Source organism: Mytilus californianus, unplaced genomic scaffold (assembly GCF_021869535.1).
Source record: "Mytilus californianus isolate M0D057914Y unplaced genomic scaffold, xbMytCali1.0.p SCAF_15, whole genome shotgun sequence".
In the NCBI taxonomy this organism is placed as follows: domain Eukaryota; kingdom Metazoa; phylum Mollusca; class Bivalvia; order Mytilida; family Mytilidae; genus Mytilus; species Mytilus californianus.
In genome coordinates this window covers 24,111,419-24,233,314 of record NW_026262637.1, presented here as the reverse complement: position 1 = coordinate 24,233,314, position 121,896 = coordinate 24,111,419, and the positions used below count along the sequence as shown (strand labels likewise).

The 121,896-nt window shown below is 32.5% G+C and overlaps 3 protein-coding genes across 5 annotated transcripts; 1 reads left to right on the top strand and 2 right to left on the bottom strand.

Annotated features, from left to right (window-relative positions):
* Nucleotides 1-12,486: 12,486 nt before the first annotated feature.
* LOC127725716 (protein lin-28 homolog) lies at nucleotides 12,487-56,919 on the bottom strand. 2 transcript variants are annotated; one of them, XM_052232892.1, is made up of 4 exons: nucleotides 56,788-56,919; nucleotides 32,747-32,847; nucleotides 17,343-17,515; nucleotides 12,487-16,631 (listed from the first exon to the last, which is right to left on the bottom strand). In XM_052232892.1, exons 1-4 carry the CDS (start codon nucleotides 56,807-56,809, stop codon nucleotides 16,439-16,441), a joined length of 489 nt encoding a protein of 162 aa, XP_052088852.1. In that variant the 5' UTR covers nucleotides 56,810-56,919; the 3' UTR covers nucleotides 12,487-16,438. The 2 variants fall into 2 exon arrangements, with proteins under 2 accessions (XP_052088852.1, XP_052088853.1); XM_052232893.1 differs by lacking the exon at nucleotides 56,788-56,919 and adding an exon at nucleotides 33,307-33,875.
* Nucleotides 56,920-85,033: 28,114 nt separating this feature from the next.
* LOC127725712 (F-box/LRR-repeat protein 7-like) lies at nucleotides 85,034-101,815 on the top strand. 2 transcript variants are annotated; one of them, XM_052232887.1, is made up of 2 exons: nucleotides 85,034-85,091; nucleotides 100,098-101,815. In XM_052232887.1, exon 2 carries the CDS (start codon nucleotides 100,201-100,203, stop codon nucleotides 101,698-101,700), a length of 1,500 nt encoding a protein of 499 aa, XP_052088847.1. In that variant the 5' UTR covers nucleotides 85,034-85,091; nucleotides 100,098-100,200; the 3' UTR covers nucleotides 101,701-101,815. The 2 variants fall into 2 exon arrangements, with proteins under 2 accessions (XP_052088847.1, XP_052088846.1); XM_052232886.1 differs by lacking the exon at nucleotides 100,098-101,815 and adding an exon at nucleotides 88,905-90,915 and having other exon boundaries at nucleotides 85,043-85,091.
* Nucleotides 91,027-92,736, bottom strand: LOC127725715 (zinc finger protein 862-like). The gene is made up of 3 exons (XM_052232891.1): nucleotides 92,083-92,736; nucleotides 91,589-91,678; nucleotides 91,027-91,222 (listed from the first exon to the last, which is right to left on the bottom strand). Exons 1-3 carry the CDS (start codon nucleotides 92,190-92,192, stop codon nucleotides 91,036-91,038), a joined length of 387 nt encoding a protein of 128 aa, XP_052088851.1. The 5' UTR covers nucleotides 92,193-92,736; the 3' UTR covers nucleotides 91,027-91,035.
* Nucleotides 101,816-121,896: the final 20,081 nt, after the last annotated feature.

The following is a 121,896-nucleotide window of genomic DNA, read 5'->3' as shown; positions in this document are numbered from 1 at the left end:
TGTTCATTTAGTTTTCCAGGTCACTACCTACTTTCTTCTTAAATTGGAAGGTCATACAAAAGCGTTCAGTAATGAAATTGTTAATATAATTGATGTTCAAAGATCAGGCGTAATAAATTCGTCAGAATTTGCGTTTAATGAAACATATTGATTCTTTAAATACCTTCGCCAAACATGAAAATTTTTAGGTCTTTCGAGAAACCATAAAACAAGTAATAAGCATCTCTCGCATACGATAGTTTCAAAACCGATTCAGTTTTCATATGCAAAAGACTATAAAGAGAACCCATTAAATTGTATATGCATGAATTCAAAAAGAAGTTTTATGTGGCATGTATAATCAAAAACTGACCACTGGACAAAGGAGACAGATGCGTGTTCGGGTCAACAGCAGTGCAGCAATTATGGCTTCCTGTTTGTTTTGTCTGGGCAATGGTCTAATTAGATGCAAGGATCAAGCAGACGATGCACATCTGTCTCGTGACCAGTTGTCTTCTGCAATGTCCATCGGTAATTACAAGGAACTTCTCAATCATAAATAATGACTTAAAAGAATTTATATTGACACGCGTCCACTGTAAAACTTTTTTGACAGTAATTATTTTTAAATGAAAATGTTTTCTTAAATACGCCCCTTAAAAGAAAATGCATATTTCTTTCTGACATATCGTTTATGCTGAGAAATTGTCTTCTTTTTGTCTGTATGCAAATTTTTATCATTTAAAAAAATATATCATAGGGCTTGTGCTCGACATCTGTTAAGTTTTGTCAAAGTTATTTATACTTTTTATAATTATGATATAGTAGAAATGAAATTTAAGCCTCGAAGTGTCCATAAATTTTTAATCGGAAATATTTGTCTTCGTCGAAAATTTTAAATTTATTTGTAATCGACAAGATGCACAAGTTCTGATAATATATTTAGTTTTAAAACATTTCATTCTTAAAAATCGAAATCGTCGCTACCTTTAGCATACTTTGTGTTAATTAGAAATATCTTAAAATGAAGTCTCATTCTCGTTATCTCAATGTAGTCTCTATTTCAAAATCAAACATGCCGGACATGTGTCTTTTGAAATGCTTTCCAGCATTATGCAAGTTTACTTTTCAATTCCCCCAAGACGTTCATGTATACCATAGCTGCTGTTCTACTTGAAAACAAAATAGAGATACAACTGCGAATCGTCTAAATATATCGTCTCAATCATTTTATATATGTATGTTGCATTTTAGCCATTTTGAAATTACTGTAAAGTTTGAAACATTTTAAACCCTATTCTTTTATTCTAGAATGGAACGTATCCTAAAGAATATTCCCAAAACTCGTATTTTTTGTTGATAACTTTGAAAGCAAATATGATATAAATAGGTCGAGTTTATACGTTTTCATGCATATATAGATGAATTTCCAGAAGTCTACTTTTAGATATTCATATTTCCGCAAGAAAAATCCTGTTGTTACTGATGACCAAGTGGAGGTCAGGGTCCATATTGACGCTTTTCACTCATACCATTCAGGAGTTATGATAATTAATATATTATAAACCGTTCAACTAGTGCTTTTCAAATTGTGATATGATGTTACTGATGACAAAGTGAAAGTGAAGTTAGATATTAACGATGTTCACTTCTGCAGTTCAGGAGTTATGGCCCTTGATAGATTGTAAAGTTTCCGTGCAATAACTTACGAACTGTTCAACCAATGCTTCTTAAATTTTGATATGTTGTTACTGATGAAAAAATAGAGGTCAAGCTTAATACTGATTTTCAATTTTGCCGTTCAGGATTTATGGTAATTGATAGATAGGAAAATAGAGACACAACATGGCAGGCCAAACAAGCCAGAAAGTGCCTTCAATCTATAGAAATCCCGATTTTCTGTCAATTTGACAGCTCCTTTCTTGTTCTTAAAATATGACTACTTTTAAAAATACTTTATGAAAGTGATTTCCGATAGAAGTGAATTCTGATTGTCCAATATCGTTTGAACGTTTGCTTACTCCTTTTATTCCAAAAGATGGGTTAGTTCATCTTTAATTCTAATTTTATTTTAATTCATATTTAGATTAGAATGAAGGTATGAACCATTAAAGACAAGTGACAAGGTGTGTGTGGGGGTGGTGGTGGTGGTGGTGGGGGGGGGGGGGGGGGGGAGGGGGGAGGTTTGGCTCCTTCCTCCTCCCCTTATTAACATGTAACCACTTCCCCTTTTTAAAAGTTCCTTGGTCCACTACTGATAAAACTAAGCGAACCAAAAATAGGCTTCCATGATTTACCTCTTCCGTTTGAATAATTCATCAAGACAAATTAAACAGTTTAGATTTATAAGTAAATGTTTTTTAAATTTAGCACCCTTATGAAGTTCTACATTTTCTAGAAATTGCTTGAGCTCTTCGATGTATTTAGGACATTTAAGTAAAACATGTATTTCATCTTCGATTTCTTTTTTGCAATTGTACTTCTTCCAACTTTTATTTCTAATCAATGTTAACTTAGTCGAGATTTAGAAATCTATAAATAAAAAGGCAATCGAAAATATATCAAGACCAAGATATTTAGGGTGGGGAGGGGGAAGGGGGTATAGTTGAGTGCTGTAATTGAGAAAGTAGTTAAAAATAAAACTACACCCTGACACTAACCGGCTTCCGTACATATGCTACCACAGCTAGTGTCTACGAATTAGTTTTCTATTCTAAATATCAGGAAAACACTATCCACAAACACCTTTAAATCAAGCTGTTGTACATTAGTATATATCAAACAAAAAGGGTTTCATTTCTTTTATTATTTAAAAAAGTTCCGATAATGATTACATCAGCCAATGCAATTTATGCTTCCAGATGTTTAAATGTGTGTATAATTTCGACCAAACCCGGTGTGTTAGAATTAAGAGATCTTCACAACGGAAAGTAAAACAGAGCGCGTTGTCAGATCATTGAAAGCAATATATATGGACAAAGTAACTGTACTTTTATCAGACTGTATACCAAACAATGAATAATTTTTATTAGTTACATATTTTCTATTTGATGAAATGACCTTTCAATAAATCTGGAATAATTATTTTGCTATTTTATATATCTTGGGAATTGTCGGACTTCATTTTAAAACATGGAGCTTTCACACTTTGTACAATAAAAAGAACAAAAGATATGACCGTTTTCGATGAAATTTTAATGCATGGATATGATTAATGGGAGAAGACGATTTTCTGAACTGTTGTTTCCACAGGTGCTTGGGGAATGGACCTCCTTTTTGTAAATATTTTTTTATGTTTTTTTTTAATATTCTGTAATATTTTTGCTTATTTAATGGGTTTTTACTCTTTTCCATACGATATTACAGTAACAATAGTTTATAAATTTGTGTATTTGAAATTTAGTTTGAAATATTCAATTTTTTTCTTTTCAATACGCTTGAGTTCTGTCAAAAATGATTTATGAATATTCGGTAACATAAAGTACAGGTATAATGAAATAATGATTCTCCATATTGCCGTAATTATGGAAAATAAACGCGAAGAAAAAAGAGACATATCAGAATCAATGTTTGCAAATTTCGAAAATTTAAATAGGCTCTATTTGTTTAAAGCTAATCTGTACACACTCCAAATCAAATTAATCTTATTTTTTTTTCTTTTCATAAAACGCAAAATAGTTCCAGAGAGTCTTCGAAAAAGAAAAGCTAAGACCCTCATTGACAATCATCTTTTCCCCAAAAAATGTTAAAATATGTGCTTGCCAATTTTGAGTAAAAACTCTGCTGCTAACGATCATCACTTGAATAATTAGTGATATAATCTCATATTACTGACTTAAGATTCCTACTTATGCCATTACATCACAAAAGAACCTTTCAAAGAGGATATACATAGCCGGGTTGACAAAGAAATTCGATTAAATGACTCTTTAAAGTTATTACCACTTTTCCTTCTACAGTGAAAGATGTCATTCAGAAATAATGTGATGATATATATTCAACCAGCGGTATCAATCAGAAGTAGATTCTTAAAAATTCGAAAATCTATTACAAAATCTGTTATCGTAATCGTTTGCAGTAATATCAAAACGCTTTACACTATCATTCCCCATGCTCAATTGATTTAATACATCGTCTCAATAAACAGAGCCCTTTCTACAAAGGGAATTTTAAATACACATGAGCATTTTACTTCGTCCAGAAGTGCGCCGATTTCAAAAACAAATACACCAAGGATGATATCATCAAAATAACAACATATTTGTTTGAGGTTAATGAATTGTTATTTCAAGATAATGTACGTATTCCTATTGATAGTAATTGTACACCCGGAGTGGCCTATATGTTTTTGATCTCAAATAAAACGGAATTCATACAAAATTTAACCTTGTGAAAGACAAACAGAAAATATGTCTTGCAAAGTTCTTTTTAATTTTACTTTTAGATATATATTCATGATGTCCTGTCACTCTAACCCACATTTCAGTGAATGCTTGCATCTCATATATCCCAGTGAACTAAAGATTAAGGATTCTTCCAAAACTAGAAGCTCTGGTTCATATCTTGAGCTCTACCTCGATATGACACATATGGACCATTTTAAACTAGAATATATGGCAAACGTGATTATTTCAACTTTCCAATTGTCAACATCACATTTCTCAGCAGAAACATACCTCTGCCCCATCGTGTGACGTTTACATATCTCAATTAATACGTTACGCTCTTGCAAGTATTCACACTTTAAGGATTTCATAAGCAAGCAAGGGTCTCCTCCTGACACAACAAAACTGGTCCAATAAAAAAAAACCCGACTGAAATCGGCACTTAATACGTTTTACAGTCACCGTCACAAATTGGTTGAGCGATACCCTATGTCTATGCCTCCACTCAATAGTAACAAATATTCGCAATCTTAAATCTTTAGATATCATAATAGTCGTCTTATCTGTAATAGTATCAATTTTGTCCTATTTTCGATTTTGGCATTTTGAGTATGGACTTGCATTGCGGGTGATGCATGCACATCAGGATACGCTAACACTGTGCAAGCACCGGGTTACGCACCTTTTGGAGTACACTTGATTCCTTCTGTTTTTGTATGTTACCTTGCTTTGTTTTCTTATTCGATTTATGAGATTTGAAAATCGATAAGCTATACTGGTGCCTTAATTTAGCACAAGCACATTGCAAACGAAAGCGTTGAGTTAATCCAGATTTTTACGACGCCCCTTTACCTATAAATGCTTTACATTGTAATCATACTGTTTTTGATAAATCATTGCAACTAATATATTTTGGGAATTAATATTGATTTACTTGTCTACAGTTTGAAATATGAGTGAATGGTCCCATTTAATTTATTTTGTCTTCCCCTGGACGAAAGGGAACATAATGTTTCAGTTGTATTCCACTTCTTCTAGTTTTTGTTCTCATACAACCTTGTCCAAGCCAAGAACCCAACTTGTCTACTATTTATTCATTTATTTTCAGGGTGAATAATTTTTGTGGATATTTGATTTCGCGATATCACAAAATTGGGCATACAAGACTACAGAAAATTTGTTCTTCGTTGAGCAATTAAATTCGTGGTTCACCTTTGACCCACAAAATCTACGAAAATTGGTACCCTACAGATAATCAAAGCGCGAAAGCGCTGTAAAGGCAGTTAATTACAGGTTGTGTGTATTTTTAGTCCAGTTATATCATTATCTTGCATTGTACAGTGTACTTATCAGAGATGGCTTTCAGTATTTAAGATTTAGAGTTCTCTAATGATATTGAACAAGTTTTATGAATGTCATAATCTGAGCAATATATTAAGGCGATTGTTCTCACTTATGAACTAGTGCATTATGTCCAGTTTGTACCTTGTTTATCTATGTTTATAGTCAAATACTGTTTAATATAGTTGGGAATTTTCTTTTTAGTAATAAATAAATGTTATCAACTGTATTTTATTCAACTTTGCAAATGTGGTTTGTTACTAGTAAGTATGGATGATAGTTGTTTCATTGGCAATCATACCACATCTCCTTATTTATATAATGATCTATATTCAACGACCTCAGGTACAAAAAAAAATGTATGTAACTAAACTATGATGGGAAACCTTTGACTTCTTTCTTTTATATAAACTTTTGATTTGGTACCATAGAACTATGTAGAATAATACTGTTGAACTTATCGTGCACAGATGACTTTGTCTATCTATCATTTTATATATGTATGATGGTATTTACCTGCTATCCTTGTATTCCACAGCTTTAAAAATAAGGTGAACACATGTTTGTATGCCATGTATATGCAACACAGCTCATGGTAAAGTATGCCAACAAGAATGTTGGTATTAAATCTGTGCACTTTGATGTTTATGAGCAATTTGTATGACTGTTTGATATAATAAACTTGCACATAGTATATGTGTGTATCTGTGGAGTTACATATTGGATATACCAAGCATATATTTTGGCATGGATGGTGATAATAGATATTGTGGCATTATTATAAAATGCACTTTACATGTATATGGATATGTTATATTAATTTTATTTGTAAACTATGGTTACATAGTATGTTACATACAGTCAATCTCAAGATATCTATTTTAATCTTAAAAGCAATGTAAATCTAACAATAGTTACACATTGTCTTCCAATACTTCAGAATATAAATTTGAACCTTGGTGATAATCACCGTATACATGTATATATGATCTTCTGTACCTCACCATGGTACGCACTTTTAAGACATAAAAGAACTTTTACTTATTAATATAAATGGACTATTCTTTATTATTGTTTATATTAGCATATTTAATGACTTTCATCATATGAAAAGTAGTTCTGATGATTGCTTAGTCACTGTATTGTGTAACATAATGTTAAATGTAACTCTTTCGATGATAATACTTTTTCTAGAAACTATAACTCCAAGCAAAATTATTTCCAAGTATAAAGTAATTTATGAATGAAAAAAGGAGTTCTGAATTAAGAAAAAATGACATCTCGAAGACTCGTTGTTTGGTAACTGTCATAATAGTTGTCTCATTAGCATTTTAACCACCTCTCCATATTTGTAAGACAATAGAAGAAAATGATTCAACCCTACAACAAAACTTAGTTGTAAGATCTCTGAAATTTTCTACACGGTACGAGTTTTTCTCATTGTTGGATATTGTACGGTGACAGTAACACCTGTAACTGCTTAAACCCATTTCTTATGCACTTAAACTCTTTGGTTCGATAAACTCACTGAATATCATACCACATCTCCTTATTTTTATATGCATTACAATTTACATGAACATGTAATTGTAAATATATATATCAGAACAAAATTCATTGCGTCACTTTCATTTAAGCATCCTTTGGCACAATAAAAGTTCTAAAATTACACAACATAAAACAACTAAATGTTATTTCAGATGAAAGTTTTGTTTTAGTTCCATTCATAGGATTTGTTAGAATTTTATGTTTTACTAAGTCCAATAATTCGCTCTATGTGCACATGTTAATTGGAGACTTTTCTATCCCGTATATGAGTTTTCGAGCTAATTCTGTTTCTTTTCTTTTTTTTAAAGTTAGCAAACAAATCTTGCACATTAAAACCTTTGTCTGCCATCACACTGTCACCTGGATCACATAATTGAACTATTCTACATCTTTCAACTATTTGACGGTCACTGGTACAACCAACATATGCATTAGAGACATAGTTGACTAAACCACCAGGTGTCGAACATACAAGTATTTTCAGTGTTTCTGTTTTTATATGATGAAAAGGTTGCCTGTTGAGCTCTAAGAGCTTTAGGTTTTATCACGGGATATTCTGTGCTGTCAATAATAATCCAAGTTGTAGGAAACTTTAATTTGATGTCGGATGGCGAAAAATACCTGACTAAACCACTAGATGGCCAAGTGTAAGCCTCTCGCCACTGTTTAGACATAAAAACAATTCATGTATACACAATATTCTTAACACTAGATTCAATCTAGAATCTAGACAGTTCAAAGTTGGTTGTATAATGCCTCAATTTCATCAAAGTCATTAAAAAACTGATTTTCACCTGACACCCGATCAATTTGAAAATATATGTATCTCAAACAATGTACTGCTGGACCAAGTGTGGTCAAAACAAATTAAAATTTAGTATACGACTCTAAACCGGTATAAAAATGCATGGCTGTGTCATGTGTCATCATTTGCGAAATTCTCTGCTGAAAACATAGGCATTGATGGTGTTTGCGTAATTCCATCTGTGAGGGTCAACATTAGCTCGACAGTTGGTGGTGGACAGTCATAAATCCTTTCTGCAGTATGAATGACTTCTTTAGTCTTCAAGAAAACCAACTTCACAATCAAAACTTTCCTCTAGATTTCTCCTACAATATTCATCCAGTTTAGTTCTTTTGTTTTCACGGGAAACTGCCCTGATTTTTCTTTTTGCGAACGATTCAGTCTCTTGCTTGGTCCAGGAAAATAGGCTGGGAATGGCAGTAGGCTTAAGTCTCTGTATGGTGGGTTTGCGCCCTGAAAAGGTTATAAAACATTAGTTTTTTGATAAATGAACTTCCATTAGCAATGTATACTTTGTACTACCTGGCAAAATATTAACTAGATTTATTCATTACAATCTGGATAAAACTATGTTTGCCTGATTCAATGTATGTTATGTAAATCCAAAGGACAAACAATGAGAGACTTATGCAACAAACGTACATTGTCTGTACCTAAATAACTATAATATATATGAGAGCATGTCATTTTTTTGTTCCTGTTAACATTGTCATTGATATTTTTCAAGAAAGTCTATGAGGCATAGCTTATGCATTCCTGTCATTACTACATTAGCATAATTACTGCTAAAACAATTCTCAGTATGATATACCTCTTGTAAGAAATCATTATAATTGTAGCATTCACCAAAAAATCTCAAACAGATCACATTAAATCGTAATCAAAAAATTATGACGTCTTGAATTAACCCCCCCCCCCCCCCTTTTATTCTAAAACGATAATTGAGGTTGGAAACAGACTTTGGTTTATTCGCATGGCGATTATATATATAACTATATATTTCAAAAAGAAAATAGAGTTTTACCATGAATAGTTTCCTGCACGTAGTCTTTTTCAGTAAAATGTGCCTTGCAAACAACAGCTGAATTTGAGATGCGCTCCACGATTTCATCGTGTTCTCGTCCAATCTGCGTATGGGCCATGGCGTTGATCAAACTTTTCCTTCTTTTAAGTCATTTGGAAATGCATGTCCTCCTCTTAAATGACATCCAGGTACACAACAACAAGTACTTGGCATCGTTAATTAAAAATGTAACTGTAATAGTTGCACAGTGCAGAAACCGGAAGTTGAGGAACAGGAACGGCTAACACGGCGCCACCTATTCAGGAACGATAATTTGCTACTTTACAAAACTGATACCGAAATAACAATAACGTCAGACGGCTTCATGTGCATAAACAGAAATGCGCTTTAAATTGTATAATATAATTCATGTTCAGTCGACCTTTAATTATTATATCAACGACTGAAATGATTTAAAAACATCTAGATTGCAGATAACACTCGAAATTTACCCGACCTCTTTCCTCACGGAATTCAAATAATTCTAGTTTGTCAATCGGTTGACTGCTTATAATGCAAAATACAAATATATATAAAGTTTTTAAAACTAACAAAACACAATGATCGTTTCTTTATTTCCCAATGTAAATGAAATGAAACAAAAAACATTTTATATCACAAAAAGAAGTGGAGAGAATTCAACATTTCCGGATCTACTTGTAGCCTAATGACCCCCCACGTAGATAAGTTGGATATCGCGGAAGGAAATATTAACCCGGCAACCAGAAAGGCATTAAAGCACTGCCTTTAAAAAATAATCCACAATATCGTTTGACATTTGGCTTTTGTGACGCGAACCATGAAAGATGACCTCAGAAATTTGACCTTCAATGTCAAATAATTAATGTTTTGTATGTCCGCCTTAATAACATTTACATTTGTGCTTGTAATTGAGCCTAACGGTTTGCCCCCTGGTGATCATGTTTATTCCCCTCATATAAAATCGTTCGGAATCATAAAATGGTTCAGATCCACGCCCTTAACCAATAATATTCTTGATAATTGCCTCGAAAAAACCTTTCTAATTCACATAAGGCTTATTCTACGGTGAAATGTTCACCCCTATATATCAAAAATGGTTAGATACTTTGAAAAAATTTTCATATCCACACTCCTAAACTATATAATACATTCTTAGTAGTTATCACAGGACGTTTATAGTACACCATAGTTTTCTTACCCTTGGGATCAAGCCATTCATTTTTTTTAAAATCGTAAATGGTTAAATATATCAAAAACTGTTATTATTCCCAACCGAAACCACATATAATCTCAACTGTAAGATAAGACCTCTCCCGTGCACAATAGATTTTCTTCCTGGGGCTCATGGCACATCCAATTCAAATAATGAATTGTTAAAATATCTCTTCAACTAGTACTGTGCAAATGTTTATGTTTCTATGTATGTTGGCGTTTGTTTTTGTTGCAGTTCAGTGTTTCTGTTGTTCCGTTGTTTTCCTTTTATACTTGATGTGTTTCCCTCGGTTTTAGTTTGTAACCCGGATTTGTTTTCGCTTAATCGATTGATGACTATTGAACAGCGGTATACTACTGTTGCCTTTATTCATCCCTAAATCAACATTCGACAAACACATTTTTATTTGCAATGGCAATACCTTCCCAGTACTGCTATGTGTTTTTGTACGTTTCCATTAACGAGGTAGCTTCTCTTTTCTCTAGATGTTATGGATGAAGGGGAGACATGCTTATGTTGTACTCCACTAAAACAGATCTACCTAGTTTTCCCCCTGAAATTTTGTATGGATATTTAAGTTTGCCATTGGCCAAGATCTTGATACTCTGCACTGTTGACAGTGCTGTATGATTTAAGGTAGTCAGAATGATTGACTTCATTATTAGCAGCTTTTTTAAAGGCACGTTGAGCTAGCTTTAAGTGACAATAAAATACTCTTTGATACTGTTTTATGGAATTATTTGAAATTTTGTCATCTAATTGTCTTCTGTTATTCTAATGTTTTGCTGAGTGTTTTTTTGTTGTTGTGTCATTGACAAATATACTACTCATCCCCTTATATTAATTCGTGAAATGTGTTTCGTATTATATTCAAATGTGTAAATAAAAGCTAAGAAAGCCAAAAAAAATACTTAAATCCAATACCTGTTAATATATTATATGAAGTTTAGAGTATATTGAATTTTTCGAAATACTAAGGATTTTCTACCTCCAGGAATAGATGACCTTAGCTGTATATGGCAAAACTCTGAGGAATTTTGGGTCCTCAATGCTCTTCAACTTCGTACTTTGTTTGGCCTTATTTTTACTTTTTTGATTCGAGCGTCACCAATGATTATTTTTTAGACGAAACGTGCGTCTGGCGTACAAAATTTCAATCCTGGTATCTATGATGAGTTTATTGTCAAAATTACAAGAAATCAGAACAGGCAAAAATAAGGTGCTAACAAAAGTCACAACACAGATTCCTACGATTGATATAACGAATCCCCATTAAACACGAGGCATCATTCATGTTGCCTTGAAGCTTAAGTTTAAATTTGGTATGGAACCTGAAGCATTTAAGACAAAAACATCACTGCTCATTTGGGAGTCAATCACCTCTTTATGATCGACCAAATTCATAATGGTGATCATTTACTCGGGCAATGACAATGCTCATTTAGGTATGACTGTTTGAAGGAAAAGACTAGAAAATAATAACTCACATTTGATAGTTTGTCCCCAAATAATTTCTTAAAGAGAAGCGAAAGATACCAAAGGGATATTCAAACTCATAAGTCGAAAACAAACTGACAATGACGTGGCTAAACTATGAAAATAACAGACTGGACTGGCGTCGGATATCACAACTTAAATAAGGATATATAAAAAAAAATACCACAAAAATCGTTCAACGACACGTGATTGCATCTATTCAATACTTTAGATGAAGTTCACATTTGTTTTCCGTTCATTGTTTTGTACATATATCAGGCCGTTAGTTTTCTCGTTTGAATTGTTAAACATTTGTCATTTCGAGCCTTTTTATAGCTGACTATGCAGTATGGATTTTGCTCATTGTTGAAGGCCGTACGGTGACCTATAGTTGTTTACTTCTGTGTCATTTGGTCTCTAGTGGAGAGTTGTCTCATTGGCAATCATACCACATCTTCTTATGTTTTATAGTTACACATTATATTACATAAGATACAGATATATTCTAAAGTAAAAGTTCTGTGAAGTATCAAAAGGACAGGCTATTAAGAAGCCTATATAGACACAGGGAAACAGCAAGCTATCAAAGCGTGTGTATGACTGGCTTTATAAACTAATGGCTCTAAAATTAAATATTAGAATGAGAGCGACTTTGAAAGGTAATCAATTGTAATATGTATATAAAAAGAACATCTGTACATATGTAAGTTTATTAAAATATTTTTCTACAACAAACATCAAAGCTTTGGAATTGTTCTAAAATATTTTGGTAAAATGTTTTGATCTTAATATACACTCTTTGGAATTGTGCTCAATAAATAGTCCAACTTGTAATCATCCTTTAGATTGATATGGTTATCTTAATACTTTCAACGAAAATACGAACCTAAATTCCCGAAGAGATCAAATAAACAAAAACATAAAACAAATCCAATTTACTTCATCAAATGAAGAAGTTCATTGTTATTATAAAATGGATTGCTGCCCCTTAGATGAAGTTAAATTTTGTATCAAGGAAAATAACAATATGTTAAAAACAAATTGCTACAAATAAGACAAGAAACAATTCCTCCTCTTCTGATCAAAATACTACGTATTTATTTACAATTACCTGCAATAATGCCGCAAAATCCTTAAAATTTACAAAAAATGCAAAACAAACAAAATATGAACATTGTTTCAATATTGAAACGTATGTATAACGATGTAAACAAAACAAAACAAGTAAGTGGAAAACTGTAGACAATGTTTACACGTACAATGTAAATACACATACAATGTAAATGTACAATGTAAGTACACGTACAATGTAAATGCACAATGTAAATACACGTACAATGTTAATACACGTACAATGTTAATACAACACGTACAATGTAAATACACGTACATACAATTTCCCTGAGAAAAGAAAAAATGTAACTGATTAAAAATGATAAAAATACATTCAAATATTTTCTATTATGTAAATTGATATTGCAAAGGTTCATACCATTAATTATTCAGTCATGTACTTTCATGTTACCTAATTTAATATAGTATATTCATGCCAAACGTTTGCCATCTAAAGGCATTATGAAGTAATCATCCAGTGTAAATACCATACTATTGTAAAATAAATTTAAGACTCTTCATTTATTAAATCAATTATCAGCCATCGGATACAAAATGAACATTTTTTTTTATTGAGTACTTTTTTGCAGAAAAGCTTTATAATGGAGATTGTTCCGTGCAATTTTTATACCAAATTTATACAACAAAACCAGTAAAATGATGTTTTATTTCTTTATTCTTATGTGACATTAAAATTGGGTAGAGTTGTTTGATAACTTTTCCTGAGCTCTTATCAATAACGTTCTGAATAATTTAAATGTAAAATATTTGATTATATATGCATATTAAAGAGAAACTTTGGAATGGATGCATGTGAGACCAGTTTTTATTTGATTTAGTACTTAATGTGGTACACATTTCACAATGTAGTTGGTTTACTTTACATGCAATTTTCGAAATGGAATTTATTCTTACTGTTTAAATAACAGCATATACAGAATGTGATATGCACAAATATACACTCTCTTGCAGTTGAAAGTTTTTCTGTTAGAAGATGTGGATGCGGCTGTGTGGATTCCTAAACTAAAACATGAATCAATTAAATAAAATCCATATCTAAACCAATATAGTTTTTATTATCGTCATAATTATAACAAAGCACACATGGTTTGAAATAACAGGAAAGTGAATGCAGTCGTTAATACTCTAATCAAACATCTATCCATTACTTTTTTACCTCTATATTGCACGGTTTTGATTTAAATGTTATAAAAAAATTATAAAGTTTACTTTTATAAGTCCAATAAGACATACATATAGATTCAAGTTGCTCAGTGGAAACAATTATTCCTGTGCATTCGTTTATTTTTTTTCAGTGACGTTTGAAATATTAAAGCACATAAAAAACTATACAAAACACAATACCCTAAGTACATAAAATATTTGATTTTGAATTGTTTGATAAATCTCCATGATGACTAACTTAACTCGCCCATTCTTTACAGTGCATTTAGAATGACAATGAAAATGAATATATTTACCCGCCATATTTAGTAAAGTTGTACAAAAAAACATTAAATGTCTACGTGAAAAGGCAAAATTCAGATCCAGTGAAATTCGGTTTTGTCCATTTTTGGCTTGATACATGAAGTTTTTCATGTTGAAATAAGACCGGATTATGTTTATATGCTAGTATTTATGAAATTTGATTACTGAGTTACAAAACATCATAAATAAAAGGAAACAATATTTCGTTTTTCGTTGTATTCTCATATTGAACGACTCGACTCTTCTTATTTGACATTAGTGAAACATGACCACTATCTCGAAAAAACAGTCCCCTAGCTTTATACATTTAAAAATTGTTTACTTCTCAATGAAATTCTTTCCTTTTCACTGTATTATTGATTGTAGTTTGATTAACTAACGTCTTATGCCACATATTGCATGCTTATTTGTCATTCAAATTGGACTGACTTGGACTAAGAGCGGGAAATTTAGACTGGCACTAGAAAAAAAAAACCAGGAGTTCCTAAAATTATGGCTTTTGTTAAAAATACTTTTTCAGAAAGCATAACGCTTCCATTACAGACAAAGTTTGTTTGATTCTGTATTAAAGAAAATAAGAAATTGGAACTTGTTAACTCTACAAAATATTAATTAATGAAAATAAGAAAGAAAATCCACATGATTAAAATGTTGCCTTAACAACCCCATAATAATTTTCAATGATTTGACATTTTTGTCATGAAAATACACACTTATCACAAACGTAAAATATTTGATTTATTTTTTGTTTTTACACTTGTCATTTTCCCCATGACAAGTATCTCAGCACCAGAATTATTTTGTATATTTTTCAGCAACAACATGTTGATATATAAATAAAATTTAAAAGATGTATTCACCTTAAGTAGTAATAAATGATAATTCCATCTCCTTATCAGATTTCGTTTCCCCTTCAAGCTGCCATTTATAGTAAAATACTGTTTTCTTCTACTAAAATGTTATTCCCTTCATATTTTCTCACCATTAAAATATTGATATCGTTTCTTCATAACAATCTTAAAAAATTCGAACGTATTTCATAATATCAGAGAACAATATGCATTATGTGTCTTTTTATCATACCTAAATTACAATTGCATCAATCATAAGCAATTATATTTGATCAAACTTGTTTTATTTGTATATTTCAACTACCGGTAATTGAAGGATATATATCCCTTTATAAAATAGAAACTTAGATTAGTTTTTATTAAAGTAATTAAAAAAAACATATTGGAATAATACAGGAGATATATGAACCTTAAAAACAATACTGTAAATCCATAAAACTAATATTTCCTATTGCCATTTTGTCCATAAAACTTATGAAAAAGTATAGGATAATGAAAGTCCTATTTAAAACATTTCTTTATGAATGCTATGAAGGAAACAAATCAATTTCTGCAATATCGTGTAAAGTTTTTCTCCTTGTTTCAAGAAAAATACATTTTGTAATGTCTGCTTATATGCACTCCATATTTTGACACAAATCAATACAATACCAAACAAATCTAAACCAACAAATAGTACACTATATGTGTGTGGGAATAGGTACACAGGAAATACATTAAATATTACAAAAAATGACATCGTGTATTTGTACGAAGCAAACTGAACAATAGAACTAAACTGATAAAAACTTAAAACAGATCAAAAGAACAGATCTATGATAAACCTGTACACGGCAAGAACAAATTCTACATCTTAATATTTGAAAATTAAAACACCAACTCTTTGGTGGTAAAGCTATTTGTTCATTCCCCGTAAATCTACAGTCTATATATACGAAACAACCAAACTACTATACTATAATACAATTAACTATAACATCTAAATACATTTATGAGGTAGGTTGGTTGTCATTAGTTAATAATATCAACAAGTCACGACAATTATTAAGATAGGTCAATGCTTTAAAAATTATATTTCAATTTATTTTGATTTTTAGCACTCGCATAATTTGAGATAAAAAAAACCCGTTTCAATAAAATATACATTGCAACAATAAAACAGTAATTAACGAATGAAGAGATTCAAATATGAAATCACGGACTAAGTCCATTTCCGTTCCCACTTCCGTCGCTTGCGCCATTGTGTGGTATTGGTAACGATGGATCTCTCAAAGGACAATCCGCTATGAGATGTTCTGTTGATTTGCAGCTGTGACACCTTTTCGGTAAAGGTCCATGAGGACATTTAGAAGCTATGTGATTTCCAAAATCTCCACAATTGTAGCACCTAATATAAAAGAAATCAATATTCAGGAGACTGACAAAATAACTATGTTGATAGCAGTCAGACTTAAAGTTGTAAAATTCTGTTAAACATCATATAAAATCTCATAATAATTTTAGTTATTACTTTGAAAACTCGTTTTGGCAGTTGTTTTTATTTGTTCCGTTGATTGATCGCGTGTGATTTTGTCAGTACTTATGAACTCCCCTTTTTAAATTTGCCATGTAGTTCGGTATTTTTGTTGTACGTTTTTACCGTTGCTAAATAAGTTTTTCTAAAAACGTAAACATTTGTGTCGTATTTTCTGCTGCCTATGCATTGTTTTCTTCTCCGTAAAATAATTGAACTACTCACGTGTTTGCCATTGAACTATACATGGGTTTGCCATAGAACTACACATGTGTTTGCTAATGAACTACACATGTGTTTGCTATTGAACTACACATGTGTTGCCATTGAATTATTTATTTGTAGGACTTAATCGAAAATAAAGGTTTATAAATTTATTTTTGATTGTTTCCATGTCGTGTAGAAACTTGAAAGGAATTGCTTTACTTGACGTCGATCTTTCTGCTTTTTCCTGTCAGTCTATAAATCAACCTTACAGATTGTTTTTGTCTTACATAGTTAAATTGTCAACAAAATTTTTAAAAAAATCTCTGATATGTCCATATTTATTTGTATTTCTATGTATTTTCATATTTTTTTACAAACCTTATTTTCTTAAATTTCTTTCGTGAAAGGGGTCGTCGTGAACTTCCTTTACACTCTGAACCACCTGGTCCGGCGACAAAAGTAGCTTCCACACCAAGACCAGATGGTTTAGCTTCGAATTCTACTTCTTCGCCATCATCCAAACTTCTAAATCCGGCCTTATGGATGACACTCTGAAAATAAAAAAATGTGATTCTTTTATATATCAATAAGAATTGTTTATTGAAACAATTCTTCTTTCTCAAACGTTTGTGTGAAAGCATCAATTGAATATAACAGAAAGAATTTAATCATGCTACCTACATTCCTAAAATGGTCACTTGTATTAATGTCTAGACATGGTATTCCGATTATGGATTTTATAAACAATAAAGCAACCATTAACAGAATAACACAAAATGTTTAGTTTATACGTAAAACGAAACTGGTAAGAGCAAGATCATAATAGGAAAAAAAAACAGCCTATAAAATTATAAAGATCACTTTGCATAATATGTATATGGACAATCCTTTCAGTAAAAATAGTTGGGAAACAAAAGCCGCCATTATAGTCCATTAAAATCAAACAAAAGTGATGGTGAATAGGCAAAAAATTATGATTGCAAGTATCTATTTAACTGAAGTGTTTGCATATTTGATATAATGAAGTACAAATTATTCCACATATCATTGTACAGTCTCATTTACAAAGCGTCGGTGTTCTTATATTGGCATGCTTTTGGGCATTTGTCATGTACTGCTATAAATTACGTGTCACATAAACCGCCTGCAATAATTTCATTTATAACAACAAATTCATTTTGATTCATGGATTTTTGTGGATGTGTGTGTTTGGAATATGATTTTTGTTTGCTTGTTTTTTTTCACTATGTGTATTTTAGACATGTTTTACATGCATACGTGGATTATAAATAAAGCTGAAGTTAAATTTCACTACTTCTGTCAATTTTCCAAAACAATAAGAATACGGCTTAAGGTTCCATCAAATTGAAATTTATTAATAATGTTTCTTCAAATTATAAATGAAAACTTTCCAAATTTGACCTAAATAAATACATTCATTAAAATTAGAAAAATGACCTATACCAGTAGTATCAGATAAACTGTATTTCATTTAGGTTGTTGATTGTTATCTCTTTCTGGACGTTCTATGTCATAACTATTAAATGAATTTAAAATGTACAATAAGTTCGAATAACAGAATTGTTATTATAAGGTGTTTTTGAAAGTAAATAAGAAGAACGATGATGTTTTACTATCATACAATTGATGCAACAGTTCATTTGTAAAAGACAGCACTCTATCATATTGTTAAATCATGTTTTTCAACTATAACTATATTGTTCTTGAACAACAACAAACACAATTTTTTACTGTTATTTTGCTAGGTTTATGTCCTATACGGCATTTTACACTGGAGATTATAGATTTATTATAACCACCACCCAGCAACATCAATTATGCTTATATTCGTGTCATCAGTGATCGATTTTTAGTGGACGACAGACTCGGAGGTTTATTATTTCATCTTCTAAGAGAAAATTGTAATCGATACATCCATACTGACAGCAGTTTTTGCCGTCTAAGATCTCTGTGTCTACAGGCTAATGTATCATTGTTGGATACATTTCAGTCAAATCAACACCCTTTGTAATGGTTAAGCCGGGGCACGAAATTAATAAAAATATCCATAGCCCGTTCTTTAATTAAGTTCAGCACAAAGTGTAGTGGTTCGGTATATTTGTAATTTATTTCACAAAAACAAAACCGAATGATCGCCAAAAATTAAGAGAGAAAACAAAACTCAGAATATGAAAAAAATGTCCTCATTCCTTCTGAAATTTCATATATTTCTTCTTATCGTATAATAATCCATGTATATAATCATGATATTTATTTTATTAATAAAGACATATTTAAGTTTTGTTTGACTGAAATAATTCTTTTTTATTGATTATTATTACTGTATTTTGTAACATTATACCAGTAAAGGATATGTCAACAGATATAATACATATAAGTAGCGTAAAAATTAAAAAAAAAAAGGAAAACAAAACCCTCATTATTTTAGGAAGATTGTTGAAAATGTCGTGATCAAGTGACATTTGTTTGCACGAATCATGACGCCATCTGGTGCATTTTGATAGACTAAGATAGCCTATTCCATTTTAGTAAAGATAAGTCGAAAGGTCTGTTAAAAAAAGCATTCTATTCACATAAAATGTCTTTTAACATATATTCTGTCAATGGAGCATAATAGCCTGTCACTTTTCGATTCTATAGGTTAAATGCACACAGTATCAAATAATTTTAACAAAATAAAAAAAAAATTTTTGGTTGAAAAAACTGAATTTCTAGTTAACAGAGGTATTTATAGATTAAAAATTGTATTTTTACTGCTTCATTGTTTATGTCAATTAAATAATTGTTAATTTTACATATATACATATCTTTTTGTCCTCAATTCTCTTCAACTTCGTACTTCGTACTTTGTTTTGCCTTATAACTTTTTTAATTCGAGCATCACTGATGAGTCTTTTGTAAACGAAACACGCTTTTGATGGACAAAATTATAACCCTGGCATCTTTGATGAGCTTTTTTTTACAAAGAATTTGTAAAATTGGTATTTTGTAAAATCAGTCTGAATTAATTTAGGGAATTCATATATATATATAACTGGTGATCCAATGCATGGATCTGTGGTAGAGTTTTCACTTGTTTAGACGTTTAGATTTCTGTGAGTGCATCTTACGATCCCCTACGACAGATAATTTAGCTAATCTGCAATCAATTCCATCTTCATGCCTAACATATCATGTACTGTGTTACAACTCTAGATTCTACTGACGAGGGAAGAACAAAAATTTGCTTCCGCAAATTCGCAGATTTAAAATTGTTCGGGATTCGAACTCATGCTATTGAGATATCGAGACAACACCGCCTGCACTGTGTCCAAAGCTCTAGACCACTCGGCCACCTAGACTGAACTTAAAATTCAGCTTTCGGTGGCCTAGTGTTACCTTTCCTCGTCAGTAGAATCTAGAGTTATAACACAGTACATGATATATTAGGCATGAAGATGGATATTATAAGTATATTTTTTTTTTCTAAACACTCTCTTGTTGCTATCGCAAGACGTCATTTAAAACTAACTGTCTCTGAAAGAGGCAAACCGTATTAAAGTGTATTAAAAAATCTAAATATCAATAAGATAACGTTTTTTAAGTCTTGAGCTGTATTGAATAAAGAATTTTTACCCACACAAATAATATAACAAACAAAACCAAAGGAGGAAAATGTTGAAAAGATGCCTGGACCAGAAAACTTGTTTTAAGATTTGCATTTTAATAGACAGGTAATCATTGCGACAAACATAGATAATTTTGTCCTGTGGTCACTTACTTTGGTTTAAGTCATATCTTGATTACTGTAATATCTAAAGCTATGCAAATTGCAGGGCATCACACAAGATCATCAGATATACTATTGTAAAATTCTAATATTGCAACAAAGTGATCACTTCACAACAGAACTTATGTTACACATTAACAAAACATGACAAATAAAAAAAAGTAAAGAGACAAGTGCTACACAGACACTAGTTCTTTGCCTATTCAAATTTTTGCTCTAAGCGTTACATGCGAATGTCAATCAAGAAATGCAAGAAAAAAGATTCAAAACATTTGGTTGAGGCAAACTAAAGTTATAGAACGGAAACGTACGTACGGACGTACAGACGGACAAGGGTAAAACTTATTGCCCCCTCCGCTATGGCGGGGGCATAGAAAGAACAGTTCATGACAAAGATTTATATTCCATATCTATTAACAATGCAGTGCTCGCGATAGTTAAAGTAATGAAATTGAACTTCAACTTTACCATTAGAACCCTTGGTCTAGTTCCATCCCTGTAATAAGCACTTTAATATCGTGAAAATCATAAAAAGATGCAAATGCTCTAGAAAGTTATTCATGAACCAATTGAGAGATATCTTGTATCTTTTCCATAACAAGTACTTTGGGAAAGATCATATTGTCACAAAAAAACAAGCAGTCTACAATGTGACAGGAATGCCCACTTTTTATTTTTCACTCATTAAATTTCATATTTGACTAGTTCTGTTTATTCGACGAAGGTATTGCGGTCAGTTTTCTTTCTTACTAATTTTTCAATACTTGTCTGTAAATGCGATGTTAAAATAAATTACAACTATACAAGGGATATATCAAGTAAGCTTTCACTATTTTTCAGGTTTGACATATTTTACTAGCCGTCTTACCTTGTAAAATATAGGTTGAAATATGTACAATTTCTGATATGGGTCAAACAAGATTTACAAGATGCTCTAGAATGCGGTAATGTATACCGAATCAGCAATTACATAAAATTTACATATTGTACATGTTGTATGATTTGTGTCTTTTTGGAAGATCAAACATGGGCAAACAAGTAGATTGCGGAGATCTGCATTCTTTGCATAATGACAGTTGCAGTGTGTCTGCATACTTATTAATCGGGATACGAACTAAAATATTGTACAAATGGAGAAGAAGGTAATTTTGGTGGTTTGTATTATATACGAACAAATATTTTAAATTCAAACTAATAATGTAAATGGTAAAACTTTTAATGTATAATAACTATTTTAAGTATAACCATACTATAAGCATTATGAATTGGATAAACAACAGCGCCATCTGGTGAAGCCAGTTCGAATCTTCAAGCTAGTAAGAAGTATCTACTATCAATTCAATATGTGCATTTATTATTATCAATCTTATCAACAATCAAAATCTGGCTTCCTAATCCAATGTAAATTAGATAACGGTTCTTAATAATTCGAAAGACCTCTTTAAGTACATATAATCTAAGTCAAGCTCCTTGTTTTAAACTTTGGCACATTGAGAAATAATTAGTGCATACAAAAGAATGGTTAGTGTAGAAATACAAGATGAAAAAAGTGTGTTCAAAAAAATGTTTGATCTATAAAAATATTTATCATAATAATGAATTTTATATATACATATATATATATATATTAGAGAATATTCCTAAAATCTCTACCACTATATAATTATAATGACACGTAAATTAGTCAATATAAGCTTTGTTGTATATAACTACCAGCATTAAGGTTTTACATGATAATCTGAAAATATATTTCGGTCGAATTTACGAATTATAAAGTTTTCTCGACAGTTTAATTTGACAATTCTGACCTAAAGAAATTACTATATATATATATAGAATTGTCAAATCAAACTGTTTAGAAAAACTTGATATATTCGAACGAAATATATTTTCGGATAATCATGTAAAACTATAATGCTGGTAGTTATATAAAATAAAGCTTATATTGACTAATTTACTTGTCATTATCATTACATAATGGTAGAGATTTTAGGAATATTCTCAAGACGTGGTGGGTTTTGATATACAACTTAGTTTTAAAAGAATATATGTGTTATATTAAACAAATATCAACACCTATAAATAAACAAGGAAATAATACATGTAGATGTTGCTAACTAAAGTAGGCACTTAAAGTAAATGCAATAAATATGAACATAATTAGGTAACCTAAATACGATACATCGCACGTGGAAATCAGATGACTTATATTGTTAAAAAAAATTGGCAACTCAAATTTACGCGTAGTAATATGAACATAATTAGGTAACCTACATACGATTCATTGCACGTGGAAATCAATTGTCTTATGCAATAACCTGTAATTGTGTTGTTGTTGTTGATGTGTGGAGAATTTTTTGATTTCAGGTTGTAAATAATCTATTTTAAGAAATGTTCTTATTGTAACGACTGTTCTAGCGACGTATACCCCATATCTTCTTTTATTCCTGATCTTCTACCCTACCAACAAACTAGTTTCATGACGAAATAATCACGTATCTGTACAGCTCATGGTGGACAAAAGCATTTCAGTGATATAATTGTCCCACCAATAAAAGCTTACTATCGTACAGTAAGTACCTCTACAATTCTATAAAAGAAGCGTTGTCGATTTAGTAAACATGGTAAAAGTGCACTTTTAATCATTTCCCACTTACTTAGCAAACTAAATAGTACACCTTTCTCATCAAAAAATATGTATAGTAAATTCTGATCTACGATTGTATCGAATTATTATATTCAGACAAAAAACATTTGCGATATATTCATATTTAGTTTCAAATATATAATGAAATATTTGAAAACTATCTCAGTTTGAGGTTAAATTAGTTTCCCTTCAAATATTCAAAACAAAATGATCACCTACATGGAGCGGTTCTAGTTTTTGATTTGGTCTTATAGTTACCATGTTACATCTGCTTTCGTATCTTGTGTCCCTAGAGTTAAACAGTTCCGGATTTATCATTCATTTTCATCCGATGCAACGCATGCTTATTATTTCGGCATGCGAAAATTTATTTGCACGTTTCCTGTATTTTGTGTTTCCGATTATTCATTTTGTTGTCCTGTCTTGTGCAAAGTTTTTTTTTTCAGTTCTTACCAGACCAAGTTGTTCATTTTCAAAATCCACCTGCCCCTCCCCCAAGAAAATCAAATGCTCGTCCCATTAAGCTCATCGCGGCACACATTTCCTTTGTTTCCTGCTCTTTGTTTGGTAATAACATAAAATGATGAAAGAAGTCTCGATTCTTTTCACTGGATACTAAAATGTTACAAAGATCCCTATGAATATCATGTATATTGCAGGCTCATGGAAATCAAGAGACAAAAAACTGAAGGCAATCATATAAATCCAAGATATCTCAATTCATATGAGTATATTCACGCCAAAAATGCTCAAGCAGGGTAACGGTGAAGAACGATAGAAATCGACACTACACACATTTCGCGGTATCCAACACGAATTTGTTGACAAATACGATGTTTCTAGGTGCAAACTCGCTTGAGACATAATTTCGCTGTTTTAGAATACGAGAAAAATTGGCTGATCTGTTCATATACCGACTATGTGTTATATATCCCGGTTTGCATATTCAATTGATTTACGACATTAGAAAATCGGTAAACTACTGTTTCCTTATATTCAAGATGACAGTGATCAACTGCACAGATCACCATATTTTTTTAAGACAGTGTGTTTTTAATAGCAAATTTATTTTTGTCTTCGAGTGTGCACAGTGTTTTCCGGAAGGCAATGGACAATTTAGTGTATTGAAACTGCAATTCTTACAAGAAAAACTAGATTAATACATTTGAAGAGCAACTACTTTCTTACGCAAACGTTTAATAATAATTCAATTAGTTTGTGCCAATTGACATATTTTGAGTTATATTATTTTAAAGGGATATTTCAAAACTATGATAATTAAAATTCAAAGGTTAATTTATTCTTCCTGTCCCTACTACTTCATGTGAATCATTGTAAGTTGAACTTCAAAAAGATGGTCTGTAAAATTGAAATTGACATATCAATAAAACAAAAGGTACATGTATGGTATAATAAAACAACAGCCTACCGACACAAACAAAATATCTTGAAGTCAACATAAGGTCTTCAGAAACCGAATCGACTCTTACGAGTCTTTGAAGGCCAACATATTTACGATTCTTGTCCATAGTCATGTTTGATTGTTAGGTTCCTAGTATTCCACATAAATAGGAATGTTCAGTACTCAAAACCGCCGTCTTTGAGTTAATGTGTCTGTTCAGTAGTTGTCGGCAATTAAATCGACTTTCTAAGTTTTCACTTTAAAAAAGCGGTTTTTTTTGTTGAAGGCATATGATTGGAGTACTTGTACTTGTTTAATATATAAAAAATTTACCCAACTCGATCTTTCTTGAAATATGCTATAGAAAATTGTCTATTGGTAGAGACAGTATTTTTTAGTCTTTCCACAACAAAATGCACCAAAACCATGCGCTATAGTTCTGTCACATGACTTATTTCCAAAGCGTGGGTATGGAGCCCAAGGAACGTTTGTTTGTTTTATAACCCATCTGAAAACAACATTTCTTAAATATGTCAATTTCAATATATCGACTTTTATTCTGTTTGATATAAGGTTTTTTCTTAGGTACAAAAAAGAATTTCTTATATTACTTCTTTAACATAAAAAAAAAATAAAATAACATGCCTCTCCTTTACACAGATGTGATATTTTTTTTCGTTTGAAGAAACCAATGCTATTTAAATTGAACCATGAAAACATTTTTGTTGTGTATTTTGCTAACATATACTTAAATGACTTATAAATGCATGGGGCAAAACAAAAGTCAAAACAATTATTTAAACCATTCCAAAGGTTTTGTTATTAGAACGACTGAGGATTTATTATTATTTGTTGGATACCATTTGCATGGATTTCGTGGTGAAAGGGAAATTACGAATCAAAATGTTCAACAAAGTACAAATTTTCTTAGCTTGTATGCAGATAAACACATCATAGATATATGGCTCATTATTGTGTACGCCAGACGCGCGTTTCGTAACCATAAACTCACCATTGACGCTCGAAAGTAAAGGCCAAATTAAGTACGCAGTTGAAAAACATTGATGACCCACAAACCGAAAAGTTTTGCCAAATACAGCTAAGGTAATCTAATATCAACAAAAATACAACATTCCTTCATTCCACGAAAATTGATATCCACGAAATCAAATAGATCCACGGTATGCAAACATTAATAAGAAACTGAGGGAACCATCTATAGATATGAAAACTCTATATTACGACTTCTTAACTTTTGATAATATAAATGAATTAAAATCAACTTCAATTATGACAATTAATACCTAAAACCACATCCCAAAGTCAAATGAATCCGCTCTAACAGTTATTTGAGATCACCTCCGGGTTTTTTTGGTTTGGTTCGTGTCGCTAATCTTTAGTTTGTTATGTTGTGTTTTTCATTGTTTGCCATGGCGTTGTCGATTTGTCCGAACACTGATGAGTTTTATTATTTTTGAATTAACCTAACTTTATTTCTTGTCACAAACTAACATTAAAGATTTAACGGCAATCAAATTTGAAATTGAACTGAACTATGTATCAATGTTGGAGCGAATTGATGGTCATTGTATGCATGTAAATTAAAATATTAATATGACCATTTAGATATTAAGTAATATGTGAATGTACCAAATGTATAAAAAGAATTCAGGCACGCTAATTTTGCATTCATTCATGAAATAACCTGTTGCTATTTCTGTATGCATGTTAAAGCAATATTCATTCCTTAATATATCAACACTGCATGAAACATTCTTACAAATGAAAGGAAATGTCAATCAGATGTACATTCTTCAATGAACGTAACCTAGTGCATTAACCACTTAGTAGTTTGTACTCTGCAGCTACTTCCGTCTTTGAAGTACCCCTCTATAGATGTGGGAAACAATGAGTGTTATGATAATTTACAAAGGCAAATAAGAGTTAAAACCATATCCCGTTTCAAATCTCTCTTCTCTTTATCAAAAATAATTTCTGAGACTATTTTCCTTTTAATAACCGTATGGTGACGCCTATTTATCGACGCCTATGTACCCTGGGCATCAGTTATATGTATACATGTGTTGGATTGTAAACCTATACTGTTAAGAGAGTATACAAGCTTTCAAAAAAAAAGTAGTTTGTAAAGGAAACAGAAAAACTGAAAAATCGACTGAATCACAAGTAAAGCCAGGAAATCGGAACATCAATTTTTCACAACAAAAGATCATTTCAAATAATTCAGTCAATAGTTTTTATGAATGATAAAATTCGAGGTTTGCTATGGGAAATTAAAAAAACATAATCGGATAAGAATAAAATTTTAAATTTCGTATAGTACTGGATATCATCTGCCGTGCGTTAGGTATGATTAGTAAAAATGCATGTGAATATGTCTTAATGAAGGTGGAGGATTTTATAAGTACCTGTTAAAAATGACGTAAGCTTCATTATTATTATTGGACATTGTTATAGCCCTGGTGTTACTATCAAAGTTGGTCGAAACGTTTTTTTTACAGTGGCAACAGGAAAAGGAGGCTTCGAACAAATCTTTGACATACGTTGATGTTGCTTGAAACTTGGACGGATTTTGATGGAAATCAACCAATCGGAAATGGAGAGTAAACAAAAAAAATCACGGTAACATAGGTTACAAAAGGAGAACTGAATAAGTAGTTCCAGGAAACTAAAAGAATAATCTTACGGACATGCCAGAAAATTTGATTGAATTGGATGAAAACAAGGAATGAGACTCACCTGCTTTAAAAAGAACAACATGAATGATTTCTATGTTGCCTCGGCAAAATTGTATTACACCGAAGGCGTATATAAGAATATATATTCATATATAGAAAGTGAATGAGCAATGTGAACATTAGGTGAAAAGTTCATTGTAAACTTGGAGTTTTTGCCTGTTCTTTTGACCAATCACCAAATCACCAGATAAAAACTTGGATACTGAGGAAAGAAGAGTTTGATCAAGTTTTTGTATAGTGGGGAAAGAAGACTTTAACAAAGTGTTCTCAACCAAAGTTTGTTTGACCAAGTTTTGAATGGAAAACTTTGATATTGATAACAGGGCTTACGTCATGTATGCATAATTTCTTTTATTTACTTGAGTTCGTCATGTTTGGTTTAACATTTGTTACTCGATAGTGGATATAAACATTGAAATCTGAGGACGAGTGATGCATGCATGGAGTTTTCGACGCACCTGCTTTCGTCGAGTTTCGTGGTACTGCAATTTTTACAGTTTGTTTTACTCCCGTGATTGTCGATTTGTACCTGGACAACGTTTGATCGGACGTATGTGTATTACCTTTTTATAACATTTGAGTCGAAATTACATCGGGAGCCGCAGGTTCTCACAAAATATGAGAAATGTAGTCAGTTACTAAATAAAATCGAATCTTATAATACACGTGTATATAATTTTATAAATTTGTGAACCATATAAAACAGGTTTATGACTCAAACGTTTTTCATATTACTAGTATCCGACATTTTTACTAAAGATGTGTGGGTTGTTAAAGCGGTCAACAACCTTAACTGATATGATAAACCACTTTTATAAATAAACTCGAGGAATTTTAGTCACGTGTCAATACCCTCATACATGTCAATGAGGGATAAAATATGACAAAACACAATGCATGATTAATTATTCACTCTCTGCTTAACATTTTACATATATTATAAGACTAAAACAAATCATTTAAACTTTAAACATTATCGAATGTAAACAAATGTCAATATCGAGGAAACAAAATAATACACAATAAATCAACCGAACGAAATGTAATACCCTAAACAAAAAATATACGAAAAAATAAAAAAAACTAAAGAAATTCAGTATGAAAGATCCTTTATACCAGAGGAAAGAGGGGTAAAACTTAAAGATGTCAACAATTTTAATGCGTCAATAAGTATAGTCCGAATATTTCAGTTGGAAATTAGAATTACATGCAACAATTGCATATCAATCATTTTACGTAGAGAAGCTATTTAAATGTGTTCTTTTGTCTTTGTTGGATAGTGTTATCTTATTGGCAATCATAACACATCTCCTTATTGTTATATGTTCATGACACCTGAACCCCCAATGAAATCTAAAGAAGCTACAACCAACAAAAAAGCCACTCATCTTGCAATATCAATGCTTTATTCCGGAATTTTGGGTTCTTAATGCTCTACAACTTCGTACTTCATTTGCCCCTTGACTTTTCTTTATTCGAGCTCCACTGACAGGTCTTTTGTAGATGAAACGCGAATCTGGTGTGCAAAATTATTAGCCTTGTAGCTTTGGTGATTTTGTTTACAAACTGGAGCATTATGAAAAATATAAAACACATTGTTGTATACTTGTCAATTGTGATATCAACACATTTGAATGCAATGTTATCACACTATCACTTTTGAAATTTCAAAGGACCAAAAAAAACTAGGCATTTATTTGAACAAGTGCACATGATAACGAACAAGTGCACTCAGTTTCTAGTTGATGTGACTACAAATTCATGGTAAACTACATTCAACATAACTTAAACCTGGTCTGGGGAACGGAAGATCGATCACTGACCAGAAAACAATACCGATTCATTTATACTGCACACTCCCTACTGTAAATAAACGAAAACCATTCATATGTACCCAGAGAGAGTCAACTTACGAACAGTCCTTGACCAACAAGAGAATGGGCACTATAGAATAATCGCTGATCACTCAACAGCATGATCAAGGTCTTGAGAGAAAGAAAAATAACTTTATATGATTTTGGACTTCAACAAGAAATTAAACATTAACCTGATTAACTAACAGAGAAAGGAAACATTGACATATAAGAGAAAATAACTTGTTCATTGAAACAGTAAACGTTGCATTAACTATTATTCAAATAGTTGTGTAAATAATTTTTTTAGAAACTTATCCAGGAGTCAATATACTACAAAAAGAAAGTCATTTAAAACATATCACCCCGAAGTTGTTTATGATAAGGTTTTATAGCTTATTTGATTTTGACTCGAGTAGCAGTTCACATCATCTAGTACAGAAAACGCTATACTATTGATAAATCCACTGCATAAATTCGAGGAATGATTTCATCCATATTTGGTATAAAAGTTGTTTAAATTCAATATTCACATAAACGGCACCAATTTTTCTGCACCACATACGCATTTCGACAATCAATGTCTCTTCAGTGATGTTCGAGGCCAAAATATTTCAAAATCCAAAGCTTTATATCAAAGCTGATGATAACCTCATTTTTTTAATTAATAATTTTTGAAGAATACAGCACTTAAAAATAAATTTCTTAATCTTTCCAACACGTTCAGTAATATTTATCTACAAGGATATACCAAATTATTTGGCTTTATATTATAAATTAGTCAATGAATAAATCAAATCATTTATAATTTATCTTATCATTTACTTAAGTTTTTCATACGTTACAATCACTGTTAAAATATGGGAACAGGTATTAAATCAAGAAAAACGAATATCTATCCATTCAAGCGGATGATCATAATTAACAGGATTTAATTTCCTTTCTACATTTATCACCCATTTATGAAGACGCATTGGAAAAATCTAATAAACAGGGAACAAACATTGGTACTTTACTTTAAAAAATGTATTCTGTGTAGTGTTTTGAGAATTGTTGTTTGTAGTTTCTTCGATGTTTATCATTTTGGTCTTAGTTTTCTTGGAAATTTCCTTCAAGTTATAGGTTTATATTACACCATGTTTAGTCAAATATTCACGTAATTAACCAACAACAAAAAATAGCTATATGTTTGTGTATAGTGTTCGTTTCGGCAACTCGACCACTTTGAATTGGACATCGTGCTTCAAACTAGGTTTTGTCGTACTATATTTAACCCTGTCAAATTCTATATGGGGCTATCCCAAGTCAGAATAATTCAGTGGTTATCGCCAGTTACTGTCCGTCATATCTGTTTTTGTTTTTAATTAATCATATATCAGGCTGTTGGGGTTTTTTTTTTTTTGAATCGTTTAGCATTTTGTCATGTCGTAGCTTTTTATTGCTTACTATGTGATCTTGGTTTTGCTAATTGTTGAAGGCCGAAGTAGACCTTAGTTGCTTACATCCACGTTATTTGGTGGATAGTTCTCACTTTGATAATCATGTTATATCTCCGTATATTTACTTGTTGATCAAATTTAAATTGACTTCCAAATTGTGTATGAACCACGATAGCTCAAAACTTAAGTATTTCGTAAGGCCAAAATGTTATGGGGGTTAATGGCATTTATTACGTTCCTATATATGGAGTTGATACATATTCGAACTGTTTGTACTTTGTACGTATACTTCGATGGATTTTGTTTTGTCTTAAATGATGTCCAAAATTATACTTTGGCCCTTGTAATCCTATTTAATGGGGGAAAACTGTCCTTCTATATATAAATACAGATATGACCATAATTTACTTAGTCCCCGAGAGTATCACCAGCCCAGTAGCCAGTACTTCGGTACTGGCATGAAAATACGGATTTAGTGATATTGAAATTTCCTGGTACAAAATGTTAGAAATTATTTAAAATTAAGGAATGTATATATCTCCCTCATGCAATGTCTGATTCCTTGCCCGGCTTTGGCTATACTTTTTTGTCCTCTTTGGCTTATAGCTCTTCATCTTTTTAATAAGCTTTTGATTTTCAAATATTTTGACCTTGAGCATCACTGAAGAGACATTGATTGTCGAAATGCGCATCTGGTGCAGAAAAAATGGTACCGTTTATGTTATTACTTAGATTAATTGTACGAAATATATATTTATTTCCTAGGCAGTGGGTTGTTAACATTCTGTAAAATGCCTGGTATAGTCTTTCCGAGTAAATTATTTAACAAAATCATTCCAATGAGTAAATATATGATTATAATAATAACTAATGATCATTTTCTTCTGTTCTTGATGACACTCCAGATATTTTGATTTTATATCAATGAAATCTTTGATTTGACAATATTACTAATACAATTTTATACTCAATTAAACCAACAATTTATACAAATAGTGTGATCTTATGTTAAATAAATGTATAATTTTTGCGGTAAACATTATAAAGAAAGGTGTTGTGACATATACAAAGGAATAAGTGAGTGCAAAAAAGAGGTGTTGATAGTGCCAGGACTGTAACAGAACGAAATGAAATATAATATTACTTTAAAAACAGGGTAAAGATTAAGCCTTGGGATTTAAACAAATACTAAATATTTTACACAATACTTTTGCATGTTGGCATTGCAAAGATTAGAATGTATTAGCATGATTTGCTCCATTTAGTTTTAGACGGGGTATGAATCAACATAAGTTGTATTTTTTTTTATATTTTACATGATACGGTGAAATGTTACACTGATCATGACAAAATTAACAAAACAATATTTTTTTCAGTTTTCAAAGTAACATTATTGAAATTGAGATTAGTTTTTAATCATTATTTAATAAGATTTTAAGAATAGCATAAGTAAATATATATATATATAATTATTATTATTATTTTTTCTTTTATTTTCCATAGTATATATTAAGATTGGTGATTATACAGTGTATGGCAAATCTCAATATTGATATAATAAACACAACCGAATTAAATGTACCATTCGTAATCATGTATTTATACTCTTTCCCCCTATTTTATCAGAAGGTACATATTTTTCATTTGATTTTTTTTTCTACACAAAAAATATATTCTTTTTCTACAGATTTTATATGCTATTAAATATTGATATGTAAGAATGTTGCAAAATTCAAAAACGTTTATAGAAATATAAAGTAAAACTGAATTATATGATGAAGCATTAAGAGGATACCGAATTGTCGGCCATTACAGTGGACACTGGTCTTTGTTAGGACAGTAGGTCGATAATCATATTAAGATATATTAAGCTGTCAAGAAGTAAAAAATCTTACCTGGTGAACAAACACATCTTGGGAACCATCGTCAGGTGTTATAAAGCCCCACCCTTTTGCTACATTAAACCATTTACAGCGCCCCCTTTTACGTCCTCCTCCTGCAAAATATACACAACAATAATAAAAATAAACATGGCCGGTATCGGCTACAATCAGTATTATTGACCGGAGAGTGACCTCAACGCTCTCATTTAAACCTCTCCCTGAACACATGGTTTTTAATTTTGAAAACATTTAAAATCTATAATTATTAACTTATAAATATTATACACGGAATATCTATTTTCATGAGTTTGTTTTAATAAAAAAAAAATATTAATCATAAATTGGACATACACATGCAATTAACATAATTGGAGGTTTCACCAACTTGAAACTAAATAATTCTGTAATTAGATTATAATAAGAAGTTCTAAAATCATCATTTCAGTGATAAAAAAAATCCAAAACATGTACGCATTTTTCTGAATAGTATATCAAAATAAATAAATGAATTAAAATGAAAGCAGTCCGCATGGTCAGCAATCATCCGAGCGACACATCTATTAATCATTCACCTCCATTTTCTGCCATTTCCTTGATTCATTTGGTTGCTTCTATTGCATACTTGTCAAAACATTGTAATATCTCTAGAATGACCATAGCACTAAAATATATCTTTATGTAAAAGTTAGAATATACTGATTATGCTTCACATATCACTAATGTATTGATCACTGAAATATGTAGTAATAATGTCACTATGCTGTCACTGATTTCGGCACTCCTTCTAGTAACATGTCTCCTCACAGGAATGTTTTCTAAATTGACCACACGTCCAAAACATCATTTTTCCTTGACCACACATGAAGGATTTTTAAGCGGAAATAGCTAGTAAACTGCGAAAGAATCCATGCGACAATGCACAAATATGAACGACCGAATTATTCCTAGAGGTCACACTTGAAGACCACGTTGTTTAAAACAGCAAAGGGAGCATAAGCGTGAAGATCGTCAAGCTCGACCAGGCAGCATATGGGTCAGTGGTGTTTGTGTATTCATTCAAAAGGTGAAGCACTTGTGATCACTATTAGTACACGAGTATCTTTTTCTTATGTAGGTCAGGTCAAAGTTCTTCACTATGAACAATTGTAATTCAGGGATGGGAGACCACGCGATTTCCTTTGATTTTCTACGCTTTAACTGTACAAGTAACTCATACAATGATGAATATAAAACATGCATTGTTTTACAACGTGTCATATTTAATGTAATAAATAAATTGCGCAATATCTAATGCGTAATCGGTAAACATTAGAAATAATTCTAAACATGCTGTTTTAAATGATTTGCCAAATACAATGTATATGGTATTAAATGATGGACTACTTGCAGATGTTTAACCTATTTAGTTATAAAGTAATTTACATGAGGATTGTGAATTCTTATGTCATGTCCCGTTCATTGATGAACAGTTGTACATTCTTGCCCCAGTTAGAGAAGTGTACATGAATCACAATCCTCAACCAATCCTATATTCATATTATAATGTGCCAATTTGAATAACTTATTATTTACCCTATGCTTTTTCAAATGTTTACATTTTGACGTCAGTTTATCTAATTTAAACATGTTTGTAAACCACCCACTTCACCCATACACTTTGTGACGTCACCTAATTTCTGAGAGTATAATAATAAGGGGCGGCACATATTGAAAACATCCAACGACAGGAGAAGGTGGAGCAATTCCTAAAGGGTGATTGGTTAGAAATATAAATCTGAATGCGCAGCTGTTTACGCATAAATGATTGTATTATATAGTAATCTTTTATTTTGTAGTATACACTATTATTCTTAAAATGTTACGTTTGAAATAGTAAAAGTGTATTAGCAAATTACACTAGAAAGTAAAATTTAAAAAAAAAAACTTACAAAAACTAAAGTACTACAATGATATCAAACGTATTTTTTTGTCTTTGTACTTGCAGGTAAAAAAAATGAGCTTTGTAATTTAAAATAATGTGTTAAATTTTTTACATAAAAGAATTAAAAACAAAAACAAAAATAAAAAAGCACAACAATAAAACAAAACCACAATAAAACAATCTTGATAGTATATTCTTTGATTAAAAATAGCTCTTTTATTTCAATATAAAATATTTAATTTTTTACATTATTTATGAATATTTTAATATTTTAAGCTTCAAATATGTCAAAACTCAAACATATGATCAACACAGTACGAAATAAAAAGAGGAAAGCTTTATATGCTAATTTACATATATGTAAAGTATTGACATTTGACATTATTAGAGTGATTGCAGAAAAATGTTTGGTATAGGGATTTATCTTGATTTTTGAATAAAGCTTCCTATATATTTTTAATATCATTTGAATATTTTTTTTTAAATTCCTTTATGTTTTACAATAAAGAATTTGAAGTTAAACTTAATGTAATATTGTGTGATACATAAAAAAAAACATCTTGGCTTTTCTTTTTTTTTAAATGCTGAGAAGAAATTAAATTCGAAATTTGGAAAAAAGTTCAAATTAGAGTTTTTTTTTAAATTATTTGTGTTTAAGGGGGTATGTAGGTTGTCACATGAGAATTTTGAAATTGTATATCATTGCTAGAGGGGATGTATTCGACAGAGTAAACGCATATTGACTGGAACTATGGGTAGAGTTGATTAATCAAAGTAGAAATCATTTAATAAATTACTAAAGAAAATGTTGTTAAAAAAATCAATTTCGAAAATTCACAAATTGACAATAATATTACTATATATTAAATTCAGTTACACTGTCGTTTTCAAAATTAAGGCAAATCTAAAATCAGACTTGAAGTAGTTTGAATAGGCAAACAGATAGCAAGGATAAACTCTGTTATTATTTCTACTCTACTAAAACGCCCGTTTTACGTACTTAATTATAAGAAAAAAGTAAAATAACAAAGATACCAAACTCCAAGAAAAATTCAAAACATCAAAAGCTCAAACACATCAAACGAATTGAAAACAACTGTCAGATTCCTGAAAAAAAAAGGAAAACAAACAACACATTATAAATTTCATGCATCCAATGCGCTTTTCTGGATTTACTTTCATCAGGAACGCTCAATGCCAAATATTTGAAGGCCAAGGATGTATAAGAACCGAAACAGTTGAACAGCTATTCGACCAAAAAGAACCCCAAAAAAAAGCCAAATCCTTCTAAGGTCAACTTTGCCTGAGGGAGTTGAAACCGAATGTTCTCTTTGATGAGTTTTAACCATCACTTGGTCGATGCCATTGCTGGTGGACGTTTCGTCACCAATTGTTTACCGACATAAAATATCACTGATGAGGTCATTTCTTGCATTTAATGTTCATAAAATCCAAAAATCCTTCGAAACACTGTTGTTTTTTCTACTCAAGTCATCGATCGCCCTAACATGATCATCGTCCAGCTTGTTGGAATTTTTGGTTTTCAAAGTTCTCCAACTTCGTTATTGATTGGGCCTTCAACCTTTGATATGAATATCAACGATGACAGTACTATGTAGACGAAATTGTGTGTTCTTACTTAATTATAAGCCTGGTATCTGTGACAATTTCTTATTTCAACATTTCTGTCATTTTAAGAAACATTTTTATGGCTGTTAAATATTTGTGCATGGATATTTTTAACAGTTGCTGCAATTTTAGTGTGTATTACTTTTCGATACCACGCTTCCATCTCAAAAATGCAGAACTCCATCGGTTTAATAAGTAAAACGACCCGATTTTTTTTCCATCAAATTTTCCATAAAGATTATACAGTGAAATGGAATCATAGTACTAATCTGTATACACAAAATAGTCCCAATATTACTAATTTTAGACAACTATAGTTAACCAATGTTCAAATCTTATAAATCGATTAAGAAGTACAATGCAAGGTAACAAACGAAAACTAAGGGAATCGAATGATCCAAAAGGAGCGAGTCCGGTTGCATCGATAAGGTAAGCGTCTCTACCTATATGCGTGCAACACCAGCTTTGCAAATTCACACTCCACCGAAATGTCCAAATCAGAAATAGGACATGATCTGTAAATAAACTCATCATAGATACAAGGATTAAAATTGTGTACGCCAGGCACGCGTTTCGTCTACAGAAGACTCATATAATAAGAGATAGTGAGTTGAGACATAGACACATCATATCGGTCACCTAATTCGTGGTGGTGACCGTAAATCTTACGCATTGCCGATTTCAGTCGTTCTTCCCCACAACTCTGTTGGAGCAGATTTTGGGCAAGGAGCACACCCTGTAAAATATATCCGTATAGCGTGAACATGCACAAGCATAACATATTAATTGAGATATGTATACGACATTTCATGGACAAGATGGTATGTAACGATTGTGAAATGGGAAGTTGGAATTAAAATGGAATATAGTTTGAAGTCGTCTATTTGTGTCAATATCGTGGAAAAGATCAAGAAAGAAAGCAGACCTTTAGATAAAGTAAAATCCTTTCTTCCAAGTACCCCTTGAAATATGGAAGGCACTTAAATGTAGATTACTCATTGACAGGGTCTGAAGGTGAAATTAAAGAACTTTGCAAGATACGTTTTCTTTTTGTCCTTGAGGAAAGACATTTCTGTACAAATTCAGATTCGTATGAGTACAAAAACAAGTCGGCCAGTAGCGGACACAATTAGTGCCCATTCTAAATTAGAATTATATTACCGGCTGTCTGCTGAAACTAAACTTATCATAGATACCAAGATTAAAGTTTAATACACCGAACTAATTTGTTTTTCTTCATCGAAATTTGTTTCTTCGTACCAAACTTTACTTACATGCAGTAGTCATTAATCCTTATTGCATTTGCATTAACTAAAATGAACGGACATGTTTTTGACCAAGTCTTGTCTACGATAATAATAACCTTCAACTTCAAAGTTTTCTGAGTACCAGACCCCCTGTCTCATCGTGTGGCGTTAATAAAAAATCTTAATTGAAACATTACGCGTATGCCTGTTTTTATTTTTCTTTTACATTATACAATGTTATACGGACTTCATTAATAGAGATGTGCTTCTGTCGCAAAAACTGATCCAGAAGGGTTTTGAGGAAGGGGGGCTCATGGACTGAAATCTACACTATACAGGTTTTACGGTCACTATCATTGGTTGATAGAAACGATGTATATCCGCCTCAGCTCACAAGAGACCTGGTTTCTAAGTCTAAGATCTTTCTCAGATTTTTTAGCTGACAGAAAAAGTTGCTTGATCTAAATATTAACCTATATTGTTCTAATACCTATTGTGACATGTTGCTTGAGTGTGTATTCGGGTATGACGGGTAATGTATGCATAGCAGAAAACACTTATCATATTATGCACCGTTTGGAGTTTTGCGATTTCATCACGATTTCCCTACCGAATTGTATATTCCTAATGGACTTACAAAGTTTGAACATCGGTAACTACTGTTGTCTCTAATTCAATCCAAATTTTGTCTAAGACTTGGCGTAAGAATCGTGAAAAAGAGTAGGAAAAGAAATGTATAATGAGCTCATTTTTTTGCATGAAAGGAAAATGCAATTATTGCCTAACATGCCTATTTTTCAGGTATATAGATATATTTAGAGATCATTACAAATAACATTACTGCTTTAAACGATCCATACTGTATCATCTCATGAAAGTACAAATTCAAATTAAAATAATGGAGAAATGATTGCATTGAAGAATATTACTATTATTACAATTTTAACGCCGAAATATTCCTCTTTCTTTATACATAAGTTAGAATGTACACAATTTTCTAAAGTATCAAGGTAGATTAATATGATTAAAGGACGTCAACGAGCTGCAACTCAACGGACGAAAAGGCAAAGACACTAAGAATCAAACTATCTACATAGGTTGCCATCTTGGATTATTTCTTATATAATGAGTTGCTATCATCGCGAATAAAGAATAAAATAATCAACAGATCACCATGCAGTTGATTAGATTTATAAATATCAATTATGACAGAGATTGAATTGTCTTCCTTTGAGTATTTGGAGGAAAGATGTAGGGAATCAACTTTGGTACTAATTCACTACAAGTACTGCAATTTGATGAATTATTTACTTTACTGATTTCGTTTCAACTATTTAATCAAAGTACAGAATCGGTGTGAAGCCGGTAGATGTCTACTTGCTTTTTACAGTCCTTGTAATGGAACAACGCATTAGAGACAGGAGATTGTATTGATCAACATGATCATGTTCATACGATTTACTTCATCTTCATTTTAATAACTTTTCAAAACAAACATAAGACAATTTAAGTATGAAAACTAAAAATTTTAATTCCATGACTTAGGAAAATTTCTTTTTAATAATTCTTTCTCGACGCAATATTTATGAATGATAAGAACGTTAATTTCATTATACAAACGTTTACTCTATGGTTAACGAAGTAAAAATTAAACAATCTTATATTTGAGACACGAGCCACGAAAATCTCGAAAATAAAAATCATATACTGTAACCGCTAAAAAGTGAAAAAGACATTTGTAATGATGGCACGTAATGTTAATTTTCTGAAAGGTTTATGTCATACTTGGTCTGGTAAGCATTCATCTTTAACGGTAGTCATATATATATGATTCTTGTTGATTGTTTTATATAAATTACACAATTTTAAGATGGCGTATATTTATTTATAGAAACACTCTTTTTAGATATTGATTGATTGTTGGTTGCTAAACGTTCAGTGGCAAATATTTCATGCATGTTCAGGACGGGAACAAATTGGCAGTAAATACAATAGGTAGGTCCTGTAATAGAAGCGGGAGGTCGGGGAAATTTAGACTGCCACTTGAAAATGAGGGTATATTATATATATTACATGTTACATATGATTGATAATAATATTTAACTATTACCATGATTACATTTACTTTATAAATTACTTGTATATTTTTAATTCGAGGAAACAATAAGACATTTTGAACGATTTTATTATCACATGTATTGCATTTGAATGCAATGCTTCATGGTATAAACACATGAGAGCAGTTTTACCATATCGAAACAGAGCAGTTTAACAATCTCGAAACAGAATATATCATCTCTGTTTCGTCATAGCATTACTAATGAATAATTGATTGAATGATAGCATTGTTATGTAGTGAATTTTATATATATATATATATATGAATATATCTGACCATGTTTTATATATATATATATATGTGTGTGTCGGGTATTTTTTTGTAGATAAAACACATACATATCCCTGGGAATCCATTTGTACATTTACATTAAGTAGATCGATGATATTCGGTACTTTCACCATACTAACATTATTCTTATAAGACAAATGCATATACTAACTATCGGTTAGAATATTCAAATAAAGACATGCATGCACATAAAGACTACAAATAAGTACTACTTGCATGTCCATTATTCTGTTTAAAATTACTCATATTGGTACATAAATGTTACCTTTCAGAGCGTCTTAACATAATATTGCTTTATCTTCATTATTTGCCGTTGCAAAAGTAGACTTTTTAAGCATATATGATTAAATAATATATTACAATCAAAAATTCCAAACTATCAATATATTTGCAATGAAAGGCATATTTGTAAGGTGATGTAGATAGAGATAATGAAAGGTATCCGTAGAACCATTTTTTTATTGAAGATTGTTAATTACAGAAAGACACCTTTATTGATGTTTATATCTTTATGAGTTTTATTCTGGCACCAAATCTGTATACTCATATAATGATTCATACCATGCACATCATATCATCACTATACAACTAATTAACTACACACAACAAATCGTGACAGCATTCAGTGGATATAGGCAAAGTTAGATTAAACAGCATTTTTGACAGTTTCTAAAGCAGAGGGGAACCATATGAGAATATGAAAACTACCACTACAACCAAAAAATGATATACTTAAAAGATCAACGTACAAAGAAATTCCCATATGCTAATGAAACTTTTTAGTTCTACATTTGGAATGAGATTTTGATGGTTTCCTGTGAAAAGAGCTGTATCGAACTAAGAGAAAAAAAATGAAATTGTCGCACAACGCCTAAAAATATTCATAAACCGTAATTCCACAAATATTTCGGTACAAAATTAACATTTCTGCAAATGCAACACACGTCTGAGATGCCTTATACCATTGACAAATAGGCTCAGTTTTTTTTCACAATGGTTATTTTAGATATCTAGTTGTTTTACGTTATTTTTTAGCTAAGATTTAAATCAGTTGAATACACATAAACATATGGTATAAACTGGCATTTATACAAATTTTAAAATATATTACAACTTCTGAAACTCATGAAACCTTTCTAACTAATGATTGTATAGTTTTGTGCATGAAGATTTATGATAGCTGTCAAAGAAATAATTTGAGTAATTATGCGGTGGTTTATTAAGCTTAACAACAAACCAGCGTCAGTCAAATAAATGAAGAACTATTGCATCTATGATAGAACCGATAAATATTGCAATTTTGCCTTTGTTTTATGTATTCTCTTACAGTGACCAGTTAATTTTGGCCGTCAATTTATGTGGATCGAATTCGTTACCATAGGAACGTATTGAAGAATTATATTTTAGATTGCAGTCTTGCTGTGTTGAAACTTCAGCCATGAAAAGAGACTTGCTGACCATTATAGAAATAGAACGTGTTTTATCTTCGTTACCCCTTTTTAATCTCATTAACTGAGTGTGAAAATCCATCAACTTAGTGAATAACGAACAGTAACCTCCCTATCTTGTCTTATCTTAATTCTGTAGGATGAAAGCTTTAGTCAGGTGGTGATAAATAAGACGAATTTTATCAGCGAGTAAAAGCAAATTATCTTCATGGAGGTTCTATTCGGAATAAAACTGTTCATCATTAACTCAGCAATAATTTGGAAGTGCATGCCCTATGCAAAATTTGTTTATTCCACTAGTATCTTACAAGAGAGCGTATGTGACGAATTGTATATTCTGTTGAGTTTTGATACCAATTCAAATGAAAAAAACGCACTGACTGATTCATTTCAAAACAATAAACGATACACAAATATGAGAGAAAGCAACCAATGAAAATCGCTAAATTACAGGCTCCTGTCTTGTGACAGGCACATGTAGAATGTGGCAGGGTTTGTTTTACAAAATTAGCATTAGGTAAGAATGAACTGTAACGAAGATGCCACTAACTGATTAACAATGTTAACGACAATTCAAAATAGCACTTTTTAAATTTTGTTATATATATATAAACATTAAAACTCAAATATGTTATTAATGTGCATTACTTTCTTGTAAATTTGATAGAATGACATGAGGTGGTTATAATATTCACTTATTTTCTTTTGGAGTACTGCCTAACGTTTATAAATTCAGTTATTAAACATCTTGCAGGTAACATATTTTATAAAACTTTATAATCAAAACATAAAAATTAAATAAACAATCAATCATTTACTTTAGGATGCTATGAAAACAGTTCACGTTCTCTTTATATATATATATATATATGTATAATATATATATGTGTGTGTGTGTATTTCATAATTCAGACAGACTATTTCAACATGAACAGATTAAAACCAAAAAATGATTTCTCAATACAATGGAAAATCGTCTTTCAAAGTAGCAAAAAAAAACAAAAAAAACAGCACTTAATTTGTGTTCTTGCATTCCATATAAAAACAAGATGTGATGTGACTGCCAGTGAGAGAACTACATGTGTCTACCAATGGCCACAGGAAGAGCATGTAAACAACTAATAGTGCACTTTTTGGCATTCGACAACGAGGAAAACCCATACTGTATAGTAAGCTATAAAAGTCCCTCACAACAATTTGTGATGCAATTCAAAGAAGAAAAGCAACGGCCTGATCTATAATTTAAACAAAAACAAACAAGGCAGACAGCAACCTATAGCAACCCTTAAATTACAAGCATCGGACTTGGGACAAGCACATATATACAGAATGCGGCGGGTTTAACCATGCATGCAAGCACACAACCATCCCTTAACCTGAGACAGTGATGTAACAGCACAACATATGAACAAACTACAAAAATCAGGTGATAAAGGCTCGACTCAGGTCAGCACTAAGGACACACAAAACTTTGACAAAAAGACACGAAGCACAGGGTTAGTGAAAGCTAGTTCAAACCCAATTGGAAATTATCAATAATCCATGTTTTCCAAGACGAAATTTCAATCAAGCTCTTTCAACTATATAGAAAGCAGAATACTTTTTAGTAGGTATCTGATTAATAGCTACCCAAAATTTACAGTTTTAACAAATATTATTCTTCAGAAATTTCATTTAATAATTGGGAACATTCCTTGCTTTACGGGTTCCCGTGATTGTGCAGCTCCAACTAATTCAAACGTGATGCCTTTCGTTCATGTTCAGAGAAAAAAAAACACACTTACCGCTTGGAACGCTCATGAAAATATTCTGTCCGTTACTATTAAAATTATTATTTTGTAAGCTTAAATTCCATGAAAACTGTTTCGTTAAAAAAGTAAGATCCGGTTGAATTTCTTGGCTCTGAATATTTCTCAACATGTCTAGTCCACTTTATCGGTAAGATGGTTTCGACGGTCACCGTGCCATTTCCTCTACGCTATTTAATTCATGAATTGACAATTTCAAATAGGATACGTCGTAATAAAGTGATGTCCAATCGGTCAAGCAGCTAGAATTACAAGCCCTGGGGAGTGAACTGACCTTGGTTGTGGTCAGTGAATAGTTAAAAATAATACAGAAATGTTGCATTCGAATTCTTAAGAATTTTTTAAGTTCTTAGTACTTCATCACCCAGGTAATTTGACAGACCATTGAAAACTATAAATTATTTTCTTTTTCATTCACATTTTTCACACGGTCACACTATTGAAATCGTACTAGTGATTTTTGATATGATTTTGAAGACGCCGGTTTTACAGTGCAGTTCGTTTTGCTCTACGTTTATTGTTTGACATCGCACTAGTTGAAATGTAAATAATTAATAAATGAATCTACAACAATTGACCTGTCATGTGAACAAAATGATAATCTGGTGGAGGCTTAATAAAGAGATAACGTTGATCGTGACATCGGAATAATAAAGCATAAAATTCACAACACAATTCCTGGAAAAAAATTTAAAAAAATATTTTGAAAATCGTTAAAAAAACTGTGGACTCTAATTTATAGAAGCATATTTTGCAATGAGAAATGGAGATTTACTGTACTTTTATTTGAAATAAAAGAAAAGAAAAATCTGCGAGTGTCCTTGGTATCGACTTCTGCTATTAGTAAGTTTACTAGGTGGAATATACATTTAAAACATCTGTAATGTGTTTTATTTTGATTTTACTTGTTTTTTTATGGTCTTTAATACATATATTTTGGCATTGCACAAGATTCTGTAATCTCTGACTGTTTGTGACGTCCTTATACTAAATTCATTGGATGTGTACTGACTGATATTTCAATTTTGGATACATGATTTTTATTGGTTGTTTTTGGCTTTTAATTAGCTTTCAGTAACTGCAAGTATTCTCAGATCGGTACTTTGTGTCTTAAGTTTTTGTTAGCTGATTTGTGTACTTTTGTCGTGCTGATGAGTCAAGCCTTTTTAAACTGATTTTTATAGTTTGTTCTAATGTTGTGTTGTCACGCCACTGTCCCAGGTTAAGGGGAGGGTTTGGCGTCCGCAGACATGTTTAACCCCGCCACATGCTGTATGTTCCTGTCAGAAGTCTGTAATTCGGTGGTAGTTGCTGCATATCATATTTGTTTTCGTTTATTGTTTTGTACAGAAATCAGACCGTTAGTTTTCTAGTTTGAATTGTCATAACTTGCTATGAGGTATGGGTTTTGCTCATAGTTGAAGGTCTTACGGTGACCTCTATTTCCTTACTTCTATGTTTTTGCTGGAGATGTCTCATTGGCAATCACATTTAAGCCATTATCAGTAAACTGCAAACGTTATGAACTCAAATGCGTTATATTTTGGTTTTTTTTTTTTATCTAAATATTTATTTTTTCTTTGTATAAAATAGCTATTAACAAATAAAATCCTCCCCTTTTAAGTTGTGTATTTTGTAGTTGAATATAAAAAAGGAGACATATAAGGTATACCTCCATGACATAGAAACCTAACGACATAAAGTATATGTAGATGGCAATAATCTCATCATAGATACCAGGATTGAAAATTTGTACGCCAGACACGCGGTTTCGTCTACAAAAGAATCATCAGTGATGCTCGAATAAAAAAAGTTAAAAAGCCCAAATAAAGTATGAAGTTGAACACACAGTCTTCATAACAGACAGGTTTCTGTACAATATGTTATCTCTAAATCGTTCCGAGAATAAAAAGCATTTCACAAATAAACATCTTACATAAACTAAACTTTTGTCCACATGTATGTCGTTCCTTTAGCAACCACCAAAATATGTCCACTGCGAAGATAGATATATCTTTCAAATTTTAAAACATTGAATGTTCAGAATTTCAGTTCACCAGTTGGAATAGAGAGGGCTATAAGGTTCAAATTTAATCTTAACCTTTATTTTGCGCTAATGAAACTTGTTATTATGTTTCACGAACCGCCTATAAGTTATTAAAAAAAATATTTAAAAAAAACCAACACTGACAAAAATGTACACTTTACATCAGCAATGCCTGATATGAGTAATTTCTGTTATTGCTTTATTAAGATTACCTTACCTTTTTATTTTCCTTTTTTGGATTTTGGCTCTTCAACATTTTTGTTATAAATTCTTTTTCAAATATTGAAGCCTCATTTATCACTGAAGAGACGACATAAATTGTCGAAATGTGCATCTGGTGCAGTAAATTGGTACCTTTAATGTTATTTGCACTAAGATAGAAAGAAACCATAACAACCAAAGTTACGGAAATATTTGTTTCACGAACGGAAAAAAGTTGATCCAGTTAAAAATTTGGAAAAGAAAAATTGAAGGAAAAAAAAAATAAACAGAAAATACAACGCTAGTATCTATTTTTCTTTCCTTTGTTAATTAAGCATCGCATCAAAGATCTTTGCATAAATAAATAATAATAACCGGAAGAAACTTAGCACACATGCATGATAACAGTAAGATGTTTTATAATGAACATTATGCTTCTTAAAACTCTTATATTGATAAAATTGAACGTTTTGCAATCCATACATAATAATAAAAAAGTACCAAATTCTACCCTTATTTTATCAATTAACATTTTATTTCGTAAATAACTTTATCTTATGACGGCATACAAAATATGTACATGTTTACATATAATTCTGAAAAAAAACTTAAATATCTTGTCCTTTTTGTTTAACTTAACCTTATAACTGCGTATCAACTTACCAGGTTGATAAACATTGGCAACTGTTATTTGAAATCCATGCATGTTTAACATCATAATAATTATAACTCCACTTTTCAAAAACCCCTCTTTTCATAATGCAAAAATCGTGATTTTTCACGAAATAAACCTTAGTTATTTCTCCATCTTTTCTTAAGCATCTCGGCTACAGAGTAGACATATATTATGTTAAGGTCTGCATTAGAAACGTCATAGTGGTCAGAGTACTTCATTTCTTCTGGAAATAATTTTGAAGGAACTTGAAAGATCAATTAGTCTTTAAATGAAAAAAAGATAATTAAGATAATTGGTATTTCAAATTTAATGATTTCGTCCAGAAATATCTGAGAATACGCCCCTAATTTATTATGAAAGAAAGTCGTCAATTGTAGCCGGGGCAGGTCAACGTTCGGTCACTGTCTATAAACAGACATGAAGGTCAAAATGACATAAGCGAATCTGTAGGGTTTATAATGGACACATAATGTTCCTTTACGTTGTCTAAACGTACTGATTTTATGTCTCCTACATAGAAAAGAAATCTAAAAGAGATACTTAACACATTGTACAAAGAAAAAAAAATTATTGAGAACAGACAAGAAATTTAGGGTCAGTAGACATATCACCTACTCCAGGTTAAAAAATAAGCTTTCAGAGGCCCTTAAAAAGAAAAGAACATATATCATTAGGGTTGCAGGTTTGCTTTATATATTTCAATAGCGTTTTGTTTTTGTTTACCTAGCATGAATTTTTTGTTTGCTTCATATTAAACCGTGTAAATTTTTATTAGACGGACAGTGGTCAATATTTGAATGTAAATAGATATGACTTAATTATCAGAAGGTAAAATTACAATGAGGAAATAATTAGGTCAATCATGGAATCTCAATATTCTTGAATGGATTTTGTGTAAAATTAAATATTGTGTACTAAAATACTTAGTATTCTGATGTATTTATATTAAAAGTAAATCTGATAAGACATAGGGATGGCAACATAAAGATTTCACCAATAGACAGGTGTCTACACAATATGTGAGCTCTACAACCACTGAAGAGTTGTCTTCTCAATTACGCAAATTTTATAATTCGTACATCATTGGATATTTTTCTTTTATGGAGACCTTGTTTTATCAAAATTTTCTAACATAATCAACTTATTATTTTTTTTAGCTATTCGTTAGAATATACGACTTGCCTTCAAATTATCTCACGTTAAATATGAGTGTTTCCCTTTCTAATTTATGTTCAATCAACCAATATACCTTCATTTACACGGTGCATTACATTTGCGCGCATTACCATTACATTTGCGCGCAGCTTTTCATTGCATTTTCGCGCATTCTTTTACAGGTAAACTCAGGTAAACTCAGGTAAATACAGGTAGGTTATACTTATTTATTTATTTAACTATTATTTTCGAGCGGGATACGTCCGTTTTATTATGCACAAGCACTTAGTCCTGGAAATATATACAGATATAAATATAAAAACAACTAAAGATTAAAAGTACTGATTTTACATGTCGTAACGTTCTGAACATTTGAAGCCCATTGCTGTAAGAAAACACAAAACACAAAAATACTATTAGTACATGGATGTGCTGAATAAAATTGCTCATTGTAGTGAGCATGAAATGATTCCGGGCCGTTTGAAGTACGCCTGGATTCTGCTGACGGTTATGATGCTCAAAGACTTGGATGAAATAGGGAATTTGCTGAAATGCCGTTGCAATTATTTACGGTGCATCGCCATGAAATATCCTCAGACTTAAGTGTTCTGTCGATACGGAAAGTATATCCATCGTACACTAATGATATTTTCCTCCGACTTGTTTCTGACAGACGGAAACTCCATGTTTGTGCGATGACGCAACTTCACAAACTGACTGTGTCATTTGGTCTCTTGTGGAGACTAAGTGCTTGTGCACAATAAAACGGACTTATCCCGCTCGAAAATAATAGTTAAATGAATAAATAAGTATAATAATTTACCTGTATTTACCTGAGTTTGTAATGAAAAGCTGCGCGCAAATATAATGAAAAGCTGCGCGTAAATATAATGAAAAGCTGCGCGCAAACGTAATGATTTTTGCGCACAAATGTAATGGTAATGCGCGCAAATGTGATGCACCGATTTTCATTCGTGATGGTACGTTTCTCCTCAAGTTGTCTTTCTTTATACATTTAAAAGTTACCAGGATTTTCAATAAATTTTGCAAGTTCCCATAGCTGGGTTCTATTAATGAAAATGACAGCCGGTATGTGTAGTCAGCGGAAGTATATGGATTAGAAAATGAAGGACACATTTGGTTTTAAATTGTCAAGGTTGTATTAACAAGTTAAAATTTTGCCAATAGTTGTATCTGAGGTAGTTTCCTGGGTAGTACTATCAAGGAACATTCAGAAGTGTATCTAAATTCATTGAAGATTTGATGCGCTAGATTTGGTCCAATCAAACAAAGAAAATTAACAACGTATACGGGATTGCTAGATAATTGTTTGGCTAACGTCCTGTGGCAAATATTTCATGCATATTCAGACGAAAACAAATTAACAATTAATCCGATGAGAAAGTTTTGCATAATGGGTCTACCTCTGAAGGGCCTATATTTGACAGAGCAGATTTTTTATTTGCACCTGGGGAATTGCAGAATGCTCAAAAAGTTGTTGCAAGTTTGCAGTTCAGAGATAATACTACTTCTCAACACTAGACAACTCGTGAATGAAAATCTTGCATTATCAAACGGACGCCCCACTTTAGTATGAGTTTAATTGTCAGACGGGAGAAGTCAATTTTTGTCATAATTCTATATAAACATAAACAACTTATGATACTGATTTCTTTGCTCAAGACTCTCTTATATTAGTGTATTGAAATTATAATGTATTCAAGATATTCATTACCATTTCTTTGTCGTATTTACAAAAAATAGTGTTTATATATACAGGGTAAATGATATAGGCTATGTCTATGCCTTAAGCATGTACTCTCAGGTCTGTACTTAGTGTCTTTTTGTTGTTTGGATGTACAAGTACCCGGCCACGTCCACTTGTATTTGTAGTATTTGTATTTTTATCAATCTGATGAGTTAAGCCTCTTTCAACAGATTTTTATAGTTCGTTCATATGTTGTACTGTTACACCACTGTCCCAGGTTAGGAGGAGGGTTGGGATCCCGCTAACATGTTTAACCCATCCACATTCTGTATGTATGTGCCTGTCCCAAGTCAGGAGCCTGTAATTCAGTGGTTGTGGTTTGTTTATGTGTTACATATTTGTTTTTCGTTCATTCTTTGTACATAAATTAGGCCGTTAGTTTTCTCGTTTGAATTGTTTTACATTGTCATTTCGGGGCCTTTTAAAGCTGACTGTGCAGTATGGGCTTTTCTCATTGTTGAAGGCCGTACGGTGACCTATAGTTGTTAATTTCTGTATCATTTGGTCTCTTGTGGAGAGTTGTCACATTGGCAATCATACCACATCTTCTTTTTTATATATAAGCCCGTTTGTCACTAGCAAAGTTAACTTGACCCAAATTTTCTTTGATCACGTTAACTTGGTCTATCTAAGTCATCTGTTGTCACTATCACAAAACCTGGTAAAAAAAAACTTTGACCAGGTAAACTTTGTCCAAGTTATTAGTTGTCACTATCGAAGTTTTTCATTAAAAACTTGGTCAAAGAAAAAAAAAACGTGCACTGTAATTTGATAATTCCCGTCCAAGTCCATCCAAGTTTCAAGAAAAATAGGATGAGATTCTATTCCATCCAAGTCCGAAAACTTTGACGGTTGTCACTATAAAAAAAATCCATCAAATTCTTTGACAAAGAAAACTTGTACAAGAAAATTTTAATCGTGACAACGGGCCATTACTATATAGCTACAAAATGTAAATAGATATCGTTCCAATAACTAATGATAATAGAAAATGACGAGAAAAGAAAAGAAAAAAAATATATTGTCTCTGCGTATTTTACACGTATGTCATTCTTGGGTAGGGGATATTTTTTGTATTACTATATAAATTGAATGAGTTGAATTGTTTCAATAGATATTAAGATATATTAGGCAATATCATAAGTTTTTTTTAATAATTACAGACTTTTGCGTTATTTAAGGGGTACAGAACACGTAAGGGAGTTAATTCTTTCAGCTGAACGTTTTAATCACATACTATTAGTAAAAAAAAATCAAGCTTCCCAATGATCAAAAATAGTGGTTGTCAAAATGCTGTTTATCCACTGACATTGTGTGGTTCGAGTTTCTTGAATGTTTTATATGTTTGTCACCAGGTCAAAGTAAATATTTTGTCAAAATTTTATGAAAATCAAAGGAGCCAAATCATCTTTGCTAGCCCCATCCTCTCCACTCTTGCCGAATAAAGTCAGTATTTCGGATCCATGAGGTAATGATTTCCATCGTAACCCTTAGCTTACGTAACTCTTGAATAGCCAAAAAGAGGGTGGAAGACTTTGGTGTCGATTGCAGATTTTTTTTATACTTTATATTTTTGTTTGATTTATTCAATTTATTTAAGACTGGAGAGGATCTAAAGCAAGACATATTGTATAAAAGACAAATTCCTATTGTGTATTAATGTTGACAATTATATAGTTTGAAATCTATGTTTTTTTTTGTTATTTGTCTAGTTGGACTGTTGTCTCATTGGCGTATACCCTACATCCAAGTTTATTTATAAACTTTATGAGATCAGTGATGGCAATACACAGAAGACGTAGTGATAGGGTAATCATTCGATGGGATGTTTATTGGAGCCATTTTACTCTTTGCACTCAATTAATTGCCACCCTTTATTTAACAATTCACCTGCAGTAAAACTTTGAAAATGTAATCAGAGGACTTTGAACAAGTCTATATATAGAAAACTTCAATATTTAACAGGACTGAAATCATTTGGTACAGCATATGTATGTACTTCATATGGAGTAAAATCTGATGCATTGGTAGAGTGAAAGTCTCAGATTTACTATTATACTTCAATTAAAACTTGTCAAATGAATAAAATAAGTCTTTTATGAAATTACCAACGTATCTGTCATAATTTTTACTTGGCATTAGCATCATGACAGGTGTCCCTATAGATCTTCTGAAACTGATTGCCTTTCCGGATCACGTGAGTTTATCACTATCGTTTTTAAAAGGTTGCCTTTGCTTCAGTTCACGCGAGTTCGTCACTATTGTTTTAAAGGGTTATCTTTGCTTCAGTTCACGTGAGTTCATCACTATTGTTTTAAAGGGTTGTCTTTGCTTCCGTTCACGTGAGTTCATCACTATTGTTTTAAAGGGTTGTCTTTGCTTCAGTTCACGTGAGTTCATCACTATTGTTTCAAAAGGGTTGTCTTTGCTTCAGTTGTCCATATTAGATATTGAAATATGGTATTGTTCAATGTCTTTGTGGTCCCTAAATGTAACGGTTTTGTATATATTTTTTCTTCAAATTGAGGTATCGCATTTAATCATATATACTGGTTAGTTAAATGTTTTACTACATTACTATGCAATTATACATAAACCAACTATAAACTCAAGACTGTCAAGAACAGCTGAAGATGAAGTATGTCATTTAACTGTTCAAGTCAAAGGCTTTAATTAAATTTATTTATTTCAAGTTTAGGTCAACAAAAATAAAAATCACATGAGATCTATAACTACTTTTATTAGATTAATAATCAATGTACAATAACACATATGTTTATGCCAAAATTAGGCTAATTATCTGCAAAGAATGCTAAGAGCATATGAGAAAAAATCTAATAGCAGTGTTTAGGTCAAAATTACACAACAAAACCCATGCGCGAACCTCCATTTCCATGATTCAAAAAATTGTAAAAATTCATTAATTCAGTTCATAAGTTATTCATTTGTAATTAGGTCGAAAGTAGGTCAATGATGACCAAACTACATTATTTGAGGTTTGTGAAATGTAACTTCTCATAATATAATTTAGCATTTAAATATATTATTTGATATTTAGAAGGAAACTTATTCAAAAGCGTTAGTTGTGAAGGAAAAAGGCAAGATCATGACTTTACTACAGTAGCATACTTGGCACTCTGAGAGGACGGATTTTGAGAAAAAGTTAATTATAATAGTTTCTATATTGGGAGAAATAGACGATATTTCTTATATCTTAAGAACATGTCTAAATCCAGAATATAGACTCAAATCTGAACGTATTGATCTCTAATACACAAATTACTTTCTTGGCTAATACTTATAAAGAAGCATATTGTTAGACTTGCGCATAACCTAGATAACAATACACTTATTTTGGATTTAATTAAACATCACGATATATTAGTCGCCGGATAAGTTGAAAGCATTTACATGCGGTCAAGAAATAGAATAAAAAAACATTTATGTATTTTCCTTGCTTATCATACTTATTGAATAGTGAAATGTTGCTTCTGGGTAAATCAATATACGTTAATGCTGTTCTTCAGTTTGTTTATTTATTTTCACTTCAGTTTTCATGGTATCTTCTAGAATAAACAAGTCAATCGGTAAAAATACAAGTTAACAAGTTAGGATAAATACATAAGTATGTTTTCCGTCAGGCACTCCAGTTTTTACAGTATATAAACATCAACGTGTCCATTCTCATAAGTATTCTAATTTGTTTATTATATGGATGAGCGGTCAAGATAGTATGATCAAATCAGCGCCTGTGGTCACGAAATATTCTAGTGATTTTTCGCAATTTTTGGACAACGTAAAATATTACAGAATGAGGACTCCCTTACTATTGAGCTTTTAAATATTGAACATATGAGACATAATAAGTCATCTGCAGAATCTTTGTACCTTCTGCTATCGTAGAGGGCTGTTGAGTAAAGAATTCTTGTCAAAATTACCAAATAAAAATAACATGTATATTAAATTTATGAATTAGGTGCGTACGAAGCGTTTTTTTTTTCTGGAATTACCTTTCAGGAGCGCTAAAGCTAAAAAAATTTAGGAAAGTCAAGGATGTATAAAAACGTAGAAATATGACATCATTGACCCTAAAAGAATGGCTGATACACTTGTGGTCAACTTTGGCTGAGGGAGTTGAAGAGTAGGTGTACCCCTGTTGAAGACAAGCATCTTAGCCAGTGGAAAAATAGTCATGCACTTTCCTTTTTAACAGAATTCAATAAAACCAATACAAATGTTTAGTACGTTTATATATATAAATAATATAACTTTTAATTATTAAGCACACATTACACCCATAGGGTCAAAGGCATAATAACAATTACATGTATAAACAACAATATAACGATGACATTTACATGAAAATAAAACAAAATATTAAACACACAATACAACAAATGACCTCAAGTGCCCCCTGTCCTCAGTTCCATAGACTGTTTAATAAAGGAGCCCAAAGATTTCACTTGCTGACTTTTTAAATCGTTAAAAAAGACATGTCTTAAATCATAATTTATTTTACATAGTAAAAAGAAATGGGATTCATCATCCAGAACTTTGAGGGCGTGGAATATTTATATATCTTCCAGTTTCAATAGCGAGGGAATGATCACTAATTCTAAATTTGCACATAAGTTTTCTTATATCAAGATTAGGGTATGTCAAATAAAATTCTTGTTTATATTCAGTTTTTATATATATGCTTAAACAAAGAAGTTTACTATTTTGATCAAGAGATGATATTTTAATGTCATAATTTCTTTATATCTAAGTTTACTATTTTGATCAAGAGATGATATTTTAATGTCATAATTTCTTTATATCTTTGCTGAAGTTCATTTTTATAGTATTTTTTACTAAGATTCTTACAGGCTCGGTATTTGTTTTTAGATTCATCTTCGGGTTTGCTAATATTATTGTCGAACCTAATATGATTTACATATGAGTACTATGAGTATATACCTTGATCATGAAGTGACTTTGAAAGAGAATAATCAGATGAGTTTTCGCTCAAAAGTCAATCTTCATACAAAAAATGGAACATGTAATTATTTTACATTATATTCCTTATAACTTAGTTTATTACAATCTTAATTTTAACAGTAAGACTTTCATTTTTTTTAGCTGTGATGTTTCACATGATACTCAGGAATGTGTTGATTTCTGATTTTTTGTTATAACTTGAATAGAATAACATTAGAATAAGTAATGGTATCTATTACCAATAGCATTCGAACACATATGCCATGATTTTTTAAGTAAGTGTGAGGCAATAATTAGTCCTTGATTATTGAAATAACACATTCGCATACGTGTTTACATAAGTGTATACATGGTATATGACTCAAGGAACAGCGTTTTGTTTTGCGATTACCGGAATTTTTTTTTGGACATCTTAGCAAAATCAAACAGAACGGTTCCAGTAGCTCCCCATTTTATCCTTTCATATTCATGCTCAAGTTTTCCTTCATTACTTTGTCCCGTTAATTTTTTTTTAATTAAATAGCAATTGTCATGTACTATAAATCAGAATTCCATAAAAAAAAGTGTTCAGACTTTGTAAATAAGCTGTCTAGCTATGGTAATGTGAGTAAAAAATTACACTTTTATATAAGAAGAAAAATCTGTACTTTACGAACTTGAACTTGAATGTGTCTTCTACGGAGATAATTATAGTTGCAGATGTTCTTCTTGGAAACAAACGCCATCGTAGTATTATGTTTTGTTTTTACCTTTTTCCATACGTATCCATAACAATGGCGAAATCCATATATTATCTATATTTAGTACAGCAAAACAGATATAAATTTTTAACACAACAGATATGTTTCTTATTTTTGCGTACGACATTCTTTATCATCAAAAAGTGGCGTACTTCGGGAATAAAACATTGTCTGTTGTTCGTTTTGGTAATTTTTTAAACATAAACAAAGAAGCGTAATTTAAAGATTTTCGTGCTCACATGTTATAAAATACTATTAGTTGCTTATTCCGAATCTAAAGTCGCATTTGTTCAAATATATACATTGTATGTTATATGGTGTTAAAGGAAAACTTCGCATCTGCGAGTAGTGTCTCGAGCTTGCGAGTGAAATAAATATTGTACGAGGGATAAATTGTTTACTACAATACTTGTAACGTGTCGTGTGGAGAAAATAAATTAATAGTACAAAGTTAAAAAAAAAACATTTTGAGTAAAGCCCATTTAAAGTGAATAAGCAAAACAGAAAAAAAAAATGTTGTATACAAAAACATTGGTGACTTATAATTCGGTGGAGACAAGGCTTTTTAAGCTAAGTTAATATTTCATTATACTGGGTAAATATCAAATGTTAAAGCTAATGTATCCATTCCGTTAATGGTCATTAATTCATCGATAACATTAAGTTCGTTATTTTACATTATTTTTACACAATACAAATATTTCGAACATGTCGAAGGGTGGCGATATTTTTTTCCCAAAATGTAAAACATCTAAATCTTTTTTTTCTCTCATTAATATAACGACAACACGAGGAAATTTGTTATTCTATTCTCCTTAATTTACGTAAGAACACAATTTAGGCGACGAAAAAATAAGTGCGTCGTTATTTCAAATACACTAATTACAAATATTTTGAACAAAAAATAAGAAAAATGAATACTAGAAATTGTCTATAATTCATGCATTTAATTTCACGTGTAATTCAAAGTATATTTTCAAGTCAAAATTCTTAATTATGAAAATAATTTACAAATAAAAGTAATTTTCTTTTCAACTTTTTAAGATTTTCACGGTAATAACAAACATACATGCCAAACATATTAAAACAAATTAATATTTTAAGATATTGAATAATTGTATCAGTAAACCAGAGACATATAACACATTGTATTAAGATTGTATTATATGTCTAACCTTGCAGTCAAAGTAAGTTGACCTGGAAAACGGACAGTATATGTTACCAGCGTTTATTGATTTTCTCTCAGGCAGATAAACACTGACCACAACACATGTACATGTACTAAACAAAGGTCAAATTTACAACCATAGTAAGTAAATCATAAAAATAAATATTTAGGATTTAAATGCCGTTACAGACTAAACATAAAACTTTTGAAATGATTTTTCTAAATCTTTATCACCCCTACAATTTTGTTTGCAAATTAAGAAAGTAAAATTAAATTTAAAAGGGTTTTTCAACAGATCAGCATCTTAATAATGTGTTTATAATTATTTTATGTTGAAAAAAAAAGGCAGAGATGTATATGAAAAAGTTTTAGTTATTAAATTCTTGAAAGTATATATATAAATATAGATATTTATTAAATAATTTATCTGGCTAAGGCATAAAAAGGCAAGTAAACTTTAAATAACTTATGCAGAAGACATTAAACTAAAACAAACATCAAAAACTTACTCATTGACGGGTGTCGTTAATAATCAAAAATTACAAATTCATAATGGAGGTCATTAAATAGCACACGTGGTACTATATATCTGCAGATGGTCAATGCTCCGGTCAGTTTTCTTATCAATAAATCGATATATGTTGTTTGAAAAGATTTGCATTTTCACGTTTTAAGATGTTTTGAGCGTTAAGAAATAACACATGTTTAATATATTTATTCTAACTCTTTTTATTGATGCATAAATTTTGAAGGCGTCAACAAATCATAATTGTCATTTGATGGTTCTGTTTGGCTACATAATGTATTACATAACATAATTCATCTAACATCTATGAAAATAAACATAAAAATTACCTGTGTAATAATTCGACGACATTTAACTGTTCCAAAATCAAATCATAATTCACAATAAATTCCGTTAAAATCTTGTTTTTCTTTTTTTACAATAATAAGAAAATGTTCACTTAATATCCACAGCGTAATGAAAGCAGGTCAGTTCGCATGTTGTGGTCAAAACTGTGATAAGTGTATTGCAGGTCAGAGTTATTGCATAACGTGACCCGGTTAAAGGTCACGATCTATATTAAACATAGTAAATGGACATCGTTCATTATACAGCATAATCATGATAATACGGCAAATGTACATTGTAGCGGAATGGAATTATTGTGTAATAATAATCAGAAAATTCGATTCGCGTTTTATCATTAGTAAAAATGTTAAAATACATTAATATGATAAAAACTCACACTTTCAAAAAATGACCAACTTAACAATAAAAATAAAACTGTTTCATGGTTACCCGTATATATTATTAAGAAGTGTTTTCATGTTAACATACTAGTATAAATAATTTTCTCGACCTTGCAAGAAAAACATTTTAAAGAACTTCTCCCATTTATTTTGTCATAGACTAAGACTTAAAAATAATTTAATTATTGCCATAAAAAATCAAAACAGATATTTGTATTATACAATAAAACGAATGCTTTCACGATTAATAAGTTTACTGGCCGAAATGTATCCGACCCCGTGTATATACATATTTGTTACTCCAATCATAAGCATGATAAGTTATTCCATAAAAAATAAGTTTACTGGCCGAAATGTATCCGACCCCGTGTCTATACATATGTGTTACTCCTATCATAAGTTATTCCATAAAAAATGTTATGAATGATTCTATGGCAAATTTTCTTTTGTAAAAATATTCTGTATGTATGTCCTTTATTCCGTCATGATTATTTCGTTTAACGTTTGACATTCCTACCGATGGACATAATATTAAAGATTTTTTCTTTTTCTTTTTTGGAACTATAATTACAAAGGAACTTTTGTCCCATTATACATTTGTACATTTACTCGAATGGTCGGCCTGCAATCATCTTAGTTTGTAGTTTGAGTGGCCATGTAAATGGTGATATGTTTTGGCGGCATCTATTTGAATAAGCTGATACCTATAATTCACTAAATCAGTCTCCCATCAGATAGTTCTTGGTGCTGTTCTTACTCCGACCTTATAAATCGTGACAGTAAGTCTTTGAACGTCTGTGCATTCGATTTACAGAAAAAATGAAGGTGCAACAAAATCGGCAAAAATGTACGGAAAGTAAATTTTTAATGTTTTTTATTTTTTTTTTCATCTCAATAAAATATTTTTGCAAAATGTCGAAAGTTTCAGTCACACCAATAAATTTCAACGGAAAGACATTTTTAATCATTTTTTCAATTCGCAATTATCGTATATTGAATCTATTTTTTGCTACGATGGTAAGAACCTTAATTCATAACAAACGCTTTTTGCTACCATCACTTTCAGAATATAAACATACAGCAGCTGTATAATTTTTTGCACATTCTAATTTTCGAAAATGGCCTTTTTACCTAGACCTCCAGACCAAATGTTATTGGAAAATTAAACAACATGCTATACACTAGCATCCCACACAAAGAGAGACAACCTCTGTAATGCATGGCATCTGTTAATTTTTCTGTTGTGGTATCTCAAAAGAAGATTGTGGCTGAGCTCTGAAGTGTGCCGGATTATTTCCCAGAAATACTGGTTTTATCAATAATATTGATATCAATGCGTGAACTTTTCTGGAAACTGAGTATTCAATTGGTCAAAATTATAAAATAAGACATGGAAACATATTCATTGATATCATGAACCCGCAGGCTGGTCTCCAAAAAGGTTCACACGCTTTACGTACACACAATAATATTATAAATCATCATTCGTATGTCAATATTATATTATAAATCAATTCTTCAAAAACAACGAAGGACATTTTTTTTGTAATTTAAAGAAATGTCAAATTGGAATCACACATACAATAAATTCTTATTGAAATTTTCTGAAAATAGATTTTATGACATGTACACAAAATATATACATTCATACCTAAAGCAATATTGCTTATTTATTTCAAAATTTTAGATTTTTTTTAACCTAACTTCTCTTGGGTATTTCTCCGCTGTATAATTCGAGAATTCAGCTTGATTATTTGAAGAGGTAACTGTAAAAGTTGATAACTAGAACATAAATATAAACACATTCAAAACGTACTTTGATTTAAGTTCCCCATAGTTTTCACAATGAATTTAGGGTGGTTAATTTCAAATATTTGCCACAAGACTTAAAGAAAACAACAATCAACTCAATTCTAGTGTAAACTTACATTAAATGTTTGGAATATATTCAAACGCGGATATCGAAAAAGTTTTAAACGTTTATTAGAGAAGAACATTCGTAACGTAGTAGGACATTTTTGTGGCCAGAATTGTAACACCGATAACTGTGTGCACATCATGTTTGTCTGAATTTAATACCTAACCTAGATCACTTGGGAAGACATTATAAACTATCATCCCGCACAAAGAGAGACAACCCCAGAATGCATAGCAACAGCTATTTTTCTGTTGTTGACATGTCTCACGATGGTCTTATGACATGTCATAGTCGTAAGGTATGTTTTCGAAAGTGTCCCAAATTACGATATATCATAACTTTTATCGTAAAATTAAGACAACTCGCGACATGACTTATGGTGGTCTTATGATTATCATACAAGGTACGACATTCTTTACTGCTTTTATATATATTTGCACACGCAGCCTCCTATGCTCTCTTTTTGGCACTGTTCGTTGTTGTTTTGCTCAGTCTGCTAAATAATACAGATTTGTTCTTCTCCACTTCGTCAATTAAATTCTCAATCTCCTCCGACGTTTGGACTCCTTTTCTTACTCGTGATTATGTAAAACAAATACAGATATATTTTATTTCTTTCCTTATATGGTAGTTTATTAACGTATTTGCAAGGGTATTTCGTTAAGCGGGTACTCGATGCCAAGTCTTAAAAGTATTCACAATTAAATAACACTTCATGCAAAATAATACATGAACACAAAGTTCTACAACTACAAAAAAATGTATACAAACTAAATTTAAATAAATTATCACTCAGATTTTAATTCTTTTTTATAAATAATTTCATGTTCATTATAAAATTAAGAAAAATATATTCGTAAATAATAAGAATGATTATAATCATTTCATTTTTTTCAAACATATTATTTTTATAGTTATTTTTATCATTTTTTAAACAATATTTGAATAAAAGAAAATATGTTTACTTATGACAATCATTTAAGAGCATCATAGGTATGACAATCTTAGGACAGCTTTGGATTAATTCTATGACATATCATAGGATAGTCATAAGATGGTCATAACATTTGTCCCAAGATATATCTTATGGCATATCTTACTAGGATACTTTTGAAAACCAGGCCCCGGGTGGATAAGACTGTAAGTACATCGGATAATTGGTAAGACTTTCTTTTAAACCCTCCCTTCATGTTTGTCGACGCTAATTACGTCAACAAAGGTGGTTTAAAATTTAGTCGTTTCGTTGATCATGAATACCCGTTTTGGATTCTTTACTTGCATCAGACGTCCTTTATTGCGACTTCGGATACAATTTCCAACGTATAGACGGGAGAATGTAGGAATTGCAATATGTTCGGTCCCACGAAAATGTTTTATTGTTCTATTGTATAACATTAGGAATGTTACTTGAATCGTGTTAGAGAGATTATTATTAAGATCTACAAACGTTTTCTATTGCATTGTTGTAGTTAAAAATCTCCGTTTAACCATTTTTGCTCATAGTCGAACTTTGACCTACAGGTAGCCACATTCAAGCATCTTTAATATGCATAATCATTAATCTATGCCTATTGACTTTGCATGGTCCCACCTCGAAATTAAAATTAAAAAAGTGGTATTGTATGCGGAAAATTGTATTGTAATTACAAATTTAGTATCCTTAAATATTTCTTGCCATGTTTTGAATCTTTTTTTATTAATCGTTGGTGGTACCGTAAAGCTTGCAAGACGAAATCAATTTGAAAGATATGTTGTTTATATAAAATAAATTTGTCTACACCAGTAGGAATATGTATTATACTTTTAAAAATCCCTAACGTGGCAAAAAAGGGAAAAGATCTTGTCTGATAAATAGGTCAAATGATCCCAAATGACATTTTTCTTAAATGCTTACGATACTTCATATCTGACGAGAAACAATGTTTTGTAATCATGCAGTAGCGTAGCGTGGTCCAGATTTCTAGTGAGGCAAACGATGTTTGTAGGCTTCTGGGGTCAAGGCCTCAGAACGGTGTAAGTTGACCGTGATGCGGCTTGGGAATAGCCATGGATGGTCCAAGGGCAAAACCAGCGTCGGAAATGAGTTTTCGTCACCAACAGTTGAATATATGTTCAGGACGATAAAAAACAACTATAATCCAATAGGATGGATTGACCAGGATGAGCATAAAGAAGGGCAAGAATTTCAAATACGTCTGGAAAGTCAGTTTTGCTATGCAACAGGCCACCTACGGCCCCTGGAAGAGTTGTTGCAAGGGTTCTGTAGTGCACAAGAAAGCACTGACACTCTTCCTGTACGATGTATCGCATTTAACGGCCCCATTCGGATCAGACGTGGCTGCGTATTTATACATCTTTCACATGCAGTGAAGCTTTTTCTGTCAAATGGTAGACGCCCATAAACTACTATATTTTTATATCCAATTCCACCCTTGAGGTCATTTGATACAGTATTTAAATTAATTAACTAGCAAGTCATAATTATGCAAGGTTACATTTAATTGTCAAGAAAGAGTTTCAATTATTTACATATTTTTGTTCAACCATTTACATTTGGATACATGATTTCTATGCTCTCTCTCTCTTGGAAAAAGGGGGGTATGATTAGCCCCCGACACACCGTTGTGTGACTGGCACACATGTCTTGCCTAAGATAATACAGAATTGTAGATTTTTTATTGTGAATTAATAGAGATTCCAATGGCCTTTAAATCTAACTGGTTGGTTAAAATAAAGGAACATCTCAGTGAGAAGACCACAATTAGTTCTAATAGGCTTGCTTATTGTCTGTTGACAAATATGTCCACCAGTAGGTGAAAAATTCTGCAAAATCTAGCATCATGTCAGTTTACCAGTTTGAACGTAAAGAGTTTTTTTTATAAAGTATAAAAATTTGTCCGTTCCTAAAGAAAGATATATGTATCTACGTTGGTCATTTTTGTGAAACCAAGTTAGACTTATTATTTTACTCTATTTTTTAAGTTAACAATGAGAAATACGCGTGTAAAGGATAGGGATGTCAAATGTGAAAAATACACGCTGTACGTTAAATTCTTATTTCTCTCCAACAATCTCTATTTTTTCCTTGTACATAATTTGGTGAAGCAGTTGTCTCGACGCCTGAATGGAAGCTACACCACTCATAATGCATACTATTCGAGTCAGTAAATTAGCACATACTTTGCCAACTTTATCGCCCATTATCCAACATATATTTGTTTTCGAAGAGATGCTTTAAAGTGCTCGTTTACACATAAATAATTTTCGTTAATTTGAAGAAAAAAAACTGACGGCAGTTACTATCACAGTACAAGAAACATGACAATTCTAATCTTGATTGATTGTCCATTGTTCTCTTATACTTAACATGCAATCATGGTGAATAGACTTTGGTAAACACATTATGGTCACCTGGACTACTCCCATTTGGGCAGTTAAACTTATGATAAAGGGGAGTGTCCGTTTGACAAGGTGGGATGTATAGATACGCAGCCTCGTCCGGTTTAAATGGGAACACTAAATTCGATGCCGCGTGTTGGGTGAATGCCACGCTGTCTGAATTATAAAAGACCCGTATATATATATCAACTCCAATACACCTCTTTCCCTAGTGGCAGTAAAAGTTCCATAATTATCCAATCTTCATCCTGAAACACCCACTTTGCAGAAGTTCCCTATTGGACGTATTGTCACTTATGAATGCTTACGTTCTGAATTTGCATGTAGTATATGCCAATTGAAGTTTAGAACAACAATCAGTATCGATGCTTGTCGATTGGAATGTCTTGTCTCTAAAAGTCATCCGCAGTGATTGCTTTGGGACTAGCATGTTTAATATTATACCAATCTAATTAAGTTATAGATCTCTGGTTTCATTATGCTCATCTTCGACTGGTGATAGATCTGAATTTTAATCAGATTAATATTATAGTCTTACTGTAAATGCACTAGATATCTGATTTTGAATAATAATTATTTAATCTGCATAGCTAATAAAAAAATATATTCAGATTAAACAAGTTAGCCATGTTCAGTGTTTCAGTTAATAGTATAGGTTAATCCGGTAAATCTTCTGTAGAATTAAAATCGTTCGCTTGCAGTCAATTCAGATATTTTCAGTGTTGTTTTTATTTACAAATGTACCTGCGTCGCCGAAGGTGGAAGCAGGTCTGGTAACCGCTCAACTCCATCAGGACGGAAAGTTTTCTTGGCTTCTATGAAAGGGAATCTGCCGTGTAGCCACTTCTTGTTTGCCAATGATATGACATTTTACAACACTCATTGTACAAGTAAAATTTTCGTCAAAGTTTTCTTGACATCATTGAAAGGGAATGATCAGTTATGCTCTAGTATACACATTACCTCAATCAATTGCATGCAGCGACGCAGGTCCAGACCCGGCATTGGTCTTGTTCCATACTGTTAAGAAGTTGTTATTCACCTATATAAAACAACATACACAAATATTTATGAAAAGCTACTATCAGATCTAAATTGACAAACTAATAAATATCTAAACAGTACTGAATTTACATTAATAAAGTATATGTAAAATAACTATAAAAAGCTTTCCGTTTATATATATATATATATATATTTACTAAAAACTATCCTTTTGGTTTCGATTCTCGAAATTGTTTACTCCTCGGCCGCATCGCGACGGAGTGAAAGGGAAACATTTTGGTACACATGCATACTGAATCCTCTTAGCTGTCACAAACTCACACTTTCAAAATCAGAAAATCAAGTTCTCAAGTATGAAAAATTTACCCTGTTGGATGTCAGAATCTTAAATTATCTTAATATTTTTTGATTCAGCCATGCTGGATCTATACGATCACTCTGTTTTTGGAGATGGTGCAGAATACTAAGTTGAAGACATGTCATGAAATTAATTATATGTTTTTATGACTTGCAGAAACTTTCTACACCATTGTAATCATCAACTGCCAACTTTTGACATGTTAGTTGCCCTTAAATTCAGAAAAGATTGATCGAACAACCCTTTTATTTTAGATATACACTTGCATATAGTTCCTTTGTAAATCAAAATTTATAATGATTTACTATTTATAAATTAATTTGAAAAAGTAGTTTTACATCAATTGAATCAGTTGATAACAATTTTGAAAGTATTATATTATTATCTTATGCTTGTGTAAGTTTTTGTTCTATGAAATTCAGGTCAACATGTGTGTTAATATATCTAAGTTGATTCCCACACTTTTTTGAAATGGCATTACTCCAATTCTTTCCATAGGCAAGTAAGAGTCAGTATGATTATAAACTGTCATGAAATAATTACACTCAAAGGTGTAAGTATTAATTGGAAACAACCCCAGTCTTAATTCACCACATTTAATATCTCATGACCTGTTACAAAATTAAATAGGTACAATTTATTACACACCTAACTGAATACACACATTCTTGACCTCAATAGTAAACCTACAAATGTATTATTTATTTTGATCTACACTACATTAAAATATGATGTTAATTTTGCTAGCTAGCTGAATGATTAATCAGACGTGGTTTTTTTTCAAAGAAAAGACAAAAAATGTAAAAATATGTATAAAAAATGCAAGCAAATTTTATTTCACTGGTAAAATCAATGTCATTATCATCTGACATAAGTCAATAATCAAGATCTAATTAATTAGTTACAATTATCAGAAATTTGGTTGAAACAATAAACATAATTGCATAACTCTTACCTGAGCCAGAGACATATAATACATTATACATGTATTATATGTCTCTGCCTGAGCATTTTCTGCAATCAAATTTATTTGTTTGTTCTACATTTATATCCCATTATATTGCTATTTAACAGTAATTGGAAATATCTCAGCATTAGGTATTTGTACTTTTAATACAGGAAATGTATTTTTTCTTAATGAAGAATGAACACCAATTTAGATAAAAAATTAGTTATTTTTTTTCATTTTTGTTGTTGAGAAAGTGCATTTGCAAGGCCAGTTATTATTAATGGCATATAAAAATATATATTACTTGTTTGACGATTTCCCTTTCCATTCATGTCAATACCATTAAATTTCAAATATTTATAAAAAAAAAAAAAAAAAAAAAATCTGACAGAGTCTAAATTGAAATATCAATATATATATCATTATTTGCATCAATAACGCGAAATTCCCCCCTACCTGTGTGCAATAACATAGAAATTTAACAGTAAGATTTGAAATGAAAAGAGAAAAAATATTGAAAAAAGTATGGTCAGAAAGAGCTATGAATATGGCTGGATCACAACATCGACGATGCTTTGATTCGTATGGTATTAATTTTTACCCCTACCCCTTTTGATCCCCGATGTAAGAACTTCAAATTATATCATTATTTCTCAACCGTGGTATTTTGATCGCTATCATGGAAAATCTAATCCCCTCCCCAACCCAGTGTACTCTACAGAACTTATAATAATACCAAAAAACAGGGGGAGGGGGGTGGTTAATTTTTCCATGAATAAAAATACTATGGAAAAATTTGATTCGGGGTCAGTTTTCCATTGTCAAAATAAAATATGAAAACTTTGGAATTTTCATATAGGCAGTTGTAACATAGGAAATTTTACCTTCTGCTTGTACGTATTAGCAATGCAACAGCGGGTACTCTGTGATTTACTGCAATTGCTTAACAAAATGATGAAGTAAGAATGTACTGTTAATTAAGATTGGGGAAATAAAAATTAATGCTTGTCAAAAAGGGTTCATTTTAGGAAAGTTAAATAATATACATTTGATGTGTTCATATAACTTACTTAAAGTAATTTTTGTATTCCATTTAAGGATTTTTGCCTGTTTCGCATGATTTTTAGACAAGATTGTTAAATTTTATTGACCAATTTTTATGGTAGGCATTTGTGTTGTATTTTATTTCAGTATTTGCATCTGATACAGTGTATGTTTTGTGTTTTCTCTTTGATTTGTTTTAATTACCCTGCTGCATGTACAGCGCTTTAGATTAATTCATACTTTTTATTTATATAGGGCGCTTTATAAATTTTCATCATTATTATTATCATCATCAAAGTAACATAAAAAGGTTATATCAAATCACAAAATTGGAAAATCAAACGATTGAAACATGGAAAATTTGGCAGAGATAGATGGATATTTAGCCTACAACACGTGCCTGAAGTTTCCATCGGAACATGATAAAAGAAAATGACATCCGTCATTTGACTTCTAGAAGCAACCATAGCATCAATGCAAAATGCCAAATAACAGTAAACAATACATAATTGCTTACAACCACTTCATTTAAACTTTGGTGGATATTATAGTTGTCTCATTGGAAGTCATACACCACATCTCCTTATTTTAAATAGATGTAAAATAAGGAGAATGGACACAACGAGAAGTAGATATTGCGTCTTAGGAGACTATGTTGTAGGACTACATTAAGCATGATCATCTAAATTATCTAAATGCATGGTTTATCAGTTCCACTATAGCAAGCTCTATTCTTGGTGTAAGTTGTATTTTAGTAAGAATTTTAGGGATAATTTAAAAAAGTATATATACCCATAATGTTCAATATGCACTGTCCATTTCAGCATGAATGCTTGAGTTAACTCCCGTTGATCGCTTCTATAGGATGTGCTAGTAAATTGATGCGGGTTTAGTCTTAGTACCTCGAAATTATGTCATCATTCTTATTGTTTGTATAAGGGGCTAGTTTTAATTCATTGTTCTATCAATTTGGTTATGCCATTTGAATATGTGCATTATAGTGTTTTAATTTTTTTTAAATTTTGGTACATTCCTTATGTACCGGTAGTTGATGTTTCTCGTCTTAAAGAGACGAACGGATATGTTGATACATTTCCCTGCTACCCTTCTACTTGCTTTCTTTCCTGTAAGAAGCATTTATAATGTTTGATACTTCTAATTCATTGTGTTGTGGGTATAAAGGCGAAAAGGCAGTATATACAAAAAGATCACACTTACGTTTTATTTCAAAAGATTTAATGCCTGGTAAAACTAATCTTTTCATAAGAGCACACTATAAGCCACTAAGTCGGCACTTTTTGGACCGGTTGTCAAAATATGACTTTTTTTTGTATTTTTAGCATCTAAACGATTTATTAAAACATTACAAAATGTTCTGTAACCAAAAGGTGTGATTCTGTATGTTGAATCCCTAGACAAAAACACAATCTAGATCAGGGGTTCAGGCCAAAAAAAAAAAGAGAGGCGAAAGACAATAAAGGGACATTCAAACTCATAAGTCGAAAAAAAAATTGACAACGCTAGGTTAAAAAGAAAAAGACAAACAAACAAACAACGGTACACAAAACACAACATAGGAAACTAAAGACTGAGCAATACGAACCCCACCAAAAACCGGGGGTGATCTCAGGTGCTCTGGTAGGGTAAGCAGATCCTGCTCCACATGTGGCACCCGTCGTGTTGCTCATGTTAGTACAAACCTGGTAATAAGTCTAATTCGGTAGGTCACATTGGGGGAAAAGGGGACGGGATTGTAGTTAAATTATGCCTAAAACTAATAATGGGGTTATATCTTCGAAATCTATAATGTGATGTGCTAAAGAGTTGCTATTTTGTATTAATACTAATATCATAACTTTTTTCTATATCTAATTTGTAATATTTTGACCTCATTGAAGATAATAAATAATCTTAATGACATCTATTTAATTAGTTTTTTTTTTGTTCCTGTTATTTGAGGATGAGATGCAGATGTTTAATATGATCGTTATTTAAACTGGTTCCCTGTCCTTTATCTGTTTGGCTCCGACAAATATAAGTATCCGGTAATAACCAACCATCTTTTTTACCGGTTCCCCAGTTGACATAAAAACACAGGGAATCAGACCGAATAAATCTATATTTAGAAAGGGATACCCTTCAGTGGGATAAAATGGCGCTGCTAACAATGACGTTCTGTCTTCAAACAAAAATAGCGTTAGCAGCAATTAATCAAAAACAAAAGACAGAGTTCTCCTTTTAAAAACCGTTACAGTTCAAAACAGTGTCAGCTGCATACCAAAATGACACAATGATAGAATTACCAACTGGCTACGGAAAATCACTGATGTTTGAGGTGAACAGATTATGAACCTGAATAAAAAAGTGCATCATTATCAGTCCACTTAATGCTATAATTCTTGAACAGAGTTAACGGTCTGGTGCCAGTGAAGAGATACATGTAGACATGTCACTGATATCGGAGATTAAGAAGGGTATGCAATAAACAACATTGCTGTATAAAAGAAATTTGCAATATCAAACGAATGGAATATGACTGCTCGTGGTGCTGTACACCAAAGCAAACATTCATTAGTAATTTCCAACTTGGTCTTTTAACTGCTAACTCTTCTGGCTTTTGTGGGGATCATATTGCTCAGTCTTTATTTTTCTATGTAATTTTTTGTTTAATATTGTGGTTTGTATTTTTGACCATGTTTATTTTTATGTTAATCCCTTTGATGATTCTGAGTTTGGAGCGATTTTCTGATCTGGCCGTCTCAGAAAAATCCGAAAATCGCTCCGGACGCAGAATCACAAACGGGATTATTTCTATGTGATAATTGACATTAAAGACTTAGAGATGACTGATTGTTTTGGCATCATGTTTAAGTTTTACATAATTTTAGGGACATCCATAAAAGCAGACTGATCGGTAAGTGTTAAAACCTCAGATACCCGTATGTTGCAATTGAGAGAACCATCCAATATTGTTATTTTGACTCTTATCTATGTAAACAATGCATCATTAAAGGGGTTGTGGAAACGCACTATTTTTTATTTAATGCATCAATCGGTTGTGAAAAACTGAAATTGAAATAACCAAAGTCCGAATGCCGCAATACAATAGACATACTTCCAAGGCAAATTCCCGTAAACTGCTGCTTGGGTACAAATGGAGGTAAAAAAACCTAGATGATATGAGAGGCAGCCAAAAGAGAGGAAAACATATCAATGGTGCACCAGCTCAGAATTTTTGTTTAGTTTAATATTGTTGAATGTCTTTTTGACCATGTTTATTTTTATTCTAATCCCTTTTGAGATTCTGAGTTTGGAGCGATTTTCTGATCTCAAAAACGGGATTATTTCTATGTGATAATTGACATTAAAGACTTAGTGATGACTGATTGTTTTGGCATCATGTTTAAACTTTACATATTTTTAGGGACATCTCTAAAATACAGATTGATTGGTAAGTGTTAAAACCTCAGATACCCGTATGTTGCAAGGGAGAGAACCATCCAATATTGTTATTTTGCCTATTACCTATGTAAACAAATGTATCGTCAAAGGGGTTGTGGAAACGGACTATTTTGACATTATTGCCAATATAATAGAATTTTATGCGACTGTTTAGCTAGCTATAAAACCAGGTTTTATCCACCATTTTCTACATAAGGAAATGCCTGTACCAAGTCAGGAATATGACAGTTGTTTTCCATTCGTTTGACGTGTTTGAGCTTTTGATTTTGCCATTTGATAAGGGACTTTCCGTTTTGAATTTTCCTTGGAGTTCGGTATTTTTGTTGTTTTACTTTTAATTAAATGCATCACTCGGATGTGAAAAACTGAAATTGAAACAACCCAAATCAGAATACCGTAATACATTATACAGAAGCCCAATGCAAAGTCCCGTAAACTGCTTGGGTACAAATGGAGTCAAAAACCTTCAGGATATGTGAGGCAGCCAATTGAAAGGAAAACATAACAATGGTGCACTAGTGCACAAAAAAAAATCAGTAACAGTACAAAAGCCATGGAATCAGAGATGGCAATCGAACTAGTGAGAGAAGCAAGAGATAAATGTACAAACATGGTATGAGGACTCAACCCAAATTGCAAGAAGAGCTTTAATGTAGGCAAAAACCCAAACAAGCAATATGATAGTAACCACATAAAAACCATATGCAAACATTTTTATGACTCCAAAAGTAAACATTCATATTTATTAATAAAAGTGATCAATCATCTAGTAAAATGCTTTAATTTCCTGATGGTGCAAGGATAGGGTCAACAAATAATGCATAATAAATGATTGATGATTGATTGTTGGTTGCTTAACGTCCAGTGGCAATTATTGCATGCATGTTCAAGTCGAGAACAAATTAACAATACATACAATAGGTAGGTCCTGCAATAGAGGCCGTCCGCAATGAAGGTCGGAGAAATTTGGACTGCTACTGGGGAATGAGGATATATTGGATAGGGGCAGAAATTATGCCTTGCACCAGGCCACCTACGAACCCCTCAAAGAGTTGTTGCAAGGGTTCTTAACGCGCAAAGAGCGTGGCACTTTCTTTACACGGACATCGGATTTAACGTCCCCATTCTTACCGGACGTGGCTGCGTACTTGAACATCCCACACAGCTAAATGGACGCCCCACTTAGACAAGGAATTTAGTGCCGGTCGGAAGAAGACCAATAGTTTCCAAATGTCTATTCATCAGTCACCCTCGTGACCTATAATGTGATGTGCCAAAGAGAAGTCTTTTTTGTAATAATAGTAAGATCACTTTTTTCTATGTGAAATTTGTGACATTTTGACCTCATTTAAAAAAAAATATAAGGTTAGAGTCATCTATTTAATTTGCTGTTATTTTTATGTTATTGTAAGATGAAATGCTGATATTTGTTATAATTGTTATTTTGTAAACAATGTATCGTGAAAGCGCTATTATGGAACGCACTATTTTCGATTTAATTCATCACTGCATTAGTTGTAAATAAAGGCAACAGTAGTATACCGCTGTTCAATAGTCATAAGTCGATTAAGCGAAACCAAATCTGGGTTACAAACTAAAACCGAGGGAAACACATCAACTATAGGAGGAAAACAACGGAACAACAGAAACAATGAACTGCAACAAAAACAAACGCCAACATACATAGAAACGGACTATTTGATAACAACTGTAAAAACTGAAATTGAAATTACCCCAATCAGAATGCAGCAATACAATATACACACGACTAATGCAGAGTCCTTAAACTGCTTGGGTACAAATGGAGATGAAAAACCTGCAAGATATGTGAGGCAGCCAATAGAAAGGAAAACATAACAATGATGCACTAGTGCACAAAACAATCAGTGGCAGTGATCGGAGCAAGACATAGTTATCGACCTAGTGAGAGAAGCAAGAGAAGAAAGGTATAAACATAAGTACTATTGGTGATGAGGAGGACTCAACCACAATTGCGATAATAAGGTCTTATGTAGACAAAAACATAAAAAAAACATTCTGATAGTAACCACATAAAAGCATTAGGCATAAAACTTTGCGACTCCAAAAGTAAACATCCATATCAATCAACAAAAGTGATCAATTATCTAGCAACATGCTTCAATTATCTGGTAACTGCTTCAATTTCTTGGTGGCGCTAGGAAAATGTCATCAAATAATGCATAATAAATTTGTTCACATCTTTGTAATCTATAACGTGATGTGGCAAAGAGAAGTCATTTTGTATTTATAGTATTATCACAACCTTTTCTATGTGAAATTTGTAATATTTAGGCCTTTAAGTTATTAGAAAAAAGCATTAAAATCTTGTGGCCAGTTTTATTCCTTCTAAGACCTACCCCTTTCAATACGAACTGTCCCAAACGAGAAATCTCATTTTTCATTCAAATTGGACAATATCTAGTCAAACTTTCATTAATGTTTATTTTTCAGAAATCACAATTACTGTGAATTATTAAACTTTCTTGTCGAAATTGGTGCAGCTATTAAACGTAGTGCCCCTCTAACCATCCCTAGTTAGTACAACGACTTTAAAGTTCAATGGAAGAATGGAGTCATATACGCAAAATATATCTACATTGGCAGTCGCAATACTATAAAAACAAGACAATACACAATAACACATATACGATTAAATATCCATTATACAGATGACTGTGTTAGTTGTAGATCTTTTAATTCAACATGGTCGTTCATTAAATACAGTAAGCTGAAATAATGGCGTCCCCCGAGAAAACTTGCATGACGTCGTAACGAATTTTAAAGCTGATAATACTCGTATTTTCTATGCCAAACTTGATGATAATGCGTTAAACATAGGCTACCATAGATAAATGGTGTTCCAATGCTTGAGATCGAAGGCAATTGATAACATGGAAATTCTTGTCACTTAAACAAACACTTCATAAAATGAAAAAAAGTCATTGAACTTTCAGCAGACAAAGATTTATACTTGCAATAATCGAGATGCAAAGAACTGTTTAGCCAGTCTTTATGTTGCCAATTTAGATCAAACTATCAATTTATCTCAATTCCAAAAAATCTCATGTCAGTTAAATGGCAGATAATTGTTTTCCAAATACACTTTAATCAAAGAGAAACAGTAATTTTCTCCTGAGTATTTGTTAAATATGATATTCCCAAAAAAAATCCATTACCGAATATTAAATACAAGGCTTTTGATTTTTGTGATCTGTTAAAATATTGAGTCATAATAATTTTTATCTATTGGAATAATTACAATATTTTAATATTTATAATCGTTAGCTTCATCATCATCAAAATAAGATAGTTACGTATAATGTTTACAGCATCGAAAATAGCCTTAGACATAAACAACTTAACAGTAGACAAATTAATTCTAATTTGAGTCAGATTTTCAAAATATGTCTGATAATGTACAAATGTATAAAGATAACTCTGAAAAGATAGTTTGCAAAAGGACATGATCATGTACAGGACTGCTACAATTGGCTTTAAGTAAGTGTGAGCGTTCGGTAATGCGGTTTTGAAATTTATGATAGTTATGTTTTTAAGAACACATTTTGAACAAATATAAAGATAAGAAGATGAAGTATGATTGCCAATGAGACAATTCTCCACCAGAGACCAAATGACATAAAAGTTAACAACTACAGGTCACTGTACGGCCTTCAACAATGAGAAAAATCCATACCTCATAGTCAGCTATAAAAGGCCCGAAAACATTTAAAAATTTAAAAAGCCTTTTTCAAATGTCATCCCCTCGGTGGTACATTGTTTGGAAAATAATGGATTATAAATTTGATTATATGAGTGATTGATTGTTGGTTGCTAAACGTCCGTGACAAATACTTATGCATGATCAGGACAAGAATAATTTAACATAAAGTACAATAGGTAGGTCCTGTAAAAGAGGCCGTCCGGGATGAAAGTCGGGGAATTTGGACTGCCACTAGAAAATAAGGGTATATGGGATACGAACAGACATTTTGTATTCCAACAGGTCACCTACGGACCCCCCAAAGAGTTGTTGCAAGGGCTTTTAATGTGCAGAGAGCATATCACTCTCTTTTCACGATATATCGGATTTAACGTCCCCAATCTGACCGGACGTGGCTGAGTACATCCCGCATAGCCAAACGGACGCCCACTTTGACTAGGGTTTTACTGCCAGTCGGAAGAGACCGTGGTACTCTCTTAATAAAATTACATTACGTACCAATTGTATTGTACCAGATGCGTATTTCGACAATAAATGTTTCTTCAGTGATGCTCGAAGCCAACATATTTGAAATCCAAAACCTAATACAAATGCCGAAGAGCTGATCAAAACAAAACGAATATTAAAAGGTTTTTGGTAGGGTTCGTGTTGCCCAGTCTTGAGTTATCTATGTTGTGTTTTAAGATATTGTTGTTTGTCTTTTGGTCTTTTCTTTTTTTTTTTGTAATGGTGTTGGCAAATTAATTTCCATTAATGAGTTTGAATGTCCCTTCGGTATCTTTTGCCTCTCTGAGCCATGCACCGTGGTGGAAGGGGCATTAAGTTTTAACCTTGTCCGTGCGTCCGCCTGCCCGTACGTCCCAACATTAAGTTCCCGTTCTCTTTGTCTCAATCAAAGGTTATGAAACTTATTCACTATGCTTATTACCACAAAACACAGATCAAGTTTGATTTGGGTGGTATCACTTTTACCGTTCTGGAGTTATATTATGTTAGCGTTTGTTTTTGTAACAGTTCAGTGTTTATGTTGTTCCGTTGTTTTCTTCTTATAGTTGATGTGTTTCCCTCGGTTTTGGTTTGTGACCCTGTTTAAAATCGATTTATGACTATTGAACAGCGGTATACTACTGTTGCCTTTATTTATATACCCCTTTACAAATGGAAAAAATGCTGAATATTTCGTTTCCGTTTTCTAACTTAAGTTTGCCTCAACCAAAAGTCATGAAACTTATACACAATGCTTATTACCATAAAACACAGATCGAGTTCGAATTTGGGTTGCGTCACTTTTCCAGTTCTCTAGTTATGTCCCTTTATAAATAACGTTATATGCGACGGGGGCATCATCTGTGTCCCATGGACACATTATCCATTTTTGTTTTTAAATATTCCCGAGCCACATAGATTTGAAATGTGTTTCAGGTGCAACATTACTCTATACATCTTAGGACATTTTAGAACACAATAAATGTCCTTGCTCTTTAAAATTTCAACCCAGTTAGATACCATGGTTACATTAATATCTATATTCAAAGGGTAACTTTTAGACTCACCTCAATAAAAAGGCCGTATATATGAAGTTGAAAACCAGCCAAAGAGTAGTAAATAATCGTTTTTATAACACCTCATGAAAACTGCGATTATCTTGTGAAAATTTGATGAAAACATATTAAATGCCCAATCGTTTCAGTTAAAAAGACTTTCACCAATTGCGTCATTAGTGATGTTTTTGTGACGTCATAACTGTAGATGAATTTCGTTAAAACGTAACTTTTTGCATTATTTGGCAAACTGTTTGACTGTTTTGTTGTTTTTTTTTGGAAAATTAATGGTGGCCCCACCCCTCGCCCATACTACTTATTTTTGCTGAAATATTCTTTTTAAATCATATTTTTCATTTTTCGCTCACAATTCCAATGGGCGAGGGGTGGCGGCACATGTAAATAATGCAAACTGGTCAAAAGGTGACAATTTTCTAGGAAAAATGACAAAAATGAATTCTATTCTCATTTCAAGGTGTCATATTTATAAATATGAAGCAGATACATTGTATATGTATACAATTTTTCTTGTTATGCTGTCGGAAATAATATGTTTAGCAAGATATACACATCAGATTTACTAATTGGGAGTTTAAAATTTACACCTTGCGACCGTCATACATAGTGAGAAGTTAAGCTAGCTATAAAACCAGGTTTATTCCATCATTTTCTACATAAGGAAATACCTGTACCAATTCAGGAATACGACAGTTGTTTTCCATCCGGATGGGTTTGAGGCTTTTTTTTCCACTTGATAAGGGTCTTTTCGTTTTGAATTTTCTTTGGAGTTCGGTATTTTTGTTATCTAGGTTATTTCATCTTACATTTTCAGCATTATTTTACCTGCTGCTTATTATCAATAACGAATTTAATAACATATACTTTACCTTATTGTTGTTTTAAATATTCATGTTAGACCGGTTGAGTAACCCATGCAGAAAGTACCATCTATTTAATTAGTCCGAGATTACTCTGACGTCCAACGGCTGTTTTGCCAGACATGCTAGGGCCATGGGACGTCAGAGCTTGTCCCATATCAAAAAGTGGATATTTGCCCGTCCAAAATAGATGCGCTGCTTCGTCGCTTCTGGTGCCGACTAACGACCTTGGAATTATATAAATCGGGTATCAATTTGTTCATTTTTCATTTATTTCTTCATTTATGTAAGTTTCATCTACCTGCCACCCTTTATTTTCTCCTATTTAAACAGTTTTCACAGTGACCCATCGATTCAGACATTTTTACTTTTATTTTCAAATGGACGTCAAGTTACGAGAGACTTCGCGACCTCGAGACTCAAATATGCAAATATTTATACTTTTTCCACCTCCTTTATAGGAGATCGATATTTAACATTTAGTAGCCAACCACGGCTTTTCATCTCCTTTACAGGAGATCGGTATTAAGCATTAAGTGCCAACCACGATAACATTCGGAAGCTCTCGGACATTTACATTGCTTGCATCGTAAATGAGCGATGTGTTAGATTATGTATTCATATTGACCTAGGGTCATATGCATACATCATCTCCCATAGTCCATTGTGCCTTACTTTTTTTTCTCGTGATCACATGAAAATCTTTCAAAATGAAAGTTAAAATGCCAGAATCGGTGGGTTGACCTGTGAAAACTGTCTAAATATGAGAAAATAAATGGTGGCAGGTAGATGAAACTTACATATATGAAGAGATAAATGAAAAATGAACAAATTGATACCCGATTTATATAATTCTAAGGTCGTTAGTCGGCACCAGAAGCGACGAAGCAGCGCATCTATTTTGGACGGGCAAATATCCACTTTTTGATATGGGACGAGCACTGACGTCCCACGGCCCTAGCATGTCTCGCAAAACAGCCGTTGGACGTCAGAGTAATCTCGGACTACTATTCAATGTGTTGTTATTTTTGAGTTATTGTAATGTGCAGATGGTTGTTTTTTTTTTACAATTTCTGTGGTAACCAATGAACCGTCAAAGTTTTTTTTTCGTGGGAGCGCGCTATTTGTTATTTAATGCTTCACTGGGTTGTGAAATACCGACATTTAAGTTACGAAATTACACCAATCAGAATGTTGCAATGTAATATACATGTAACCACGCCTACTAATGCAATAAGCAATTTAAGGCCACTTGTCAGTATCAAAGTTGTCTTGTTCAAAGTTTTTGAAGGATTTTTGATAGTGACTACCGCCAAAAAAAAAACTTTGATGGACTTCGATGAAATAAAATCGCACCCGATTGTTCTTGAAAGTTGGATGGATTTTAACGGGAATAAGGCAATCAAAGTGCAGTTAAGGAATTATACAGTTTTGTTTATAAAACAAAAGCACAAGGCTTAATTGGCGAGAAAAGCAAAATATAGCAGTAAAATTAAAAAAATATTCTGGACAAATTATATGATAGAAGAATTTATTGAATTGGTGGATGGTAAAGAACTGTTGTTAAAGAATGGATATGGAACAAAAAATGTAAAGAATACAGTGACACAGGTAAGAGTACAGATGCAGTTAATAGCATTAGTGATACACAGTGAAAGAGCAATGCTACCATTCTGTGAGCAGTTGATTAAAGACATAGTTTCTCTTTATAAACATTGAACTCCTGCCTTTTATTTTTGACAAAGTTTTTGATGAAAAACCTTAATAGTGACAACAAATGACTTTGATCAGATTTTTGATGGAAAACTTTGATTGAGTCAAATGGGCTTACGGCAAACAATTTGTTTTTGTTAGCATTTGAGTATGAATGTTCCATTATTGCAATTGAGGATAAAAGACATTCCCTTCTTGTGCAATATTTTACATGGTTGCTCTGTAAATCGTGACATATGTTTCTTCAAAGTAGGTATCCGTGTTCTTTTTGTTTTAGTTTTCTGTGGTATATCTAGTTAACATGGTTTATAAATATTTGGTAGTTTCTGACTGTTAGACAAGATACATTTACCAATAAGCTATTGTGGTATCACAGAATTTGTGGGTTTTAAACAGAAAATACACGACGGTTGTCCCTTGTGAAGTAGAACTGCTGACCCTTTCGGCATGTGGTCACCCCCGGTTTATGATTGGATTTGTGTTGCTCAATTTTTCTTTGTAGTGTTTTATAAACATCAACTGTTTGTCTGGTCGACTTTTATTTTTTCAGGACTGGTGTTGTCTGTGAGTCGGCGACTTACGGGTTTTGAATATATACCACACTGGCCCTTTTTACTGCTATAAAGTTGAATTGGTGCATACCAGTAGTTTTCGTTCGATAATGTATTTGAATTGTCTTCCTCGTTCACGATAATATGATATCTGAGCAAGTTTCAATAAATTCTAATAAGGGGATAATGAGGAGATTCGGATATAAATAGGAGATACACAATGGTATTATAAGATGAAGATTCTGAGAAAGTTTAATTAAATTCATTAGAGGTTTAATAAAGAGAAGCGAATGCAAATTCATTGCAGTGCGAGATATGAAAAAGGCTTTGTCATGTCAAATTTAACCCCAGAAATCATTCGGATGACGTAATGAAATAGGAAGTGCACACAATTATGTCAGGGAGTTACGCATACAAAAGTTGAACAGACGGACGGACGAATCTTTCTATCAATATATATATATATATATATATAAACGGGAGCATAATACAATAGTATTATTGGGGGAAAATGGATTTGGATCCAAGACAAATCTACACCTCGAAATTTTCCTCATGGTGAGATGTTGCATGCGTGAACAAATATTTTCCTTTTTTTTAAATTTCAACAAACAGCTAATGTTAGAGTAATCAGTTAACGACTTCTAAAATCCAATACGTATTATTTATTTGTTCAATTAACGATTTCTTAAAGAAGAATACAGGAAAGTTGCTGTGTAGTAATCCATTGTAATTAAACGTCTTCTATAATTGAAAACCTTGCACAGCTTGAAGTACGGGTTGCCTGTGCCTGTTTAGGAACAACGCGGCTTCCATAATGATGAGATGACTTAAAAGTGCAAGATATTATGTTTATTCTCCTTGATTGGTAAATTCGAAAATTTTAGTACTTGTGACATTTGTATGTTGCTTCTGGGTTAAAGTTTAATTGATAGTAAGATACATTTCTTTGTCTAATGTGGAAAATTTAATGGAAACCGGGTCTTACAGACAATTTGCAAGCAGTTTTCTGTAAGTAATGTATCCTAATATATTGGATTGGAAATTAAATACAATTATACATGTTATACTCATTAGTTTATTGTCCTGATATAGAAAGTACACATAGAACACATTGCAACGTGAAATAAAATGATCAAAGAAAGAAAACAAAAAACTCCTGTGGGATACCAATTTCGGTGCAAGACACTTTCCTCTGTGGTACGTTCAACAAAAACGGTTTGGAAAGAAAAAATATAAAAATTTTCAGAATATATAAACAAATCAGCCACAACCGTTTATGGTCAAATGTATCTGCTGAAGTTGCAGCTTTAGTTTCAGTACAATTACATAAATTTAACATTTTACAGTCCTAACCATAAGGCCCATTGTCACTATCAAAGTTTTCTTTGACCACGAAAACTTGGCCAAAGATTTTACAGGATTTTTTATAGTGACAACCGTCAAAGAAAACTTTGATCAAAAACTTTGACCGAATAGAACCTTATCCTATTTTTTCTTGAAAACTTGCATGGATGGACTTTGACAGGAATTAGCTAATCATAGTGCAGTTATGGAATGATGCAATTTTTGTTTAAAAAAAAACAAAACCACATGGCTTAATTGGCGGGAAAAGTAGGATGAGTTCCAGTATGATTAAAAAAAATGCTAGGGGAGAAATGAATGATAGATGAATTTATCGAATTTATATCGTTCAATGTTTCAACAGAGTTAAGAATCAAATTAAATGAATTTTAGAATTAATTTCGACCTGGCCTAGGCCTGTGAAGTAGAGCTACAGCTCTGTCTTCTTCTTGGCAACCAGATTAACATTGTCACCCTTTTTTCTTACTTTTGTACGATTTCTAATTCATCTTCTCCAAATGGTCATACACTGAAAAACACACAGTGAAAGTATAATTCAGTCATTCTGAGAGAAGTATATTAGAACCATTTTCTCACTGTAAACTTTAAACTCATGCGTTTGCTTTAACCAAGTTGTTGATGAAAAACTTTGATCAAGTCTTCTTTGACAGAGTGTTTGATGGTGGCAACAGGGTTTTGACGAAAATGTTCCACAGTGGCCAATTGAAACAAATAGTATGTCTTAAATCAAACTTGTTTTCATAGTGTTAGTTTGATTGATTGGGTCATAAATAACAGCACCAAAGAATTAATTGTCTTGGTCAAGATGGTTTGTTGTAGATATTTGATTTGAGAGAGGAAATATATTAGCAGTGTCAGACAGTATAATAGAAAGGCAAATGATTATCTGTCTGTTCAGTGATTCTATAAATGATCTTGTACTTAATTGGGCTACAGGGATAAATGTTGTTTTCACAATAACACAAGATTCGTGTTGCTTTATTGTTTTTTATAACACTCCCATGGATTTTCTCTCTCTGTTCTTTCTTAAAAGTCATCCATTTATTTGAGTAAGCGAATATTAATGCAAACGCAAAGGGTGGAATATTAATTTCAAAATCGGAGTGACTCGTTTTCCACCTTTTTGAAGACCACGACCTTTTATTCAAAATAAATAATTAAACACTTTTTATTTCACGTATTTTGAGGGCATTGCATACGTAATACAATGTCCAGGAAAAAAGTTTACTCTTACCTTACACAAGCAGTCGATTGTAAGGGATGTGGGGGTGGGGTGGAAGGATTTCATTCAAAATACGAAAGAGTAATTGCTGATGTAGTTAGGAATTAACATTTTATTTTAATAATCAATTAGAATATATTTCTAATCACGCTCATATTTTCAACAACTACCATTCTCACCCATCCTCTGAAGTATCAATGTTTTTTTCTCTCGTAAAACTGACATTTTCAAACAATTTTCTATAACCAAGAACAAAAACGTGTGCAAAATTCGCTCAAAGGCAATGAAATTATTATACTTATCTCTACTTTAATGTAAACTGTTTATTATAGATGATATTAAGTATGTCAAATTATGGTTTTTGAGAAAACTTTTTCGGTTTAATGGACCTATGAAATATGATAGTGCGCGGTGGATATTTTGTCCCGGTTATTTTTTTTTTTTCATTGGTTCTACCAGTTCACGAATGGCATTTCTCTCTAGCATTTCGAAATCTGTAAAACAAACTATACTAAATATATATTAAAAAAAACAATATTTAAATTATTAATTTTAAACAATTAAATTTTACTCCCTTCCAATCGCTGTTAATGTCACTTTCATATTTTATGCTTTATAACATAGAATGTAACTGAAGTGTTCACGTTAACTGAAGGATATAAAGTACTTGTACTTCATGGTCATTGTCTTCTACAACTTTTTTATATATAAAAAAGGTTATCTTTCAGTATGCTCATATTTTGTATTGGCCAGATTATATACTGTTTTTTTTTCTTGAACACTGAACTTAAATTTATTCTATACATTATTCTTCGCGTAAAGCAACCTGGTTAAAACTCTGTTCTAGTAATTATTCCATCACACAATGAGATTTCAGCTTTCAATTGTTGAGGGTGTGTATCACCACACAAAGCCAAAGGATTTTGAAATGTCTTTAAAATGTAATATAGAACGGGTCTTTATTTGATCCTTGTAAGCGAAGCGTGGACACTTCGTCTGTACTTCAATTAGATTGAGTGTGAAGCTAAATTTTACTTAAAATACATTAATGATGAGCAACTATATCTTGAACAAAAAGTACAATATAGTTTATAAACAAAATATGCAAACTAGAATGACACAATAGTTCGGTTGCCATCTGATATCTGTATCATTCTCTGAAGAGAAGCTGTTACATTCATCATGATCTTGAATTACTTAGGTAACCATCATCTGAAAAATTATAATGCAAATGACAAAACAATATATAATCAGAGTTAACTTTTCAAAAGCATAAGGCCTTTAATAGAAATAAGAAGATGTGGTATGAGTGCCAATGAGACAACTCTCCATCCAAGTCACAATGTGTAAAAAATAAACAATTACAGGTCAAAGTACGGCCTTCAACACGAAGCCTTGACTCACACCGAACAGCAAGCTATAATGGGCCCCAAAATGACTAGTGTAAAAACAATTCAAACAGGAAAACCAACGGTCTAATCTATATAAAAAACGAGAAACAATTATGAAACACACCAATTACAAACGACAACCACTTATGAACCACACCAACAATCGACAACCACTGAATTTAAGTATTAAAAGCAAGATCTGAAGAGTTTAAATCAATGAGACTGCAACCCAGCACACCAAAAAGACATCTAGAGGTGAATTTATGTTCTTCAAGAATATATAGATGCAATAAGATATGTAAAGCATTTCCAGAATCCAGTAGTTGTGTACTTTAATCAAGTTTTTAATAGTGAGTGATTAAGATAATAAAACATCAAGTAAACTAACTTCCTACTAGAGTAGATATAACAGTATAAGAATAGCTTGTGTCTGATTTAATTCAAATATTTTTTCTTTATTAATTAAACTTTAAAATGTTTACATTGCATGTTGGATGCTCCATCTGAGCAAAAGCGAACCAGTTTACTCAAACAGAATATTCATCACAAACTGACATCATACCTCATCTTCTTATTTTTATACTCAAGTCTTTACAAATGTCTGCTGAGTATGCTGATTCGGCTGTTCCAAGATCAAAGAACTTTTCTGTAATTTTACCAGACAGGACACTTCGTATCCACAAGTATTTAGATTTGCACCCATAAAATCAGATGTCCCATCAAAAGTCACACTAACGAATTCAGATTTTTCTAGTAAAAAATGAGTTTCATCTCTAGAGACAGGGGCAATGGTATTGATGAAGTCATTTTTGTCGTTTTATCAAGCTAGAAGATAATGTAAAAGACCTTAAAGATAAGATGCTGTTTGGCCACTGTATGGGCATTACGAAAAAGTGTATCAAGATTTTTCAAATTTATGACTTTTCAGTTTGAGTCCAGTTTTTCCTGTTACCTGTACCGACTTCTCAGGTGGTGCCCTCTCTGCCACTGCCTTAGCATTGAGATGAAGAGCACTAGCTTCATGAGCTTGAACAGTGTCAATGTCAGTGGCGATGCTTCCCCTGAGGTAATGAGGCAACTGCCTCACTAAAGTTGTGACCAAGAAAAAAGATAGAGAAGGTCAAAGATAGGATATACGTGTTTTTTCCATATATATATTAAAACAATGAACGAAAAACAAATATGATATACAGTAACAAAGAACAAGCACTGAATTACAGGCTCCATACTTGGGACAGGAACATACAGAATGTGGCGGGGTTAAACTAATTTATTGGCGCCAAACCCTCCCCCTAACCTGGCACAGTAGTGTAACAGTGCAACATAAGAACAAACTATAAAAATCAATTGAAAAGGGCATAACTCATCAGATCGATACAAAGCAGAAAAGCATCTAAAAAAACAGACCTGACGTTGCAGGGTATTTATACATCCCCACAGCAAAAAAGACACTTAAGTATATATCTGAGAGTACTCGCAGTTACTGACAGCTAGTTAAAAGCCAATAACAACTAATAAAAAAAATCATGAATCTAAGACTAAAAACGTTTGCCTCACTGGAAATAAAGGTCAAGCTACACTGATATTCTGAAATTCTAGCTCCCTGTAACAAATTTTCGAATTAAAAAGGTTATTGATCCAATGTTGTGCAAAAAAGCCTAGTTCGTTTTTCCTCGTATTGTGTTTTGGAACTTGAAACTTCATCGTGTGTTAGTAAAGGCCTTTCCAATGTTATACTTGGAATAGCCCCCTGTGTCCATTTCAACATCCGAGCCATTATGATTGTTGTTTACATTGAGTGGTATTTATGGATTGTATATCGATAGCACATGGTCAAGCCTCGTTATCGATTTCCTTGGTAATTAGTTATATCGCGTTGACGACCGGTTCCCTTCGATTACAAGTAACAGAAACCGTAAATAATAATTTAGGGATACCAGTAAAAGGATGAAAACAAGGTCGGCTACAATTTTGAAACTTGTTCTCGTAGAATTAAAAAAAAAACTGTTACGACTTCGCAAACGCTCTCATTAGACCGAGCGGAAATTAACAGTACTTCTGCACTAGTCCGGTGAGATTTATACTATACGGGCTCTTCGGATTACCGCTTAACATCGCAGTCTGTAAGTTGTACTCAGTTGTCAACGTATATTTGTTCCGCCTAACAGAAATTCCCCTTCAAACTTTGCTATAAACAATGCCAATAATATATTTTCCTGTTTGAACAAATTTTCTATGCACTTTATTCCGAAAAGAACAAAATTAATACTATATATTGAATATTTGTTCCAGTGGAAATAATATTACAGAATATTTGTTACACGGAGCATTCGACTTAACGTTCCCATTCCGGCTGGATTGGCTGCGGATTTATACATTCCGAAAAGACAAACAAACGCCCTACTGTAGCAAGGGTTTTACTGACAGAAAAGGAGAAGTTGAGGATTCACCATATTTCTATACCGAAATCAACCTTAGGGGTTCTGTAAATTTTGATAACTTTTTTTCCAATGCATTCGTAGAATCCGTTGCAATGCAATATTCTTTAATCGTTGATACAGCTTCTTCTATTGAAAAGATAAATAATTCTAATGTTGGACAGATTTTGGTAGTATGCGCATACAAAATACATAACTCCAATGTTTGACGTATTTTTGTAGTATGCGAATACAAAAAAAAAATAATTCTAATGTTGAACGGATTTTAGTAGTAAATGATGCGAACCAAGTTGAACCACGTCACATATGAAAAATTCCTTCTTTATAACGCGTTCAACTGTTATTTCCACGTGGAAAATATTACAGTTTAAGTCGTATAAGGAATAAAAAGGATGTGTATTGTATGTGTTCCGGCGAATACAATTGTTTTCAGAATTTCTAGGAAATGAAACCGACACTCTATTACAAGAATTTATATTGGCGTACCGAGTTTGATTGGGTATATTTCAATATATACAAAAAATATAAATAATTTCCATGAATCGCTTTATCGCAAAAATATTTACTGGAAATTTAATTTGTTACAAAACTTTGAATTTTTCGAAAAAACTAAGGATTTTCTTATCCCAGGAATAGATTACCTTAGCCGTATTTGGCACAACTTTTTGGAATTTGGGGTCTTCAATGCTCTTCAACTTTGTACTTGTTTGGCTTTATAACTATTTTGATTTTTGATCTGAGCGTCACTGATGAGTCTTATGTAGACGAAACGCGCGTCTGGCGTATTAAATTATAATCCTGGTACCTTTGATAACTATTTACTATTTTGATCCATTTATGTCACAATATGCGCTCCATATGGTTGTCATATTTTAAAAATAGAAATTACACATTATTGACCCGGATCATTTGTAATGAACTACGACGAGGTATGTATTGAGATAACATATAAGATTCTCGATCTGTTATGTGAATGACAATGTCCTTTGGTTTATGTGTATGTTAGGCGGAGGAGAGCAGTTACGGTTTGTAGATAACCGAAAGAATTTGTTACATGTTCGATGTTGAAATTCGCCAATAATCCTAGGGCCTGTTTTCTTGTATTTGGAAGACCTTCTGTCTCTCTTCTATCTCTTCTTTTTTAAATGGGTAGATTATACGACAGAGGCATATAAATAATAATGCGTCGTTTAGTCTAAATGATATTGATAAATTTATGAATGCAGATATATTAGAATGTGAGCTGTGTGATAAACGTTTATATGGTATGGCAGCCTTTGTAGGACATCCTTGTATGGACGATAAGTTGGATGAAGATACATATTTGCTTGCAATACTCTTATATTTCTAAGACATGAGTTAAAACGTCAGCTAAACAGAAGTTCTAATAGATATAATCACAAATTTCTTGTCTGTTTTTACATTTTCCGTCGGATATTCCAACTGAAAACAAATATGAAAGTATCCTATAAAAAATGGCAAAACAAAAAAGAAGAAAGAAATTGATGGTTATATTATAGAACTAGACGGACAATAACAGTAAGAATGTATTAGTTATTTTAATCTGTCGCTATTTTTTCCAGCTCGTACTAATATATTCAAAATTCTCCTTTCCCCCTTAAAAAATAGATTTTAAATGATCAAATGAGTGTCCTCTTATTTTACATGAGTGTAAACAGATTGATTGTATGGTGCTTATTTTTAAACGTCTAGTGGCAAATAGTTCATGCATGTTCAGGTCTACACGAGCTTAAAAGTCGAGGTCGTACGGCCTTCAACAATGAGAAACCCATACCGTATAGTCTGCTTTAAAAGGCCCCGACATTAAATATGTGAATTCAATCAAACATGAAAACTAACGGCCAAATTTAGAACAAAACAATTTACGAAAAACAAATATGACAAACATGAACCAACGACAATCAATGAACTACAGGTTCCTGACTTGGAACAGGCACATTAACTCAAAAGATCAATACAAGACACAAAAACAACTAAGATAAGAGTACTCGCAGTTACTAAAAGCTAGTTCAAAGCCAATTACAACTACTAAATAAATCATGTTCTACCAGACTAAAGTATCAATCAGTACACAACCAACGGATTAAGTGTAAAGACAGTCTGAGAAACGCATGACCTTGAATACCTTGTATATCTACACTACTATTTCAGGTTAGGGTGAAGGTTGGCGCCTGTTAAAACGTTTAAACCCGCTGCATTTGTTTGCACCTGTCCTAAGTCAGGAACCAGTTTCAGTGGTTGTCGTTTGTTGATGTGGTTCTTAAGTGTTTCTCGTTTGTTATATAGACTCGACCATTGGTTTTCCTGTTTGAATTGTTTTACACGAATCATTTTGGGGTCCTTTATAGCTTGCTGTTCGGTGTGAGCCAAGGCTCCGGGATGAAGGCCGTACTTTGACCTATAATTGTTTACTTTTTACACATTGTGACTTGGATGGAGAGTTGTCTATTTGGCACCCATACCACATCTCTTATTTCTATATACATCCTTTGTTTACAGAAATAATCCAGTTTGGTTACTTCGAAATTATTGGATAGTTAGACAAGATGTCTTGTTCAATCCTATACCAGACAAACATTGACAAATTATTGTACAGTTCAAGAGTGAAATTTTTGAGTTTTAAAAAATTGATAATTACCACGTAGATCACTGTTTACATTTTTACTCGGAAGAAATTATTCCGAGTATTCCTTATTTTGATTGGTTAGCATGTAACCTGGATACAGGACGCTCATATATATTTCTTTGTTTCGGGATTCGCGGCACATTTGAAATTTATTGTTGAAAAAATTATTTAAGTCGGATTTGTTTAGCTGCATTAATTTAGGAAAGCAAAAAGGCAACATTTGACAGCTTTCAGTGCGATGTTACCCACAGCAGAAATCTTCCATCAAATACCGATCAACTTAAAACTTAAATAATGACGAGTCTAATATAATTGATATATGTTGTTGATATTTTCGTATTAATGATGTTAAATAATAAAAGGGTCACAAGGTATACATCACTCAAAGTAACGTTTCTAGGTGAAAAAGTACCTCCAAACGTTGAAATTTAAGCGTATAACGTCATCGTATTGAAAGATGAAAAATGTTGATTTTTGACTTTTTCTCTACCAAACAAGATAGATGACACATTGGTTAATACACACAAACACACAAAGTCAGTGACCCTGATATGAGCATTTCACATCAACAAAATTTATTTATCAACAACATGTTAATTCTTAAATATAAGAAGACACATTTATAAACGATTTGTTAATGTAAAGAGTTTGACACTCTCCCTATATGAGGTATACGATTTGACGTCCCCTTTACGACAGAACGTGTTTGGGTATTTATACATCCCATAAAGCTAAACTAACGCACGTCTTAAACATGGCTTTAGCTGCCGGAAGGTAAAAGTTCAGGGATGACCATATGACTAAACACTTTTCAATCCTTACGGTGTTATTCATTTTTAACCACAAGAGAATGATATAACATCATTAATAGAAATGAAAAGATAGTTTCAATGACTATTGTTTGCTGAATGCCAAGGACACATATGTCTTACTAATTTAGAACTAGAATACACTTATCAATTAATATGAGTTTCTGTAAAGTTAAAATTCCTCTCCTTGTACTGAAATTGGAAAAGGAGAGCATGTTGAATGCCCCTGCTTGCTACGAAATTGTTAAACGTATTTCTAGCATTTATCAAACAGAAAGTCAGGTTCACCCAAAACTAAACGCAAGCTCAATCTATAAAAGATAACCACTATGCACGGTCAAACTAAAAATTAACACAATTGTTACATGCTCAGGAGGGGAAAATTTGGACGGCTGTTGAATTTGGCTCTTCTAAATATGTGAGCAATTGCCGATTAAAAATCTCTTGAGGGTATGATAAATGTTGTTTGAAATTTAAAAATACAATAGGTAGGTTATATAAAATAGGCCGACCGAAATGTAGGGCGTGAAATTCGAACTGCCACTGGAAACGAGGACATATCGGACAGGGACTTAAGGTTGCTAGCCTTGCAACAAGCGTCCTACGTACCTCTCAGATTTGCCAAAAGGATTCCTAAACATGCAATGTGCGTGGCAATCGCTTTATGCGATGCATATGATTTAACGTCCCCATTCTGGCTGAACGTGGCTGCGAATAAATCCATCCCACACAACCAACGGACGCACTGTGGCAAGGGTTTTACTGCCGGTCGGAAGAAGACCAAGGTGATCATATTTGTATACCACAGTCACCCTTGGGGTACTCTTCAACTTTATCCCATCTACGTAAGTTTTTTTAAAACTGAAACAAATCCCGTATAGTGACTTTTTAATAAAACCAAACTTGATATAATAACTTCATATCGCATGCATTTGACTTTTGTGCTCCTTTAATTTAAATTATTTAATCAAAATGTTTTTTTTTCTACATGTTGAAGCTTGTCAATGCAAAATCTTCTATTTCAAAATAAGGAAATATGGTTTATGTTTGGTAGCCATTGACACACCGATCCACCATATCACAAAAAACGAGGATTGAAACAACTAGAAGTATAGCCTTCAATAATGAGCGAATCCATACCGTAAGATAAGGTATAATATTAAATAACTAGGTGTACGCCAAGTTGTGTGACATTCGAAAGAAGAATTCTTTTTGTTGACGTTAAGCAAACACAAATCATAAATCAATTTTGACAGTATTTTATCTGTTATATATTTATTTTCTAGAACCACACCAAAAAGTGAGGAGGTATATTGATACCAGTAGATTATACAAGAGTAAACATTATCATGTTGATTACAGATTTGCCACCAGAAGTTTTATTGAAAATATTCTCTTATCTTCACCAACGAGATTTGGTACACGGAGTCAGCCTCATATGCGAGGTATGGAATGAGCTAAGTTTATGGCCTAGATTATGGAAACATTTGACATTTAACCTAGCATACGACGATCCAGGTCAATCCTATACACACTTTGCAAAAATAAATAACTTTATTCATTCACTTGTGATACACCCATCTCTTTTATATCAGCTTCTGGGAAACTATCGTTTTGCATTTTCCGGCATTCAACTGTCGAACTTGGAACATTTACACCTGACAGATCAAGTGTCTGGTTATCTTGTTGACACAATTGTGCAAAACTTAACATCTATAAAACATTTCAAAGCATATTTCGATTCAAAATTTGACATGCAACGCTGTCTGAATAGTTTAGAAGAATTAAAGATTATATCAATAGATTTCGGCTGGTACGGACTGCAAAATATAGACAACAATTTAATTAAATTTCTAACAAAACAGAGTTGCCTGAAAAAACTCGTACTAAGAGGATGGCAAACCTTACGCAGTGAAACAGTAGCTTTGATTTTGAATGATTATCATGACATCGAGCAGTTATATTTATCAAATTCTCAAATATCAAATGTAATAGTCAACAGTAATCTGCCGATTCCTGGATTATCAGACTTCACAATCCGTTCTACAATATTTGATGATATCGGAATTAGCCAGTTAGTCAAACGCTCAAATAATCTTCGCTTTATAGATATCCGGGAATGCTCTAACATAACGTTTAAAGGACTGACAGAAGTTGCAAAACATTGTCCACTTTTGGAATCTCTTAAATTTGGAAACTCTACCTTCATAATAAACGACAGACTTAATTTCAGCATCCAGTCCTTAGCTGAGGGATGCCCGAAACTTAAATCCATTACGTTTGTTGGAATAAAGTTAATTCTCGATGATGAACTGGTTTGTTTAATCAAGGCTACCAAGTATTTAGAATGTCTAACCTTGTCTGAAAGCGAGACAACCAGTGATATACCACTTTATGCTTTGGGAAAATATTGCTCAAATCTAAAGCAAATCACTTTTAGGAACTGTCATAAAATTTCTGCGGATGGCATAATGTACATTGTTAAGCACAGTCGAAGGCTTCAGACATTGAAAATAAAAAGTTGTGGAGGTATTGGTGATTACAGCAATAATTCAAAAATAGGAACAAATGATAAAACTACTGGTGTTGTCGTTGACGATGGTAATACCGGTTTCAGACAGGAGACGAAACTGCAAAACGATAGCGAGAGAAACGATTTGTTACGTTACAGTGACTCGAGTTATCAACACTCACATTTGCTTAGTCTCGATATGACACAATGTGCCAATATTTTACCAAGGACAATTCTTGCTATTGCTAAAATGTGTCCTGATATTAGAGAACTTTATCTAACATGTGATTTCCTTAAATCAAATGAAGTTGAAGAATTAACTAGAGAAATATTTGACACTTGTATGTTTTTAGGGAGTATAAACATAAATGAACGGGTTATCGAATTGTCCTCAATTCAAACGCAAGACTAAAGACTTGTATTAGTATTACTTAATAAATCAATTATAATTAGGGTCTTCATTACAAAATTGATGGCACACGCTAGTAAGAACAGTCGACGATTATAGAAAGGAACCTAATCTGCCCTGTTTTAAATGACCATTTGGTAATACACTGACAGGTGTATGTATTTGTAAAACTGGGACATGGTTTTCTGTTGAATCTGCAGAAAATAGGACAATTTGCTCTGTATTTTCAAAAGTAAATAGATTTAATTTAGCTCTGATCTTTTCAGAGTTATAAGTGGCTGTTTTCACCATGTGATTGCGTCATATATTTATATGTACTAAAAAGTACAACACAGAGCTGTGTCCACAGTCTCTTTTAATAAAATACACAACTGTCGCTTGCTTTCATATTTTGCCGTGCCTAGTAAAAGAGTGTTCAAAGCCATAAAGGTCACCTCTTGCTCAAGCTATGCATAAATTAAAAGACATCAAAAAAGGGTCCACCCTCTTGGATCAGTCACTTCATGTAAGTACAATCCTGTTCAAGATGCTGCACTAATGGTTCATATCCAGTGAGAAGATTACTGATAGCCCTTTGGGTATGAGGTAGCCATCGAGTACCTCCAACTCTTAATGGCACTAAAAATGGTAGGCCAAGTGAGTTGAAACTAATTCTCAGGTTTGCTCTGTTTAAGGGACTGTATCTGTAAAAACAGGTTAAAATATAAACTGGGCTTATATTTCCATCATCATTTTAGATTATATTTCATATTTTGTATTAATATATATTGTTCATTGTACTGTAAGTTGTAACCAGAGAATATCCCTTATTCTTGATTTGGCTAATGTGATACATTAATTTGAAACAAGCTCCTATATCATTTTTAAATACAGGAAATTAAACTCACCAAAACAAACATGAAATGGTTGATTTTTGTGCCAGAAATAATCTCAATGCCAGATAAAAACATGAATATGATTTTTTGTGCTTTTCACTGATTTGTTGTTATAACAAACTTATGCCATTTTTTTATATATAAAATAGATCCCTTAACTTCTACATTACTTACTTATAAAACAAGTATAAGTTCAGAAGTAGAATATCACATTTCTGGTAGATCTTAACATCTTTTACTGCATCCTTATATGCAAGCTCTAACCTACAAATATATAATAATGATTGAAAATACATATCAAGATGCCATCATAAATTGTTCATCTGTTCACTGACACTCAGTATTATCATATCATGAATATTTCAAATTCAGATTGATTGCATATATAATATTATATGCACTGACACTCAGTATTATCATATCATAAATATTTCAAATTCAGATTGATTGCATATATAATATTATATGATGATCATATAATATTATATATGCAATCAATCTGAATTTGAAATATTCATGATATGATAATACTGAGTGTCAGTTAACTTGTATACTGATTTAAATGAAGATGTAATACATATACTTTATCTAAAAAAATGCATGTATGAATTATCAAAAATACATAAAGAAAATTCAAAAATATCAGATAAGGTTCAAACGTATAATACCTGTGTGCCAAGCAGTGGATGCCATGTATTGGCCTATTTGTGAGATCCTTCATCCTTTTAACTACCCCTGATTTCTTCCCAATCATCACTGATGCACCGTCTGTCCCCATGGCAATAATCTTGGTTTTCCAGCTGTCCCCAAATCTCTCTGTTAGTTGTTTATATATGTTGGAAGAAATATTCTCTGCATCTGCTTCACCTACATTCTTAATTCCAGCAAACAAAGTTGAAACCTACAGATAAACAAACGTACTGGATTAGTAGAGAGGCTAAGGATGGGTCATTCAAACTCATAAGATGAAAATAAACTGACAACACCATTACAGTAGCTTAAAGAAAAAGACAAACAACAATACAAAAAACTATCATAGAAAACTAAAGACTGAGCAACACAAACCACACCAAAAACAGTGAGTGATCTCAGGTGCTCCAGATTATAGAATTAAAAGTGGAATCGTAATCCTAAAAGTTGTTATTCATACTGTAGCTGAAACTGTATATTTTCTTTCTACATGTATTTCACTGATGAAATGGTGTTGAAAACAATAACTGGAAATTCATGGAATAATTTAATTTTCAATTTGTTTTAGTTAATATAATAAAAGATTCAATGCTAATAATTTGTTATTTATTGTTTTACTAAATAAAAATATCCTTATTTTTTGTTGTCTTCTTTTAGTAGATTACATTATGTGTGTGTTAACTCAACTTACTTCACAATCTTTTGACAGTCTAACAATAATAATTTCTGCCTCTTTACATGACGAATCAGTTGCACCATCACTGATAACTGATAGAAATGATGAAGACTCTACCAGTGACAACTGCTCTTGTCTCCTAGTTTCTGCTATTGCTGTAACAAAATTGTGACAATATTTGTCTGTTAAATATGTCTGTCCAATGTCGCAACCTTTTGCAGCGTCAAGCTTGCACAGTAGCACATAATCTGTGTAGGGTTTACCATGCTTTGCAATAAAATGTGCATTTCTGAATAGAAAAGTTAACTTTGTTATCACTGCCTTGTTCATCATGAGCAAAGATTTGTCTACCTCCGACTCTCCTACTTTTAATTTCTTTGTCTTTTCCTTTAATAAGTTTTTTTTGTGTCCATCAGATGTGTCATGGGCTTTGACTGATTCCAGTTTGAAATAGATGGAGCCATTTACAAACGTACCGCTCGTATCGTATCCTTTGCACAAAGTGCAAAACATTTTTTCCTCTTCATTTGACAACCAACTAAATGTCGACTTCCACGACTGCTGGAAAGTCCTGACGCGTTTGCCGGTATCATAGGCCTTCTGTATGTCACGTTTTTCCTCTGAGGTTTTGAGTTTTTTTGCTGGTGGTTCGTTAATACCAAGAAACTTGAACAATGACATTTTATTTTTTGTTTATGTTCGTGATCAAATTAAATTACGATAACACAAGAATAATTCTTATCGATTCAAACTCTCGTCCGACTAAGATGTTCGTTTCCGTATACTGGTTTACGCCCTTTGGTTTACTTCGACCCCTCGATATCTACGGAACCAGTTGTAATGTGCTCCTGCGAGAATAGATTCACGGTAGCAGGAACAGTACTTCCGCTGTCAATAAATAAATCTCGCTGATTTGGGTTATAATATTAGGGACGGGGAAAGGCGTTTAAAAGATTAAATTTGACTTGTCCAAAGGACTACTGAGGTAGACATGTTAACTAGTCCTTCATGTTTTTAACTAGCCTCTGGCGACAGGACTAGCGTTAGTGTCGAACCCTGAGTATAGCTCGTTATTTCAAAGATATCTGACATGCTTATGTGTCGGGTCAGGTCAGGAGCCTGTAATTCAGTGGTATTCGTCTGTTGCTGTATATCATATTTGTTTTTCGTTCATTGTTTTAGTACATAAATCAGGCCGTTAGTTTTCTTGTTTTACATTTGTCATTTTAAAACTGACTTTGATGTATGGATTTTGCTCATTGTTGAAGGCCTTACGGTGACCTATAATTGTAAACTTCTATGTCATTCGGTCTCTGGTGGAGTTGTTTCATTAGCAATTATACTACATCTTCTTATTTCTATGCCCTCGTCGTAGCGAAGGGGGCATTAAGTTTTAGCCTAGTCCGTCTGTACGTCCCAAAATTGGTTTCCGTTATCTAACTTTAATTTGCCTCAACCAAATGTAATGAATCTTATACACAATGCTTATTACCACAAAATACAGATCAAGTTTGAGTTTTGGTGGTGTCACTTTTACTGTTCTAGAATTATGCCCCTTTACAAATGGAAAAATTGCTGAATTTTTCGTTTCCGTTCTCTGATTTAAGTTTGCCTCAACCAAATTTTATGAAACCTATACACAATGCTTATTACCACAAAACTCAGATCAAGTACAAATTTGGGTAGCGTCACTTTTACTGTTCTTTATATTATGTGGGTATATGTTTTCTATTTATTTTTTTAATTACAATTTTGTCATTTAGAATGTATCCGCATTCAATACAGTATAATACTTACAATGTAAATATCAATGCTTTTTCTTTATTAATGATATAATTACAAGATAAAAATCAGGTCTGATATGTGGCATGATTGATAAGACAGTTATTACCCAAAGATCAAAGCACACAAATACCATACATAGAAAATGTATATAATGGCCAACTATATTGAAGTTATGACGCATAAATAAATAAAATACGTTTTTGAAATAGTTCTCTTGAAGTGTTCATTTAGAATATATACCCAACCAATACTGCTGCCGTTACTAAAAATATAAAAAAAAATCTCTTTATGAATTAACTAAAATTGCTAACTTCTACATCATTGGGTCTCTGGTGGAGAGTTGTATAATTGGCAATCATACCACTGCTTTTTTAGTTCCCTACCGACGAAGTCGAAGGGGACTTTAGGTTTGCACTCCATCCGTCTGTCCATCCGTCAGTCCGGCAAATCATTTTTCCGCACTTTTTTTTATTCATGCTTGAAGATGTTGATTTGATTTTTGGTGTATTGTTTTATCATGACAAGTTACAGCTCAAGTTCGAATTTTGTTCCGGTCTGATGATTTTGTGCAGAGTTATGGTCCTTTGACTTAGAAAAATCACTAAAATAATCAGTTTTCCACACTTTTTTTGGTCATTCTTGAAGATATTGATTTGAAAATTGGTACATAGTTTTATCATGACAAGTTACAGTTTAAGTTTGAATTTTGTTCCGGTCTGAAGATTTTGTGCAGAGGTATGGTCCTTGGACTTAGAAAATTCACTCAAATAATAAGTTTTCCGCACTTTTTTTCGTCATGCTTGAAGATTTTGATTATTTGAAAATTGGTATATAGTTTTATCATGACAAGTTACAGATCAAATTAGAATTGTGTTCCGGTCTGATGATTTTGTACAGAGTTATGGTCCCTGGACTTAAAAAATTCACTTAAATAATCAGTTTTCAACACTTTTTTTCGTCATGCTTGAAGATATTGATATTGACTTGATATTTGTTATATAGTTTACACCATGACAAGTTATAGATCAAGTTAGAATTTTGTTCCAATGCAATGAATTTTTAACCGGTAGGGGACTTTGTATTGCCATGCAATACTCACAGAATGCTTGTTTTTATTATGACGTCGGACGTCCGCAACAGTCATAAAATATGGCTGTTATTAAGATTGCCATCATGACACTCTAGCCACTTTCAATCCAGGCTCCTGGTAGCTTCTAACTAAAAAGCTAGGTTGACTTATATTAGTTGAGATGTAGATTGCCTGTTCTCGACATTGGATATACATATGGATAAGAAAAGATATCATACGTTTGGACAATAATATAGAAACATTTTATTTATTCCATACACATTGTGATCTTTTTGATTTCGTTCATTCGTTTGCATGTCATATACACTAAAGTCGTCAAAATATAGTCTTATTTATTTTAGCCTTACCAGCTCAATTGAAAACAATTTAAATGTAAAATTAACCAAGTTAAAGCTTTAGACACCTGTTGATTGTTAAAGAACATATCTATGTTGACCGTCAGATGTTTTCTTGGGTTGCTGTCTCATTTAACTCATATCTCTATTGAATTCGGTATACAACAGGTCTTGTCCTGGGTAGTAAAACCCATGCTTAAGTTCGACGTTTGTTTGGTTATGTTGGAAATAGATACGCAGCCATGTGCAATCAGACATCCAATGCATTGTGATCAGAATTTGTTGCTCTCTCTGCAGGTGGCCTGTAGCGAGGCAAAGTTTCTGCTCTCCCCGGGGCAGCCTGTGAATTCGGTTTACCTAATTTGCAGACCCTATCGAATTAATCGGTTTTTTTTTTCTTTTCATGATATGCATCTCGTTGTTGCGTACTGGCCTCAAGTGTTAGCGTTCTTTGGGGGAAAATCTCGTGGTTACGTTATCATATCTGGAGAAAGAGCAAGTGCTGGTCGGTTTGGTTCACGTTCATATTCATATCACGTTTTACATTTTCCCGTCTTGATGCGTATTTTGAATTTACCACTGGACATGCTAAAGAAATCCCTCTATCTTGAATATGCAATAAACATATATACATGTATAACCTGATATTAAACAAACAATAATTAATTACTTCCTTATATTCATATCTATACCCAAAAAAACCAACACCGAACAATCCAACATAAAAAAAAAACGTTATTTAAAGTTATGTATACTAAGATCACACAGGGCTCTTAGAAAGGTTGGTATGGGAATAATATTGCGATCATGTCTGAATTTATTTTTTAGATCCGGCAGTTAAATCCTTGCTATAAACCCCGTCGTTTTGGCTGCTCTAGATGTATAAATACGCAGACACGTTCGGTCGGAATAAGGACGTTAAATCCGTTGCCTAGTAGTGTAGACAGGAGAACCATACTATTAACACATTACAGAACACTCTTTGAGAGGTCGATAGGTTATCTGTTGCTAGTCAAAAACTTCTATCCTGTCTACCATTCCTTCTGATGGAAAAAGCCCTTCATCCCGGTCGACCCATTTTGCTGTTTCTACCTATTGTATGTATCTTGTCCGCGCCCTGATTATGCATGAACTGTTTACAATTCGACATTAAGATATTCATATACAAAACAATTAAAGAAGACACACCCTTAACTTCTACATTAGGTCTTTATCATACATATTATTTTTAAATGTAAATATTGACATATGGCGATACATGTTTAAAGGTATGCACTTGTACAAAATTAACGTATTTCAACTTATTAACTTGTTTTTATAGGTTGTCCTAGACACTGTTAAAGAAGTCAGTACTTAATTGTTATTATAAAATTATACATTTATGTACTAGTACATGTACACTTTTCTGACCTGGACGTTTGAATACACATAACGTGTTCAAATGTTTTTCTACGATACACAAATATGTCTTGAAAGATATCATAAATATTCGTCAATATATTACAGTAGCCAGAAAACTGTAGGGAAGGGACAAAATTACACGACTAACGTCTTTTCTTTATTTTAGGGTAAAGCATGTCATTTCAATGTTTTTGTTTGGTGTATGGCGTATAAATAATATACTTACTTCCTGAAGAGACTCCTACTTGGACAACGCGCAATACGAGTTATAAATTGTTAAAATGGCGGTTGCTAAACTATGAAAAATTAATAAATAAATCCCGTGGGACTGTTCCTTCTCTTATATGAAAACTGTAAACTGACCTGTGCATTCATCTTGAATTACCTTTCAACGTACCACGAAAAATGAATTTTGAATTGGGTCAGTGCTTAAGATCTAATTATGGAATAGCACTGTCAAAAATGTGTCAAGAAAGAGTATTTAGGTTTCACGTAATTCAGAAAAAACCCTCAAGATTTAATAGAAAAACCTAAACATTTCTTCAACTTGTCTCAGTCACCTTGAATTCCATGGTGATGATTAACTATTAAAACAAATCAAGACAAAATCGACCGACAAATACATAATCAAGTCATGAAAGTATTCGTCTTACCACTGAACATACTAATATCAAAACATACAATAGAGTCGATTCAAGGAACTTTGATTACTTCATCGATTTTGAATTCACTGTTTAATTCAGACAATTTCCTCTAATTTATCGCTTAATAAGATATAAAAGATAAGTACCAGAAAGAAATCTAATTCATGACTGTAAATTATATAAATATTAGAAAATGCTGATCATCCATTACAAAAATCAATGTCCAAATATACAGGTCAATGTCGAGAAAAAATATCCCAAAAATTATTATGGCACAAAATGTGATTATCATATTCCTAACTTGGAACAGGCAAATTGAAACGGAGGAACCTAGTGTAACGACACTCCAAACTTCTAACCTTTATGCACATGGCATTCATCACTTCTCCCAGTTAATGGTGCACTCTTGAATTGACGCGTTTCAATCAGACCTGACCTCATTGTATATTCAAATATTTAAATTATCCCGCAGAAAAAAGTTGTTACTCAATAGAGTTCATCACTTAGTATGAAACTTCATGCTAGAATTTGCCTATTTAACAACAATCTTATAGTGTTTAGAAATTAAGACTATTGATACCTCATAGATCAGTTAAGTAAGTTAATTGAATAGGTACAATATTTTAATGCGAACCGTTATTCATGAAAAGTGCTTGAATTCTGTAATACAAAATTCCAGAAAACTATGTAACTTATTAAGCCATCAACTTCAGCATGACTATGCAATAGTTTCAAATAACAACATAAGCTCCAATAAGGGGGTAAACGTATTATCACAAGAGATCATGTTTTGATGCTAAAGCATCTTCGCTAGCCAAGGGTTACGATCCACTTCCCTCCTCTCCACCCTTGGCGGATTGAGATAGAATTTCGGAGACACAAGGTAATGATTTTCATTGGTTGCAGTCGAAACTCGCTGCATCCAATCAAAAAACGCCTATAACATGATCACGTGTAAATGTAGAAAGTGTATGTAAACAATTGCCACGTGCTTATTGTGCAACAAGTCTTTACATCCCTAAACATACGACTATATTTAGTGACAATTTGAATGTGTTTAATCAATAAATAGAAGTTCCTGTGTATGTTTCTTGCACAAAGTATGAATGTCAACGTATATTTTCGCTTCCTGCTTTACCAAGTGTGTAGAATCTAGACGCTACCGTGTTTTTACCTCCAAATTGAAGAGTTTTAGTGCTACCATTGGTCAAGAATAATGTATTCGGAATGGGCGTGACTTTAATCTACCGATAGATGGCGCAACATTGTTATCACAAATGTTGACTTAATCTGCCAAGGGTGGAGAGGAGGGAAGTGGATCGTAACCCTTTGCTAGCGAAGATGATGCTAAAGAGGTCTAGAGTAATTGCTTATTTTATTCCGAAGAAGAACAAAGTTATTCATTTTCATCTAATGACAAATTCTTAAAGTTTCTTCTCTTTTTCGATATATTTTTATTATCCTTGTGAGCAGAATCTTAATTCATACGTATCAAGAACATTTTTAATTCTCATACGCACTACATATGTCAGATATGTTTTGGTTTTTTACCACTTAGTATATATTTTACCAATACATGTAAATATGGAGAGCACACATTTTGTATTAATATTCAAAGTTTCATTGTATGTAATATATACCAATGATATTTATCCGCAGAAGACTTTGGTATCCATTCTAGCTTTCGAGAAATACACGTTCAAACTGTGTCCAATATTTTTTTTTAATATACTCGTGTTCAAGTTCTACCCCTGTTTTTGATGGTGTTCTTGTTCTCAATCTTTAGTTTTCTGTCAACTGTTGTGTGCATCTTCGTATTTTTCGTCTAGCCATAGGGTTGTCTGTCCCTTTTTATCTCATTATTTTCATCTCCCCCACCCCTTTGACGTCTTGTTCTTCAACTTCTCCCAGTTAATGGTGCACTTTTGAATTGACGCGTTTTACTTTGATACGATTTTGGAACAAATCTTAACACAAAGCTCACATTCATTCAAAGATTTACATATTTGTGTACAAATTTGCTTGACTCTTTTTAATTTTGTTTTCATATTTCTATTTTCAGATTAAGCATCAATCCAGTTAAAAGCATCGATAAGAATTGCTATTCTTTGAACAAACAGTTTGAACATGACTTAACCACATATTTCGACTCAACTCGTAACAATATGAATATAAACCAATTACCATCGGAAATCATACTTAACATGTTTTCCTATCTTCCTCAAAATGACTTAATAAATGGAGCATGTCATGTATGCATGTTATGGTACGAGATAAGTCTTTCTCCAAGACTGTGGAAAAACTTTTATTATGCGAAAGCTTACAAGGATTTCTCTCACTTTTATTTACACATCGCAAAGATAAACCATCATGTCAGACATCTGCAAATTCCTTTATCTACAATGTATTCTTGTTTTACGTTTCCAAATATTCAATGGGAAAATTTAGAATCTTTACATCTTAGGAATATATTTTCTAGATATAAATGTATAGAAACAATTGTGCAGAAATGTGGATTTTTAAAGCACATAACCGTTATCTTTGAAGCTAATACAGACATACGTCGATATTTAAACCTTCTAACTCAACTGTCGCTAGAATCTCTGGAAATAGAATGGTCTGGGAATCAGTATGTAGATTCATACCTGATCTCTTTGCTCAGAAAACAACCGAATTTAAAATCGCTTAATTTAACAGGATGGCACAGTCTTAACGACGATACAATTGCAAAAGGTTTAGAAAAGTGTCAAAATATTGAAAAACTACGTTTACTTACTTCTCAAATTTCAAATTCTATCGTCGATATTTCGGTACCTCTCCATAGCTTAACTGAGTTTACAATTCGTTCCGAGAACTTCGATGATAGTGGATTAAGATCATTAGCAAATCGAGCATCCAGTCTCCGACTTTTAGATATTCGGGAATGCATACAAATAACATACAGAGGACTAACGTGTATAGCTAGGCATTGTTCGTTGCTTGAATCAGTCCAGTTTGACAAGTTTTTAATTGAAGGTAATAGTGGTATCAATTCGTATATTTCTACATTATCTGACTGCTGTCCTAGACTTAAACAATTACAGCTTATACGATTAGATACAATATTTGAAGATAGACTACTGAATCTGTTTACCTCTGTCAAATTTCTTCAATCAATTACATTAGAAAATGTCGATGAAATATCCAACACATCCCTTTTCGTCATAGGAAAACATTGCCTCTATCTAACAGATATATATCTTAGAAAATGTCACATGATTTCTGCGGATGGTGTTATGTTTTTTGCAAAGAATTGTAAACGACTGAAATCATTAAACGTTCTGTATTGCAATGGTATCAAAGACGTATGTAAAGGCGAAAACACAATGGAACGCGACTTTTCGACAATGGAATTTGAGGATGAGGCGATAAACGAATCGGACAGCAGATTAAATGATTTAAACTATGTAAATCATTCTCATTTGCTTAAACTTGATCTGACACAGTGTTCAAATATAACAACAAGAACAGTTATCCGTCTAGCAAAATTATGTTCTGATCTTCGAGAACTAAATCTAGACAATTGTTTCCGTAACATGGAACATGTGCATGAGTTAAAATCGAAAATATTTGTGAGCTGCCGATTTTTAAAGAATATACATATTTATCCATTTAACATTCTGTGAAGCAATTAATAGAAACGGATAATGAACAATGATGAAATTTCTTTTTGTTTCAATAAATTATGTTTATTTTACAAACATGATACATACAAAGTAATGAATAAACACATCAAATTTCTTGCATTCTCATGGCCTTATTTTAATTAAATCATTTGAAGGTATACTGTAGTTGGTTGTGATCTTTTTTTTTGTTGATCTATTGGTTATAAGTGCACGAATGATGCCAAAAGTGTGTTTGTTTATGACGTCATAACATTATTCATTGGATGTGTTCTGATCGATATTTTGTATTTTGTCTGCAAAAGCATGGTTTCTTCATTAGTTGGAATGGGTTTTGAACTAGCTTTCAGTAGCTGCGGGTATTCCTAAATCAGTACCTTGTGCTTTTTTGTTTTGTTGTTTAAACGTGCTGAATCGACGAGTAAAACCTTTTCCAACAAATTTTCATTTTGTTCTAATGTTGTATTGAAACACTGCGCCATCCACATTTTTTATTTGCCTGTGACAAGTCAGCAGCCTGGACTGGGTTGCACAAACGTGTTTTAAGTATTAACTCCTAATAGACTATTAAATATCTAATTAACTTTTAGTTAATAGAGTGAGTTTAAAGCGTTACACGTATCACTAGTAAGGCTTCTGTTGACTATCATAGACTTTAAGTGACTATTAACGTTTTAATAGTCAACTTAGCCCCAATTAATCCAAAAAATCATTGCGACGTCACGACTCGCGTGCATTTTCGCGATTTTCATCATTTGTCACGACGTCATCACGATTATGGACGCTGAAAAGCAGAAAAAGAGGAGTTTGAACTGGGATTCATCAGATATATCGTTGCTAAGGCAGTTGGTTGAAAAAAATCTAAACACTATACGCAGCAAGCTTTCAAATACATTAAGGGCATACGGTACAGTTACAGGGGAGGTAATGACGTTGCCAACGTAAAATGTTATTTTTCGCGACGTCAAACTGCGACGTATCAGGAAAAGATGCATTTTTCGACTTATTTTCATCATTCAGACTGATATAACTTGAAAACGAGTTCATGGACCCCTCTTTCTTAAAATGACATTAGACTTAGGATTGATTACGTATGAAGATTATTTGTACCAATGTTTATGAAAAAGTCACCGATGAGATTTTTTTAAATTAGATAAGTGTACAGCAAAAAATTCCGTTTTTTATAAAAATTAATTATTTCCAAAGAATTGTTATAAAAATTTCGAGCAAACTTATGTAAAAGAGATTTTCCAAATGTTTTTACAAAAATCCTAGTGTGTTTATCTTTTGAAACAAAAAAGTTGGGTATGTCTATCCAAAGGATAGAAATGTTCCCAAAAAAACGAGTAAATGCCTAAAATTTCGACTCTATTTATCTCTTAAAGTAGCACATGAAGATATATTTTTTATTACATATTTGCATTGACTAGGTGAAAAATAGCTGGTATGCAAATTTTCGTAAAAAAATCACCGTGGGATCAAAACTGTTGCGTATGCCCTTAACAAATAGAATGCAAAATGACGTATGCAAAAACATTGCAACGCAGATCAACTCACTGGGGTTACACTGTCGTACAGTTGAAGAGGTTAAAGTAAAATGGCAGAACATGCAATCAAATGCAAAAAAAAAAAAACAAACAAAAAAACATATGCAGAAGTAAAAAAAAAAACCACGCCCGCAAAATCGATGGAGGACCACAAGCTACCCCTATTGACTAGGAGAGTCAAAACATCATAGACATGATGAAGAATACAACACGTTTTGTTGGTTTGACAGGAGTGGAAAGTCCTGTGGACGAAGGTGCTTTTATATTTATCTACAAATAAGTAATAGTTATCCCATGAGGACGCGGTGTGTCAGTGTAAGATCACCCCGACGGCAGGAGGCCGGAGGGTGATATTACACTGACACACAAAGTCCGAGTGGGATAACTTTTTTACATCCCAGCTCTTCTAGACTAAATGAAAAAAACATTTACGCTTCATAACATCTAGTTCAGAATGTCATACAATAATTATATAGTATATACCCTTTATGAGCCCTGGATACAACGTTTAAATATGTTAAATTAACAGTGAGTTTCTATCCAGTCGTCCTGGTGTAGGGGTATGAATAGTTGGGATAACTATTTTACATCCCAGCTCTTCTAGACTAAATGAAAAAACATTTACGCTTCATAACATCTAGTTCAGAATGCCATACAATAATTATATAGTATATACCCTTTATGAGCCCTGGATACAACGTTTAAATATGTTAAATTAACAGTGAGTTTCTATCCAGTCGTCCTGGTGTAGGGGTATGAATTGTGGCTTCATATGCTTAAGATCTTGAGTTCGATTCCCCACTTAGACACTGGAAATGTGGTGGATTTTTTCTACATAATTTTGAAAATTAGTCTTTATTCGGCTTAAATATTACCAAGTTTAATTGTGTGTTCGACATTCATGCCAAAATGTTACTGAACAAAAAAAAAGCATGCAGAACAAAGAAACTTAAGGTAGGGTGATCTGGTAGGGGTGATACGATTCAGATCACCCCTGTTAGAACAAAGGAGTTGGGATGTAATAGTTAAAAGCTTTACCTGTGAACTCTCAGACCATAGTTCATTCCAAAGTACCTTTGAAATGTTCTTATCACTTTGTAAACGTTTTGAGCACTTTCATCCTCAAAATATGTCTAAACATCCAAGATTTCACGTAGTAAATTTTCCAGTTTAGCTTATCTTTTCTCTTCACGTCAATAAAGATCGTATATATCAAACAAAATATTAATATTAAAACGGCTTGCTCCATTAATCATAGAATCTTCTATTCAAACAATAGCCTAGCCCACAATTTTTTCCAAATAATCCAACATTTCACAAGATATTTGTTCAAGCATCCCTACAAGCAACGGAATTTACGCCACGAAAGTGAAGGACGTTGCTGACGTTGCAAAGAAATCTAGGTCAGTGACCACTTTTTGCTGATATAGATAGTTTCTCTTAGAAACAAGGTTCTAAACGGGTAAACGGAAGAGAGAATATAAATAGAAAATTGTATAATAACAAAGTTTTAACTTAATTAAGAGTTAGTTATCATATATTATAAGTTGGAAGGGAGATATGAAAAGATTAAAAGAGAAGACAGAAAATGTAAAAATTGTGATTCAAACAACATTGATGACGAAGAACATGTGTAGACTTTATTTTTTATGGTTTCCAAATCTTTGTAAATCTTCAGAATTGTTGAATTGCATGATATCCCAACACACACTTGATAGGGAAATAAAGTGGATAGCAGTAGGCCGGAGGGTGATATTACACTGGCACACAAAGTCCGAGTGGGATAACTATTTTACATCCCAGCTCTTCTAGACTAAATGAAAAAACATTTACGCTTCATAACATCTAGTTCAGAATGTCATAAAATAATTATATAGTATATACCTTTTTTGAGCCCTGGATACAACGTTTAAATATGTTAAATTAACAGTGAGTTTCTATCCAGTCGTCCTGGTGTAGGGGTATGAATAGTTGGGATAACTATTTTACATCCCAGCTCTTCTAGACTAAATGAAAAAAACATTTACGCTTCATTACATCTAATTCAGAATGCCATACAATACTTATATAGTATATACCCTGTATGAGCCCTGGATACAACGTTTGAATATGTTAAATTAACAGTGAGTTTCTATCCAGTCGTCCTTGTGTAGTGGTAATAAAGTAGATATTTATTGTTGTTCTTCTTCAAAGTAGCAGTGGTGTGTTTGCATATTCTTATTTGAATTCAGTTTTAATTAAGATGGTTATGTGTTGTCTCATTGACATTTGCCACATATCTTTTTTTTACTTCTTTGATAATAATAGCTCTTTATTGAATATAATGTAATCGTGTAGAAGAAGAATGTCATTTTTCTTAAGTTTTTTGAAATTTTCTCTAAAATCGCAATGATTAGCATGTTATGAAATTAAACAAAACAATTAAGTTTTCTTTAGAAGTGGAAAAAAAAAAATTGAGGAGGAATATTGGCTGTCATAGATTATCATATTTTATTCCGTTTTTTTTTAATTTATCAAAAGTTGATTAATGAATAAAATAATTTATAATCCATGTCATCCATGTGCCAAGGCCCCTCGTCAGCTGAACTGATATACAATTGTTGTCGTTGGTTTCTGTCTGCTGTGTGTTTTTTTATTATTGTTTTTATTGTATACCAGGCCGATGCTTTTTTGTTTTAAAGTGTTTCCCATCTTTTCAAGCTTACAATACGATATGGGCTTATTTTTGATAAAAAGACTTCAAACAGCTTATCCTCTCGGTCTCAATGACAAAATATTGGGACAGGGGAACATATCTAAAACTTCTATCGATGTCATTAATATTGTCGATAAACGACTAAGCAATAATAGGTCTCATGGTAAACGCAAAAACCGTAATCAACGTATTAAACATCGTATGAATTATACACTTGCTGATATGTTATCTATAATACAAAATAATGGTAGACACCAAGTATTATGCAAACTGGGTCATATACCAATAAGTAAATTATATGCTATTTTTCAGGAGTGTGATAAAATTTCATTTTTTAGCCCGTTGTATAAATACACCCGTATTATTACAGCCTTTTGTCATCACAGGCTGTTTCCTAGTATCGATAAACCTGAAAATCATAAACGACATTTACTTAAATTAAAATGTATAAATAAGGGTATTGATTTTATTAACTTATCTAGTATATTCAATGACTCTACCATCCATAGCCAAATACCTCCATATTTTGATAATAAAGAACCACCTATTATTTCGTATTCTTATAAAAAAAAACAGCAGAAGTTTGATTTTTAATTAGACGTCAGTTACATCAGACGTCAATATAAAAAATAATGCTCCTTCCACTTGAGACTGTGAAACATCTAGTTTTAGATATGTTCCCTATGGTCATGTCAAAACAGGAGACTTCAACATTGTCGAAGACCGTGAGATCAAAACTTTTCTTAAGAAAGGACCTAAATATCGTCCTCACGTGATCGTCCTCCATCTATAATAGATTTGAAACAGTGTCGTCAGGTCATTAAAGGTCTGCCTACTGTAAAAATTGGTGCAAACGTGAAAAATCTGATAAAAAATCTCTAGACAGTTATTTGAATAAAATTATGAATACTGTTGGTATTCGCATATCTCATTTTGAAAACAATTCTGAAATTAAACACAAGATTGAATCAACGCCTGGTGAATCTATTAAGTTAGAGTCCCTGAACTGGATACCTCGGGTATGCAGGGTCGTTACGATAAAACACATAAAATGTAGAAAGTCTTGTAACAACAACACTGGAGAGACTGCTGCAGAAAAATTATTGAATGATCGACATGTTTCGGTGCCTAGGGCACCGTCATCAGGATACAAATATTACAGAAAGGTTTGCTGGGGTACAAAATCGGGTTGTATAAATACAACGTCATAGTAAGACTACAGTCTTGAAAATGAAAGTGAAAGTGAAGTAAGTATATAGATGGAGAAAATCATTTACATAAATAGATTGTCAATATGAAAATGAAAGTAAAATAAAATTGTTCAAATCAATAGTCTTTGTTAATTATGCCTGGTTATTATTTGCTGAAAATGTTGTAAATAGAGTGTACAAATACATGTCTATCCAGTAACTGTTCTGGTAATTCATCTAGACAAATAGTTTCGTCGCTGCTACTGGTGGTGAGATCAATAAAATTATCTTCTGTTAAGTCCATAACGTAACCGTATTCGTTGGTTATGTAGTTAGGTGTTGATTGAGGTGTATCGGTGCACGAAGTGTCAGATTCGGAGAGATGAAAGTCTTGTTCTAGGATGTTGATAGGTGATCTTTGTAGTCCTGATGTGGAGGGTCTTTGGTTGTCATATGGTGAATTATTGCCTGGCACTATTTTGAATGTATAGGTGTTCTGTCATTCCAATTTTTCTTTTGTAGGGCCTCAAATGGTGGCCTCCATTTTTGCACGGGTTTTGCCATTTTTCTTGGTTCATGCTTTAAGCTTATGTAATCTGCGATTGCTTTTTTCGGGTGTTTGGTTTTTAGATGGGTGATAGCGTTCGATTTCCTGGTAAATGTTGCTGTACAGTGCTTGCATTCAAACATAATAGAAACTGGTCCATGAATTTCTTTATGATGACGTCTGAGTGTTGAAATGCTGCAAAATGTTTTTGGGCACTTCTGGCATTTAATCTTGGTGTGAATTTACCCTTTGTTTCTTTTCTCTTGGTTATTTTGGTGTTAGCCATATCTTTTATTGAGTCCCCATGGTTCGGTGCTACCAAATCTATAAATCAGAGCTTCTTCTGTACGAAGTCTGACGTTTATGTTTTGTGCTGTAGTAGTTATGCCTATGATGGTGGCGTCGTTCTCATTGTGACAATCCGAGGTAAAATGTCGAGAGACAGGTTTATTTGGATTTTCGGTATTGATGTCTTGTAGATGTCCCCTAAATCTTTTTGATAAGCTATTGCCCGTTTGACCAATATATTTTTTTTTTGCATTTCTTGCATTGTATCAAATAAACTACGCTTTCTGTTTTGCAAGTGATTTCGTGTTTAATATCTATTTGGTAACGATTTACGATGCTTTTTGCACAATCCGCGATTTTTATTAATCTGCAGAGGTAGCAATTTAGTCCGCAGGGGCGGCTCCCCCTGCGGGTTTCTTTGCGTACTATTTCTGTTTTTACTAATATTTCTTTTATTGACAAGGCGCGTCTGTATGCAATAATAAGTTTGTGTGTTGCAAGGTTTTGTATGTCTGGAGTTCTCTGGAGGATATTTATCCTATGATTGATGAGGCCATCCAGGTTTTTTGTTTTCGGGTGGTAGTTGATTATTAGTGGGATAATATCAGACTTTGCAATTTGGTCGGTTTGTTTTGGTTTTAAGAGATCATCTCGATTTAAAGATTTTGCTTTGGAAATCGCTGATTCAACAACCTGACGGGGATACCCCCGAGTCAGGAAATGCTCTTTCATTTGACTCGTGTGTGTTTCGAAATCGTCAGTTCAAGTACAGATCCGTCCGATTCTTAATGCTTGACTGTACGGTATGGTTTCTTTTTGATGTTTCGGGTGACAGGAATCGTAGTGTAAGTAGAGATGTGAATCTGTTGGCTTTGTGTATAGAGTGGTGTATAGTTTTCCTTGGTTGTTCACTACCGTTGTATCTAGGAAATCGACCTTTTCTTCACTTACGTGGCTTGTGAATTTTATACTCAGATGAAAATCGTTCAGGGCACTAATGAAGGAATCTAGATCCTCGCGGGTATGTGTCCAAATAAAGAATATATCGTCTATGTATCGCCACCATACTAATGGTTTAAGAATTTGTGTGTTTAGGAATTCTCTCTCTAATTTGTCCATGAATACAATTGCGTATTTCGGAGCCATAATTGTTCCCATTATTTGCATAAAGTATTTATTTCAGAATTTAAAGCAATTTTTTATTAGAAGGTGCACAAATCTGAGGAGTATGCATGTGGCTGGTGATTTTTCTTGTCTTCTATCTAGAATTTCTTTTGACGCTAATATACCTTCTCTGTGTGGAATTGTTGTATACAATGAGCTAACATCTGCAGTAACTAGAAAGCTATTTGGCGGTTTGTCGCCAAAAGATTTAATTTTTTGCCAAAAATGTGTGGTATCTTTAATATAGGAAGGTATGTCTGTGATAATGGTTTGAGATAGTGGTCGACCACTTTTGACAAGTTTGCGGTAGGGGAATTGATTTGTGATATAATTGTTCTGCCTGGATTTCCTGTTTTGTGGATTTTCGGGAGAAGATAAAATACCGGAGTTCGCCAATGTTTTATGACCAAACTCAGTAAAGACACGTCATTGTTACATTTGGTTGATACATTCAACAATACTTACCGTTATCTGGATGATATTTTTTCGTTAAATAATCCATAGTTCTCTAAATATACTACCAAAATTTACGCAAAAGAAATTACTTTTACTAAATCTAACATACACAGCAGTAGTTGTCCTTTTCTAGATTCAGACATTCCAATTTCTAAAGGGAAACTCCATACTAAAATTTACGACAAAAGAGACGATTTTTCATTCCCTATCTGTTTTAGACGGCTATGTTCCTTTTGGCTCCATCATACGGTGTTTATATATCCCAACTCGTTCGTTATGCCCGTGTATGTAGTGATGTCATAGATTTTAACGAACGTAATCAATGCATCAATGGTAAATTATTAAGGGTGGGATTTCGTTACCATAAATTACTTAAAACTTTTACTAAATTCTTTCATAGATACAATGGGTTACTTTTACAAATTGTGACTTGGATGGAGAGTTGTCTCATTGGCACTCATACCACATCTTATATCTTGTTGCTCATTGTTAAAGGCATTACCTTATATATACTTGTTTCCAATTCTCGTTATTTGGCCTGTGGTGGATAGTTGTCTCATTAGAAATCATACCACATCTTTCGTTTTCTTCTGATACACAAATATATCATTCCCGTTTCTAATATGAATATGTATTGACCATAGCATTAGTTTTGAAAATTCGTATGCATCTTTTCTTTACTATCCGTACGCTTAGTAGTCGCTTTTATTTGTCTCATTCGAATTTTGTTTGCCCTTTTCTTTCAGTAGTAGTCTTTCTAATAATCATACAAAATGAAACAAGTGGAACACGCATTTTTTACATTTTTATTTGAAAAGTGCAGAAATATTATCATGTAAATGTATCTATCTCAGTTAACTCAAATATACTCATTTATGGTAAGAAATATTTTTTAATCAGATCTTATGGTAGCGGATTTTAAAGATTTCACTTATTTTCTATACAAATTATGCAATTCGAATAGGTAATACAATCACTATTTATACTTTACTATAGTAACCACTAATAAAATATTTAAGATATTACTGTATGGTTTTATTCCTTCAAGGAGAATAACTCCCTTTTCCCTTGGCAAATTGCGCGTAGGCAAAATAACTGTTTGGTAATATGCGCGTAGGCAAAATAACTGTTTGGGAATATGAGCGTAGACAAAATTACTGTACGGAAATATCCGCGTAGCGAAAATAACTGTTCGTGAATATCCTCGTGGCGAAAATAACTCTTTTTGGCGAACATTTTGCACGTCAAAATAATAACTAGCCAGTGATGTCATGTTTTTTTTTACATCTGGAAAATATGGCGGCAACCCCAACATTTGGATCCGGACATTGTAAGCATTTTCAGACAATAAAAATTAAAAAAGCACTAACGAGGCTTCAAATTGCGTTAATATGTTAATAATCCAGCAGACGTTTGATTTTTAATTATACGTCAGTAACATCAGACGTTAATATAGAAAATAATGCTCCTTCCACTTGAGACTGTGAAACATCTAGTTTTAGATATGTTCCCTATGGTCATGTCATTACAGGAGATTTTTAACATCGTTGAAGACCGTGAGGTCAAAACTTTTCTCAAGAAAGGACCTATATATCGTCCTCCATCTATTATAGATTGGAAACAGTGTCATCAAATCATTAAAGACGCTCTGTCTGCCTACTGTAAAAATTGGTGTAAATGTGAAAAATCTGATAAAAAATCTTGACAGTTATTTGAATAAAATTATGAATACTGTTGATATTCGTATATCTCATTTCGAAAACAATTCTGAAATTAATAATAGGGTCCATGCTATACCCATTTCTAGAATAAAAAATAAACTCCCAAGTACTCGCAAAGCGGTTTGTGTTCGTACAAGCAGACAAAGTAGCCAATAATGAAGTGGTGGTGTGACGCATATACTACACGGAAGTTCTCCAAAACGAAATTATCAATTCTTCTACATTCAGGTCCGTACGCTCCACAGAGAGTCAAATTGTAAACAAGCATATCACTGCCACTACCCAGCTTAAAGCCTCTTCTGAACATTTGAAAGTCCCGACTATGTACTGGTTACCTAAATTACACAAACACCCATTTAAATTTCGTTTCATCTCCGCATCTAGTAAGTGTTCTACTACTAATCTGTCAGTGCTTCTAACTACATCCCTTACTACTATCAAAGAACTTGTTATTAACTTTTGTAATAAAGTTTATGAAAATAATGGTATTGATTATTTTTGGAGTATTAAAAATTCTTTAGAGGTTTAAGATAAAATACGTGCTTTTGATAGTCCTTTTAATTCTGTTGACAGTTATGATTTTTCTACTCTCTACACTACACTTCCACACAATCTTATCAAGAAAAAGTTTTCATATTTAATTAAATTAAAATCTCATTGCAAATTTATTTGCTGTAACTCGTTTAAAGTCTTTTTTCTGTAACGAAAAAGGAAAGTATGCTAGATACACTTACTAGAAATGGGAAGATATGATTGAAGCTTTAAATTTTCTCCTGGACAACATATATGTACGTTTCGGCGATAAAATGTGTCGACAGGTAGTAGGTATTCCTATGGGCACTTATTGCACCCCTTTAATAGCAGACTTATTCCTATTTTGCTATGAATCACAGTTAATGGCCAAAATCAGTAAAGACACGTCATTGTTACATTTAGTTGACAAATTCAACAATACCTACCGTTATCTTGATGATATTTTTTTTATTAAATAATACAGAATTCTCTAATTATACTACCGAAATTTACCCAAAGGAACTTACTTTAAATAAATCAAACATAAACAGCAGTAGTTGTCCTTTTCTAGATTTAGACATTTCAATTTCTAAAGGGAAACTCCATACAGAAATTTACGACATTTTCCTTTTCTAGACGGCGATGTTGCTTTGGCTCCATCATACGGTGTTTATATATCCCAACTCGTTCGTTATGCCCGTGTTTGTAGTGATATCAAAGATTTTAACGAACGTAATCAATGCATCACTGGTAAATTATTTAGTCAGTGATTTCGGTACCATCAATTGCTTAAAACTTTTACTAAATTCTTTCATAGATACAAAGATTTGATTAGTAAATTTGGCTGTACCTGTAGAACACCTATTCAAAAAGGTATTTCACATCCTAAATTTTACGGTAATATTGTACTAAAATCGCGGAAATCACTATGTGATCCGTGTAAACTCATCGAACCTTTAAACAAACTTTTTAGTAAAGGTTATCTTACCAATGCTGTATTTAGATCTTTGAATATAGTTTACATTGGCACAAATATCGTTTTTGTATTTCAGTAACTGCGAGTACTCTCAAATCGTACTTTCGTGTTAATTTGACCTGTTGATATAATTTGTAATGTATTTTTGTTACTTAATGTTTACTTATTCAGTGTTATATCTAGTCTCACTATTTTTTTTTATGTATACCACCTTTGATAAGTGTTTAGTATGACAATAAATTTTCACCTTTTTTCTCGTACTAGGAACAACAAAATTATTTCTGTACTCCATGTATACCTTACAACAAAATTATTTTTATTTACCTGTGTACGTTATTTTATTTGGCGGCATTTTGTCCAAGGTTATGGTTGTCTTTTTTTATATTGTTTTAAATCTAACCCCCTTGTTTTATTAATTTTGTATTTACATTGTGTCATAGATCAAATTCATTCGTTCAGAGTATGTTCACTTGTTTTTGTTAATATGTTTTTTGATTGAGTTAAACCATTTCAATTGACATTTTATAGTGTATCTTTCTATGTTGTGATGTTACACCATTGTTTCAGGTAGGGTGAAGGATGGCGCCTATTAAAACGTTTAAACCCGCTGCATTTGTTTGCACCTGTCCCAAGTCAAGAACCTGATGTTCAGTAGTTGTCGTTTGTTGATGTGGTTCATAAGTGTTTCTCGTTTTTTATATAGATTAGACCGTTGGTTTTCCTGTTTGAATGGTTTTACACTAGTCATTTTTGGAGCCCTTTATAGCTTGCTGTTCGGTGTGAGCCAAGGCTCGGTTTTGAAGTCCGTACTTTGACCTATAATGTTTTTTTTTACAAATTGTGACTTGGATGGAGAGTTTTCTCATTGGCACTCATACCACATCTTCTTATATCTATATATGAGATGTAAGCAATCACTGAAATGTGGGTTATTGAGTGAGAGAACATCCTCAACATATCTGAAAGTGAAATTAAAGAACATTGCAAGATGCGTTTTTTTATTTTCTTTGAGAAGGTTCTGTATGAGTTATCTTCTTCATATGAGTACAAAAACAACTCCGCTATTAATGTTGTAAAATTAGTATCTATTCGAATACCAATCATTTGCTGCCCCCACCCCCCCCCCCCCCCCCCACATTAATAAATATGTCCAAGTTTTTTGTTATTTCATCTTAGGTGTATTTGTTGTGGGAATCAGTGTTGTTCTTCACATGGTATTTATATCTACGTTTCCCATTTTTGTAGAAAAATCTTTGTGAATGAGATAACGTAGTCGATCTTTCAATTGAATATAGGGAATATTAGTGTTAAGCATAGTCAAAATAAAGGTTATTGAAATAACTGCAAAATTGTAAAGATTGTTATTGAAGATTGACACTGCTGGTTGAATATTTCTGAAGGATATATTTTACTATCGGAACTATTACTGTTTCGGTTCTTATACATCGTTGACTTTCAAATATTCGGCTTTGAGCATTCCTGACGAAAGTAAATCCAGAAAAGCACTTCGGACGCCTCAACTTTATATCGTGTTGTTTTCATTTTTCACTAATGAGACATTAATTGTAGAATTGCGTATATGGTGCAGTAAAATTGGTACTGTTAATGTCATTAATAAAAAATAATGAAATTAATGAAATAATTTAGAAAATGTTTGAACTTATTTGTGACTACCAATTTCCAACTTCATTATTTACCAGTTATTACCTGATTTGAAACAACTACTGATAGTATACCTCACTCCTAGAGTTAGACAATATTGCAATCATCTTAAACTAATAAACAGAGTGACTTCGTATTTAGCCAGAAGCTTGCCAGTGACAAGTTGCAACTTGTGAGCACTTTTCGAATCTGTTAGATACCGTCTCTTTGCTTTCCACGGACGATACTTGAATTTTTCAATATCAATGCTGAATGAGCTTACATTTTTCGTCACACGTTTCACCTACTTTATATAAGGACGAAACAAGCCATGTGCTTCCCAATAACATAGACGGTACCAATATCTAGCTCTTTGACGTTTCACTCCAGAAGATAATGCGATAGAATATAATGTTAAATGTTTGAACTAAACCTAGTCGTCTATTTTAGTGTCATTTCGTGACCTTTAGCTTAAGTTTTAAAATCAATATCTCGTAAAAATTGAGGACGGTACATGTATGTATGTCCTTTGCACACATCAATCCTGATTCAGAATCTCATTTGCGACTAAAAAGAACTCGTGTTCATAGAATAAATGTGGAGAAACAAATAGTTTTTAATGTGTACTGACTTCTTTGTGGCAATCCTCTAAGCCAGTCACAGACATACTTCCAGGAAAACTTCGGTTTACAGACTTGGTCTTTAGAATTAGTTTATTTATATTTTATCCTCCAAAACAAGAAGCTGTCAAATGGACACCAAAGCGAGTTTTCTTACAGTTATAAGCATAATTGTCAAAGCACTAAGATACTACAAGTGTCAAAATGAGACTTGGTTTCCAATGCTAAAATAATTGTATCAAAACAACCGTGATATTACCATATACAGTTTTTAGTCTAAAAAGTTTTGTCTATAGAGTGTCTATAAGCTATTTTGTTTTTCTTTGTTGACATAGTTGTTTTTTTTATAGTGATAAAGATTATAATACAAAGTTGACTGCTGAACCCCAATTTTTGACATTTATACCTATTGTGTCTGTTTGTTTTGCTCACACTTTGTTGTCAATATAATGGAATTATATGCGACTGTCATACAAGTGAGAGGTTTAGCTAGCTATAAAACCAGGTTTCTAAACAAGGAAATGCCTGTACCAAGTCAGGAATATGACAGTTGGTTTCCATTCGTTTGAATTGTGTGAGCTTTTGATTTCACCATTTGATAAGGGACTTTCCGTATTGCTTTTTCCTTGGAGTTCGGTATTTTTGTTATTTTACTTTTTAATGGGTCTCCTTTTATTACTTGAACCCAGATTTTAGTCAACCACCTACCGTACTATACTATTTTGATCGGAAAAGAACGTTTAAAAATATGGATATGTTTTCATTAACTATAGTCCTAACGAAAACATTAGCTGCAATATTAAAAAATGCGGAGTTTATTTGGTTCGATATTCGCAATTAGAAAAATTAATAAGTAGAACAATGAATGCATAATAGTTTCATTTTGTTTCCTTCAATATGGCTTGAACTTTCAGTACTACTAGACATAAAAATAAGAAGATGTGGTATGATTGCCAATGAGACAACTATCCACAAGAGACCAAATTACACAGAAATTAAATACAGTAAAAGAAAATTTTCAATTTGCAATCATTCACAGGGAAAATGTTATTGTTGCAAGAATACAAATTGGCTTCGTTAGTTATTAGGAAAAAGATATGAAAGGAATATGATTACTAGAAATCGAAAAAAAAAAACATGAGTGAAAAAGCAACTTTTTTAAAAACTTTTTAATAGACAATGTAAAGCCAATTTGATACAAGATTCTAGATAATATAAAATTTGGGGCATATCTAAATCGGATTTCTTTTTTATTAGAAAACTTCAAAATTCCGAGAAATTACGTTGTAAATCGTAAAAGTATTCTGATTGGCAATTGATTTCACACAATTTCAAGGATATATCAAGTAATATTATATTCTGTGAGGGGTCTAATAGGTGGCCTGTTGCAAGGTACAATAATCACCCTATCTGACATAGTAATTTCTAGTGGTAGTTTAAATCTCCCACAAGTTTCCCCGGTCGACCAACTTGTAAATCTTACATTGTGTTTGTCAAATCGTATGCTTGATATATTTGGCACCAGACGTATAGAAAATCTTTCAAACGATATGAATGCGTATGTCGGGCAGGCAAATGTCACAACCCAACGCCTGATCGACCTTTTTGTTAGCAAGTCAATAACAACTACGACCAACTTCTGAACTGCATTTTTGACGTCAAATCAGTTTTGGAAGTCCCACTATTTCATTGACGTTATAGCTTATATCTTATATCTGACATCGAAAATCAATTAGGAATACAATAGGATACCTATATATACAATAATAAGGTGATATGGTATGGTTGCCAATAAAAAAACTATAGGATATTATACGGTCTTCAACAATGAACAAAACCAATATCGTGTAGTAAGTTTTAAAAGGCCACGGCACGAATGTGAAACAATGCAAAAGAACAACGGCCTGGCTTATACTTAGCATAACACATTAAAGTAGGACGACAAGGACTATACTCGCGCACATGATTTTCAAATATTTTGGCCTCGAGCATGCATCACTAAAGAGACATTGATTGTCGAAATGCGCATCTGGTGCTGAGAAATTGATACCCTTAATGTTATTTTATTTAGATCTAAAAGTTCACAGGTCGATAACAGTATCTTGTAGTTTTGGGATATATGCAGAAAATTTATTATAGAAAAAATGCAACGATTGGTATGCCGTACGGTATGTCCCTTTATTTATGCTTCAAAGAAAGAATCCAACATGACATCATTCCTTAAGAATTAGGTGATATAAAAGAATTGTATGACATGAAATTATCACCCGGCCATGCAGTTAGAAAATTAAAAACGTTGGCACCAAACCCATTGGATCAGTGAAAAGATGTTATTCAAATCGCGAAGTGCTAACCACCGCAGCTGGATGCGTTAGTTTCATTTAGGATACATAAATACGCTGCCTCTGTTGTAAATATTAAATTGATTTTTTTTTATTAATATACAAGCGTGATTCGGTTTTTAATTTGTATTACTTTCAAGATTATTGTAGTATAATCATAATAGGTTGAAAAGATTCATTTTACATCATTCTGATGAAGGATATCTGTTATCCGAAACATTTATTGATATATTTACTATTTACTTTTAATATTGGTGTTGTTTGTACACTATTTAGGCGTATATATAATGTATTTATTGTGTACAGTATTGTTTTTCACAACGATACAGCGCCCTCGTAAGAAAGATCGTTGACTATTATCTAGACGTTGTGTATATGTATATGTATATCTATAAAGTGCCTACGTTATGTATATGTATATCTATAAAGTGCCTACGTTATGTATATGTATATCTATAAAGTGCCTAGAAAATCAAGCTAACAATGTTAGAGCAGATCTGATTCTTTAGTTCCTCCCTAACCGGAGCTGAAACCGGCATTTTCTTAAAAATGAAAACAAAACGTTATAAATTTCCTGCGTTCGAAGAGCTTTTCTGGATTTACCTTCATCAGGAACGCTCATAGCCCAATATTTCAAAACCAAGTATGTATAAGAACCGAAACAGTTGAAGAGCTATTTAATCAAAAAGTACCAAAATAAATAGCCAAATCCATCTAATATCAACATTCCCCGAAGGAGTTGAAACCTTAGTTTCTGATAATTTCAAAATTCATTAACGGACAATTTTAACGTCTATTGCAACACCGCCTAGCATTGCGCAACTACCTTATCCCATCCTCCCCAACTATAGATTGATTGATTTATTGTTGGTTGCTTAACGTCCAATGGCAAATATTTCATGCATATTCAGGACGAGAACAAATTAACAATAAATACAACAATAGGTAGGTTCTGTAATAGAGGCGTCCGGGATTAAGGTCGGAGAAATTTAGACTGCCACGGGAAATGAGGTTATATTGGATAGGGACCAAAATTAAGCCTTGCAACAGGTCACCTACGGACCGCTCAAAGAGTTGTTGCAAGGGTTCTTAACGTGCAAAGGCGCGGCACTCTCTTTACACGAGGCATCGGATTTAACGTCCCCATTCTGACCGGACGTGGCTGCAAAATTGTACATCCCGCACAACCAAACGGACGCCCCACTTTGGAGAGGGTTTTACTGCCAGTCGGAGGAAGACCAATGGTGAACATACTTCTGACGCTTCTATTCGCCAGTCACCCCTGAGGGTTCCCCAACTATATATGATAATAATCAGCTTTCGTTTCGGGAGATCTTACCTTCTCCGAATCTCGTTGGTATTAAACGAAGACGACTAATCACAATAGTAATAATAATAATTCTTTATTTTAAAGGGGGTAACTCAATTAGAACTAATCTAATTTTCATCGAGGCCCTCAAGCAAAATACATATAAACAGTTAACATCAAAATACAACATATATATGTAAGAAACAGATCGACGTCCACGCCCGGTCTCTAATCGATGTCCGTTCCTCAAATCAACGTACCAATCTGACGTCACAATAAAATAAGATTCCAAATCGACGTCCAATTTTTGGCTTCTCTTATCGACGTCCGTTTTATGGGCTTGCCGCAAAGACACAGTACCTAATGAAGGATATGTTTTGGAGACAAAAAGGAATGAACAAAGATTCAAACGCCGAGACATTTTGGGCCGACATGCCGTATTATATGGAAATATCGATGTTAGTCCTTTTATTTTGTTTTAATTGATTCTTTAGGAAGAGATGGAACTAACCCTGGTGTTCCTTCTCATACATCTACTGAGTCATTTGAATTCGTAATGTATAAAGACAATTAGTTTCTAAAAACAGCTTACATAAATTATAGACAATACAGATGATGATATAAATAAAGATCAATCTAAATAAATAACAATATTGCTGCGTCGGATAGAAATCGACCTTATGCAAATGAATATCAATACATCCGTTACCTATTTCGGGTTGAAAAAATCTCTATGGAAAGTCTGTAACTGTTTGAAAATTGAGTTGTTATAAGAACCCTATATATAAAACAGACCAACATTCATCTTTTATTTGAATGTTCTAAAATCAATCACATGTACATGTATATGTGCAGTAATTTATTATTTATTTTTGTTGGACATTGATTAGAGAAGACCACAGTGGATCAGACGTCGTCTTGGCAATATATATATACGTGATGTCAAATTGGACGTATATTAGAGTGTCTAAATAATGGACACTGATTTCAGAATGACTTCAGATTTGGACGTCGATCTGAGTCACCGATCTTTCTTACGAGGGCGCTGGGTCGTTACGAGTAACGATATCTGTACACAATAAATAATACGTCTAAAAAGTGTTCAAAAATAACACCAGTATTGAAAAAGAGGAAACATTAAATATAAGTATCTATAAATATGTCGGATAACAGATATCCTTCATCAGTATTATTATGATGATGTAAAATGAATCGTATCAATATATTCCGATTTAATCATAACAATCTTTACAGTTATACAATTAAAAACCGAACAACGCTTGTATAATTCTAAAATTTCAAAAATGACGTAAGTTAAGTATTTACAACAGAGACTACATAGATATGCTTCTAAAAAGAATAGTAATGTACGATATGATCTGTTACAATCCTAAAATTTCACAGGTGAAAAGAGTTAAGTTGTTACAGAAGAGACTGCAAATAAATACATTCCTAATGAATAGCATTGACCGATTTGAGCTGGTATTATACTAAAATTTCAAATTTGACGACGGTAAAGTAATTACAACAGAGGCTGCGTATTTACACGTCCCAAATGAATAGCAGTTCGATTTGTGGTATAATTTTTTAATTTTGATTTAAACAAAGGTAAAGTAATTTCACCGTGGCTGCGTATTTATCTATCCCAAATGAATAACGCCCTGCGATTTAAACTGATATAATTCTAGAATTTCAGAGTTGACAAAGGTAAAGGAATATCAACAGACTGCGTAGTAATACAAATAAAGGCAACAGTAGTATACCGCTGTTCGAAACTCATAAATCGATAGAGATAAAAACAAATCCGGGTTACAAACTAAAACTGAGGGAAACGCATCAAATATAAGAGGAGAACAACGACACAACAAAAACACAACATTAAAATGTAACAAACACAGAAACGAACTATAATATAACAATGGCCATTTTCCTGACTTGGTACAGGACATTTTAAGAAAAAAAATGGTGGGTTGAACCTGGTTTTGTGGCATGCCAAACCTCCCGCTTTAATGGCAACGTCAAACACAACACCAAAACGACAACATCACATGACAGGACCACAATACAAATAAATGGGAGAACATATAGGACAAAGACACACACGAATAATAGCTAACAAAAGTTACTAGGCTTAAAATTCAATACGCCAGACGTGCGTCTCGTCCACACAAGACCATCCAGTGACGCTCAGATGAAAAAAGCTTGAAAGCCAAAACAAGTACAAAGCCGAAGAGCACCGAGGACCAAAACTTCCAAAATGTTGCGCCTAACACGGCCAGGGTTTTCTGCCTGGGACAAGAACATCCTTATTATTTAGAATAATTTATAATTTTGCAAACAGTAAATTTTATAAAATGACTATATAATAGATATACATGATAAAACCGAAGTGGGGACTAACTACAGAATAAAAACGGATACATTACATAAAACAACTTAATCCAACATATAAAAACTCACAGCCGAGTTAGCCAAAGCATCAACGCACAAAGTGACGTCACATTTAAATTTGTAAAAATATTTACCCAAAATAAGATAGGATACAACCCAAATGAAAAGCACTGCGCGACTTAGAACTACACCTTATCATCGATTCCATTTGGTGCCAACGTTTTTAAACAAACGAAATTCAAAACATGAAGTTCGTGTCGATATTATATCTGCACTAAAGCTTTGAAAATTTAGGACCAATTTCATCTAAACCTGCTGATTTGTTAATATTAAGGTGTTTCATTTGTGTACACACCTCTCCAACAGAAATGAGGTTTAATCTAAAATTTTCTGTTTCCTTCAAGTTTTTACAAGTAAAATTTCGAAGAAAGACAAATCCATATCTGAAGTATTATTTCCAATTAGTTTTTCAGCAACCAAAGAAAAATTAACATTAAGTGATTTAACAATATCTTGGGGTTAAAGTTTGATTTTCATACTGCATTTTATATTGAAAAATATTATCCGTGTTTGGATTTAACTCTTTAATATGATTCCAATGTTCTTTACTATTTTTTGAACTAGATATAGTGTTTTGATAATATTCCTTTTTAGCATTAAATATTATCGACGTTGTTTTATTTCGCCACTTTTTAAAGTTTACCCAGTATTTTTTTGTTTGATACATAGTTCTGTATTCAATGAAAATTTTAATTTCTTCATTTAACCATTCTGCCTGTTTTCACTCTTTTAATTTTCA

What these genes read in the sequence shown, in the direction of transcription:
- LOC127725716 (XM_052232892.1), bottom strand. Translation starts at nt 56,809, where the DNA reads ATGTCGTCGAATTATTACACAG. An exon ending in GTCGTCGAATTATTACACAG is followed by an intron (nt 32,848 to 56,787) that starts GTAATTTTTATG and finishes TATATTTTGCAG; the next exon opens with GAGGAGGACGTAAAAGGGGG. An exon ending in AAGATGTGTTTGTTCACCAG is followed by an intron (nt 17,516 to 32,746) that starts GTAAGATTTTTT and finishes TTTTATTTTCAG; the next exon opens with AGTGTCATCCATAAGGCCGG.
- LOC127725712 (XM_052232886.1), top strand. Translation starts at nt 88,968, where the DNA reads ATGTTGATTACAGATTTGCCACCAGAAGTTTTATTGAAAATATTCTCT.
- LOC127725715 (XM_052232891.1), bottom strand. Translation starts at nt 92,192, where the DNA reads ATGGGGACAGACGGTGCATCAGTGATGATTGGGAAGAAATCAGGGGTA. An exon ending in ATCCACTGCTTGGCACACAG is followed by an intron (nt 91,679 to 92,082) that starts GTATTATACGTT and finishes ATATATTTGTAG; the next exon opens with GTTAGAGCTTGCATATAAGG. An exon ending in AACTTATACTTGTTTTATAA is followed by an intron (nt 91,223 to 91,588) that starts GTAAGTAATGTA and finishes CTGTTTTTACAG; the next exon opens with ATACAGTCCCTTAAACAGAG.